Source organism: Tachyglossus aculeatus, chromosome 7, assembly GCF_015852505.1.
Source record: "Tachyglossus aculeatus isolate mTacAcu1 chromosome 7, mTacAcu1.pri, whole genome shotgun sequence".
In the NCBI taxonomy this organism is placed as follows: Eukaryota; Metazoa; Chordata; class Mammalia; order Monotremata; family Tachyglossidae; genus Tachyglossus; species Tachyglossus aculeatus.
In genome coordinates this window covers 26,799,679-26,940,494 of record NC_052072.1, presented here as the reverse complement: position 1 = coordinate 26,940,494, position 140,816 = coordinate 26,799,679, and the positions used below count along the sequence as shown (strand labels likewise).

The window sequence follows — 140,816 nt, the reverse complement described above, 5'->3', positions numbered from 1 at the left end:
TTCTCTGTGCCACTGCTTCCTCCTCTGTAAAATGGGGATTCAATACCCGTTCTCCCTCGCGCTTAGACTGCGAGCCCCGTGTAAGACGGGAACTGGATCTGACCTGATTGTCTTGCATCTATGCCAAGTGTTCAGTACAGTGCTCAGCATGTAGTATGCATTTAATAGATACCACAGTTATTGTTATTATTGCTTCCACAAGAGCCCCTTAACCAGGGAGTGGTAGCCCTTAAGTCAGTCAGTCAGTCAGTCGTATTTATTAAGTACTTACCAGGTGCAGAGCGCTGTACTGAATACTTGGAAGAGTATAATGCAATGATAGACACACTTCCTGACTGAAATGAGTTTACAGTCTAGATGGGGAGACAGATATTAATAAATTACAGGTATGTATGTAAGTGCTGTGGGGCTAGGAGGGAGGATGAATAAAGGGGGCAAGACAGGGTGACTCAGAAGGGAGTAGAGGAAGAGGAAGACCTCTTAGTCAGGGAAGACCTCTTGGAGGAGATGTGCCTTCAATAAAGCTTGTAAGCATTTTGTTATTCACTCCTTTCCCAGTTCCACAGCATTTATAGACCTGTTCTTATCCTCTGCTGCTTCCCCTGTCATTTATTTAATGTCTGTCAAGCCCATATGATTGTAAATTGCTTGAGGGCAGGGATTGAGCTGGTCTACCAATTCTATTGCATTGTACTTTCCCAAGAGCTCAGTTGAGTGAGAAGCAGCAAGGCGTAGCGGATAGAGTATGGGCCTGGAAATCAGAAGGTCATGAGTTCTCATCTGCTCTGTCACTTGTCTGCTATAGGGTAATAAATATGTATATATGTTTGTACATATTTATTACCCTATTTATTTATTTATTTTACTTGTACCTATCTATTCTATTTATTTTATTTTGTTAGTATGTTTGGTTTTGTTTTCTGTCTCCCCCTTCTAGACTGTGAGCCCACTGTTGTGTAGGGACTGTCTCTATATGTTGCCAGCTTGTACTTCCCAAGCGCTTAGTACAGTGCTCTGCACACAGTAAGCGCTCAATAAATACGATTGATTGATTGATTGCTATGTGACCGTGGGTAAGTCACTTCATTTCTCTGGGCCTCAGTTACCTCATCTGTAAAATGGGGATTGAGACTGTGAGCCCCACATGGGACAGGGACTGTGTCCAACCCCAGCTGTATCCACCCCAGAGCTCAGCACGATGCCTGGCACATAGTAAGCACTTAACAAATACCACTATTATTATTATTATTAATAATAATAATAAATACTTGATTGATTGACCAGTCTGTGTATCTATGGGTTCCCATATTCATTCATTCAATCGTACTTATTGAGCGCTTACTGTGTGCAGAGCACTGTACTAAGCACTTGGGAAGTACAAGTCATAGGTATACCTGTGTTATTTGTGAGTTTCTAGGTGTGTATTTGGTGTGTGTATTTGTGTATGTGTGTATTTGTGTGATCAGTCATTTAAAAAACTTATATCAGGAAAACCTTGTGAGATCCCAAACTCTCCAAGCCCCCCAAGATAGTTCTGATATCCCAGACACATATCTGAGCAGAAAGACTTTATTCAATTTATAATCAGTGCAGGAGAGAGACTGAGGGGAGAGACAGCAGACAAGCAATACTGAAGACTTATTTCTCTTCCCCACACCAATCAGAGGAACAGAACATAAATGGGAAAGAGAAACAGGGACAGAAAGAGAGTGAGAGAAAGCACTCCAAATCCTGGCGATAATTGAGTGGAGTTTTGGGGAGCGAGAGGCAGAGGGGAACCACAGTGAAGTTTCCTAAAGTCTGGGCTCCCAAAGAGGAGGCCAGAGGGTGAGGAGCTGAGTCTGAAGAAGACGGTTGGCCAGGGACAGAGGTGGATGCCAGGAAAGTGGACAGTGTCTCCGCCATCTCCAAAGAGATAGATCTGGACTCACTGTGCCCTCCCAGGGCCGGACCCCTGGGCCTGCCCGGCTGCTGGGTTCCATCCAGCCTCCTTCAACGGGCCATGGCGAAGCCAATGCGGTTATTTTGCCGGTCAAACTCGATGTAGTAGCGGCGGATGAAACTGGCACCCAGAACCCAGAGGGGCCCAAGAGGAGGATGAACGTCGACTCCTTTGAAGGCCAAGGGGCAGAGGACGTCGTTGAAGTCAGAATCCTGCAGAGGGGCAGTCCCCACCATAAAGGACCAGAGAGTCAAAATCTGACAGAAGCTTGAGTTTCTAGAAACCGAGTCTTTCACGTCGATTCCTCTACTCCCCGTATACACCTTCTTGCCCCCTCTCCTTTCCACCCACTGGGCCTCTGCTCTCCAGCCTCCTTCCTGGCTCTCCAACTCACTTTTCTTCTTTTATGGTATTTGTTAAGTGCTTACTCTGCACACAGTAAGCGCTCAATAAATACGATTGAATAAAGACGATTGAATGAATGTGCCAGGTCCTGTACTAAGCACTGGGGTAGATACAAGCTAATCAGGTTGGACACAGTCTGTGTTCCACATGGGCCTCACAGTTTTAATCCCTATTTTACAGAAAACTGAAGTGACTTAGCCTGAGGTCACACAGCCGACAAGTGGCGGAGCTGGGATTAGAAGCCAGGTCCTTCTGACTCCAGGGCCCATTCTCTATCCACTAGGACATGCTGCTGCTCACTTCAACTGCCTTCTCATGATCCATGATGAGTCTGTCCCAACCACCAGTTGCCCTCTCCCCCCCACCATTTCCCTTCTCTACCCAATCAAGCTGCCCAAAGAATCTTAGAATCCCAGAAAGGAAAGGTACCTCAGGGGTCATCTGGTCCAGTCTCCTGCCTCAGGTAGCAAATTACCTAATTATTAGCCACCTGCCCTCTTCTTCATTCACCCCGACCTCCATTCTCTTTATTTTATTTGGTTTATATGCTTTGTTTTGTTGTCTGTCTCCCCCTTCTAGACTGTGAGCCCGCTGTTGGGTAGGGACCGTCTCTATATGTTGCCAGCTTGGACTTCCCAAGCGCTTAGTACAGTGCTCTGCACACAGTAAGCGCTCAATAAATACGATTGAATGAATGAATTTCCAGCCCCTGAAGAAATGAGTTCTCACCTGGAGGACATAGTCTGAGCTGCTGAGTGGAAAGACTCTTCCTCCGAGGTGGGAAGAGTTGTCAGGGAGCTGAGCCACCTCATTAGCTGCCTGCCCTTTTCTTCATTCACCCCGACCCCATTTCCAGCCCCTGAAGAAATGAGTTCTCACCTGGAGGACATAGTCTGAGCTGCTGAGTGGAAAGACTCTTCCTCCGAGGTGGAAAGAGATGTCAGGGAGCTGAGCCAACTCCTTACAGTCCACGGCATACTGTGGGGAAGAAAGAGCTAGGGGTCAGTACAGTGCTCTGCCCAATTAAGCACTCAATAAATATCATTGTTTGGTCAAAATTCAGGCACCTGCAACAGGAGGTTGGAAATCCAAGACAAGTGGACAAAGCAGATTGGGATAAAATCTTAAAACCTAGTTCTTCCCAGAAGCAGAGGTTGGATTGGTGGATCTTGGGCCAGTAGATGTGGGGATTGAGTTCAATGCTCAATAATAATAATAATAATCATAACAATAATAATAATAATAATAATGGCATTTATTAAGTGCTTACTTTGTGCAAAGCACTGTTCTAAGCCTGGGGAGGTTACTAGGTGATCAGGTTGTCCCACGGGGGGCTCACAGTCTTAATCGGGCATTGGAGTCAGAGGTCATAGGTTCAAATCCCGGCTCCACCAATTGTCAGCTGTGTGACTTTGGGCAAGTCACTTAACTTCTCTGGGTCTCAGTTACCTCATCTGTAAAATGGGGATTAAGACTGTGAGACCCCCGTGGGACAACCTGATCACCTTGTAACCTCCCCCAGTGCTTTGAACAGTGCTTTGCACATAGAAAGCATTTAATAAATGCCATCATTATTATTATTATTAATCCCCATTTTACAGATGAGGTAACTGAGGCCCAGAGAAGTTAAGTGACTTGCCCAGAGTCACATAGCTGACAATTGGCAGAGTTGGAATTTGAACCTGTGCCCTTTGACTCCAAAGCCCGTGCTCTTTCCACTGAGCCACGCTGGGGCTTCTTCATAATGGGGAGGCCCAAAGTCAGTCTGGCCCAAGTCTGCACTGAGGGCCCACAGGGTGTATAACTATGCTTTCAAGAACTGCCCTCAAGGAGTTCCTATCACATAGGGGCAGCCAGTGAGGCCCAAGATCAGAGCCCAGGAAGGCACTGCCTCGTGGAGAGCTGCAATGATCACAAGATCTCGAAGTGGGGGACGTGGTGGGTGGCAGCCTAGGCTGGCAGGTTGAAGACAGGGTAAAAGAAAGGCTTCCAGGAGGGGCTGGCGTCTTAGCTGGGATGTAAAGGAAGGGATGGAGGTGGCATTGGAAATGGGAGGGGCGGGTTGGCATGCAGCCGGGGCAGCTTGGATGGAGCCTTGGGCATAGGAAAGGGAAGGCTGGGTGAAAGCCCAGGGGACCAGTTCTGTTCACCATGTTTCCTCCTATTGTCTGAGCCCCGAGGATGTCCATCATGTGCTTCACGTCCTTCACTGGGCCAGTGATGAGCGTGGCCCCGGTGTCAACCATGGCGGCACAGCCCTCCTGGCAGAACTGTAGAGTGCGATCTATAGACACCCTGCCAGAAAGATCCAGAACGTGAGCCATTGTCCAACACAGGGCCGATCTTCCACCAGCTTTCCTAAGGAGCACCCCAACCGCGCCCTCCTGGCTCCCCTTTCAGGGCCCCCTCATCCCTGCTCATCCTGACCCTCCAGCCCGCCCCCCTCCCAGATTGCCTGCCCTGAACACATCTCTTCCCAGGGGCCATCGTCCATTGCTCTTCTGCGTTTCAGAAGCTGGGGAAGGGGATGGGACGGGACGAAGAAAACGAGGAGGAAATGTGAGATCATTTCCTCCAGGCCTTGGGTCCAGCCCAACGGGTGCTGTACTTCAAGAGTCTGGAAGACAGATGGCTATGGGGGGTGGTGAAAGGAAGAGGGGCAGAGTAGGAGAGCAAGATTCCTGACCCCTTCATGTTGACCTGCCAGAAGCCCTTCTTGCTGACATCCAGGTAGTAGAAGTCGCCTTGGTAATAGGACGGGTCACTTCCTCCCAGTATGATCTCTCCGCCGGGCACCAGGTGGTCATTCCTGGGGGACAGAGTGTGACTCTGGGATGTCTGCCCCTGAGGGTGCAGCCACAAGGAGTCAAGGAGTGGGATATTGGAAGGGCAGGGAAGTGGGGCAGGAAGGAGGCTCATAGGCCTCCTATGAGCTGGGTGTCAAGTCTGGCACATGCTTGGGGGTCACATGCTTGGAAGTCTAGCCCAGACATTTTTCCAGGCTGTGGGCAGCATGGGCAGCACAGTGGATCCAGCCAGAGCTGAGGCTTTGGGAGGTTCTTGTGGAGAAAGAATGGCAGGCAAATGGCATGCAACTTGCAAGCTATCATCCTTTCTAATTTGGAGGTCAAGAACCCAGGAGTTGGGCTCTGAGGCCCCTCCTGCTCATCTCAGAGTCCTGGATGGCTTCTGAGTCCCAAAGTCACTGTGCCAGTCCAGGGCAGTTGAGTCACCACCAGGAGCTGGGGTGGGGCAGAAGGGCTGTGGAAGGGCTGGTGGGACTGGTCTTCTTACTTGGAATTCCTGCAGAGAAAGAAAGAAAGAAAGGAGGGAGGATAAACCAGGTTACAAGACAAACCCTCAGCCATGCCAGGGTCTGCTTCCCTGGGGGACCACGAGTTTGGAGCAGGAAAAGAGCAGACATTTTTGCATGTGTGTGAGTTGTGTGCGCAGGTCCACGTATGGCTTTGGTGTTGCAAGGATTTGCTTGCTTCCCATCCCTACAACACTTAGGTACATATCCATATTCATTCATTCGATCGTATTTATTGAGAGCTTACTGTGTGCAGAGCACTGTACTAAGCACTTGAGAAGTACAAAACAGCAACAGATAGAGATGGTCCCTGCCCAACAATGGGCTCACAGTCTAGAAAGGGGAGACAGACAACAAAACAAAATGAAACAAGGAGACAGGTGTCAATACCATCAAAATAAATAGAATTATAGCCATATGTACATCATTAATAAGAGTAATCCATATGTACAAATATACACAAGTGCTGTGGGGAGGGGAAGTGGGTAGGGCCGAAGGAGGGGGGGGGGCGATGGGGAGGGGAGGTGGAGGAAAGGAAAAGGGGGGGACTTAGTTCTGGGAAGGCCTCCTGGAGGAGGTGAGCTCTCAGTAGGCCTTTGAAGGGAGGAAGGGAGGAAGTGAGCTAGTTTGGCGGATGTCAGGAGGGAGGGCATTCCAGGCCAGAGGTAGGATGTGGGCCAGGGGTCGATGACAGGACAGGCGAGAATGAGGCACAGTGAGGAGGTTAGCATCAGAGGAGTGGAGTGTGTGGGCTGGGCTGGAGAAGGAGAGAAGGGAGGTGAGGTAGGAAGGGGCGAGGTGATGGAAAGCTTTGAAGCCAAAAGTGAAGAGCTTTTGCTTGATTTGAAGGTTGACAGGCAAGCACTGGAGATTTCTGAGGAGGGGAGTGAGATGCCCAGAGCGTTTCTGTACAAAGATAATCTGGGAAGCAGAGTGAAGTATAGACTGAAGTGGGGAGAGACAGGAGTATGGGAGATCAGAAAGGAGGCTGATGCAGTAATCCAGTCAGGATAGGATGAGAGATTGAACCAGCAGGGTAGCGGTTTGGATGGAGAGGAAAGGGCGGATCTTGGCGATGTTGTGGAGCTGAGACCGCCAGGTTTTGGTGACGGATTGGATGTGAGGGGTGAACGAGAGAGGGGAGTCGAGGATGACACCAAGGTTGCGGGCTTGTGAGACAGGAAGGATGGTAGAGCCATCTACAGTGACGGGAAAGTCAGGGAGAGGACAGGGCTTGGGAGGGGAGATAAGAAGCTCAGTCTTGGACATGTTGAGTTTTAGATGGTAGGCAGACATCCAGATGGAGATGTCCAGAAGGCAGGAGGAAATACGAGCAACGAAGGAGGGAGAGAGAACAAGGGCGGAGATGTAGATTTGGGTGTCATCAGCGTAGAGATGATAGTTGAAACCATGGGAGCAAATGAGTTCACCAAGGGAGTGAGTATAGATGGAGAACAGGAGGGGACCAAGAACTGACCTCTGAGGAACCCCTACAGGAAGGGGACGGGAGGGGGAGGAGGAGCCCACGAAGGAGACTGAGAATGAACGGCCAGAGAGCTAAGAAGAGAACCAAGAGAGGACGGAGTCTGTGAAGCCAAGGTTGGATAGCGTGTTGAGAAGGGGGTGGTCCACAGTGTCAAAGGCAGCTGAGAGGTTGAGGAGGATCCATCTATCTACCTATCTATCCACCTCTATTTAAATTTATACATACGCAGATATATCTATCTATATAGATATATACATCCATATACATATAGATTGCTTTCCTACCTGTAATTTATTTTAAGGTCTGTCTCCCCCACTAGTCTGTAAGCTCCTTACTCTACTGCGATTTTCCAAGTGCTTAGGACAGTGCTCTCCACATAGTTAGCCCTCAATAACTATGCTGTTGCCTCTTCTTGGGTTGGTGTTCATGTAAAATAATAATAACGAGACTATTTACTGGTACCACAGTTCAGCTCCTTAAACCAGCCTTCCTGGGACCGAGCCCAGAAGCCCTTGATTTTGGGAGCCGATCTTGCCCCCTCCCAAACCAATCTCTTCTAGTCTAAGTGGCTCTGCAGGGCCCTGGAAAGGTGGGGTCCATGCCAGTTGCCTCAGTTGGCCTACTTTAGGGGATGCCCAGCTGGTCAGTCTCTTTCAACTTTGACATCATGACTGTTCAGTCCATTAGCTCCCTGCCCTAAAACCGGGCTCAGGTGAGGATGGAGTGAATGAACAGTGGGGAATTCAGTGACCCTGTGACCCCATTGAGTGACCTAATCTTCTCAGATGGCCCCTTTGCCCAACATCAAAGCCCCAGCCCCCATCCTAGGAGGCAGACCCCCGCAGGAAGCTCTGCCCCACCTGCTGTAGTAGACAGAGAAGACATCTTCCTTCAGGACGTGCTGGGTGAGGATGTGGTCGAACACGGGTGTGATGCCGCCGATGGCTTGGGTGGGGTAGCCCATGCCCAGCACCCCATCAAACTTGGCATACATGAAGGAGGAAGTGGGCAGGCTCGTGATCTCGGCAAACATCTGAATGACTGGGATCCCGCCAATCTGCAGGAGGAAGGAGGCAGGGATAGGGAGGTTGGGAGGTGGGACAGAGGGGAGAGACGGCCCAGCCCCATAACCTGTGTTCGGTGGGCATTCTGGCCCAGTAGACCCGGGGCAGACCAAGTAGGAGCTCTTTCAGGTTGAAGGTTGGGGACACCGGGGACAGCTGAACAGGAGCTGAGGGTTCTGGGGCGAGAGGACTGGGGGATATTTTCAGTTTTACTTTAAATGTCTTACATGCACTTTATATACAAAGTCCCGATTATTTTAGGCATCATCGGGTCAGACATGTCCTGGACCCCTCCTTGGCCATCTTTCTAGCTAGGAGCAAGTGAGGAAATGTTGGCATTCTGATTCAGTGGCTTAGAGGCCCTTCAATTCCTCAAGTCATTGGCCACTCACATCCCGAAGTCCTATTGCCTCATGGGATAGCGGGTGGCGGAGGGAGGCATAGAGAGGGTAGGATCCCCAGAAACCTTGGGTCTGGCCTTTCCCTATACTCACAGTCACCAAGTCTTGACTCAAGAATCCTTTCACTGTCCCCGAGACGTAGCTGATGGTGATTTGGGTTCCGTTTTCCATGTAGGTCTGCGATTGGGAGGCGTCGTAGAGGTTATGGGTTTCTGGAGGACAAATCAATTAATCGATCCTTGGTATTTACTGAGAGCTTACTGTGTGCAGGGCCCTGCAGTCCATCAATCAATGGTATTTATTGAGTGCTTACTCTGTGCAGAGCATTATACTAAGCGCTTGGGAGAGCACGATGCAACAGAGTTGATGGACATGTTCCCTGCCCACAGTGAGCTTACAGTCTAGAGGGGGAGACAGACGTTAATATAAATAAGTAAATTGCAGGTATCTACATAAATTATCTGAGGCTGAGGGTGGGGTAAACACCAAATGCCCCAAGGGTACGGATCCAAGCACATAGATGGCACAGAAGGGAGACAGAGTTGCGGGAAGGAGGGCTTAATTGAAGGCCTCTTGGCATTACTTCACTAAGAGCTTTAGGAAGTACAGTACATACAGACCAAGACGTTAGAAGAGGCAGTTGCACGGGAGACATGAGCGTGACTCTCCCAGGGTCTCTGATATAGTTCCTTCCCCCATAACCTCCAACAAAACCAGTGACTGAGTAGTCCAACAAAGCTTACGAGGAGGCAGGACTCCAGAGACCTAATGCGGTATGCTATTATGGGCAAGTCACTTAAACGTATCTGAAACGTGGACAGAATCAATCAATCAATTGTATTTTTTAAGTGCTTACTGTGTGCAGAGCACTGTACTAAATGCTTAGGAGAGTACAACATAATGGAGTTGGTAGATATGTTCCCTGCTCACCGCGAGTTTACGGCTTAGAATGGAAGGCAGGCACTAATATAAATAAATAAATTATGGATCTGTGCATAAGTGCTGTAGGGCTGAGAAGAGGTAGAATAAAAGCTGAAAATCCAAGTGCAAGGGTGACTCTGAAGGGAGTGGAAGAAGAGAAAACGAGGGCTTTGACTAAGAGGGAAGGCCTCTTGGAGGAGATGTGCTTTTAATAAGGCTTTGAAGGTGGGGAGAGTGATCATCTGTCAGATATGAAGAGGGAGGACATTCCAGGCCAGAGATAGGAGGTAGGCTAGAGGTCGGTGGTAAGATAGATGGAATCACCACCACCTCATCCTGGGTGAAAAGGAAGGGGACTGGACAGGAGGGAATAGGTTTGAATGGCAGAAGGAAGGATGTAAAGTTTGGGGATTACAGAACGAGCGGGTGTGTAGCAGTTAGGGTATTCCAGTAAGTTGGATAGACATCAAGAGGCCACCTGGTCCAGCCCCTGTCTCCAGGAAGGTGAATGCCTAAACCAGCCAGGACATATGGGATCTATTCAGGGCCGGGCCTACCATTCCTTCTCTCTCTTTCCCATTCCCGGGGGCCCATTGCTCACCACAGGCAGAGTGGATAGGCTGGCAGTTGACAGAAGGTACCCAAAGGTTGGCAGAACCGGTGTCGAAGATGACTTTGAAGGTCTGAGCTGGGCTGCCAATGCCAATCTCGCCAAAGTACTGCGCCTGCGAGGCAAAAGTAAGGAACTACTCTGGGCAGCTGGTAGCACCCTGGAGTACTAGAGAACCAAGTTCTTGTCCCAATTCTGCCCTACCATGCTGTGTGACCTTGGGCAGGCCACTTAACCTCTTTGGGCCTCACTTTCCTCATCTGTAAAAATTATCCATGCCCCTTCTTACCACCCAGGGATGTTGAAAGGGAAAAAGGGATCATGGAACTAAGAGTAATTTGAGGATTTAGGGGAATAATGCTTAACAGGGGGCCTTACAAGGGGGTTAATGTTGCCACAGATGCAATAGGAGTGCCCAAGAAGCAGCATGGTCTTGTGGAAAGAGCACAGGCCTTGGAATCAGAGGACCTGGATTCTAATTCCCGTTCTGTCAAGTGCTTGCTGTGTGACCTTGAGCAAGTCACTTGATTTCTCTTTGCCCCAGTTTCCTCAGCTGGAAAATGGGGATTCAATACCTGTTCTCCCTCCTACTTAGGCTGTGAGCCCCATGCAGGACAGGGACTAACATGTCAACCTAATTGACATGTACCTTCCTCAGTGCTTAGAACAGTGCTTGACACATAGTAAGCACTTAACAAATACCATAAAAAAAGGAGTGAACTTGGGTTCAAATTCAGATGGAGGGGGACAGAAACCGACTGGGATAAGCTCTCCAAGGGATTTAGGGTGGAAAGTCAAGCAGGGCTTCTGGATTTTAGTTCTGAAGCTACTCAGCTGCTGGGTGACCTTAGACAAGGGGCTTAGCCTCAGTTGCTGTAAAAAGGGGGCAATTAGTTTTGTCCCATCTCTCAGGGCTGTTGGAAAGATTATTATAAGAACTGGTAAATGCCTAAGGAGGGGAATGAAATCCTTGGGACTTAGGCAGGAATCCGAAGCAAGGGAAAAATACCCAGAAGGAGAAACTGAGACAGAAGAGACAGACAGAGAGAGGTGGGGATCGAACTGACTCACGTCCAGGTAGTTGGTGAGAAGCATGGGGACTGTCATGTTTTCAAGGGACCCTGGTCCAGCAGAGAGGCCTAGTTCATTGTCCATCTTCCTGGTGACCTGGCCCTGTTCTCGCATACATTCCCGGATTGAGGGCATCTTCTTGAGAGAGATCCTGGTTGGAGGAAGGAAGGAGAAGCAGAGGGTCTGATAATAATAATGATGGTATCTGTTAAGTGCTTACCATGTGTCAAGCACTGTTCTAAGCTCTGAGGTAGATACATGATAATCAGGTTGAATACAGTCCCTGTCCCACTTGGGGCTCACAGTCTTAATCCCCTTTTAACTGATGAGGTAAGTGAGGCACAGAGAAGTGAAATAACTCGCCCAAGGTCACACAGCTGACAACTGACAGAGCCGAGATTAGAACCCATATCCTTCTGACTCCCAGGACTGTGCTCTGTCTACTAGGCTACTCTCTCCCTCCCTTCCCTTCCCTTTTCTTCTTCTTCCACCATGGAGGTGGAAGGAGGGACCCAACCCAGTCCCAAGGACCGGAGCCACTCCTATTCTGAGGGATTTTTTTGGATATGGGTTTTTTTTTATTTGTTAAGTATTTACTGTGTGTCGGGCACTGTTCTAAGCACTGGGTTAGGTACAAGACAAACAGGTCTGACACAGTCCCTGTCATATGTGGGGCTAACAGGCTAAATCAGAGGGAGGAGGATTAAATCCCCATTTTACAGATGAGGTAACTGAGACCCAAAGAAGTTAAGTGACTTGCCCAAGGTCCCACACCAGGCAATTGGTGGAGCTTGATTAGAATCCAGGTCTTCTGACTCATAGGCCCGTGCTCTTAGGACAGAGACCGTCACCTCCCTTACGCCTCTCATTCCAGTACTAAGAGGATAAACTCAGCAGTAAGAGCATTTCTGGGCAGAATCAGAGGTCCACCCAAACGAGTAATTTGAGTTCAGAGGAAGCAGAGTAGTCTAATGGCAACAGTGGACAGTAGTCAGGAAACTTGGATTCTAATCCTGACTCCGCCCCTGGCCTTCTGTGTGACCTTACTATGTGTCAAGCCCTGTTCTAAGCTCTGAGGTAGATATACGATAATCTGGTTGTACGCAGTCCCTGTCCCACTTGGGGCTCACAGTCTTGTGAGCCTTCCGTGTGACCTTCGGCAAGTCACTTCTCTGTGCAAGATTAATGTAACATTGTTGACAACAAAAACAAAAATAATAATAACAGTTACAACAATAATAATAATAATGTCGTTAATCATGCAAGGGTCACCCCTCAACTTCCATACTAAGGTTTAGGGTTGATTCATCCACCGTCTTTAACATTTCCCCTCCACATCTCTAGATTTCCTTCTAGTAACCCATTAGGAACTGTAGATGGTTCCTTGAATTTATCCAATTCCCTCTTCAACCAGGAACCACCATGGCTCAGTGGATATGTTGCCAACTTGTACTTCCCAAGCGCTTAGTACAGTGCTCTGCACACAGTAAGCGCTCAATAAATACGATTGAATGAATGAATGAATGAATTAATAAAGCCAGGATCTAGGAGTCAGAGGACCTGGGTTCTAATACCAGCTCCACTATTTTCCTTCTGTATGACAAAGTCACTTAAATTCTCTGTGTCTCAGTTTCTTATACTGCAAAATGGGGATTCAATACCTGTTTTGCCTCCTACTTGAATATGCCCCATATAGGACAGGGACTATATCTGGCCTGATAAACGTGTAGCTACCCCCTTGTTTAGAATGGTGTTTTAAGCGCTTAGTACAGTGCTCTGCATACAGTAAGTGCTCAATAAATACAATTGAATGAATGAAATAGTAAGTGCTTAACAAATACCATACAAAACAAAGAAACAAACAAAACCAAACTGATGTCTTCATGCTGCACAACTTGTGCTGATGAATTCCACGTGCTCATCTCTCACTGTGGAGTTTTTGTTTGTTTCGAACCTTCCACCCTCAGGCTCCATGGGGACCCCCTCATCCTGTCGCTGTTCTTCCGTCCCACACTCTTCATGGTTTGGTAGACTTCAATCGTGTCTTCTCATGTGGAAATATCTCCATTCCCCCGAACATCTCACTGCGGTAACTTTGGCAGCTCCATTAAAATCTTCCTTAAGATGCAACTGCTGGAAGGGCACGGGGCATTACAGGTGCCGAGGGTTCACGGTTGGTTTTTTAGGAAGAACCGTGATCTTTCTACTCGGCCACATTGGGCAGCAGTGTGGTCTAGTGGAAAGAGCATCGGCTTGGGAGTCAGAGGAGCTGGGTTTTAATCCCGGCTCTGGCACATGTCTGCTGTGTGACCTTGGACAACACACTTCACTTCTCTGGGCCTCAGTTACCTAACCTGTACAACGGGGTTTGAGACTGTAAGTCACAGTCTTGGGACTGTGAACCCCATGTAGGACAGGGACTGTGTCCAATCTGCACTTAAAACAGTGCTTAGCACATAGTAAGTGCTTAACAAGTACCACAATTATTATTATTATTAGAATGCGTGGTCTGTGTTCTTGGAGAGGCCTGTGCTACAGTACTTCTTCCTTGACCAACGCAGCACACGCATATACGGCAGTTTCCTGTGACATCAAACCATATAATAATAAATAATAATAACGATGGCATTTGTTAAGCACTTACTATGTGCAAAGCACTGTTCTAAGTGCTGGGGGGAAACAAGGTGATCAGGTTGCCCTACATGGGGCTCACAGTCTTAATCCCCATTTTACAGATGAGGTAACAGGCCCAGAGAAGTTTAGTGACTTGCCCAATGTCACACAGCAGACGTGGTGGAGCCAGGATTCGAACCCATGACCTCTAACTCCAAAGCCCGAGCTCTTTCCACTGAACCATGCTGCTTCTCTATTCAAGCGCTTAGTACAGTGCTCTGCGCACAGTAAGCGCTCAATAAAAATGACTGAATGATTGATAAAATGAATATTCCATCCAGACCAAGACACACCTCTGGAAGAATGGTCTCTGATTTTGCCCCGTGCTCCATCCAAAACACACAATAAAAATGCTTGTAATGGCAGAAAAATAATAATAATAATAACTGTGGGATTTGTTAAGCTCTTACTTTGTGCTAAGCACTGTTCTGAGAGGTGGAGTAGGTACAAGCAATCAAGCCAATTGAGAAGCAATTGACAAGCGAATTGAGAAGCAGCATGGCCTAGTGGCAAGAGGTTGGGCTTCGGAGTCAGAGGTCATGGGTTCTAATCCCAGCTCCGCCACTTGTCCACTGTGTGACCTTGGGCAAGTCTGTGCCTCACCTCAGTTACCTCATCTGTAAAATAGGGATGAAGGCTGTGAGCCCCACGTGGGACAAACTGATTCCCTCGTACCTGGCCCAGTGTTTAGAATAGTGCCTAGCACCACTTAACAAGCACAATAATAATAATAATGACATTTATTAAGCACTTATTATGTGCAAAGCACTGTTTTAAGCGCTGGGGAGGTTACAAGGTGATCAGGTTGTCCCACGGGGAGCTCACAGTCTTAATCCCCATTTTACAGATGAGGTCACTGAGGCACAGAGAAGTTAAGTGACTTGCCCAAAGTCACATAGCTGACAATTGGCAGAGCTGGGATATGAACCCATGACCTCTGACTCCAAAACCCGTGCTCTTTTCCTCTGAGCCACGCTGCTTCTCAATAATGTTTCCACAGGGGGCTCACAGAGTATGTGGGAGGGAGAACAGGTATTGAATCCCTCTTTTACAATTGAGGAAACTAAGGCACAGAGAAGTTAAGAGACTTGTCCAAGGTCACACAGTCGGGATGTGGTCCGTGCTCTTTCCACTAGGCCATGCTACGTCTCAGAATTGACAGTAATGGCTCAGCTTGGTGGCTGTTTGTTTGCACAATGCTCTACACACAGGAAAAGCTCAATAAAGGCCACTGATGGACTGATTGCCAGGTTGATTTTTATTTTTCTCCAATTCTGGATGAAGTCCATGGTTTAGTTGGCCTTCCTGGTTGCCGCTACCCATTGGATAAATGATGGAAGAGCAGTGACTCTCAGATCTCCTCAGTTACTACCGGCACACCCCGTTCTCCTGTATTCTGAGGGGGTGATGTTCTTGCAAAACCAGTGTTAAGGAAAACTCAGTCTTACTCTTCTAAGTCCATTTCTTCTGACACCATGGTAAGCTGTAGCCAGAGAGGTTTGTGCTAATGGAAGCACAGTCCCTAATTCTCTACCCTCATGCTAGCTGAAATAGATAGTTACACTATCCATCAGGGAAGAACCAAGTGGACCTTAAAGTCCTTCTGGTCCCTAAATTCCTCCTTCTGCAATTTTCCTACCAATATCAACTCTGTGGGCAGGAAGAAGAGGCGTCGCCCCTTCCTAGGCTAAAAACAAATTAACACACTTTCACCCCCAGCCTTCTCCATTCATTCATTCATTCATTCAATTGTATTTATTGAGCGCTTACTGTGTGCAGAGCACTGTACTAAGCGCTTGGGAAGTACAAGTCGGCAACATATAGAGGCGGTCCCTACCCAACAACGGGCTCACAGTCTTCTCTTCCTCAGGCTAAATCAAAATCCCAGTTCTTTCAACTCTTCTGCCAAAATGCAGAAGAAGTTGTCAAAAAATGCACCATATCTGGAGACATCTTAAATATTTCTTGCTACAATTATGTAGTATATCATCATTATCTCAGCCAGGACTCTTTCTCTGTAGGGAAGGGAAGGAGTTGCCCACCCCCGAGTTGCTGTGCAGGCTGGCGCTAGTAAGCAGAGCACGGGGCTGGAAATCAGAAGGTCCCAGCTCTGCCACTTTCCTGCTGTGTGACCTTGGGCAAGTCACTTCATTTCTCTGGGCCTCAGTTACCTCACCTGTAAAATGGGGATTGAGACTGTGAGCCCTATATGGGACAACCTGATTTGCTTATATCTTCCCCAGCGCTTTGTACGTAGTACCTGGAACATAGTAAGTGCTTAACAAATATTATTATTATTATGACTACTACTACTACTACTACTATTAATTAAGCATCCCCAGGCCCAGTAAGAAGGCGAGCCCTGGGCTAGGGACTAGCTAAGTGTGCGAACAGGTGGGTTTTTAAAGTGGGTTCTGGTCCTGCCTACCACACACATCTGCTCAGAGTTCACCAGTGTAGTTTCAGGACCCATATTCACGAGGAATCCTAATCTCCTCACAGTTTTGGGGGGTTCCTATGAGAAGCAGAAAAGAAAGAGCCCGGGCTTGGGAGCCAGAGGTTGTGGGTTCTCATCCCGGCTCTGCCACTTATCAGCTGTGTGACTTTGGGCCAGTCACTTGACTTCTCTGGGTCTCAGTGACCTCATCCGTATTAAGACTGTGAGCCCCATGTGGGACAACCTGATTACCTTGTATCTACCCCAGCGGTTAGAGCAGTGCTTGGCACATAGTAAACGCTTAACAAATACCATTATTATTATCACTGAAGAAGATGAAGGCTTGGGAAGGCCCATGAGAAGCAGCGTGGCTCAGTGGAAAGAGCATGGGCTTCGGGGTCAGAGATCATGGGTTCAAATCCCGGCTCTGCCGGTTGTCAGCTGTGTGACTTTGGGCAAGTCACTTCACTTCTCTGGGCCTCAGTGACCTCATCTGTAAAATGGGGATTAAGACTGTGAGCCCCACATGGGACACGCTGATCACCTTGTAACCTCCCCAGCGCTTAGAACAGTGCTTTGCACGTAGTAAGTGCTTAATAAATGTCATTATTATTATTATTATTATTATTATTATTATTATTAGGGAGCTATCAGTGCCTCTGTACAACAGAAGGGGGCAGCAGATATCCACTTAAGAGAGACCCTCACCCCCCCTTCTCAGTGGGCTAGAAGTCCGATTGCCCCCCGAGTTGGGTGGGTGTCCCAAAGTCCAGACGCCAAGAGGGTAATCAATCAATCAATAAATCAATCAATCGTTTGTAATGCATGCTTACTGTTTACAGATCACACTCTGAGCAGATGTGTGGTAGGCCGGGCCAGAATCCACTTTAAAAACCCACCCGTTCCACACACTTAGCTAGTCCCTAGCCCAGGGCTCGCCTTCTTACTGGGCCTGGGGATGCTTAATTAATAGTAGTAGTAGTAGTCATAATAATAATAGTATTTGTTAAGCACTTACTATGTTCCAGGTACTAGTACAGGTATGAGGGACAACCTGATCACCTTGTAACCTTCCTAGTGCTTAGAACAGTGCTTTGCACATAGTAAGCGCTTAATAAATGCCATTATTATTATTATTATTACTATGTACAGAGTGCTGGGGAAGATATAAGCAAATCAGGTTGTCCCATATAGGGCTCACAGTCTCAATCCCCATTTTACAGGTGAGAGGCCCAGATAAATGAAGTGACTTGCCCAAGCAGGAAAGTGGCAGAGCTGGGACCTTCTGATTTTCACCCCTTTGGCTCCTGCAGTGGGAATGGCGATCAACTCACAGTGCATCATCCTGGGGGAGGAATTCTGCCCACACATCCTGGGCGCAACTTTGCCTTGCCCTAGGCTCGGTGCGGCCATCGCCTCTCTACCCTGCCAGGGCTAGCAGCTAAGTTGTCCTGGAACCCCAGTGACCCCCAATCTGTAGTCCTGCAGGTCACTTAGAGAGGCAGGAGGCAGCAATAGACTTTGAGTCAGGACCAATCAATCAATCAATCAACGGTACTTATTAGGAGATTATTGTGTGCAGAGCACAGGACTCCAGGCTAGAAGGGGGAAGAACCCGACTGATGTGGGTAGGGGCAGAGGTCCGTTAGAGAAGCAGTGTGGCTCAGTGGAAAGAGCTCGGGCTTTGAAGTCAGAGATCCTGGGTTCAAATCCCGGCTCGGCCAATTGTCAGCTGTGTGACTTTGGGCAAGTCACTTTCTGTCCGTCAGTTACCTCATCTGTAAAATGGGGATTAAGACTGGTAGCCCCACATGGGACAACCTGATCAGCTTGTAACCTCCCCAGCGCTTAGAACGGTGCTTTGCACATAGTAAGCGATTAATAAATGCCATTATTATTATTTGGCCCCAGAACAACAATCCAACCATGTTGGGGGGGGGGCCCTTGGGGGTCACTATTAAGGGGCTCAGCTCCCTTCTCCCCTTGCTTCCACCCTCTGGGGTGGGTCTGGAATAGTCCCAACCCGGACAGATCCAAGTAGACAGACCTCGCTGAGAGTTTCCGGGAGCCAAACGAGAGTCATCAAGCAGCACTTGAGTCCCCCTCCTGGGTCTCTGTGGCCTGAATCGGGGAGGTGGGGGGCAAAATAAGCTCCCGGAGTTTGATAGGATCCCAAGAGGCCATTGGCTGAGCCCCTTACTCTGCTGGGCCCTGTCGGGGGAAGCCCTGGAGGTAGGGAGAGTCCCCAGAAATGCAGCGAGACCTGAGAATCATTGTGGCCTAGTGGATAGAGCATGGGCCTGGGATTCAGAAGGATCTGGGTTCTAGTCCAGTTCCACCACTTGTCTGCTGTGTAACCTTGGGAAAGTCATTTGACTTCTCTGTGCCTCAGTTACCTCATCTGTAAAATGGGGATTAAAACTGTGGGACCTTGTATTACCTGATTATCTTGAATCTACCCCAGTGCTTAGAACAGTGCCTGGCACACAGTAAATGATTAACAAATATCTTAAAAAAAAACCCAAGCCCCCCCCAGTCCTCCTTTCCACCCTCTCTAGAGAACAGGCCTAGCTGTGGCTGGGGAAGCCGCTTCCTCAGAGACGCTGCTGGGGCTACTTTTACCTCTGTGCAGTGGTCCATAGCGAAGAGGCTTGCAGCTGGTGGGAGAGGAGTACACTCCCTACCCTGAGTGAAGTGGATCCTGAGAAATAGGCCAGTTTGACCAGTGGTTAAAGCAATGTGAGCTTGTTGTGGGCAGGGAATGTGTCTGCTTCTTGTTGTATCGTACTCTCCCAAGCTCTTAATACAGTGCTTTGTGCTCAATAAATATGATTGAATGAATGAATGAATGAGTGGATAGATAAATGCTCCTCAACGTACCCGAGCAAAAGAGAGGCTAGTTGAAGCAGCGTGGCTCAGTGGAAAGAGCCCCGGCTTTGGAGTCAGAGGTCATGGGTTCGAATCCCGACTCCGCCATATGTCTGCTGTGTGATCTTGGGCAAGTCACTTCACTTCTCTGGGCCTCAGTTACCTCATCTGTAAAATGGGGATTAAGACTGTGAGCCCCCCGTGGGATGACCTGGTCACCTTGTAACCTCCCTAGCACTTAGAACAGTGCTTTGCACAAAGTAAGGGCTTAATAAATGCTATAATAATAATTATTATTATTATGTAGGGATTGCCCAGACTTTGAGCCAAACCATCCTCCTTTACGTTTATCCTGTCTCCACCTCCACACCTCTACCCGTGCCCCCCACTCCTCTCCAGCCCCGGACCCTTCCCATGTTGGCCCCAAGAAGAAGAATAAGGGACAACAAGCAGACCCAGCTCTAGGGACTGCCTGTTGTCCTAGTGTTACCGTCTGAAGAAGCCCATGGCTGGACCGAACAAGCCCGAGGCCACGATCAGGAGACCCCAGCACCACATCCTGTCGCTCTGCCGTCCGGCGGTGGGTCCGTCTCTTGGTGATCGCCAGTCGTCTGAGCTTCTCCAGAACTGCGCCTGCTGCCTTTTATTCTCCCGCTCCTGGGCGGGATTCTCCTCTCTTGATTTATGGGGCACCGTCCCATTTCCCGGTCAGGGGCACGGTGGCCAGAGGGAAGGGGGCTGGGAGCGGCGGCCTGATCTGCTCCATGCGGGAGATGATGCCAGATTCTTTGGCCACCCTGGGGAGGGCAGGGTCTTCCCGGCCCCATTGGCACCAGTAGGGAGGAACAGGGGAGGGTGGCCCAAAGCCAGTCCCACCCATGGTGAGTGGAAAATCTACCCCTAATGGGACCAACAAAGGGACGCTAAACAGAACTCTCAGTGGGCAGGGAATGTGTCTGTTTATTGTTGTGTTGTACTCTCCCAAGCGCTTAGTACAGTGCTCTGCACACAGTAAGCACTCAATAATGATTGAATGAATGAATAAAAGGGGAGCATCACCCTAAAAGTCCATCCCCCTCCTCCTCCTCCTCCTCACATTCCGGCCTTTGCTGTCAGACCCTATGCATAAACCATTACCTTGAGCCAGGGAAACTTCACACAAATGTTCCTTTTAAATGAAGCCTTTTTTCCCTTCATAACGTGGTACTTGTTAAGTGCTTACTGTATAATAATAACAATAATTATGGTATTTGTTAAGCGCTTACTACGTGCCAAGCACTGTTCTAAGAGCTGGAGTAGATACAAGGTAATCTGTCCCACTTGGGGCTCACAGTCTCAACCTCCATTTTACAGATGAGGTAACTGAGGCACAGAGAAGTTAAGTGACTTGTCCAAGGCCACACAGCAGACAAGTGATGGAGCAGGATTAGAACCCACAACCTCAGACTCCCAAGCCTGTGCTCTTGCCACTAGGCCATGGTGCTTCTCAGTATATGGTATAGCATACTGTAATAATAATAATAATAATGGCATTTATTAAGCGCTTCCTACGTGCAAAGCACTGTTCTAAGCGCTGGGGAGATTGCAAACTGATCAGGTTGTCCCACGTGGGGCTCACAGTCTTAATCCCCATTTTACAGATGAGGTAACTGAGGCACAGAGAAGTGAAGTGACTTGTCCAAAGTCACACAGCTGACAAGTGGCGGAGCCGGGATTTGAACCCATGACCTCTGATTTCCAAGCCCGTGCTCTTTCCACTGGGAGTCAGGAGACATGGGTTCTAATACCGGCTCTGCCACCTGACTAGTGTGTGACCTTTGGCAAGTCATTTAACCTCTCTGGGCCTCAGTTTCCTCTTCTGAAAAACGGAAATAAGATACCTGCTCTCACGCCCTCTTTCCCCCTTCTAGACTGTGAGCCCACTGTTGGGTAGGGACCGTCTCTATATGTTGTCAACTTGTACTTCCCAAGCGCTTAGCACAGTGCTCTGCACACAGTAAGTGCTCAATAAATACGATTGAATGAATGAATGAAGGAACTGAGCCACGCTGCTTATAGTATACAGTACTATATGCCAAGTACTACGCTAAGGACTAGAGTAGATACAAGATCATCTGGTTGGACATAGTCCCTGTCCCATATAGGTTCACAGTTTTAATCCTCATTTTACAGATGAACTATCTGAGGCACAGAGAAGCTAAGTGACTTGCCCAATTCACCCAGCCAACGAGCAGAGGAGATAGGGTTAGAACCCAGGTCCTCTGACTTTTAGACCGTGTTCTTTCCATTAGGACATGCTGTTTTGAAGGATGCCAGCAAGAGCATCTCTACTGCCAAGGGAGGAAAATCGCAACCCTCAGCTGAGAGGAGAACACAGATGAAAAAGCTTGGGGCTAGGAGTCAGGAGACATGAGTTCTAATAGATATGTATATATATATATATGAATATATATATATATGCATATATACATATATATATTTATATATTATATATGTATATATGTTTGTACATATTTATTACTCTATTTATTTTACATGTACATATTTATTCTATATGGCTATGCTGAGGCACGAAGAAGCAGCGTGGCTCAGTGGAAAAGAGCCCGGGCTTTGGAGTCAGAGGTCATGGGTTCAAATCCCAGCTCCGCCAATTGTCAGCTGTGTGACTTTGGGCAAGTCACTTCACTTCTCTGTGCCTCAGTTACCTCATCTGTAAAATGGGGATGAAGACTGTGAGCCCCACGTGGGACAACCTGATCACCTTGCAACCTCCCCAGCGCTTAGAACAGTGCTTTGCACATAGTAAGCGCTTAATAAATGCCATCATTATTATTATTTATTTTATTTTGTTAATATGTTTTGTTTTGTTGTCTGTCTCCCCCTTCTAGACTGTGAGCCCACTGTTGGGAAGGGACTGTCTCTATATGTTGCCAACTTGTACTTCCCAAGCGCTTAGTACAGTGCTCTGCACACTGTAAGCGCTCAGAAAATACAATTGAATGAATGAATGAATGAATAATACCGGCTCTGCCAACTGACTAGTGTGTGGCCTCTGGCAAGTCATTTAACCTCTCTGAGCCTCACTTTCCTCTTCTGAAAAATGGGAATAAGATACCTGCTCTCACCCCCTCTTACACTGTCAGCCCCAATCTGATGATCTTGTACATTCTCTGATTCTTAGCGCAAAGTTTGGCACATAAGTGCTTATTAAACATTTTCATCATGTTCTGACTAGGAACCCCCAAATCCACATATCCAGGCTTTTTATTGCATTCATCTAGTAGAAACAAACTTTTCCTGCATTGGGGCTTTCTCCCTCATTGGGAAAAGTCTGGAAAGACTAGATACCAATCAATCAATCAATCAATTAGTCCATGGTATTTATTGAGCTCTTACTGCATGCAGAGCATCACCGGCTTTCAGTTAATCAATCAAAGACTTTTATTGACATCCTCCTGAGGACTAGGCACTGTAGAGAAGTAGCATGGCTCAGTGGAAAGAGTCCAGGCTTGGGAGTCAGAGCTCATGGGTTCGAATCCTGGCTTTGCGGCTTTTCAGCCGTGTGACTTTGGGCAAGTCACTTCACTTCTCTGGGCCTCAGTGACCTCATCTGTAAAATGGGGATTAATACTGTGATCCTCATGTGGGGCAACCTGATCACCTTGTATCTGCTCCCAGAGCTTAGAACAGTGCTTGGCACATAGTACGCGCTTAACAAATACCATCATCATTATTGTTATTATTACTAAGTACTTGGGAGAGCATGGCAGCAGCAAGGCACATACTCCCTGCCTCATGGAGCTTACGATCAAATGGGGGAGGCAGACAAAAATGATTTACAGCTGGAAGAAGAAGTATGAAGCAAGAAGCAGAACAAAAACATGAGGGCAAAGCAGTCAAATAAATCATTGAACGCACAGTTAAATATAGAAATGAATAATATTAAACATGGTTGTGAGGGGAGGAGGGCAGGAGCTAGGTTGACTGGGGCTAAAGGTGGGGGCTGGCAATTCATCTGAGAAGGCCTCCAGGAAGAGGTGAACTGGGGAACTAGAGATACTGGCAGGGATGAATGCTGGATTTTCCTGCAGATCAGGAGGATGGAAAATATTTCCTTGGGAACAGGCCAATCACCCCTGCTAGCCCAGGGAGCAATAGAAATGAGCACCCCCGCCCCCCAAGATCATGCCTGGCAGGTTTCTAAGGTAGAGCTGGGGGTCTAGGGCTCACCACCACAATATGGGCCTGGATCAGGGGACCGGCCCTGGCCCTGGCCTGGATTGTCACTGCTGCCGTCACCCCAGCACCTGAGTCATGGCCAGGACTGGGCCATGTCCTCCTCTGAGAGGCATCAACCACCCATCCCCTTAACATTAACTCTAATCCAAACTCTAACTTTGACCCTAACCCTAACCCAGATCCTAATCCTAACCCAGACTCTACCCCTAAACTTTTCTCTAATCCTAACCCTAATGCTAACCCTAATCTTCCCTCTAACTCTGACCCTATCAATAAATCCTGTCAGTTCCACCTTCACAACATCGCCAAAATCCACTCCTTCCTCTCCATCCAAACTGCTACCACGTTAATGCAAGCACTTATCTTATCCTTCCTTAATTATTGTATCAGCCTCCTTGCTGACCTCCCTGCCTCCTTCCTCTTTCCATTCCAGTCCATACTCCATTCTGCTGCCGGAATCATTTTCCTTCAAAAACTTTCAGGTCACATTTTCCCACTCCTCAAGAAACTCCAGTGGTTGCCCATCCACCTCCGCGTCAAGCAAAAACTCCTCATCATTGGCTTTAAAGCACTTAGCAATCTTGCCCCCTCCTACCTCACTTCACTACTCTCCTCCTACAACCCAGCCTGCATACTTCCTTCCTCTGGTGCCAACCTACTCACTGTACCTTGATCTCATCCACCAACCTCTCATCCACATCCTACCTCTGGCCTGGAACGCCCTCCCTCCTTAAGTCAAACAGATAATTACTCTCCCCCACTTCAAAGCCTTATTGAAGGCACATCTCCTCCAGGAAGCCTTCTCCGACTGAACCCTCCTCTCCTCTTCGCCCACTCCCTTCTGCACCACTCACACTTGCTCCTTCATTCATCCTCTCTCCCTTCCCCATGGCACATATGTATATATCTGTAATTTATTTATTTACTTATATATCTATATATTTATACTAATGTCTGTCTTCCCCTCTAGACCGCGAGCTTGTTTTGGGCAGGGAATGTGTTTGATGTTATATTGTACTCTCTCAAGCACTTACTGCAGTGCTTTGCACACAGTAGGTGCTCAATAAATACGATTAATTATAATAATAATCAGGACCCTAACCCTAGCTCTAACCCAGATCCTCACCCTAATCTTTCATCTAACTAGAACCCTGATTCTAACCCTAATCCCTCCTGTGGTTCTTTCTAGGATTTTCTTTCTCCTTCTCCTTTCTCTATCCCTTGATCCTTTTCCCCACTTTCCTCCTATGCTCATTCCTTTCACCCTCCACTAACCCTCTCTTCTCCACCTCCATCCACTCCCTGTCCGACAGGAAACTCTGAGTCTTACGAAGGTTGCTGACTTTTCTTCTCCTGGACAATGGGAGCAAAAAGACCTAGATTCTTCTAGTCCCAGCCCTGCCACTAGTGAGCTTGGTGGTCTTGCTCACTCTTTTAGGCCTTGGTTTCCCCCCGATCCCCGCCCTCTTTAAAGTGAGACCAACTTCTTTGACCATTTTTTCCAACAGAGGATGTTGAGACACAATGTAAAGGCCTTGGATTCTCAGAGTCTTCTCAAGCTGTGGGACTATGGTTTCATCAAGTTAAATGACAACATGCGAAAGGGTGGCTTGCTGTGGGGAGGGGAGGAGAGGTCAGAGCATGCAGTGAACTCAGCAAGTGATTATTTTCACAAGGAAAGGAAGTGGTTCATTAAGCAGTGTGTTCTGTTTCTGTCAGTGATACCACAAGATGCTTGGAAGAACAATTGATTATCTGTTTGACATCCAGCCTTATGATTAGGGATGAACTTCTTAGTAGCCCTAAATTTTTCCAGTTAATACATTATCGACTTCAGGTTCGTGAATTTAACTGAACCTGTCAATGACTTTCTATCTGAAAAACTTAAATTGGTAACAAGCTTTTTATTTCTACAGTCCTGACATAATGTTTGTTTTCCCTCTTCACCCACACACAGCCCCGCAACACTCATGTACATATCCATAATTTATTTTGTCTATTTTTCCCCTCTATATGGTAAGCTTCTTGTGGGCAGGGAGCATGTCTACCAACTCTGTTGTATTGTACTCTTCCGAGCGGTTAGTACAGTACACTTCACACAGTAAGTGCTCAGTAAATACCATTGATTGGATTGATTGCACTTTGGCTAGAACTAAGAAATTAGGGCACTCTTGTCTGATCAATAAGCCTTTTCTATGTCCAAAATTGCATGACATTGGAAGAAACAGCTTGTGCCGATGTGGATAAGCGCTACAGTGCCAGGTTTTTTTAATGCAAGTTTTCGTAAAAAGCTTCACAGTGTAGGAGAATGTGGTCTGCTCTGCAACATGCTTATTTTCCCCTGTCTTTTACCAACCAACTTTAAGCTTCATTCAGTATTTCCCAGTCCTGCTGTGATATTTGGTGAGCAAGGCTTCTGTGTTAAATTGGTCCTCATCCTCCATGGTTTTTATTGAATCCAGTCATGTCTCCTGCCATTTTTGAGGTCTATTCTCCCACAGAATTCCCCTCATCATTTTGGTTACCTGTCTCTGCTTCATTTCCACCTCACCTTCCATAAAATGCTGTTACCAGCACTGCAAAATCCAAAAAGGCAATAGAATCCCATGAGGTGCTCCCTTATGATTATATCTTTAATATTCATTACATTTTTAATTAACTAAGCTTACCAAAAAAAAGTGAAGTGAGTAATAGAGTTAGACACTTCCCTAGCCCCTCTTCTTACAACAGTTTGTGCATATTGTGACAGAGAGCTTCCCTGAGCAGTTGAAAGGCTCTTTGGGCTAGGTTACTGCTTTGGATTTAGTTGAGTTTTCTTCATCTTTAAGCTTCACCAATAACTTTGAGTGTGTGCTGTGTGAGAAGCCCCCTGTACAAAGGGTTTTGGTATATTGGTATGATATGCTTTCAAATTTAGTGCAGCCCAGAGAGTCAACCAAACCAGGTAAAATGTGTTTGACGTATTTTTGTTCAGAAAAATCTGTGCAGAGGTTTCACCTTTCTTGATGAAGGCTTTGGCCTTATTTGATTCTTTGCTGATTTTTTGGGGGCTTAAAAACAAGTTCAGACGCGTGAGATATTTCAGATTGTTTGAGTATATGAGAGATTTTTATGTTGTTCTGCTTGATCTTGGGCATAAATGAGCCATTTTTCAGAGCTTTGAGACAAGATGTTAAGCTGGGAAGCACCACAAGAGCATGGTTTTGGGAGTCAGAGGTCATGGGTTCTAATCCCTCCTCCGCCACTTCTCTGCTGTGTGACCTTGGGCAAGTCACTTAACTTCTCTGTGCCTCGGTTACCTCATCTGTAAAATGGGGATTAAAAGGATGAGTCCCACGTGAGACAACCTGATTACTCTGTATTTACCCCAGTGCTTAGAACAGTGCTTGGCATATAATAAGTGCTTAACAAATACCATAATTATTATTATTAAACTGAGGTGAGTGAATGAAGGTCAGTGGAACTGAGAAGAGGAAGTTTAAAATGATGAATGCTCTCAGTTCTGCCATAATAGTCATTAGTAATAATTCTGGTGCTTCTGTGCTTACTGTGTGCTAAGCACTGTTCTAAGCCTTGGGGTAGATACAAGCTAATCAGGTTGAACACAGTTTCTGTCCCGCATGGGGCTCACTGTCTAAATAGGAGGGAATAGGATTTAATCCCTATTTTCAGATGAGGTAACTGAGGCACAGAAAAGTGACTTGCCCAAAGTCACAGAACAAATGTGATATGTGGCAGAGTCAGAATTAGAACCCAGGTCCACTAGGCCATGCTGCTTCTCACAAGGTCATGCTGTCATAACACATCATGTAGTGGATAGAGCACGGGCCTGGGAATCAGAAAGTAGTGGGTTCTAACCCCAGCTCTGCCCTTGTCTGCTGTGTGGCCTTGGGCAAGTCACTTCACTTCTCCAGGCCTCAGTTACCTCATCTGTAAAATGGGAATTAAGACTGTGAGCCCCATATGGGAAGAGGACTGTGCTCAACCTGATTTTCTTGTATCCGCCCCAGAGCTAAGTACAGTGCACGTAGTAAGCGCGTAACAAATGCCACAATTATAGCACATGTTTTCCGGACTCTTTGGCTCAATTGCAATTAAGGAGGGAGGGATGCTATTCTGTTGTCACGAGCTGATCTGGGCTCAGTGTGCTATGTTACTGAAGAGAGGACCTGCATATATGCACGTGACATCAGACCTGGGGAAAGGTGTAATAATAATAATAATAATGATGTTGGTATTTGTTAAGCATTTTCTATGTGCAAAGCACTGTTCTAAGCGCTGGGGGGGATACAAGGTGATCAGGTAGTCCCACGTGGGGCTCACAGTCTTAATCCCCATTTTACAGATGAGAGAACTGAGGCACAGAGAAGTTAAGTGGCTTGCCCAAGGTCACACAGCAGACATGTAGGGGAGGTGGGATTCAAACCCATGACCCCCGACTCCCAAGCCCACGCTCTTTATGCTGAGCCATGCTGCTTCTCTTCAGGTGTAGGGTACAAGCTCTCCTTACCGTGGTGGAGTCAAAGTAATTCCTTCCTTCATTCATTCGATTGTATTTATTGAGTGCTTACCATATGCAGAGCAATGTACTAAGCACTTGGGAAAGTACAATACAACAATAAATAGACATATTCCTTGCAGATAATGAGCTTACAGTCTAATGCTACCTCAACGTTACAGGGTCATAGTCTCGGCACTTTGTGTTGGCAGAACCCTGATTTGAGGGAAAATCTTGCTGCAGTCCTTACGGTGTGCCCGCCACCAGACAAACCACTGGGCCTCTCAGCGCTGGATCCAGGCAGACAATGGATGTGGGCAGAGGCTCCCAAATTTTGCCATCGCTTTCTAGTCGGGATGGGCAGTGAAAACACACCCGCTGGCAGAACTGGCTGCATTTTGTTTTTCTGATTCCCACTGTGCCTGGCAAGGACGTGGAGATGAATATCGAAGAGGTCCTAAAAGAGATCACCCGGCACATCTCCCGCTCCTGAGGCCTAAAGGAGGAAGTCTCTGCTGCACTTTCCAGCTGGCTCAGAGAAGGCCAGTCTTGTGTCCAGGGGTACACTAGGAATCAGCAGACCCCACTGACTGAGCTGAGGTGAGGTCAAGGGTGCCAGGGGTCGTGGGCAGCCCAAGAACCTCAGGGCCAGAAACCCTCCCCTGGGCTTTGGGAAAGCTCAGGCTTGGCTGGACAAGGCCCCTGGGGCCAGGGCGGGGGACGACTTCTGACCGTTGCTTTCTGCTTCCTTTCCCACAGTGGTCCCTTGACGCAAGCTCCTCAAACAGCCTCCTGAGCCGGACTGAACTTGTCCACCCCTCAGAGAGCAAGAGCCACTTAAGCACAGGGGGCCAGGGGGCCAGTGGGTGGGTCTCTATGTTGGAGCTGATCCCCAGGGTTGGGGGAAGGATAGAGGTGACCCACATTTGGGGCTGTAGGATCCCTGGGTTCCAACTTCTCTTCTTCCCAACTCAGGGGCTCCTTTCTCCATAAAACAGAGCAGGGGGGATCCGGTTTATTCTGTTTGGGGCCTTAAGGCCTTAATTCAGGCTGGGAAGGTCACACAGGGAACGAAGACAAGAGCGCTGGACTTCTAGAGCCCTGCATCTGGGGAGAACCCAGCATTTTTACAGATGCTGCGATCAAGTGATATTTCCGAACTCAACTCACTCATTCCCCTGCCTTCATGGATTGATTGAATGATTCATGCATTCATTCAATCATATTTGAGTGCTTACTGTGGGTGGAGCACTGTACTAAGGATTTGGGAGAGTACGACAACAACTGATACATTCCCCACACGAATTTACAGTTTAGAGGGGGAGAGAGATATGAATATAAATAAATAAATGACAGATATGAACATAAGTGTTGTGGGGCTGGGATGGGGAATGATCAAAGATAAGAAGTCAGGGTGATGCAGAATGGAGTGGGAGAAGAGGAAAGGAGGGCTTAGTTAAGGAAGGCCTCTGGGAGGAGATGAGCCTTCAATAAGGCTTTGAAGCTGGTGAGAGTAATTGCTGGATATAAGGAGGGAAAGGTATTCCAGGCCAGAGGCAGGATGTGGGTGAGAGGTCAGTGGCAAAATAGACAAGATCGAGGTACAGTGAAAAGGTTAGCATTAGAGGAGTGAAGTGCGTGGGTTGGGATGTATTAGGAGAGTAGTGAGGTGAGGTAGAAAAGGGCAAGGTGATTGAGTGCTTTAAAGCCACTGGTGAGGAGCGGTGGGCAACAGTTGCTCCCTCAGCCCCAGGTGGGTTCCTGCTTGGCTAAAGGATACTCAAGGGAAGAGAGCTCATGCCATCTCACTTGGCCACCATTCCAGTGGTTCATGCTTCTTCTTGACATGAGCACATTCTCCCATAGTTCTCTGGGGCAGAGCAAAAATAAGGCTCCTGATCGTATAGACCAGGAGACCGAGAACAAGAGAAGAAACACAACACACCATCCCGCTGGGCTACAACGCAGGACTTTCTCCCTCTCCGTCGGATACATTTTCCAACCAACTCTTCCGAAGGAAACAGCCTAGTCCACTAAGACCACCGAGCAGTATGGTAGTCACCAAAGCAGGAGGACTTGATGTTCTCTTGGCTGAGAATCAGGTCCCACATCTGCCCAGAAGAGGGTTCTCCTTGGCACTGAGCTCCTTCCCATGGTGGGAGAGAGGAAGGGAGAATGGGAGGGAGGAGGGGATTTATCTGAGGTCATCTACGAGGTGCCTCCATGCAAGAAGTCTGCCTGCCTCTCAGCTTTTCCCACAGAGACGTCTTGGGGCCTTTTGACTGCTGGGGCTCCTGGCTGCGTCATATCGGGGTCCCAAGAGGTTGCGACAGAAGTCTCAGGTTACCTGGGTCCAGAGCCCAGGACAGCCAAAGGGACGTGAGAACAGGTTGGGGGTCACATAAATTTCCTCTCCCTTTCTCCCAAGGAACTGGGAAAGCTGGAGATTTCTTAACCTATAAATGAAGGCCCCCCCCCCCCCCCCCCCACATTCCCTCCCTCCAGCATTGGCACCGGCAGGCCAGACACCTGTCTCAGGGCACGAAGGTTTTGGGGACCCAGGACAGTGTGGGTCAATTCTCAACTTGTCTCCTGCCAGGCACTGATTCACCTGAGCCCGGGACCTGGCCTCTTCTCCCCAGCCTCTTCTCCACCCCAGCCTCCTCTCCTCCAGTGGCCCCCTCAATCCTGCACTCTCCCAGAGCCTCAGGTGGCAGCAGCCCAGTTCCTCAAAGGAATTTTTCAATCAGGGCCGGGCCCTGCATGCGGAGATGAGCAGCTGAGGCCTTGAAGGGGAATGAAAGGGTGACGAACGGGGCCTTCTTAGCCGGTTTAAGGGCGGCATTGTGTGGGCATGCACCGCGGGACTGAACAATTGAGTGAAGAGTTCCGGGGACGGGGCCGTGGAATTGAAGCGGGAGGGTTCTGAGGGGTGGGAACTGGTTGCTTTCCTGGGGACCATGGAGGAAACTGACTGAGGTCTCAGGACCAGGGTGATCCTGACCCGGACCCCAGCTAAGAGGCTTTAGCCCCCTGACTCCGAGGTGGCCAGGGAAAGCCCGGATGGGCTTACGGTAACCATTCCCCCAGTTTTCAGCTGGCCTGTCCCCTGCCGGAACTAGGACGAAAACGGGAACTTTCTCACACCCAAGATACTCAATTACTTTGCCCAGTCTGGGACTCCGGCTGCCAAGTTCCACAGTCTGGCACATGGCTGGACCTGGGAAAGGAATACTATGGTTCTGGAACAATCAGAGGCAGGGATCCCCAAAGAAATGTTCTAGGGTTTGGCGTGATTCTGGTTGAATCAGGCAGGTGTCTATAAAAACGGTGGCAGTGTGACTTCATCTCAACACCACGGCCCCAGGCTCTCTCTCAGTTCTGCTGGGCCTCAACCTTGGCTCTTTCCACTTGGTCTCGGCCCTGTCTGAGTCTGTCTTCCCAGTCCTTAGTCTTGCCTGAGGGGATCACCTCTTAGTGCTGGCCACAGGCTGGCTTGACATTTGGAAGACTGGCCTAATGGAAGGAAAATGCAGGGAGGAGTTTTCTCAGTTGAGGAGGACCAGGAGAGAGAGAACCAAGTCCAACAGTGAAGGATAAAAATCCCTATGGAGAGAAGCCCCCAGAGAGACACCCCGGTGGGGGCCTAGGCCTGGTCACAGGCCTCCCCCAACATCAATGCCTCCTCAGCAGCATCACAAACTCGAGTTCTAATCCACGTGGGCACTGATCCTGGGGGAAAGGGAGGAAGGGTGTGATATTACCAGTGTATTTCAGCCCTAAATTCTGGCCGAAAAAGCCTCCGGAGTCACGTGGACCCCAGTCAACCTCAGTTGGATTTTAAAGCCCTCCAGTTCATCTGTTCCTCTAATGTAGGCTTTGGGGGCATCCTACTCACTACTCCCCAAGTCTTTAAACTATGTATTATAAATTGTTCATTTATATTAATGTCTTTCTCCCCCTCTAGACTATAAACTCACTGTGGGAAGAGAGCAAGTCAGCCAACTCTGTTTTATAGCACTCCCCCAAGCACTTAGTTCAGTGCTCTTGCACATAGTAAGCTCTCAATCAACATCATTGATTAATTGATTGATTGATTGCAGCCATATCATTGCCACCACTCTGGCTGAAGTCACAGATGGCATAGAGGTAATCAGGGATTAGTCTACCACCCCCATCCTTAAACTGGCTCCAGGAAGCTCATGGACAAAGTGCTCCTTCCCACGCCCATGGCTCCCCAATCAATATGTCTCCCTGGTGCCCAGAACTTCTCCAACCCCTACCATAGGCAGACACCAAGACCTGAGACCTTTATAATATATAATAATTTCTTAACAATATAACAAAAGAAAACACATCCAGTTCTAACTGCCTGTCCCCAGATCTACTACTTCCCACTCCAGGACACTGTAATTCCCCACAGGTGTCCCAAGGTTCCCATTGTTCTCCCTGTCAGAGGCAAGAGCCTCCTTCTTCCAGAGTTCTAGCCACTGGACTTCAAATTTCCAGGGATCCTCTCCAATCCCTCCCTGTGTCCATCCAGGATCCACAGCATGAGCTCTCCCTGTGTCCTGCTCTCCCAGACACACAGTTCACTCATCTCTCACCTCTAAGATGGTCAAGGGTCTTCTTCTTCACCAAACATGGCCCCCCTACTTCTTCCTCAATCCCTCTCTCTGATTGGTTTGGCCAGGCTTTCAGGGAAGAGACTCTCCTGGTTTTCCCCTCCCTCTCCTAAGTCTGAAGGCCAGTGAAACTGGTCGTCACATGGGGGTAGCCACTTGTCTGTTTTCAGCCAGTCTGTCCCCTGCATGATGTTGGGTGGGGGTGAGAGGTTGGCCTAGGGTTTTCTTGAGTCAGGTGAGCCCAGAGCTGGAAGACTTGTCAATCATGTTTATTGTGTGTTTACTGTGTACAGAGCACTGTACTAAGCGCTTGGGAGAGAACTATATAAAAGAGTTGGTAGGCATGTTCCCTGTCTACAATGAGCTTACAGTCTATAGAGGGAGACAGACATTGATATAAATAAATAAAATACATATATATATATATATATATAAGTGCTGTGGGGTTGAGGGAGGGGTGAATGAAGGGAGCAAATCCAAGTGCAAGGGCAAAGCAGAAGGGAGTGGAAGAAGAGGAAATGAGGGTTTAGTCAAAGAAGGCCCCTTGGAGGAGACGTGCTTTTGGTTTTGAAGGTGGGGAGAGCGATCATCTGTCGGCTATTCATTCAGTCAGTCATCCATTCATTTAGTCGTATTAATTGAGTGCTTACTGTGTGCAGAGCACTGTTCGAAGTGCTTGGGAGTGTACAATGCAACAATAAACAGACACATTCCCAGCCCACAACAAGCTCTCCCATCCTCCTGTCTCTCCCCACTTCAGTCTATACTTCACGCTGCTGCCCGGATAATCTTTGTGCAGAAATGCTCTGGGCATGTTACTCCACTCCTCACAAATCTCCAGCAGCTGCATTCAACCTACGCATCAAGCAAAAACTCCTCATTCTCGACTTCAAGGCTGTCCATCACCTCGCCCCCTCCTACCTCACCTCCCTTCTCTCCTTCTCCAGCCCAGCCCGCACCCTCCGGTCCTCTGCCGCTAACCTCCTCACCGTGCCTCGTTCTCGCCTGTCCCACCATCGACCCCCGGCCCACGTCCTCCCCCTGGCCTGGAATGCCCTCCCTCCGCACATCCACCAAGCTAGCTCTCTTCCTCCCTTCAAAGCCCTACTGAGAGCTCACCTCCTCCAGGAGTCCTTCCCAGACTGAGCCCCCTTTTTCCTCTCCTCCTCCCCACCCCCCCCCACCCTACCTCCTTCCCCTCCCCACAGCACCTGTATATATGTTTGTACAGATTTATCACTCTATTTATTTTACTTGTACATATTTAGTATTCTAGTTATTTTGTTAATGATGTGCTTCTAGCTTTATTTCTATTTATTCTGATGACTTGACACCAGTCCACATGTTTTGTTTTGTTGTCTGTCTCCCCCTTCTAGACTGTGAGCCCGTTGTTGGGTAGGGTCCATTTCTATATGTTGCCAACTTGTACTTCCCAAGTGCTTAGTACAGTGCTCTGCACACAGTAAGCGCTCAATAAATCCGATTGAATGAATGAATGAATGAATGCATGAATGAATGAATGAATGAAAAGAGGGAGGGTGTTTGAGGCCAGAGGCAGGACATGCGTGAGAGGCTGGTGGTGAGATAGATGAGACTGAGGTTCAGTGAGTAAGTTGGCATTCGGAAAGTGAAGTGTGTGGGCTGGGTTGTAGTTGAAAAGCGGTGAGGTGAGGTAGGAGGGGACAAGATTTAGAATGCTTTAAAACTGACAGTAAGGAATTTCTGTTTGACATGGAGGTGGATGGGCAACCACTGGAGGTTCTTGAGGAGGGGGGAAATTTGGACTGAATGGTTTTGTAAAAAAATGATTCGGGCGGCAGAGTGAAGTATGGACTGGAGTGGGGAGAGTCAGGCAGGGAGATCAGCAAGGAGGCAGATGAAAACAGGGTAAGATAAATGCTTGGATAAACATGATAGCAGCTTGAATGGAGAGGAAAGCATGGATTTTAGTTCAGTTGGCATTTCTAGGCCTTCATCTTTATTCCAGGCAAGGGTCTTGGAATGCCACGGTGGCTTGGGCTTGAAACTCCTATGGAATAGAATGTCTCTCCCTCAGATCATGTGTGAGGACAAGAATCATGTTTGGAGGCAGCATGGCTTAGTGGAAAGATGGACGACTAGGAGTCAGGAGACCTGAACTCTAGGCTTGACTTTGCTTCTTGCCTGTTACATGACCTAGGGCAGGTCACTAAACTTCTCTATGCCTCAGCCTCCTCCTCTGTCAAGTGGAGGTAAAATACTTGCTTTTTCTACTGAGAAGTGCTCCCTCACCCTCTAGGGTTCATCCCCTGGATTGGTCCACCCTGTGCCCCTCCCAAAGAGCCCCCTGGTGTAGACCTATCACCCATATGATTCAGGGACTATGTCCAATCTGATTATCTTGCATCTACCTCAGTGCTCAGCACAGGGTGTGTCACACAGTAAATGATGCCATGGGCAGCATCAGAGGGATATACAGAAATTACACCATAACACAGATATTTGCCTTTATTCATCAGATTGCAATTCACAAACTTCCATAATAAGCACAGTTGGGCTTGTCTCCTTTTAGAGGGGTGTTTGGATTGGCCAAGGAGGAAGAATTCTAGGAATCCCCAGGGCTTGGGGCACAGTGCAAATTGGGGGGATGTTAACTGCAAGGGCTCACACACATTATACCCACAAAACTCACACGATCCACCCACAGTACCTGCTCCCTCACGGGTACATGCACACGTCATCCGCTGGCCCTAGTTTTCCAAGTGGGAGGTTGGTGGGGTTTGAGGTGTGCCCCCCCAGAAGAAAAGTGGCGTCATAATAGCGTAACAGATGACCCAATGGCGTTACCCCCACAATGTCACCAACACAAGGAAAAAACTAGGGGTTGGGCTCGGACACAGCGTAAAGGCTGTCATGCATCTGGTGTTTAGTTATCACAGCAACCCCATACTGTCTCCTTCCCTTTGCTGTTTATCATCCTCCTTGGGAATCACCTCTGCAGTTGGGAGATTTTGGGATTGCCATGGTTACAGGTCCAGAGCATCCCCCCGCAGGACACAGTGAGTCATAAAAGCTCAGTTTAGCTGGACTTTGGGTAGGAAATGTTGGAGCTAGACGTGCTAAACCAAGCCTCATCTAAACAGCTTCCCCAGCTCCCTATTTTACAGCAGGCCCCAGTGGGGAGCAGCCAGAGTGGGGTCAGAGATGGCCACCTCTCCTGCTACGTGACAGTAGTCCACTGTGTAGCCCCCCCACCCCACCAAAAGATGGAAACAAGCCCACAAAAGGGAGAACCCTCCAATCCCTGCCCTGACCCCTCTTCCCTAGAGTTTGGGCCCTGGATCGATCCCACCCCACACCCTCTCCCGAGAACCCCTGGTTTTGATCCCCCCTTCCCACCCCACCACATTAAAATTCATTTCAAACAGCCCCCTCGTCCCAACCTGCTGGCCTCTACCAGATCTTCAGCCGAGCCTTGAGTACGCCCGCGTGCCGCTTCCCGTAGCGCAAGCCGAAGGAATTCCCGTTGTAAGCGGACAGGTCCTTCTCCTGCTCTACCAGCACGCTGCCCTGGGGGTCCGTCACCAGCTGGTTCTGGGTGGGGCAGAGCCCTCGCCACACCTGGCTGGGGGACTCCTCGGCCGGGCAAAGCAGGGCCAACCTGGCCATCTGTTCAGCTGCCTCTGGCCCCGGCTTCTTGTCCAGATACGGAGGGGTCCGTTCCCACTTGCCCGGGGTCCGCTCCCACTGGCCCCGAGTCCGCTCCCGGACAGGTTCCCACAGGCCCGGGGTCTGCTCCCACAGGCTGGCTAGCTGCCGAGACCGCCTTCCTGCAAGGGGAAGCCAGGGAGAGAGGCTGTCAGGAGAGAAGCCCGATGGAAACCAAAGGACAAGTTTCAGGATCATGTCTCCTTGGCTCCAAGATCCCCTAGGACATAATAATAATAACAATAATTCTGGTATTTGGTACGCACTTACTATATGCCAGGCACTGTGATAATAATAACGATGGTGTTTCTAGACTGTGAGCCCGCTGTTGGGTAGGGACCGTCTCTATATGTTGCCAACTTGTACTTCCCAAGCGCTTAGTACAGTGCTCTGCACACAGTAAGCGCTCAATAAATACGTTTGAATGAATGAATGAATTTGTTAAGCACTTACTATGTGCAAAGCACTGTTCTAAGTGTTGGGGAGGTTACAAGGTGATCAGGTCGTCTCACTTGGGGCTCACAGTCTTAATCCCCATTTTACAGGTGAGGGAACTGAGGCACAGGGAAGTTAAGTGACTTGCCCAAAGTCACCCAGCTGACAATTGGCGGAGCCGGGATTTGAACCCTTGACCTCTGACTCAAAAGCCTGGGCTCTTTCCACTGAGCCATGCTGCTTCTCACTGTACTGAGCACCGGAATAGATACAAGTTAATCAGGTTGGACATAGTCCCTGTCCCACATGGGGCTCATTCTTTCATTCATTCAGTCGTATTTGTTGAGCTCTGACTGTGTGCAGAGCACTGCGCTGATTGGGAGAAAACAATACAACAGTAAACAGACACATTCCCTGCTCACACTGAGCTTACAGTCTAGAGTGGGGGAGACAGACATCAAATAAATACAATATAAATAAATATATAAATAAATCTTAATCCCCATTTTACAGATGAGGTAACTCAGGCCCAGGGAAGTTAAGGTCACACAGCAGACAAGCGGCAGAGGCAGGATTAGAATCCAGTCCTTCTGACTCCCAGCCCCATGCTCTATCAATTAGACCACATGACACTGGGAAGAGCACAGCCTGGCAGTCAGGGATACTGGGTCCTAATCCCAGTTCTGCCACTGCCTGCTGTGTGATGTTGGGTGGGTCGCTGAATGTCTTCATGCCTCAGTTTCCTCAGTTCCATTCATGTTCTCCCTCCTACTTAGACTATGAGCCCCTCGTGGACTGAGGCCTGTGTCCAATTTGATTGTGTCCTATCTACTTCACTGTGTGGCTCATAGTAAGCACTTAACAAATACGACAATTATTATTATTATCCACTCTCAGGCTGGCCCCCACAGTCCTAACCCTGAGCGGCCTCCCACTCTGGCTTTACTGTACTGGGACGGTGGGAATCACTGCTTCTCATTTGCATTGAGTTGAATACTATTTGCATACCAGTCCAATCATTCCTATTCATTTCCCTTCAAACATTCAGTCCTCAGTCTTTATTCCTTCCTTCCCTCCCCTTCTCCCAGTCGCTGCCCTCCTCTCCCAAGGAATCAGCATGGCCTAGCAGAAAGAACGCTGGCCTGGGAATCAAACGACATGGATTTGTGCCAGTTCCCTGCTGTGTGGCCTGGGGGAAATCCTTAACTGCTCTGTGCCTCAATTTCCTCATCTGTAAAAGGGGGATTCAGTGCCTGTCCTCCCTTCCCCTTGGCCTGTGAGTCCTATGTGGGACAGGATCTGTGTCCACCCTGATTATCTTGTTTCTACTATACCTCATGGTACCTAGTAAGCACTTAACAAATACCATCATCATCAGGATGGGTTTAACCTCCCCTGAAAAAGCTCTCACCAGATCTCCCAGCTTCAGCCACAGCCCTGAGTGGGGCCTGGCCCCAGAGAGAGTCCTAGAGCTCAGAGACACCATTTGGTTAGGACCCCTTTTTTCTTCTACTGTCTGATGATCTTGTATCTACCCCATTGCTTAGTACAGTGCCTGGAACGTAGTAAATGCTTAACAAATATTATTTAAAAAACCCCCAAAAACGAAAGTTCACTTAGTATTGGTTACCCTTACTATGTGTCAAGCACTGTTCTAAACACTGTGGTAGTTACAAGCTAATCAGGTTGGACACAGTCCCTGTCCAAGGCGGGGCTCACAGTCTTAATCCCCATTTTACAGATGAGGTAACTGAGGCACAGAGAAGTGACTTAATGATGGCATTTATTTAGTGCTTACTATGTGTAAAGCACTGTTCTAAGCGCTGGGGAGGTTACAAGGTCATCAGATTGTCCCACGGGGGGCTCACAGTCTTAATCCCCATTTTCCAGATGAGGTAACTGAGGCCCAGAGAAGTGAAGTGACTTGCCCAAAGTCACACAGCTGACAATTTTCGGAGCTGGGATTTGAACCCATGACCTCTGACTCCAAAGCCCGGACTCTTTCCACTGAGCCATGCTGCTTCTCTAAGTGACTTGCCCAAGTCACTTTGGACATAGGTGGACATAGTCCCTGTCCCACATGGGGCTCATTCTTTCATTCATTCAGTCGTATTTGTTGAGCTCTGACTGTGTGCAGAGCACTGCGCTGATTGGGAGAAAACAATACAGCAGTATTGTTCCAGCAGAGAAGTGGTGGAACTGGGATTAGAAGCCAGGTCCTTCTCACTCCCAGGCCTGTGCTCTATCTACTAGGCCACACTGCTTCCCTTGGGGGAATGCGTTGGGGGACCCCTCCTCTGAGCCCCAGAAGTAGACGCGCTGGAGATCATGTAACTCTCAAGACTCGTGCCCACCACAGAGCCTAGGGGCTGCATGTTCTCATTCTGTTTGGCTGTGTCACCTGGGGAAAGTCACAATCTCTGTGAGCCTCAGTTTCCTCCTCTGGAAAATAGAGACAAGCACGTTGACCTCCGTCCTTCGTCTCTGATTGAACTAATAGCCCAACTCTAAGGAGGCTAACTAACTGCTTAATGAATTGGATTGTCTGGGTGACCTAAGCTGACTCATTTCCCCTTTCTGGATCTCATTTTCCCTTTCATCCTTTGGGGTTAAGGAGGCTGGTTTAGAAAGCCCTTCAGAAAGGAGGAGCTGGTCTCGTTAGGGTGATTATTGTATTTGGCAGGGAGATCAGGGTAACCAGTTCTCAGCGGACACAATGGTTCCAGCCAATTGCAGTGGTTGATTAGTTTCAATTGGAAGCTGTGGGGTGGGGGTGGAGGCAGGGCCCAGGCTCTGTGCTTCTTGTGAACTGCTGCCAACCCCCACAGACCTGGACAGGGGGCCGGGGCCAGAGGGAGGGGAGGCTAGCGGGAGAAGGTGTGGATTTGATGATTTCCTGGCCAGGAGCCAACATCGCCCCTGAGGTTCTGGCTGAGTTTGAGAGCAATGGATTTTTTCTAGAGCTGCTGGGCTCCTTCAACAACTGGGAGACTTTTGGTAGGTGGGATTGGATTTAGCTTCGGATACGGGATTCAGCCTCTGAATTCAGATACGGTGATTCAGCCTCACCGTACCTCGCTCTTGCCTGTCCCGCCATTGACCCCCGGCCCATGTCATCCCCCGGGCCTGGAATGCCCTCCCTCTGCCCATCCGCCAAGCTAGCTCTCTTCCTCCCTTCAGGGCCCTGCTGAGAGCTCACCTCCTCCAGGAGGCCTTCCCAGACTGAGCCCCTTCCTTCCTCTCCCCCTCGTCCCTCTCTCCATCCCCCCCATCTTACCTCCTTCCCTTCCCCACAGCACCTGTATATATGTATATATGTTTGTACATATTTATTACTCTATTTATTTATTTATTTTATTTGTACATATCTATTCTATTTATTTTATTTTGTTAGTATGTTTGGTTTTGTTCTCTGTCTCCCCCTTTTAGACTGTGAGCCCACTGTTTGGTAGGGACCGTCTCTATATGTTGCCAAATTGTACTTCCCAAGCGCTTAGTACAGTGCTCTGCACACAGTAAGTACTCAATAAATACGAATGAATGAATGAATGAATGAATGATCAGCTTGTTTCTACCCCAGCGCTTAGTTCACTGTTCCACATTTAGTAAGCACTTAACAAATACCATACAACATAAGCGGGCCGGATGCAGTCCCTGTCTCATTCATTCATTCATTCATTCAATCATATTTATTGAACGCTTACTGTGTTCAGAGCACTGTACTAAGCGCTTGGGAAGTACAAGTTGGCAACATATAGAGACGGTCCCTACCCAACAACGGGCTCACAGTTTAGAAGGGGGAGACGAACAACAACAAAAATCGTATCCGACAGAAGATCACTCTCTCTGTGCCTTAATTCCCTCATCTCTAAAATGGGGATTAAGACTGTGAGCCCCATGTAGGGCAACCTGATTACCTTGTATCTACCCCAGTGCTTAGAACAGTGCTTGGCACATAGTAAGCGCTTAATAAATATCAACATTATTATTAAAGGCGCCCAAACCATGGACTACAACTCCCGGCGTGCCCCGCTGCCCTGGGAGAGTAGACAACTACCCTTCCCTCCCGAGCGACTGTCATGCAGTGCGCATGCCGCGGCCTTCCACATAGGGTTCACAGACTAAATAGGAGGGAGAACACTTATTTAATCCCCATTTTACCAATGAGGTAACTGAGGCACGGAGAAATTAAGAGAGTTGCCCAGTATCACACAGTAGGCAAGTGGTGGGGCTGGGAATAGAACCCAGGCTCCCTGACACTGTGACTGACTTTTTAGACTGTGAGCCCACTGTTGGGTAGGGACTGTCTCTATATATTGCCAATTTGTACTTCCCAAGCGCTTAGTACAGTGCTCTGCACATAGTAAGCATTCAATAAATAAGATAGATGATGATGATGACACCAAAGCCACTAGGCCACGCTGCTGCCCGAAAACAACGGGAGTCAGGGAAAGATAAAGTTTAAGATAAGATAAAGATAAAGTTGGAGAAGCAGCGTGGCTCAGTGGAAAGAGCCCGGGCTTTGGAGTCAGAGGTTACGGGTTCAGATCCCGGCTCCGCCGCTTGTCAGCTGTGTGACTTTGGGCAAGTCACTTCACTTCCCCGGGCCTCAGTGAACTCATCTGTCAAATGGGGATTAGGACTGTGAGCCCCACGGGGGGACAACCTGATCACCCCGTAACCTTCCCAGCGCTTAGAATAGTGCTTTGCACTATTAATTATTAATTAATTAATTATTATTATATATTATATATATAATTATATATTAATTATTATTATAAAGATGGACAGGTGTTCACCGAAGTCCAGTAGGGGGCGCTAAATTATCAGTCCAAGACCACTCAGCTGTTGGGCAGCAGGCCTGAGAAGAAAACCCAGATATCATCATCATCCTCATCAATCGTATTTATTGAGCGCTTACTATGTGCAGAGCACTGTACTAAGCGCTTGGGAAAACCTGACCACTGTGGTGCCCTCCCCCTGGTTCTTGCCCTGGGGAGTGAGACGCCCAGGGCCCCCAAGACACTGGGCCACTCTGAGGGATTTGGAAGTTAACCCACCCCAGAGAATAGGTCATTCTGTTGCAATTAGTGTGGACCCCCACACAGTGAACAGAGCCCTGCCCCGATGCTGAGGTGTCTGTCAGAGAAAGAGAAAACCCAATCCCTTCAAAGCCCTACTGAGAGCTCACCTCCTCCATCATCATCATCATCAAATCGTATTTATTGAGCTCTTACTGTGTGCAGAGCACTGTACTAAGCACTTGGGAAGTACAAGTCCCAGACTGAGCCCTCTACTTCCTCTCCCCCTTTTCCCCCTCCCCGCAGCACCTGTATATATGTATCTATGCTTGTACGCATTTATTACTCTATTTATTTTATTTGTACATATTTATTCTACTTATTTTATTTTGTTAATATGTTTGGTTTTGTTCTCTGTCTCCCCCTTCTAGACTGTGAGCCCGCTGTTGGGTAGGGACTGTCTCTATATGTTGCCAGTTTGTACTTCCCAAGCACTTAGTACAGTGCTCTGCACACGGTAAGCGCTCAGTAAATACAATTGAATGAATGAATGAATGAATTCAAACCCGGGACCTCCGACTCCAAAGCCCGTGCTCTTTCCACTGAGCCACGCTGCTTCTCGAAGAACACTTAGAGCAAAGCAGATTAAGAGGAACAGAAGGCTAGACTGTGAGCCCGTTGTTGGGTAGGGACCGTCTCTATATGTTGCCGGCTTGTACTTCCCAAGTGCCTAGTACAGTGCTCTGCACACAGTAAGCGCTCAATAAATGTGATTGAATGAATGAATGAATGAATGAATAATAATAATAATAATAATAATAATAATAATAGTACTTATTAAGTTTTTACTGTGTGCCACACACTATTCTGAGTTCTGGGGTAGATACAAGTTAATCAGATTGGACCGAATCCTGTCCCACGTGGGGCTCACACTCTTAATCCCCATTTTTACAGATGAGGGAACTGAGACCCAGAGAATCAAAATGACTTGCCCAAGGTTATATAGCAGACAAATGGAGGAGCCAGGATTAGAACCCAGCGCCTTCTGACTCCCAAGCCTATGCTCTATCCACTAAGCCATGCTCCTTCAAAGGAAGGAGGTAGGGCAGACACCATGTGAACTGCATCCTAGCTATCTAACCCAGCATTTAGTTAGTGCTTGGCACATAATAAATGCTTAATCAATCAATCATACTTATTGAGTTGCTTACTGTGTTTAGAATACTGTACTACACGCTTGGGGGAGTACACTATAACATAGTTGGTAGACATGTTCCCTACCCTTAACAAATACCACAGCCTTTTTTGTTGTTGTTCCATAATGGTATTTAATTAATTAATTAATGATGGGATTTGTTAAGCGCTTACTATATGCAAAGCACTGTTCTAAGCACTGGGGAGGTTACAAGGTGATCAGGTTGTCCCACGTGGGGCTCAGTCTTCACCCCCATTTTACAGATGAGGGAATTGAGGCACAGAGAAGTTAAGTGACTTGCCCAAGGTCACACAGCTGACGATTGGCGGAGATGGGATTTGAACCTATGACCTCTGACTCCCAAGCTGGGGCTCTTTCCATTGAGCCACACTGTATTTGTTAAGCTTCTGTTATAATAATGATGGCATTTATTAAGTGCTTACTATGTGCACAGCACTGTTCTAAGCACTGGGGAGTTTACAAGGTGATCAGGTTGTCCCACGGGAGCTCACAGTCTTAATCCCCATTTTCCAAATGAGGGAACTGAGGCACAGAGAAGTCAAGTGACTTGCCCAAAGTCACACAGCTAAGTGGCAGAGCCGAGATTTGAACCCATGACCTCTGACTCCAAAGCCCGTGCACTTACCACTGAGCCATGTTATGCGTTAAGCACTGTTCTAAGTGCTGGAGTAAATACAAGTTTATCAGGTTGTACATAGTTTGTGAGCCCCATGTGATTCAGAGACTAAGTTGGAGGGGTGAGGATTTAATTCCCATTTTACATGTGAGATAATTGAGGCACAGAGAAATTAAGTTACTTGCCTAAGGTCACACAGCAAGCAAATAGCAGGGAGAGGATTAGAACCCAGGTCCTCTGACTCCCATGCCCAAGCCCTTTCCACTAGGCTACATTGCTTCCCTTCTGCCCTGGGGAGTGTGGCATTCAGGTTTCTGTTTCCCAGGTAATGATTTTGTGCAGCCCAGAGAGGGAGGGCCAAGAGAAAGTGCCTCACAGGTTTCACCTCCAAACAGATCTGGTGCACTCATCAAAGGACTTGTTTTTCCTAATTGCATTTGTTAAGTGCCTATTATGTGCCGAACACTGTACTAAGCGCTAGGGTAGATACAAGTTAATCAGGTTGGAGAGAATCACTGTCCCACATGAGGCACACAGTCTAAGCCGGAGGGATAACAGGTATTCATTCATTCAATCATATTCATTAAGCACTCACTGTGTGCAGAGGTATTATTATTATTATTATGGTACTTATTAAGCACTTACTATGCACCAATCACTAAGTGCTGGAGGAAATACAAGGTTGTCCCACGTGAGGCTCACAATCTCAATCCCCATTTTACAGATGAGGTACCTGAGGCACAGACAAGTTAAGTGACTTGCCCAAGGTCACACAGCAGACAAGTGGCGGAGCCGGGATTAGAACCCACGACCTCTTACCCCCAAACCCGTACTCCAGACACTCGGCCATATTGTTTCCCCCAGTAAAATCCCCAATTTACAGATGAGGGAACTGAGAAGTGAAGTGCCCAAGGTCACACATCAGACAAGTGGTGGAGCCGCATTAGAATCCAGGTCCTCTGATTCCCAGGCCTGGGCTCTTTCCACTAAGCCATGTTGTCTCATAACAATAATAAAAATAATAATAATGATGGCATTTATTAAGCACTTATTATGTGCAAAGCACTGTTCTAAGTGCTGGGGAGGTTACAAGGTGATCAGGTTGTCCCACGGGGGGGCTCACAGTCTTCATCCCCATTTTACAGATGTGGTAACTGAGGCCTCTGACTCCAAAGCCCGTGCTCTTTCCACTGAGCCACGCTGCTTCTCTAACATCATGTCTACTCAGAACACATGGCAGTTATAGTTCTGTCACCCCCTTACCCTCCCAAAGAAGCCAAAACTTAAGGAATGCCAGGAAAAGCAGTATGATATAGTGGAAAAAGCACACGCCTGTGAGTCAAAAAACCTGAGTTCTCCGCCCAGCTCGACCACTTGCCTGTTGTGTGACCTTGGGCAAATCACCTAACTTGTCTGTGCCTCAGTTACCTCATCTGAAAAATGGGATTACGTCCTCCTCCTCCCTCTGACACAGACTGTGAGTCCTATGTGGGACAGGGATTGTGTCCCAATTGTGTCCCAATAAATACAATTGAGTGAATCTATGAATGTCCAACCTGATCACAATTGTATCTACCCCAGTGCTTATAACAGTGCTTGACACAAAGTCCTTAACAAATACCATTAAAAAAAAAAAGAAATCCAGAGATCCCACAACTCCTTCCCTGCCCCCCTGGATGCTGTACCTGAAAATCTGGGGTTCTGAAGAGGGGTGAATTTCTCCACTGTCTCTTCAAATGGAAATGCACAGAGGAACAGCAGCAGCAGCCGAGAAGTCAAGGAGCTCATCGTGGGAGGCGGAGGGGGTTTTCAGAGCAGTCCTAAAATGAGAGAAAAAAAAGACCATTTCCTAAACATGGCACCTTGGAAGTAGCTGTTACCCTTGCCCTTGGTTCATTCATTCATTCATTCATTCATTCAATCGTATTTATTGAGCGCTTACTGTGTGCACAGCACTGTACTAAGCACTTGGGAAGTACAAGTCAACGACCTATAGAGACGGTCTCTACCCAACAACGGGCTCACAGTCTAGTTGAGAAGCAGCGTGGCACTGTTCTAAGCGCTGGGGAGGTTACAAGGTATAATAACGGCATTTATTAAGCGCTTACTATATGCCCAAGGTCACACATCAGACAAGTGGTGGAGCCACATTAGAATCCAGGTCCTCTGATTCCCAGGCCTGGGCTCTTTCCACTAAGCCATGATGTCTCATAATAATAATAAAAATAATTATAATGATGGCATTTATTAAGCGCTTACTATGTGCAAAGCACTGTTCAAAGCGCTGGGAAGGTTACAAGGTGATCAGGTTGTCCCACGGGGGCTCACAGTCTTAATCCCCATTTTTACAGAAGAGGTAACTGAGGCACAGAGAAGTGAAGTGACTTGCCCAAAGTCACACAGCTGACAACTGGTGGAGCTGGGATTTGAACCCATGACCTCTGACTCCAAAGCCCGGGCTCTTTCCACTGAGCCACGTGGCATAACTACTGAGCCCAACAGGATTAGCAGAAGGTGTTAGGTCCAAGTGCTTAGTACAGTGCTCTGCACACAGTAAGCACTCAATAAATACGATTGAATGAAAGTGTTCTGAATGGGGGTTAAGGGGCCTGGGCTGAGCCCCTTCTCTGCTACTCAGGCTTTGTATGACCTGTAGAGAAGCAGCGTGGATCAGTGGAAAGAGCATGGGCTTTGGAGTCAGAGGTCATGGGTTCAAATCCTAGCTCTGCCAATTGTCAGCTGTGTGACTTTGGGCAAGTCACTTAACTTCTCTGTGCCTCAGTTCCCTCATCTGTCAAATGGGGATGAAGACTGTGAGCCCCACGGGGGTCAACCTGATCACCCTGTATCCCTCCAGTGCTTAGAACAGTGCTTTGCACATAGTAAGCACTTAACAAATACCATCATTATTATTGTTATTTGGCAGGCAGTTACCCTCTCTGGACATCTCAGTTCTTCCAACTGTCAAATGGAAAGAATCAGAATCATTTATGCCCCTTCTTGGCTCATGGGGTTGGGATGAGGAGAGTTGAGAGAAATGATGTGAAAGGAATTTGGAAATAATTAAAAACATTCAAGGTACTGTATTACTAAGCCCTAGGTTCTTATCAGATCATATACCTTGCCCCCATCCCCTAGTAGCTTCTAATCTAAAGGAGATCACTGGACAAAGACAGATCATGTTGAGTTCCTGCGAGGAACTCTGTCTTCCCTCCACTCAATTGGGGCAAGTTCAGTGCTTTTCACCATTACAGTTTTCAGATCCAAATTGGAGCTTTCCTATTTACCTTGGAAAATGTATGGCAACAGTCAGGAATGGGAGATTTACTTTTCTGTGTTTATTGGAATGCATTTGAATCCACACTTTAAGTCACACTGGGAAAAGATTTGGCTTAACAGATATCCAGATATTGGGGGAAAAGAAAAAGGCTGTAAAAACAAAAACATGAATTTAAGGGGTCTCCAGTCTAATAAATTTACTTTCAGCCCTACCTTGCCCTTTCCTGCTCAGCCATAACTTGCCCTCCCCTACTTTGCCCTTATGCTAATCGCCATGGTTTCTCTTTTAGAGAGGGCACCCTGCCCCTCTATGTCTTTCTTGGCTGTTGAAATTCAAGAATCGTTTTCATCTAAACTCATGGGAGATGCAGCCATCCTTTGTGATTTGAGGGTTTGTGACAACACATCTGGGTTCAGGGCTAATTGCACTGGGGTATGGTTTCATAATTCTTTTCCCCTTATTAGAAAATTCAGCCCACCTCCTAGGTGACAGCAATTTATAGGCTCAATTCCTCTCCCATCACATTCTAATTTTCTCAAAACAGCTTTCACAACTGGGATCTAAAGAACATGATTCTGGATCCCTTTCGGGGTAAAAGGTCTTTCCTGTCACTTTGAATTGTAATCGTACTGACTTTCAGGTTTTGTGACGCATCCCCAAGTTTTCAGAGACTAGGGGTGCTTTAAAAATGCACAGTAATTATGATTTCAGAGACAGGCCTCCAGAGTTGCAGGGCTGAAAGGGTATCTTGAGGGAATCACTCAGTCCATCTCTCTATCTTGGGGAAGGACCACAACTGAATGACAGATGAGAATCTCCGGAAAGGGGTGGCCTTGTTTTTGGACACTCTTAGCAGTGACTCACAAACCTTTTTGTCAGAAAAGATGTGCTCAGTCTAATCTAAATCCCTCTCATTCCAGTGGAAGCCTCCGTCCTTGTATTAACTGCTCAGGAGCGGTGGTGACTTGTCCACATCAATCAATCAGACATGTTTTTTGCAGAGCACTGTACTAAGAGCTTGAGATAATACAATATAAAAGAGTTTGTAGACACATTCCCTGTCCACAACATGCTTAGTCTAGAGTGGGAGACAGACTTTAATAAAAATAAATAAATTACAGGTGCTACAGGACTGAACTATGGAATCATAGCACTGCATTTTTAAAGCTCCCTTATTCTCTGAAAAGGGAGAAAATCCAACTGCAAGGGTGATGCAGAAGGGAGTGGGAGAAGAGGAAATGAAACCTTTTGGCTTCTTGCAGCCCTCATCTCAATCGATCCTCAGCCTGTTCTTCTCCCGGTTCACCAAGCCGAGCTGCTGGGATTCCCCCTCCTTTCGACCCATCCCTTCTCTCAGATCCCCCTTTCTCTGCCATTCCCTCATTCTTCCCTGCCTTTCCTCTCTCCAGGACGGAAGTGAAAATCTGCATTTCCCTCCTCATCCATCCTTCAGTAAAATGTATTGAGGGCTTACCATGCGCTGAGCACTGTACAAAGGATTTGGGAGTGTGCACAATGTCAGGAGCAGACCACCACCCCATCCCTTGTGGACACTCTGGACTGCCTCTGGACTGACGAGCTTAATAATAATAACAATAGTAATGATAATTACGGTATTTGCCAAGCACTGTTCTAAGTTCTGGGGTGAATACAAGGTAATCAAGTTGTCCCACGTGGGGCTTATAGTCTTAATCCCCATTTTACAGATGAGGTAACGGAGGCACCGAGAAGTGAAGCGACTTGCCCAAGGTCACACAGCTGACCCATGTCCTCTGACTCCCAAGCCTGTGCTCCTTCCACTAGACTATACTGCTTCTCGAGGCTGGGCAGAGTGATGGGTCGCCCCTCGGGGGTGCTTTGCGGGACATCCCTGCTTGGTCCTTCCCGCTCCCGACAGTTGCCCACTCTCGTTGCGGGACTAGCCTCCTCTGGCCCACTTGTTGGAGTTTATTTGCCCTTCAGGTTGGAGCTCTGAGCCTCAGCAGTGAGTACCTGCATGCAAATGAGGCCCAGCTTCATGCTGAACAGCCTGGCAGTATTAACCCTTGGGGTGGGGATGCGGGGAGACTCACTGATGGGAAAGAAATGAGAACCAACGCCTTCTGCTCAAGAAGCCCCCCCGGTTTGCACCTGCCTGTGCCACCCCCAAATATTCCAGATCTGCTCTGGCTCAGCAAAAGCTTTTTTTCAGACCCTGCCCCCTCTGAGGTTCCTTGGAGGGTAGGTTTGGTGCCACTTACCTCACCTTGGCCACCTACCTTCACTTCGGGTCTGGCCAGGTCTGGGCGTCTCCCCAGGCTCTGCAGCTCTCTCTCTGTCTCTAACTCCAGGAGAACCTCTCTCCTCTTTATCAAGTCAGAGTGACGTCTCCCGGCTCCGTCCCACCTCTACTTCCCCTTCGCACCCCCCTCCCTCAGCCCTCTTCAGGGAAAAAGCCAGGCACAGTCCTTGTTCACTTTCGTGAACAAGCACCTGAACAAACTGAATCTGGAAGTTACCGAGCTAGAGACTCAGTTTGCCGACTGCGTGTACCTGGTGCTGATCATGGGGCTGCTGGAGGGATACTTCGTGCCCCTGCGCAGCTTCTTCTTGACCCCGGACAGTTTTGAACAAAAGATCCTCAACGTGTCGCTTTCGTTTAAGTTGATGCAGGATGGAGGGCTGGAAAAGCCGAAGCCGTGGTCCGAAGATATTGTCAACTGTGACTTGAAATCCACCCTGCGTGTACTGTACAACCTCTTCACCAAATACTGAAACGTGGACTGAGTCCCAGGCCGGGTCTCATGGCCATGCCAGCTCACCTTCAAAAATAAACTAAACCCTGCAGAAACTCCTCGCCCTGGGCTTCAAGGCTTTCCATCACCTCGTCCCCTCCTACCTCACCTCCCTTCTCTCCTTCTCCAGCCCACCCCGCACCCTCTGCTCCTCTGCCGCTAATCTCCTCACCGTACCTCGTTCTCGCCTGTCCCGCCGTCGACCCCCGGCCCACGTCATCCCCCGGGCCTGGAATGCCCTCCCTCTGCCCATCCGCCAAGCTAGCTCTCTTCCTCCCTTCAAGGACCTACTGAAAGCTCACCTCCTCCAGGAGGCCTTCCCAGACTGAGCCCCTTCCTTCCTCTCCCCCTCATCCCCCTCTCCATCCCCCCCATCTTACCTTCTTCCCTTCCCCACAGCACCTGTATATATGTATATATGTTTGTACATATTTATTACTCTACTTATTTATTATTTATTTTACTTGTACATATCTATTCTATTTATTTTATTTTGTTAGTATGTTTGGTTTTGTTCTCTGTCTCCCCCATTTAGACTGTGAGCCCACTGTTGGGTAGGAACTGTCTCTATATGTTGCCAACTTGTACTTCCCAAGCGCTTAGTACAGTGCTCTGCACACAGTAAGTGCTCAATAAATACGATTGATTGATTGATTTCTCCCTGAAGCCTCTCCCTCCAGGCTTACTTAGGAGAAATTGCTTCTGTCCTTCCTCTCTTCCCCTACCCACCACTTCCCATACCCACCCCATCCCTTTTTCCCTTTCTCCCTCATTTTTGTCCTCTCTAAGCCCCTGAGTCCGGTTGCTTATGGTTTGGCCCCTGAGAGAGGGTGAGGATGAAAATTCCCAGAGGGTTGGCATCAGTTTTCCTCAAAGGGTTTCCCCTTTCTCCAGCCACCGTACAGCCTAATAGAACCCTGCAACAGTCTTCCCTAATGACAACTCTGAGTTACAGAGGGGGCTTAGTTTTGGTGCAGTTAATGGGTAATTATCTTTAAAGGGGCCTCTGTCACTCAAGGGGGAGGGAAATGGGTGAAGGAGGGAGAACAAACACATGCAGCTTTAGTTTCATGTGAAACAAACAGTGAAGGACCCAGTTTCCTGGAAAAGAGAACTGCCCACCCCTAAAACTCTTCTTTCTAGCCCATTTGCCAGGCTCACTCTGGCCTCTTTTATCTGTCTTTTGTCTACAGCAGCGTGGCCTAGTAGAAAGAGCACAGACCAGGGAGTTGAAGGATCTGGGTTCCTATCTCAGCTCTGTACCATCCCTACCGTGTGACCTTGGGCAAGTCACTTAACTTCTCTGTACCTCAGTTCCCTCATCCATGAAATAGGAATTCAATACCTGCTTTCCCTCCTACTTATAGACTGTGAGCCCCACGTGGAACCTGATTATCTTATATCTTACCCTAGTGCTTTGAACAGTGCTTGGCACATAGCATTTAACAAATATTGTAATTATTATTATTACAGCATCCTTTAGGTGTGAGAGCCTTCTCTGCAGTTACTCTCCTCTCCAATCAAGCACATTTCCTTCCTGTCTTCCATACCAGACTCTCTTCCCTCCAGACCAATATTCCTACGGGTCCTCTTCCTGTTCTCCAAACCAAGCCTCTTCCCTCCTTTAAAACTACTAAGAATCTCCTTTCTCCAAGAACCTATCCCAGATGAATTTCATTTTCTTCAAGCAATTCCAATCATTCTAGGCACTATTTGGTTAAACTGCCTGTTTGAATGTTACTTCAGATTCCTGTTTGTCTTGTTCCATGTGTATGAATCGCTCACTAAAAAATTTTTGTTTTTTATTGGTGTCTTTCCTGTCTCTCTCCAGAGATGATCAGGTCCCCTAGGACAGGGGACCTTCTACCTCACCCTGTGCCACAGAGCCGAGTGCAAAGCGATAGGATACTTCCAGTGGGTCTTGAAGTAAAGGATGCTGCGGCCTCACTTCTGGGTCCCCACCCACAGACACATTCAAACCTGGAAATCTCCTTTTGTTGACTTTATGAGGTTTCCCACTGCTGAGCCCTGAGGGGGTGGGGAACAGAGGGGAATTTGGGAATCTGCGTCATTCTAAATTGAACTGTGCTATCTGGGAATTTGCTTTCTGGCTTCCAGGATAAGCGGACAGTTTTCTGCCAGAAGGGGTGTCAGAGGCGCCCAACTGAGGGATGGTGGCTTGGCTGGATACCGTCTGACAGATTCGAGTGATGAATGGAACGGAGGTCTCTGGGGCACCGCCAGCTTGTCATTGCAGAGGTCTCTCTGCCCCTGACAGGCCTCGTTCGTCGTGCATTTCCACCAGAAAGGCAGCCGGGCTGATTACTTCTTTGTTCTCTTCTGCCCACCTTCTTTAATTGAATCTTGCCCGAGCACAGGGAGGGTTGAAAGTTGGGGAAGGGGCACCGTGTCCACGGAGACAGCGGGGGTTTGAGTCTGTGACCTAGGTTCCTTTCTTCCAGGGACTCCGAGAAGCACTGGGAGTTAGTTCTCAGCTGGAACTTTGTTTCCTCCATCTTATTTCCCATTGCCCAGCTCATTTGAGGAGGGTGATATCAACTGCTTTCCACCAGAAACAGGCCTCATCTGCATCCAGAGGGATTTAAGTGAGGAGGAAGAGCTTCTTTCCGATCATGGCTGTTAGACCCTCCTGGCACAATGAAGGGGAATCTCTTTCCTCAGGAGATTCTAAGAAGGGGGACATTTTGGAGACAATTTGTCTGAAGGCAGGGGACTGGATGAAATGACTCCTGGGGGCCCAACCTGCCCAAGGCACCCTTGACTCAGAGAGCCTAGGAGCAGGGGCCAGAAATGCACACCACTGAGAATGCTCAGATTAGAGTTTTAATCTTTCCATCCATTCCAGGCAGCAGTAAAACCCAAGTACCAATTCCCAGGCTCTGAACCAGTGTGGTTCATCTCTTTGACACTCCCCCCGCCCAGTGCCACCCCGCCACCAAGGGCTCTGAGGCCCTCAAAGAGACCACATCCAGGAGCAAAGCGGGGGCCAGGGTGGGGGACAACTTTGGCTTTGAAGAATCAACCCCCCCAAACCTCCCTCCCTTCTCCCGACAGGAAAGAACCCGGGTCTGCGTCAGAAGAGGGAAGCGGGGGCAGGGAAGGCACAGATCCCATATCATGGATGAGTCCACCTCTTTCAATCACTTCCTGTCCCGGTCAGACCATGGAGCTGGTACCTTGAAGCCTGCGGAACAGCTGCCAGAAGGAAGAATCATTATTGAAGACAATGCTGGAGGAGCCGATTCAATATCCAGCTTATTACGGGATTCAGCGTGGAGCGGTCAGGGGGCCGCGGCTCGAGGCTCGGCAGAGGCGGCGAGAGGGGGCTGGGGGAGAGAGCAGCCCACAGAACCTCTGGGTGCTATAGCCGGGGCTGAGGCTCTTCACTATCACCTCCACAAGCCCCCATGCCCTCTAACCTTTCCTGGGCTCCTGCAACAAGCAAGGTGCCAAGCAGAGCAGAGAGGCCTGGACCCTGCCCTTATGTGCCAGCATCCCACGGAGGACAGAGGGGCAGGAAAAACGTCTCTTTTGGAGGGGACTGGGGAAGAGTCTCTAAGTAGAGGGAATTTAGGGAGCTGGAAATGGCTGCTGGGGGCCCCTGGCTTGGGCTCTGGGACCCTGCAGTTATTGGGGTACACTATCCGGCCCAGAGCTCCCCGGGAGGAACTTGTTTCATCAGCCCTGGACTCTGAGAGACTCACAGTCAGTCAATCAGTCAGTCAGTCCATTGTATTTATTGAGCACTCACTGTGTGCAGAGCACTGTACTAAGCATGTGGGAGAGTACAATACAACAATATAACAGATACATTCCCTGTCCACAGTGAGCTTACAGTCTAGAGGGGGAGAGGGACATTAATATATATAAATAAAATTACAGATATGTACATAAGTGCTGTGGGGCTGGGAGGAAGGATGAATAAATAAATAATAATAATGATGATATTTGTTCAGTGCTGGGGGATACAAGGAGATCAGGTTGTCCCCACATGGAGCTCACAGTCTTCATCCTCATTTTACAGCTGAGGTAACTGAGGCACAGAGAAGTTAAGTGACTTGCCCAAAGTCACATAACTGACAAGTGGCGGAGCGGGGATTAGAACCCATGACCTCTGACTCCCAAGCCCGGGCTCTTTCCACTGAGCCATGCTGCTTCTCTAAATAAAGGGAATAAAGGGAGCAAGCCAGGGCAATACAGAAGGGAGTGGAAGAAGAGGAAAGGGGAACTTAGTCAGGGAAGGCTTCTTGGAGGAGATGTGCCTTCAATAAGCCTTTGAAGGTGGGGAGAGTAATTGTCTGTCAGATATGAATAGGGAAGACATTCTAGGTCAGAGGCAGCCGTGGGTAAGAGGTTGGCGGCACCCTAGGCAGAGGCAGGTTGGGGGGAATCATTGCTGTTTCCCTGGAAAGCCACCCAGACCCCCGAAGCTCTGAGTTGTTGCTTCCCTGGACCCCGGGCTGGGGGTGCTCTGGGACAGAGAGATCCCACTGGGGCCGTTGGTAGTGGGAGGGAGGTGCTTGAGGTATATATAACTACAATTCTATTTATTCTGACAGTATTGACACCTATTTGTTTCGTTGTCTGTCTCCCCCTTCTATCAATCAATCAATCATATTTATTGAGCACTTACTGTGTGCAGAGCACTGTACTAAGCACTTGGGAAGTACAAGTTGGCAACATATAGAGACAGTCCCTACCCAACAGTGGGCTCACAGTCTAGAAGAGGGAGACAGAGAACAAAACCAAACATATTAACAAAATAAAATAAATAGAATAGATATGTACAAGTAAAATAAATATATAGAGTAATAAATCTGTACAAACATATATATATATACAGGTGCTGTGGGGAGGGGAAGGAGGTAAGACGGGGGTATGGAGATGGGGACGAGGGGGAGAGGACTAGACTGTGAGCCCGTTGTTGGGTAGGGACCGTCTCTATATGAGCCCCCTCCTTCCTCTTCCCCTCATCCCCCTCTCCACCCCCCCGTCTTACCTCCTTCCCTTCCCCACAGCACCTGTATATATGTATATATGTTTGTACATATTTATTACTCTATTTATTTATTTTACTTGTACATATCTATTCTATTTATTTTATTTTGTTAATATGTTTGGTTTTGTTCTCTGTCTCCCCCTTCTAGACTGTGAGTCCACTGTTGGGTAGGGACTGTCTCTATATGTTGCCAACTTGTACTTCCCAAGTGCTTAGTACAGTGCTCTACACACAGTAAGTGCTCAATAAATACGATTGATTAATTGATTGACTTGTACTTCCCCAGCACTTAGTGCAGTCTTCTGCACATAGGAAGTGCTCAATAAATATGATTGAATGAACCATTTAATGACACCAGACAAGTCTCCTCCCAAAGTCAGGGGGAACCAAAGCTTTGGAAGGTCCTGCTGTCTCTCAGAAACACAGCCAGGTTTGGATGGCTCAGATGTACCTACAGGTTCCCTTCTCTCCCCAACCTTTGGGATTGTGATGATGATGATGATGATGATGGTATTTGTTAAGCACTTACTATGTGCGAAGCACTGTTCTAAGCGCTGGGGGGGATACAAGGTGATCAGGTTGTCCCACGTGGGGCCCCCAGTCTTAATCCCCATTTTACAGATGAGGTAACTGAGGCACAGAGAAGTTAAGTGACTTACCCAAAGTCACACAGCTGACAAGTGGCGGAGCCGGGATTAGAACCCGGAGAGGAAAGGGGGTCGGGGGCAGGCTGGGAAGCTCCTGGTCTCCATGGGGTACCTACCTGACTGTAAGCTCATTGTAGGCTGTTTATTGTTATTTTGTACTCTCCCAAGTGCTTAGTACAGTGCTATGTACACATTGAGCGCTCAATAAATATGATTGACTCATTGACTAACTACTTCTGTACACTCATGGCAACGTCCTCCCAAAGGTGAAGGCCAAGTCTCCTTCTAGTTCCACCTGCACCCAAGCTGGCCCTGAAAGCCACACTCCCTGGGCTCAGTTGCAGATCTCCCGCCCCTTCAGGCCCCAGTGCTGGGAGAGCTGAATGCCCAGTTGCGCCCAATTTTGACAATAATAATAATAATAATAATAATAATAATAATGGTATTTTTTAGGCACTTACTATGTGCAAAGCACTGTTCTAAGCACTAGGGAGGTTACAAGGTGATCAGGTTGTCCCACGGGGGGCTCACAGTCTTAATCCCCATTTTACAGATGAGGTAACTGAGGCACAGAGAAGTTGAGTGACTTGCCCAAAGTCACACAGCTGACAAGTGGGGGAGCTGGGATTTGAACCCATGGCCTCTGACTCCAAAGGCCGGGCTCTTTCCACTGAGCCACGCTAATCCGCTACAGGGGCATGGGTGAATGGTAGGGACAACTGCAAGTAGAACAGCGTGGCTCAATGGAAAGAGCACAGGCTTGGGAATCAGAGGTCATAGGTTCAAATCCCGCTCCACCAGTTGTCAGCTATGTGACTTTGGGCAAGTCACTTAACTTCTCTGTGCCTCAGTTATCTCATTTATAAAATGGGGATGAAGACTGTGAGCCCCAAGCAGGGCATTCTGATTGCCTTGTATCCTCTCTAGTGCTTACAACAGTGCTTTGTACACAGTAAGAGCTTAACAAATGCCATCATTATTATTAAGCCAAGGCCGGATTCCTGTAGCGCATAGCCTGTGGAGGTGGGGAGGGAGTGGGGCACGGCACTGAAGAGAGAGGGTGGCTGATCCTGGAATGTGGGGAGTGGCTTGGAAGAGGGCATGGATTTAATAATAACAACAATAATAATAACAATAATAATAATGGCATTTGTTAAGTGCTTAACTATGTGCCAGGCACTGTACGAAGCACTGGGATGGATATAAGCAAATCAGGTTGGACACAGTCCCTGTCCCATGTGGGGCTCATAGTCTTAGTCCCCATTTTACAGTTGAGGTAACTGAGGCCCAGAGAAGTGAAGTGGGTCAGACCACTGACCCATCCAGCCCAGTATTCTGCCAGCAAGACCAGGAGGAATCATTCCATGTCTGTCCTCCTGGACAACCCTCCTGCAGCTCACGTTCCTCCTACTTCCCCCTCTTTAAAGATTATCTGCCCACGATTAAAGCCAAAACCCCCTGAACTTGCTGATGTCTCCATTCTGCTCCGTGGGAATAATAATAATAATGGAACTTATTAAGCACTTACTATGTGTAAAGCACTGTTCTAAGCACTGGGGAGGTTACAAGGTGATCAGGTTGTCCCAAAGGAGGCTCACAGTCTTAATCCCCATTTTACAGATGAGGTAACTGAGGGCCAGAGAAGTGAAGTGACTTGCCTAAAGTCACACAGCTGACAAGAGGCGGAGTCGGGATTTGAACCCATGACCCCTGACTCTTTGCATTGAGCCACGCTGCTTCTCTAATGAGTTTCCCACGCTGACCACTGCCGTGGGAAGGAAGCATTTCTCCTGATTGCTGGCTTTGCCAATTCCAGGCCCCCAGAGCCAAGGGCTCAACTTACCGGACTCAGGAGTGGGATGTTTGTGACTGAGCCGAGGAAGCCAAAGGCGATTGGGAAAAATCCCCTGGGAACACAAAAGAGAGAGATGTTGGGGTCTGATAAGTTTCCCCTGATGGGGGTTGAGAGGAGGATGGGGAGAGCACAAGGGAAAGCGAGGGGTCTAGCTAGGTTATTAGAAGTTCCTTCTACCTGGAGATGTAGCTGAATCTGGGGAAGAGTCATGTTGCCTTAGAGGGTCAGTGCCTCCTGGTTGTTGAGTGTTTCCCATTCTATCCCCTCCCAATTCTTTGGAACTAACTGCACTGGGGGAGGAGAGATTTACATTGCTGTCAAGAGGCCCAAGGAAAGAGTCTGTAGAGGGAGCGGCAGGTGTTCCGATGGCCATGGGTCGAGGGGAGAGATGGAGGACTCACTTGAAGAGATTGATGAAACCGTAAGTCTCCAGCATCATCCCCAGGAGAGGCCAGCGTAGGAGAACGATGATCACACCACCCAGGAAGAAGCTGGTGGCCTTGAGCTTCTGCCGTCGGAAGAAGAAGCCAAACGTCCTTCTGAGTCCGATGATGAAGGCGAGGCCGGAGAGGAACAGGAGCTGTCCAGGGGGGAGAAGAAGAGGGTCCTGATGCTCCTTTAGAAGAAAACTACTCTGCCCCAGGACCGAGGAATAGGGTTTAGGAGCCACGGAGCATAGGAAAAACCTACAGACAGGCAAAGTGATGGAGGCTCTGAGGAGATCGGTCTAGATTCAGCTAAAGGAGGGAGGTTCCTGCTTGGAGGCAGAGGGTTAGGCAGGGTGACTCCTGGCAGGCTCTTTTGAATAGCAGATCCCCAACTTTCTAGGGGGTCCATATTCCCAAGAACTCAAAACTCCCTCTCAAAGCTCTGATCCTCTAACTTCCCCTCGGGGTAGGGAGGGGCTGGCTGATTGTTCCCATTTTAAGGATGGGGAATCTGGAACCCAGACACCACACAGATCAAACGAAGCCGCTTGGCCTAATGGAAAGACCATCGGCCTGAGAGCCAGGGAGCCTGGGTTCTAATCCTGGTTCTGGAACTTGCCTTCTATGAGACCTTGGGCAAGTCACTTAACTTCTCCATCCCTCAATTTCCTCATTTGTAAAATGGGAATTCAGTGCCTGATCTCCTTCCTATTTAGACTATGAACCCCATCTGGGATAAGAATTGCATCGTATATCTACACCAGAGCTTAGAACAGTGTTTGCCTCATAGTAAGCATTTAATAAATGCCATAGTAGTAATAATAATCATGCCCTAAGCAGCAGCGGTAGAGCCAGGGTTAAAACTCACAAATTCTGACTACCCTAGAGTCAGGCTATATGTGTAGTTGATTAACATGGCTTACAATGCTAACATGTGCTGATTAGACTCAATCAGGCTTAATCAGAGCTTAATCAGGCTCTGGGCAAGGCCTGGCCCTGTCCGTAGGGCCCAGGCAGCTGGAGGAGGAGGCACTCTGCTATTTCAAGTCCCCTAGGAGAGAGGAGAAGGGATCCCGACTCCAGGAGACGTGTCAGGGGTGCCTCATTCTCATCCTCTAGACTAAGCTAGTCGTGGGCTGGGAACTTGCCTATCAACTCTGTTATATTGTGCTCTCCCAAGCGCTTAGTACAGTGCACAAGGCAAGTGCTCAGTGAATAAGATTGATTGATGTGTCTTCTGACTACCTCTTTCTCACAGTTCTCCCTCCTGCCCGAAACTCTCTCCCGCTTCACCCTCCACAACTTTAAAGCCTTTCTGAAATCACATTTCCTCCAGAAAGTCTTCCCTGACTAACCTCGCATCCCTACCCTATTTCCCACCCCCACTAACCAACTGCATTTCATCACTTCCTCATCCCCAAGTACCTGGGCACTCCCCCCCTACCCTGGCCCCCATTCCTCCCTTCTCTTATGTGCATATCTTTAAACTCTGTTGCTTGCTTACCCCTACCTGTAATTGATTTGAATGTCTGTCTCCCCTTAATTGATTTTAGTGTCCGCCTCTCCAGCTTGAGGACAGGGATCATGTCTACTAATCCTATTGTATTATACTCTCCCAAATATAGTGTGCTGAACATGCTAAAAATACCATTGATTGATCGATTGCCAGTTGGGGTGGGCAGGGGGTGGGGAGGCTGGGTCTGAGGTTACTCACGTTTCCGAAGGCCACAAGCACAGAGTCAAAGTACAAGAGTATTCCCAAGAAGATGAAGAAGACCCCGAAACCTGTGGTGCCCACGCCGATCTCTGTAAGGAGAGCCCAGAGGTAGGGCTAAGGAGCAGGGAAAACTGATACCTCCCTCTGCGACCCCTTCTCCACCCCCCCAGCCAATATTCTTGTGAGGCCTTGGGGGACTAGAAGTGCTTGGGGATGTCAATGGGGTTTTGTGGGGCGAGGAGGCGGAGTCCAGAGGAGAGGGAGGAAGCGGAGGAGAACTCATCCCTACAGCCAGGTTAGGCTCTGGTGTTCCTTCTGCCCCAGACCTACAGAGGAGCCAGCTTCTCTCCCAGGCAGCTTCTTCCCAGGCTGCAAGTTTCAGGTCTCAGTGGAAGCATAGACCCCACTATCTTAGGGGCACCAGAAGAGAAAGCCAGAGGGGTCCAGGAGGGGTCATTGGAGTCCTCTGAACCAAGCAACCCAATATCAATCTCTTATGGTCAGAGCCAGAAGGTTTCCACTTCCCCTCAAGTCTCCCCCTTTCCACTTCATCCTGTTTGTCCCTCCAGCAACCAAACTTTAGTCAAGGCTGTTCTGGTTGGCTCACTTGGGTTTCATTCAGAGTCCTGGGACTCCCCACTAGATCAGGTGAGGTGATGAGGGGTGAGAGACACGGGGCACAATACAACAAATTTATCTAGCACCCCTATTTTCCAGTGTGTTCTGGTTGGCTCACTTGGGGCCCATTCAGAGTCCTGGGACTCCCCACTAGATCAGGTGAGGTGGTGAGGGCTGAGAGACACTGGGCATGATACAACAAATTTATCTAGCACCCCTATTTTCCAGTGTGTTCAGTCAGTTTGCCTCAATCCAAGTTCCAGCCTCTGCTGAGAGCTTGAAAAGCAGTATAGTCTAATGGAAAGAGCATGAGCCTAGGAGTCAGAGGACCTGGGTTATAATAATAATAATAATAATAATAATAATAATATTTGTTAATTGATGGCATTTATTAAGCACTTACTATGTGCAAAGCACTGTTCTAAGCACTGGGGAGGTTACAAGGTAATCAGGTTGTCCCACAGGGGCTCACAGTCTTAACCCCCATTTTACAGATGAGGTACTGAGGCACGGTGAAGTGACTTGCCCAAAGTCACACAGCTGACAACGAGCATAGTGGGGATTTGAACCCATGACCTCTGACTCCAAAGCCCGGGCTCCTTCCACTGAGCCACGCTGCTTCTCACTTGTTAAGTGCTTACTATGTGCCAAGCACTGTTCTAACCACTTGGGTAGATACAAGGTAATCAGGTTGTCCCACGTGGGGCTCACAGTCTTAATCCCCATTTTACAGAAGAGATAACAGAGTCACAGAGAAGCTCAGTGACTCACCCAAAGTCACACAGCTAATAGGTGGCAGAGCCAGGATTAGAACCCATGACACCTGACTCCCAATCCAGTGCTCTTTCCACTTAAGCCAGGATGCTTCTCCCTTGTCTGTTGTGTGACCTTGGGCAAATGATTTAACTTCTTGGTGCCTTAGTTTCCCTAACAGAAAAATGGGGATTAAATACCTGTTCTCCCTTCTACTTAGACTGTGATCCCCATATGGGACTGGGACTATGTCAGAAGTGATTAACTTGTATCTTACCACTTAGAACAGTGCTTGACACATACTGTTTATCAAAGGCAATAACAACAACAACAATAATAATAATAATAATAACAACACACTAGGATGAATCTCCCCACTTTCTTGTTGGGAACACTGAGGCCCCAGGTGAGTTGGAGGCTTGCACAAGATCAGCCAGCTCAGAACTATGATGCAGGCCTGTTGAATCTCATGATCCTTCCCCCAGGTCTTGCTGTATCGCCATTCGGGCCTCTCTAATATTCTTGTCGTTATGTCTACCTGTCCCCCCTCCTACCTACCAGCCAGGACTGGGCCAGTCCTCCCTGCCCATCCCCAGTTGCCTCCCACAGCTCCAGCCCAGGAGCTCCAGCAGCCACCGGTTCCAGAGTTCAGGGAGTGGGTCTTCCAAGGAGAGGGCGGAGGCGATAAGGCCTAGCCTTCGTCGCCCATTTCCCCGCAGAGCCCGAGACCTGGATGTGCCCGGCTCGGATGGGCCCGAGCCCCTGGCCACCCCTTGGGCCACCCGGACTCACTCTGCCATTCGGTGATGGTCACCATCCTGGGGGACCCAGGCGCTCCCAGGGCTGGGGGCAGCGGGCGGCCGGGAGCTGCCAGCTGCTTCCACGTGCTGCCATTCAGAGGCTGACCCTTGGCAAGGCTGTAAATCTCGTCACCGGGAAAATGATTAACTCCCTGTAGCTGGAGATTGCCTTTTAATCCCAGAACTCCCTTGCCCTGCCTGTCCAAGAAAGACCCCAGCCCCAGCTTGTGCTCTGTCTCTCAACTGATGTCCTTATGTCCCTCCCACTCCCCCCACCAGCCTCACCCAATGGCTGTTTCCACTGACCCCCTCTTCTTGGACTTCTGTGTCCCTCAGTCCTTCTGGCCCTTGAAGGGAGCTCATCCCCAGACTCACTTTCCAGGGGACTCTTTCACCTCAGGTTTGCTGAGCCGGAGTGGGGTATGCAACTCCTCACACCCCACCTGACTGAAATTGGGGTCTTAAGGGTTCTCCTCACCCTCTTACCCTACCTGCCCATGTCCACTGGAGCACCAGCCCCCAACTCACCTGCAGGCCCCACGGGAAACCAGGGCAAGGGCAGGAGAATGAACTGCCAAATTTTCTCACATCACAAGTAATCTGCCTACCTGAAAATGGATGGGCTTGGGGGGCAAACGCCAGGATACATTGGGTCTGGAAATTTCCCATATGGAGGTCAGTTTAATTGTTCTGAGGTGGCAACTAACGAACCAGTGAAGACTGAGCCCCTGAGGAAGAAAAGGAGGAGGAGGGCAAAGCAGTGATTCAGGCTCAAGGGCTACAAGCACCTCGGGACATGAAGATGGGGTTGAGGCAGCTGTCCAAGACTTTCAACTCCCATCCTTTGGGATCCAGCACTTAGAACAGTGCTTTGCACATAGTAAGCGCTTAACAAATACCATCATTATTATATGGGGCTGGGCTTCCTGGGCTGGACACCCTGGGCTGGACACCCCATCCTGGACAGCAGGGCGAGTTCAGGGGCAGCAGCAGGGGCAGGGGAATGTGTGCAATCCCAGAACAGAAAAAGATTTTGGGCAAAATCCCCAGTTTCAGGCAAGTGAATGCTAAAAGTCACCATAGCAGGTGACTATTTCTCTCCCTCCTCCCCTCCAGGCCCCTGCAAACCAGGAAGTTCTTCCTTGGAGAAGCAGCGTGGCTCAGTGGAAAGAGCGCGGGCTTTGGAGTCAGAGGTCAAGGGTTAATAATAATAATGATAGTATTTATTAAGCACTTACTATGTGCAAAGCACTGTTCTAAGCACTGGGGAGTTACAAAGTGATCAGGTTGTCCCTCAGGGGGCTCACAGTCTTCATCCCCATTTTACAGATGAGGTAACTGAGGCACAGAGAAGTTAAGTGACTTACCCAAAGCCACCCAGCTGAAAATTGGCAGAGCCGGGATTTGAACCTGTGACCTCTGACTTCAAAGCCCGGGCTCTTTCCACTGAGCCATGCTGCTTCTCTAATCCCAGCTCCGCCAACTGTTAGCTCGGTGACTTTGGGCAAGTCACTTAACTTCCCAGTGCCTCGGTTATCTCATCTGTAAAATGGGGATTAAAACTGTGAGCCCCCCCCATGGGACAACCTGATCACCTTGTAGCCTCCCCAGCGCTTAGAACAGTGCTTCACACATAGTAAGTGCTTAACAAATACCATCGTTATTAAGTCTAACCCTCTCTCTCATGCTGCAGTTTTAAGCACAGCAACGAGTTGGGGGCCTGCAGTTCTGGGTTTAGCAGGGGGGAGGACTTGGGGGAGTGATCCAACTTGTAATAATAATAATAATAATAATAATAATAATAATAATAATAATAATAATAATAATGGTATTTGTTAAGCGCTTACTATGTGCAGAGCACTGTACTAAGCACTTGGGAAGTCCAAATTGGTAACATATACAGTCCCTACCCATCAGTGGGCTCACAGTCTAGAAGGGGGAGACAGACAACAAAACAACACATATTAACAAAATAAAATAAATAGAATAGTAAATATGTACAAGTAAAATAAATAGAGGAATAAATCTGTACAAATAAATTGAAGAGAAGGGAAGGGAAGAGAAGAAGAGAAGAGAAGAGAAGAGAAGAGAAGAGAAGAGAAGAGAAGAGAAGAGAAGAGAAGAGAAGAGAAGAGAAGAGAAGAGAAGAGAAGAGAAGAGAAGAGAAGAGAAGAGAAGAGAAGAGAAGAGAGAAGGGAAGGGAAGGGAAGAGAAGAGAAGAGAAGAGAAGAGAAGAGAAGAGAAGAGAAGAGAAGAGAAGAGAAGAGAAGAGAAGAGAAGAGAAGAGAAGAGAAGAGAAGAGAAGAGAAGAAGAGAGAAGGGAGAAGGGAAGGGAAGAGAGAAGAGAAGAGAAGAGAAGAGAAGAGAAGAGAAGAGAAGAGAAGAGAAGAGAAGAGAAGAGAAGAGAAGAGAAGAGAAGAGAAGAAGAGAGAAGGGAGAAGGGAAGGGAAGAGAGAAGAGAAGAGAAGAGAAGAGAAGAGAAGAAAAGAGAAGAGAAGAGAAGAGAAGAGAAGAGAAGAGAAGAGAAGAGAAGAGGAGAAGAGAAGAGAAGAGAAGAGAAGAGAAGAGAAGAGAAGAGAAGAGAAGAGAAGAGAAGAGAAGAAGAGAGAAGGGAGAAGGGAAGGGAAGAGAGAAGAGAAGAGAAGAGAAGAGAAGAGAAGAGAAGAGAAGAGAAGAGAAGAGAAGAGAAGAGAAGAGAAGAGAAGAAGAGAGAAGGGAGAAGGGAAGGGAAGAGAGAAGAGAAGAGAAGAGAAGAGAAGAGAAGAGAAGAGAAGAGAAGAGAAGAGAAGAGAAGAGAAGAGAAGAGAAGAGAAGAGAAGAGAAGAAGAGAAGAGAAGCAGCGTGGCGCAGTGGAAATTGCTCGGGCTTTGGAGTCAGAGGTCCCTTTGTACTTCCCAAGAGCTTAGTACAGTGCTCTGCACACAGTAAGCGCTCAATAAATACGATTGAATGAATGAATGAATATTGAGCCCAGGACGAGAAGACCCGGGGTGGGCAGGGTGGGGTAAACTGAGGACAGAAGAAGGGTCTGGAAGTCTAAGCCCCTTCCTTCCTCTCCCCCTCATCCCCCTCTCCACCCCCCGCATCTTACCTCCTTCCCTTCTCCACAGCACCTGTATATATGTTTGTACATATTTATTACTCTATTTATTTATTTATTTTCCTTGTACATATCTATTCTATTTATTTTATTTTGTTAGTATGTTTGGTTTCGTTCTCTGTCTCCCCCCTTTTAGACTGTGAGCCCACCGTTGGGTAGGGACTGTCTCTAGATGTTGCCAATTTGTACTTCCCAAGCGCTTAGTACAGTGCTCTGCACATAGTAAGCGCTCAATAAATGCGATTGATTGATTGATTGATTGATTGATGATTGATTGATTGATTGATTGAATGTGGTCCTCCTTTCCTCCCCTGGCAGCCTCAGCCTTTGGGCTTCGGGCTTTGGCGCCCCCTAGTGGTGCTCGGTGGACCCCGGCCGGTAGCCCCCAGGCCACTGGCCACAGCCTTGGCCCTGCCTAGCCTGGCCCCATCCCCGCCCCAGATATATCTATCCCATCCGGAGATGATTCTGGCTTTGTCTTCCCCCCACTCCGGTCCCTTCTCCAGTCTCCTCTCGGTCCCCTTCCCCTTAATAATAATAATAATGGCATTTATTAAGCGCTTACTATGTGCAAAGCACTGTTCTAAGCGCTGGGGGGATACAAGGTAATCAGGTTGTCCCACGTGGGGCTCACAGTCTTCATCCCCATTTTAATAATAATAATAATAATAATAACGATGGCATTTATTAAGCACTTATGTGCAAAGCACTGTTCTAAGCGCTGGGGGGATACAAGGTAATCAGGTTGTCCCACGTGGGGCTCACAGTCTTCATCCCCATTTTAATAATAATAATAATAACAACGATGGCATTTAATAAGCGCTTACTATGTGCAAAGCACTGTACTAAGCACTGGGGGAGGTTACAAGGTGACCTGGGCCTGCCACATGTCTGCTGTGTGATCTTGGGCAAGTCACTTAACTTCTCTGACCTCGGGTTGTCCCATGGGGTGGGGGGGGGGCTCACAGTCTTAATCCCCATTTTACAGATGCGGCAATTGAGGCACAGAGAAGTTAAAGTGACTTGCCCAAAGTCACACAGCTGACAATTGGCAGAGCTGGGATTTGAACCCATGGCCCGACTCCAAAGCCCGTGCTCTTTCCACCGAGCCGCGTTTGCACCGAGGATTTGGAAAAGCGATAAACCGAACGGTGGCTCTTGCTCTGTCTGATTCTATTTCCGAGTGATCAACCCGGCGAGAAGAAGGGTTCATGGAAGTACCGCCATTCAACTCATCTCGAGCAACAGGGCCAGGACAGACTGTGAGCCCCATCTGGGATGGGGACGTTGTCCATTCTATCTCGCATCTACCGCAGTGCTTGAAACATAGTAAGCACTTAACAAATACCACGATTATTATTATTTCCTTGTTATTTTAGATTGGGAACCCTGAGGGTCACGGACTGTGTCTATTTCCCACCTGGGTGTTCTTTCCCAGGATTCAGTGCACTGCTCTGCACACAGTAAGCTCTTATTAAACACTATTATTACTACAGAATAGCTGCTATTTATACTTGCAAGTTCGAGAGAATGGCCAACCGGATTTTGGTTCCACTTTTACCATCTGGTGGAGAAGCAGCGTAGAGTGGATAGAGCGCGGGCCTGGGAATCAAAAGGACATGGGTTCTAATCCTGGCTCTGCCACTTGTCTGCTGCATGACCTTGAGCAAGTCACTGTGCCTCAGTTACCTCACCTGTAAATTAGGGATTAAGACTGTGACCCCCAAGTGGGACAGGGACTGCTGCCAACATGATTACCTTGTATCTACCCCAGAGCTTGGAACAGTGCTTGGCACATAGTAAGCACTTAACAAATGCCATCCTTATTGTCTGATAGCCCCTCCATCCCCAGGCCTCCACCCAGACTCACCTCCCGGCCTCCGGCCCCGAAAGAATGACCCCGAGAAACACCAACTGTACAAACCATCCATTTTATTTCCTGTATTTGATTTTATACAAACTGGCCAGGTACAAATGTGGATCAGGGAGAGTGGGGACATTTCAGTAGCTACATCTAAAACGAATGCTGCTGAAAGGAGGAAGAAAACAGGTCAGCTAGTTGATACTCTCAGGGTAACCCCGCCGCGGGGAGAGACTATACCGGGGAAATGCTACGGCCTTTTGGACCGGAGGGATTTTCTCTCTTTATCTAATGTCAAATCATCTTCTAAGGTCACTTTATACAAAATAGAGACATGGACGTTATGTGGTTTCCTCGAACGTTTTTTCTTTTTTGTCTAACACTAGCAAAATCGCATTTACCCCCAGATGGGCATAAATATTTTTTAAAACGCTGCTGTCTTAGTTACAAGAGCTGCCAGGCGGAAGGTGTCACGTTAGAAAGGAGAACCAGATTCTTTCCAGAGTCCCGTCCCAAGGCAGGCAACTCTGCCTCAGCCTTAGAGAGCGTGGGTACAATCTCTAACCTTGAAAACCTTTAAAGTGACGCTAACGGGAAATGGTTGTAGCCTCTCGGTTATCTATCGGGGGGAGTGGAACAGTCTCTGAGGGTCCCGTGTGTGGCCGGTTGCATGAGTGTTTGTGTGTTGAGTGTGTGTGCGCAGATGAGGGGAGGAGGAGGGTGGGGCGACACACTCTTCCCGGGATGAGTTTGGGCTGTGCTCTTCTTGGCGCCCTCAGTTCCAGCTCTGTCCCCACCAGCCAACCTGCTTATAAATACTAAGTGTGCCAGGATGGTGGGGCAGAGAACGCCCCAACGTCCAGTCGTTGCCCTCATCGGCCAAGCCCAAGTGGCTGCGCCTTCTCTTTATCTCTGAGGCCACGACAAGAGGTTCCACTCCTGCTGAGGTGACTTTGACCCCACGTGGAAGCGGGAGCAGGGAAGTAGAGCGTTGTTGGCGGCCCAGGCCCAGGGGCCTGTGCAGAGAGGCCTCCATGTTGGGATGGAGGGGGCTGGGGGAGTAAAAATGGTCATGAGAGACGGTTTGGAAATCCCAGGGAGTCCCCAGTTTGGGGGGCGGAAGGGGGGCCCTGCCGACGGCACACTTTCTTCCACAGTCCTCATTCCTGTAGGGTGGAGGGCGAGGGGCGGCCACGATGGCCACCTGACCCGCCTCCCTTGAGACAACCCAAACTCCTTCCACTGAGGTTTTGTTCTTGAAAATAAAGTTGCTTTTAATAAAAGCGTAATAGACCTATTTTAAGATATGTCTCCTTTGGGGCGGGGGAGGGAGGAGAATAAACTGGCAGGGGAACGGTTTGACTTCGTCACGGGATCCAAAAAGCCTTGGAGAGAGGAAGATAAAATGAGCCCAAGAAGGATCTCTGGGAAAGAATAAGATGGCAAAACAAATATATATATATTATATATATATATATCTATATAATATGTATCATTTTCATAAAACATATATTAAGGCATGTGGAGCAACATAAAGAACCAGCTTTATGAAATAACGGAGGCCAAGTGAGAACCGGGTAGAGGGGCAGATGGTTATTTTCTGGTGGTATGGGGGTTTTTGAAGGGAGTAGCGGGGGACAAAGGAGAACCCTGGGAATTGGTTAACAGAAACCCAAGGGGCAGCGCAGGTCTCCACAGGTTCTACTCGGGGAGGGTGGAAAGGGGCTGCCGCAAGGGTGGGGCCCCCAAAAAACCCTTCAGAAGAGCGCTCCAAAGTCAACAGATACCATCTTCGCCACTCCCAGGGCCCAGGCAGCAGGTCCAGGAGGACACTCTTGTTCTTTCGCCCCTGGGTGACGTCCCAAGCTATAACCTTCTATCTCATGGGAGCAAGCATTCCAGAATTGGTTTTCTCCTTGCAGATCCTTCTCCCAAACCCCTACTCGCCGAGGGATCAGAGGGACAAGAAAGCCCCAGGCACTGAAGCCTGGGACCCAAGAAGAGATCGAGTGGCTTTATTCTCATCTTTAGCTCTCCTGGGAATTAGACTATCCGCTCACGTGTGGACCGCACTTTGAACATCAATGCCTTAATTACTGCTGGTATTCAGAATGGTGGAAGATACAGTAGTGACTGCAGTGGTTATTAAGAGCACAGAGCTGGGGGCAACTTCTAGCATAGTAACCCTCAGGCTGCTAAATAGGATAAGCTACAACCTACTCCCCAGACATGGAGCCAAGAAGCAACTGAATGCTATGCTTCGCTTCCTCTTCCCTTCTCCGGCTGATGGAAGGAGGCGGAGAATTGAGTCTACCTGTGTGCCTGGCTCTCCCCCTCTAGGGTCTCCATGTTGGTGCGAGGCTGAGGGTGGAGAGCCGGGGTGGCAGAGGGGTGGGGGGAGACGAGGTGAGAGAGTTCCCAGGTGAGATCCCTTGACTCTGGTGCCTGAGACACATAAAATTCCTCCCTCACCACATTCCGCTAGGGTAGGGTGGAACCTGGCTAAGACATCTTACCAACTAGTTGGGTAGCGATGGGCTGAAACCACTGGACAGAGTGTGGGCATTGGGGCAGCCCCACTCCTTAACCCCTTACGCCCTGACAGGTCCTCACTGGGAGCCTCACGGCTGCTGAGAATGTCAGTGCCACATTAACCCCTAAACAGCAGGGAGAGGGGAACTCTCTATTCAGCTTCCCCTCAGCCCCATGGAAAAGTCCATCTTTCTTTGGACAGTTTCTGGAGAGAGGAGGAGGAGGAGGAGGGTCTCTCTGGCACTGGGAGAGGGGCAGTCTCCAAGGGTGGCCCTTGGCTGAGGCTTGGGAGGCCTCAAGAGCTCCATTCCTGTCCCCCCTGCCTCCCTCAACCCACAGCCCCAAAGGGCTATTTAGATAATGGACATTTGAGTTGTGAAAAACCAACTAGTGCCTCTCCCTGTGCCAAAATGTCTGCTTTGAAAAACCACTCCAGCTCCTTTCTGGTCCTTTCACGTCCTCCTGTAGACTTTCGGCAGCTCCCTCTGGGCCTGGAGACACCCACAGACCTCTTCCAATTCTAGACCCCTGTCCTTGCCTCCCCTTCTCCCCTCTCAACCTGTTCTCAGACAGTGCTCAGACTTATCTGTCCATGCTCACTGGTATTCCCAGCCCTCCATGCCACACAGCTGGGCCCTGGCAGTTTGCAGGGTGGCTTACCTCTTCCCCTCCTGCCCCCCTGCCCCCTCAGATCCCCTCTACCTGCCCGAATCTGGCTCTATCTAGTCTCTCACGGGTCCAGTGATCTCCCCTTTCCAGGTTATCACGGGTGAAGATGCGTTCAAGCCGTAGGAGAGCACGGCGGTGGAAAGAAGTAATCATATGGATCTCCCTTGGCTTCAAGCTAGGACTCTAGTAGAGCTCCTAAGGCCAGGATGGGGCCTCTCTTCGTTTGTCCAGGTCCACATCCTCCTGGCCAGAGTGGCTTCAGTTCGGGCTCCTGTTGCCCCCCACATCGCAGGAGTGGGGGACGGTGGGGACCACGACTTTGCTGGCAATTCCTGATGAGCGTGGAAGCAAATGAGGCCCCTCTTGGGGGATGTTGGGGTGCCGGTGTCCTGGTGGGGTTGGGAGGCACCACAGGGGTCCGGGTTGGAGCCGAAGGTGATTAGATCTCCGTGTTCCTCCCAAAGGAGCCGATATCCAGCTTCTCTGGGCCCCTGACCTCGGTCGCCATTCCCGGCGGGGGTGAGGGGGCGGATGTGGGGGAGGGAAGCCAGGGCGCTGAGGGCGACGGGAAGGTGGAGAGGATTCAGAACGTGGACCCACGGAGCTGCCCGGCGTTGGCCTCGGCCAGGGCTTGTACTGGAAGGACAGAGAAATTCAGGGAGAGAGGACCAGATGGAGGGAGAGAGGGAGGGAAGAAGAGAGGGGTGCGGGAGAGAAGACCAAAGACTCTTGGGCGCTGCACTCTGGGGATCCGGGTCACATCCCCCAGAGGTTAGCAACTGCTTCTCCAAGAAGGGACTGACTCTTTGCAATGCCCTAGGGGAGATGGGGAGAAAAAGACCACTGGCTGCCCAGGGACCTCGGCCACCTCTGCCGGCTGGATTATCCAACCAGGGATTTACTGGCTCACCTGAACGGGAGCCCATCCCATCCTCCTCGCTTCCCTTCCTGGGAGCCCCAAAGATGGTGTTCACATCTGTCGCCCAGACTAAGTGGCCAGTGGCCTGTACTCCGGGTCAGAGTACAGGGCAGCCATCCTCAGCGGGGGAGGCCTGGCCTTCAGGGGTTGTGGATTGGGTGGGAAGTGCCGGGAAGTTCAAAGCCTTTCCATTTATTCCACACAGCTGTTTGAGATCCCCCCACACCATGGGCCCTACCTCCAGCATTAGGCCTGGGGGATCCAGGCTTCCCTGGCATCTCCAGCTCGGCTGCAAACTCCGCCTGGATCTTGGGGTCCAGGAAGGGGAGCCCATCCCAGCTTCATCCTCCAGCACCATCATGGAGGTGAATGAAGCAGATGGAGGAGGTGGAGTGAAGGGGGGAGCGGGGAGACAAGCAGCGTCCAGAAGTGGAGAGGGTAAGGGGAGGGAGGAGAGGGAGGGCAGGGCGGCGCTGGCTGGGAGGGGGGCAGGGTCGATGAAATACAGTAGAAAATGTGCTTACGTCCAAGCTCAGACCCGCATAAAATGGCTGCCGTCGGCACCCCGGGAAGGATCGGACGAGAGGGGGTTGGCGGGTGGAGTCGGGGATGCGGGGGAGGTGGGCGGGCTGGGGGTAGCGCACTGAGCTGGAAACAAAAATGAAGAGGGCATGAATGTAGGTAGCGTGAGGGCACCCGCGGGTGGGGACTTGGGGCAGGAAGGAAGAGCAAACAGGTAATCAAGCAGGGAGGGGACAGCTCAAAGCAGGGGGGCTGCTAAGCAGGCAGCAAAGCCCTCCTCCTCCTGGCCCCCGGTCCACCCACGCAACCAGTATGTTGGAAGCCCTGACTGAAGCCACTGGGATGGTCTGGAACTCGTCCCCCAGGGTAAGAGGCAGACAATGGTACAACGTGGGCTAGGGGAAAAAGCCTAGATTTAGGGGGATGAGGACTTGGGTTCTCTTCCCAGCTCTGCTGTGTGACTTTGCTTGGGCAAATCGCTTCACTCCTCTGTGCTTCAGTTTCCTCTTCTGTAAAATACCTGTTCTCCTTCCCCCTTAAACTGTGAGCCTTATGTGGGACAGGGACTGTGTCCAACCTAATTATGCAGTACCTACCCTCATGCTTAGTATGGTGTTTGATGCATAGTAAGCGCTTAAATACCATGACTTCTTATTATGATTATTATTACTATGAGCAAGGAATTCAGGGCATAAATACCATGACTAATTATTATGAGCAAGGAATTCAGGGTATAAATACCATGACTAATTATTATGATTGCTATTATTACGAGCAAGGAATTTAGGACATTTTCCCGCTCCTCATCTTCACCGTTCCCCAGGAAGCAGGAGCCCAGAATGGCTCCGACTCCCACCTCACGGAGACCAATGGACGGAGCCAAGGCCACAGGCCTTCTGCCCTTCCAGAACTCCGGCCTGCAGTAAACAAGAAGAAGGTTGGCATAGGGGGCTCAGATGCCACTTCCAGGAGGAGCAAGTTGGTGAATGAATGTGGCCAGCAAGCAGCAAGAGGCTTACAGACAGGGTACTGAAGCATGCCAAAACACACATGTATATACACACACAGACTCACATACCACAAACACTAGGGACATCAACCCAGGGACAGCCGCAATGCAAATAAACAAACTGCATACAAAACACACACATGTATGAAGACACACTCAAAACCATATATCATTTAAGAAAGCATCCCGTGAAAGTTTCCTCAGGGCATTTTCTTACATATGATATATGCTCCTAACAATACTCCTACTCTTTCTCTTTCACTTTCTTTTTCTCTTTTTCTTTCTCTCTCTCTCTCTCTCTCTCTCTCTCTCTCTCTCTCTCTCTCCATGCCTGACTTCCTGCGATTCGCAAGGACTAGATCTGCAGAACCACGGCAAACCTGCAACTGGGTGGGCAGCTCTGAATCATTTCTCAAATACCTGGGGTTTTTGGCAAAAACCAAATGGTTGTTAGCTCCCTGCACTTGGTGCCTGGAACCCTAGCCTGTGTGGGATCTGTTTTCTTGGAACTCTTGGCTGGGTGAATGGGTCAGAGAGAACTGAGGGCTGGGATGTAGGGGTCTGTTTGAGGGGTAAAGGATTTTTTTCTCCTTTGAAACAGGAAGTTGTTTCTTGCCTGGAGCGTGAGGAATTTGACCTTTGGAAGTTCAAGTTCAGTTTGAAACGGAGAAGTTGGCAAGTCCAAGAAAAGCCACGGTGGAGTCAAACCAGTTCGCCAGTCTCCTTCACAGAGGTGACCAGTTGAGCTCTTCTCCAGTATGGGATCCCTGAAGCCAATTTATCCTTCCCCCGCCCATCCATCAAACTGCCCCCTATCCAGCCCAGACCATCTGGGTCCTCTGCTCTTCTGCTGGATCTCCGGAGGGCGAGTACTACACCCTATCTTAGTCACTAGAACCGCTCAGCCTGGGTCTTGGATCAGGCCAAAGGGAGCTCAGGCCAAGGAGTGAAAAGGTAGGTGGGCTGTGACCTCTGACCCCCACCTCTTTCCTGCCCAGCCTGCTAATAACTGCTGTAACATAATAATAACAATAATAATGGCACTTATTAAGCGCTTACTATGTGCAAGGCACTGTTCTAAGTGCTGGGGGAGGTTACAAGGTGATCAGGTTGTCGCACAGGGGGCTCACAGTCTTAATCCCCATTTTCCAGATGAGGTAACTGAGGCCCAGAGAAGTGAAGTGACTTGCCCAAAGTCACCCAGCTGACAATTGGCAGACCCGGGATTTGAACCCATGACCCCTGACTCCATTCATTCATTCATTCATTCATTCAATCGTATTTATTGAGTTCTTACTGTGTGCAGAGCACTGTACTAAGCGCTTGGGAAGTACAAGTTGGCAACATATAGAGACGGTCCCTACCCAATAGCAGGCTCAAAAGCCCTGGCTCTTTCCACTGAGCCACGCTGACCTCGATTCTATTGTTTACACATTATTTATCTCTACTTTGTCTTCATACACCCCTGTAAGGTCAGATAGGCAAGCATTATTATCCCTATCCCCATTTTACAGACAGAGAAATGGAGGCAAACATAGGCTAAGTGACTTGACCAAGGTCACAGACCAGGTTAGTGGCAGGGCCAGGACTGGACTCCAGGTCCTGCAATGTCCTGCAATAATGTTATTATTCCCCTTCTTTCCCCAGCCTCCACAAGGCCTATTTGGGCCCAACTGAAGAACAATTGCCGGGCTGGCTACCAGCCCCTCACTGGCCGGAATTGGCTCAGCCTCAGCTGGGCTGTGCCAACCCAGGAACCACAGTTCCTGCTTGTGCCAGGCTCTCCTGGGAACTAGAGCCCTGCTTTACCCAGTCCCTGGACCAAGGCAACCCAGCTGGTTCCAGTGGAACCCAGGACTGAGGCCCATCACACCACTACGGAGCTAATTGAGATCGGGAGTCTGAGCCTTCCAGTCCTTCAAATGGCTACCTTGGCTAGGCCCCAACTCCTGATCCTACCATCCTCTGCTGGCATCACCATATCTCACAGACCTAGACTGGGAGCCCATTGCTGGGTAGGGACCGTCTCTATATGTTGCCGACTTGTACTTTCCAAGCACTTAGTACAGTGCTCTGCACACAGTAAGTGCTCAATAAATACGATTGAATGGATGAACCTCACTCACTAGCCACTGTTTCCCTGCCTTAGGTCATCTGCTACATACACTCTTGGGCAAGTCGTTAACTTCTCTATGCCTCAGTTTCCTCATCTGTAAAATGGGGATTCTCCTAGCCCCACATGGGACAGCAACCGTATCCACCCTGATCACCTTGAATCTACCCTAGTGCTTAGTACAGTAGTTAGTACATATTAGTATATAGTAAGCCCTTAACAAATTCCTAAGATTAGATTGGATTAGGGGTGTGGTCTGAGCAATCCTATCTCATTGCCTTCCGTCCAATTGAAGGGGTTGGTTTTTCAAGCCTTGTCCCCCCACTGGTTCTTGCAGATGGGAGCTGATTCATTTGGAACATGTGCTAATCATATGATGCAATCTGCCGACCTATTGCAATTATACTGAGTCCCCAGGCTACTGAACTCAGTTGGTACCGAGTCCCCGAGGCACAAAGCCCTATCCTAGGTGCTTAGAGTGCTCCACTTAGAGCATAGACAAAGCCCCTGCACTCAGAGACCACACTGTCTAATGCAGGAAACAGGACACACAAACACACAAACCAAATTAATCCATCCCCCTGACCCACCCTCATCTTATCCTCAGACTGGTTTCAGCCTCCAAGTTACACTCCGCTAAACCTCATCCCTCCTGCCCTTTGCTGCAAAGCGGCCCCTTGTCTCCTCAAAGCAGTCTTCTTGCTCTGAGCAGCAGCTAACTTTCTTTGTCCTAGACTTCTTCCCTCCATATTATTCCCCCTACCACAAAACCTCATTCTCCTCTAGCTCCATTCCGCTCTGCCTTATGTAGCTGCATTGGCCTCCTGACATATAATAATAATAGGAATAATAACAATAACTGTGGTATTTGTTAAGCACTTACTATGTGCCAGACACTGTACTAATGGCTGGGGTAGATACAAGGAAATCAGTTTGGATACAGTCCCTGTCCCACAAGGAGCTCACAGTCTTAATTCCCATTTTACAGATGAGGTAACTGAGGCGCAGAGAAGTTAAGTGACTTGCCCAAGGTCACGCAGCAGACAAGTGGTGGAGCCGGGATTAGAACTCAGGTCCTTCTGATTTCCAGGCCCATTCTCTATCTACTTGGCCGCGCTGAATGTGTATAAGTGCTGGTGGATGAGGACTTTTTCCTTTGTAAATAGCTGCCAGTGTTCTGGACTGTAAGGCCTTGAGAACAGGGGCTGTGGAAGGGCAGAAGGAAGACTAGCTTTGGGCAAAGCCATGCTCCTGCTATTTGTATGTGGTTTTGCAACTAGTGCTCCCTTGGGGGTACATTTATTTATTCATTCATTCATTCAATTGTATTTATTGAGCGCTTACTGTGTGCACAGCACTGAACTGAGCACTTGGGAGAGTACAGTGAGGCTCCTCTTTCTATACACCCTCAGAGATAACCTACCTGCTAGCTGGGGAGAGGATGGTGTGTGGGGGATATTGCTAACTGCAGGGAGGATTTTGGCATAGCTCACTGGCAGTGCTCTCAGGCATAGGGCAGAGAAGCTGAACGGCCTAGGGGCCAGAACATAGGCCCAGGAGCCAGAAAGATCTGGATTCTAATCCCAGTTCTGACTCCTGCCTGCTGTGACCTTGGGCAAGTCAATTCACTTCTCTGTACCTCAGTTACCTCATCTGTAAAATGGGGATTAAGACTGAGCCCCTCGTAGGACATGGACTGTGTAGAACTTGACTACCTTGTATCTAGCCCAGCACTTAGAACAGCGCCTGGCACATAGTAAACCCTTTATGAACACCGTAAAGAAAAAGGTCTTGAAATGCTCTTTGGGTCTCGTTTTGGATTTAGTTCCTGGTGGTCACTCTCCTTCTGCAATGTAGGTTGGCGGGGTGGTGGTGGGAAGTAGATGGGCTGAAGTCCCGAACTATAAATGGGTCCAGCAAACCAATCTCACTCCACGTTCTCTGTTTTGGATCCATTTTGCTGCTGTGGATTTGAAAAGGCTTCCATGAAGCCCCAACTATTCATTTCAAAGACCAACGTGGAAGCTGAGAATGGCGTCTGGAAACAATAATGTCCAAAATACCAATCACAGAGGGGGTCAGGGGAGGGGAAAGGAAGACCACAGTCCTGCTTGTTATCATGAGGCCTCCTAGCCCAAATCACGCCCATCTCTTCGCCTGGGTGTAATCTTCTGCCGCCCTTATCCTTACAGGATCACATTCCTCCACGGGCCAGCTTACAAAGAACAAAGAAGTGAAAAAGCAGCTTGCCCCACCTCAGTTCTGGAGGAAGTGGGGGGTCACCTGGCAGCCGACAGAAGTGAGCTCAGCGAGGGTGTGAAGAATGAGGCAACTTCCTCTTACTGTGATCTGGCGAGTTTGCACTAGGTGGGATGGTCCCAGTGGCGGGACTCCAGCCACCACCTGTGCCAGCCGGATCGCCACGGGTGGCGAGGGGGAAGTGTGGGTGCCAGTGGCCACGGAGGTAACTAGGTGACGAGGGCAGTCTGGGAGTCTTGCTTTTTCCCCTGTCTTCTCTCCTCTCTTCGTCCCCACGTCTCTTAGTTTTCTCTCTGTCCCTGTCATCCTCTGACTTTAACCCAGTTCTGTCCCTTGTCCCACCTGCATCCTATCTCACTTGGAGCTGCCCAATATACGAACCTCCTTCTTGAGGATCATTGTGATGCCTTCTGACAACATTGATTTTTCAATATCTTGACCTGCAACATCCCTATGGAGCCTGGTCCCACCTCCACAAAATCTCAGGAAGGCTGTGGCACCTCGCTGATAATAATAATAATAATAATGATGGCATTTATTAAGCGCTTACTATGTGCAAAGCACTGTTCTAAACACTGGGGAGGTTACAAGGTGATCAGGTTGTCCCACGGGGGGCTCACAGTCTTAATCCCCATTTTACAGCTGAGGGAACTGAGGCCCAGAGATGTGAAGTGACTTGCCCAAAGTCACACAGCTGACAATTGGCGGAGCCAGGATTTGAACCCATGACCTCTGACTCCAAAGCCCGTGCTGTTTCCTCTGAGCCACGCTGCTGATGTAGTGGTCCCTGAACTGCAGTTGTACCTGTGCCACGAGGGGCCTGAAATTCTTCTCCTCCTGTTACGGTGCCCTACAGATCTTAGTTTTTGCCTTTATGCTTTTTTAGTGGGTTTTTTTTTTTTATTTCATCTCTCCTTATGTATCTGTCGCCAGTTCTTTCCCTTCCTTTTGCTTTTTAGGCTGTGAGTGCCCTGAGGGGCAGGGATCGTGTCTAATTCCCACCTGAGCATTTTCTCCCAGCACTTACTACTGTGCTCTACACAGTCATCATCATCATCAATCGTATTTATTGAGCGCTTATTGTGTGCAGAGTACTGTACTAAGCACTTGGGAAGTACAAGTTGGCAACACATAGAGACAGTCCCTACCCAACAGTGGTAGAGTCAGAGTTTAGAGTCAGAGTTTAATAAATACTCTTCCTAACTACTACACTGGTCCAAAATGGCTCCCTTGCCCCTGGGACTCTGATGCAAACTTAGGGCTCAGCAAGTACTTTCTGGCTTGTGTGGTTTAGTGGATAGAGCATGGGCCCTGGAGTCAGAAGGACCTGGGTTCTAATCCTAGCTCTGCCACATGTCTGCTGTGTGACATCGGGCAAGTCATTTAGCTTCTCTGGGCCTCAATTACCTCATCTGTAAAATGTGAGCCCTATATAGGACAGAGCCTGTGTCCAACCTGATTGACTTGTATCTACAACAGTGCTTGGCCTACTCTCCAGGGGCAAGAAAGGGAAGGGAATTTGCCTTTCTTCTCCCGGTGGCTGTTTGGGGGAGGTCTCTGTGATGCTCCACCCTCTTCCTGCCCACCCAAGCCAGGACCACCAGGGACCCTCTTACCGGACAGCATGCGGCCCCGCCGGGAGGCCTCCGTGGCCAGCGTGCAGGAGATCTCGATCCTCTTCTCCTGTTCTTGCAGCTGGCTCTCCGAGTCCTGGGGTACGTCCACCGACTCCCCCTCGCTGGCCGGGACCACATTCTGCATGCTGGGGAGAGCAGGAGGAGGTCCGGGGGGGAGGCAGACAGACAGATATCGCCAAAGACAGAGTCGGACAAACCGAGGCAGAGAACGGCAGTGCAGACAAAGAGATGGAGGCAGAGACAGAAGGAGCCACGTTAACAGAGACAGACAGAAAGGGAATTGAAGATGGAAAGGCAAACAGAGGCCATGACAAAAAATCCGTCACACACAAAAAACAGGAAGGCAAAGAGAGATTGAGTAAGTGCACGAGTGGGTGAGTGAGAGTGAGAGCGAGAGAGGACCAGAGAGAAAAAACAAGAGTCAGGAAGGGTGAGAGAGATAAACCAATGTGGGTTCAGAGTGGGGGTCCCAGGGACTCCCCCAGCTGCAGAGTTCTCAACAGTTACTGAATGGTAACAACACCTGGAACCAGGGCTTTGGGAGGATTCAGGAGGGGGGAATGGGATGGGTAGTTAGCAGAACCTAGCTCTCTTCCTCCCTTCAAAGCCCTACTGAGAGCTCACCTCCTCCAAGAGGCCTTCCCAGACTGAGCCCCCCTTTTCCTCTCTTCCTCCCCATGCCCCCCCGCCCTACCTCCTTCCCCTCCCTACAGCACCTGTATATGTTTGTACAGATTTTACTTGTACATATTTACTATTCTACTTATTTTGTCCGGTCGTTCTTTCTCAGTCTCTTTTGCAGGCTCCTCCTCCCCCTCCCATCCTCTTACTGTGGGAGTTCCCCAAGGTTCAGTGCTTGGTCCCCTTCTGTTCTCAATCTACACTCACTCCCTTGGTGACCTCATTCGCTCCCACGGCTTCAACTATCACCTCTACGCTGATGACACCCAGATCTACATCTCTGCCCCTGCTCTCTCCCCCTCCCTCCAGGCTCGCATCTCCTCCTGCCTTCAGGACATCTCCATCTGGATGTCCGCCCCGCCACCTAAAGCTCAACATGTCGAAGACTGAGCTCCTTGTCTTCCCTCCCAAACCTTGTCCTCTCCCTGACTTTCCCATCTCTGTTGACGGCACTACCATCCTTCCCGTCTCACATGCCCGCAACCTTGGTGTCATCCTCGACTCCGCTCTCTCATTCACCCCTCACATCCAAGCCGTCACCAAAACCTGCCGGTCTCAGCTCCGCAACATTGCCAAGATCCGCCCTTTCCTCTCCATCCAAACCGCTACCCTGCTAATTCAAGCTCTCATCCTATCCCGTCTGGACTACTGCACTAGCCTTCTCTCTGATCTCCCATCCTCGTGTCTCTCTCCACTTCAATCCATACTTCATGCTGCTGCCCGGATTATCTTTGTCCAGAAACGCTCTGGACATATCACTCCCCTCCTCAAAAAACCTCCAATGGCTACCGATCAATCTGCGCATCAGGCAGAAACTCCTCACCCTGGGCTTCAAGGCTCTCCATCACCTCGCCCCCTCCTACCTCACCTCCCTTCTCTCCTTCTACTGCCCAGCCCGCACCCTCCGCTCCTCCACCACTAATCTCCTCGCTGTACCTCGCTCTCGCCTGTCCCACCATCGACCCCCGGCCCACGTCATCCCCCGGGCCTGGAATGCCCTCCCTCTGCCCATCCGCCAAGCTAGCTCTCTTCCTCCCTTCAAGGCCCTGCTGAGAGCTCACCTCCTCCAGGAGGCTTTCCCAGACTGAGCCCCTCCTTCCTCTCCCTCTCCCCCCTCCATCCCCCCGCCTTACCGCCTTCCCCTCCCCACAGCACCTGTATATATGTATATATGGTTGTACATATTTATTACTCTGTTTATTTATTTATTTATTTATTTTACTTGTACATTTCTATCCTACTTATTTTATTTTGTTGGTATGTTTGGTTCTGTTCTCTGTCTCCCCCTTTTAGACTGTGAGCCCACTATCGGGTAGGGACTGTCTCTATGTGATGCCAATTTGTACTTCCCAAGCGCTTAGTACAGTGCTCTGCACATAGTAAACGCTCAATAAATACGATTGATTGATTGATTGATTGATTTGTTAATGATGTGCATTTAGCTTTAATTCTATTTGTTCTGACGACCTGACACCTGTCCACATGTTTTGTTCTGTCGTCTGTCTCCCCCTTCTAGACTGTGAGCTTGTTGTTGGGTAAGGACCGTCTCTATATGTTGCCGACTTGTACTTCCCAAGCGCTTAGTACAGTGCTCTGCACACAGTAAGCGCTCAATAAATACGATTGAACGAATGAATGAATGAACCTCAGGGCCAGAGGCTCAGCCATAAGGAGACCCCACAGTGGATGGAGGGTGGGAGGGAAGAGGGAAGAGGCCAGTCACCTGGACTTGGCAATCAGGGTCTTGATCCTTTCCACCTTCTTCTGCTTCTCTTTCTCCTCCTCTGGGCTCAGTGGGGTGTCCGGTTCCAGTTCAATGTAGCGCTCGGGAATGAGGACTTTATCTGGGGTGGAGAGCTGTGGGGAGTGGGGAAGGAAGCAGAGACATAAGGGGATCCCCCCCCACCGACCCCCGTTCCAGCCTTTCCCCGCCCCTGCTCTTCTCCCACCCGCTCGGCCCACTGTCCTCAGCCGCCCCTCACCTCCTTGCTGATGTCGACGTCATAATGCTGCGGTTCCAGCTCCATCTTGCGCAGGCGAGCGATCTCTTCGCGGGGGGTCTCGTAGGCCCTCCCGCCAGGCTCCTCGGAGCGCAGGGCCGCCTCCAGGATGGAGATGTCTACCTCGTGTATGCTACGGTGCCGGCGAACCTGGGGCCCGGCACAGCCCCGCTGCTCAAGGCCAGGCCGGGCAATCACCGACCCAAGCCCAAGCAGGGATCCTCAGCCCTCCCCAGCACCGGGAATGCACAGAGCACTTTGGGTTTTCCCCAAAGCGCTTCAAATCAATGCCCTCCTCACTCATCCCTGGTAGGCAGGGGGAGGCTGGTATTCCGATATCGTTTTACAGCTGAGGAAACTGAAGTCCAGAGAGGTCCCTTCTTAGGGAAATGGCAGAAGCAGGATCAGAACCAGGTATCCTGATTCCCAATCCTTACGCTTTCCACCAGGCCATCCTGCTATCTCCCCAGCCCCTGAAAGACCTCTCCTCCCTTCCCAGTCACCTCAGTAAGCTTTCGCCTTTCTCCAGTGTTATAAGCTCTTCTGGTATACTGGTAGCTCCCAGGGGGCAGGGATCCCCTCCACCAACTCTATTGTACTCCATCAACCACTTAATACAGTGCTTGTCAGCACTTAGAACAGTGCTGTGCACGTAGTAAGCCCTTAACAAATACCATTATTATTATTATTATTATAGTAGCACTAAATAAATACAATTGATTGATCAATCCTGGCCCGGGCTCTTCCTGCTGCTTGACACCCACTGGACACCCACTGGACACCCAGGCCACTGGCCACACTCACAGGGAGCATCCTTGCCCATCTAGTTTCGCCCAGGGATGGAGGCTAATGGCGAATGGAGATGGGGTTGGGGTGGGGAAGAATGACCATTCTGTAGGTGGGCCAGATAGCGGGGTTGGGGGGAGAATTACCACTTTGTAGGTGGGTCAGACAGGAAGGTTGAGGGACAGGGCTGGGGCAAAATTACCACTTTGTCGGTGGGCTGGACAGAGGGTCAGGCAAGAATTAACACTTTGTAGGTGGGTCGGACATGGCGGGGGGTCGCTGGGGGGAAATCACCACTTTTTAGCAGGGTTTGGGCAGCAGGGTTGGGGGAGAATTACCACTTTGTAGGCGGGCTGGACAGCAGGGTTGGGGGAGAATTACCACTTTGTAGGCGGGCTGGACAGCAAGGTTGCTGGGGTGGGGGGAAACTACCACTTTGTAGGTAGGCTGGGCAGCAAGGTCAGGGAAGAATTACCACTTTGTAGGTGGGTTGGACAGTGAGGTTGCTGGGGAGGGTGGCGGGGGGAAATTACCACTTTGTAAGTAGGCCGGGCGGCAGGGTCAGGCGGAGGTCCGGTGGGAAGTTGCAGGCTGCGTCGCTTGTCCTTCATGGAGCCGCTCTGGTGCCGCCTCATGCGAGCAATCTGCTCCTCCACACTCATCTTGACTTTGACCTCGCTGGGGAACACCGCGCTCTTGGGCCGCTCCTGGAAGGGAGTGAGGTCACATGCTGACCGCCCGCTGTCCGTCTCCCACGTCCGGGAACCGCCCCACCCCTTCCCAGGACGGTCGGGTCCGTCTGTTCTTTCCTCCGGCCCAGAGGTCGCTGGGCAGGCCCGATGCTTACCCGGGAGAAGAGCCCGTTGACCAAGCCGCTGGCGCTCCGCCTCACCACGGCCGACGGGAGTGCCGTTCCCTCATCCGTGGGGGACTTGGTCCGGGGGGGGCACGATGCCAACTGCAAGGGAACGGGGGCACCTCTCCTCTAAAAACTATTGTGGGAGTTGTTAGCGCTGCGGTCAACCCTCTAGTAGATACAAGATAATCAAGTTGGACAGATTCCCTGTCCCACATGGGGCTCCCAGGCTAAGGGGGAGGGAGAAGGGGCATTGAATCCCTATTTTACAGATGAAGTAACTGAGGCTCAGAAAAGTGAAGTGACTTATCCAAGGTCGCAAAACAGGCAAGTGGCAGATCTGGGACTTCGGCCTGCTGGTCCCGTGCTCTTTCCACGAGCCCACACTGCTACTTTTGGTTGAAGTGGAGGGCAGGAAGTCCAAGGGCAATTGTCCTGGGATCTCCCATCCTCTCTCCGTGCTTAGGTCTTGGGCTCCTTCGGTCGCAATCTCCCTCAGTGAACAATGGGGGAAACTGAGGCCCAGTCACCCAGGTCATGCAGCATGGGGAACAAGAAACAGGAGCCCTGACTTCCAATATCCCCCTAGGAGGGGTGGTTGAACGGTACCTTTGTTGACAGCTTCTGGGTCCTGCCGGGTTGGCGTGAGGCTGACGTCCCTGGGGGTGCCCAGCGGGGGCACCTGCTGGGAGTCCTTGCCCAACTCAGAGCTCAGTTTTGCCTGGGAAGAGAACGCAACTGCCCTCAGCAGAGGGGAGTGGGAACCAAAGATTTGCTGGGCAGCATGCTTTCAGTCTCCGGTTCCCGGTTTTCCAGAGCGGACGGGGTCAACCCCACTCCTCGTCTGACGTGGCAGCAGAAAACCCTCAGCTGCAGCAGCTAAGAAGCCCAGAGGGCCTGGGGCTCAGTCCCATTTGGTGCCGGGTCCAGAAGATTCTTTCTCAGCTCAGTGGAAAAAGCAGAGGGGAAAGAGGGAAGACCTGAGCTCCTAGGGGCATCGCCCTGAGCAGACACTCAAATCTGGTTCAGAGTGGGCAGTCTTGATGCAAGAAAGGGTTCCCCAAAGGTCCTAGGAGGGGCAGGCAGGGGCTAGCTAAGATGAGGACACCTTTGACCGTGGCCAGTGTGACTGAACTCCATCTGGTCCCCTCCTCCCCCTTCCCTCTGCCCTGATTCCACTGGCATTAAGTTCAGGAGTCCCAAGACCCTGGCCACCAAATTCCACCCATCAACCCAAGAAGCAGTCGTACTCTAACAAAAAGCAGCCTCCTATCTGCCCCGACCGAAAGTTTCTGGCCTTCCTTAACACTAACGGGATGGCAGGAGGGCTGGGCATAGGGGGGATAAAGGTGGCAAGAAGCTGAAATCAAGGCTGTCACCTGAGTTAACTCGGATAACTCATGTGTCCCAAGCCTAAATATATGCAGGGTCATTGCCAGGCACTGTTAGAGCCCAAGAGTGCGGAAGAGAGAAATGTCCAAAGCTCTGTCGTGGCTAGGCCCAGGCTAATGCCAAGGCCTTTACCAGCCCCTGGAATGAAGATGGGCAGGGGGAAGTTGGGGGGAAAGCTTCAATCCAGATGAGGGACTAGAGTGGCAGGACAGGGCGGGAGAAAATCCGGCCCCTGCATCCTACTGGTGAGCAATGGGTGGGTGGGTGGTCCTCGACTCTCCCAGGCTGGGGCCAGAGCACCACTTCCCATCCAGGCTCAACAGGGCCGGAATGGGATGTGTGTTCCTGAAGCAGTGATTGACCCTGCCCTCCTCACCGGCCCCGGCGTTGGCTAATCCAATCACTACAAGCAGCGAGAAGCAGTGTGGCTCAGTGGAAAGAGCACGGGATTTGGAGTCACAGATCATGGGTTCAAATCCCGGCTCCACTAATTGTCAGCTGCGTGATTTTGGGCAAGTCACTTCACTTCTTTGGGCCTCAGTGACCTCATCTGTAAAATGGGGAATAAGACTGTGAGCCCCCCGTGGGACAACCTGATCACCTCGTAACTTCCCTAGCGCTTAGAGCAGTGCTTTGCACAGTAAGCGCTTAATAAATGCCATCATCATCATTACAAGGAAGAAATCAGGCTGCGGGTGAGTACAAACTGGAATACAATCGGACACTTCTGCCCACTGCTGCTGCCTTTCTAGGACTCTTGATACTACCAGGTGGCAGGGGTTAATGGGTAAAGGACTTGAGGGCAACAGGGTGCGTGTGTGTGTGTGTTTGTGTAGAAACTGTTTCTTCTAGGTGGATCCAAAATGGACATCCATCCCCGCAGATCTTCTCTGATTCCTGCCCCTCGCTCATTCCCCATCCCGCATGCGGCCCCCCGCCCCCGCCACGGAGGAGGTCCCCTAGCCCCAGTGGACAGGGAAGCAGGTACCTGTCCCCTGATCACCTCGCTGCTGTGGTGCCAGGAAGGGGAGCCTGGGTAGGGCCACAGGCGGCTTTCACCAGGGAGCGGGGGGAACGTCGGAGGAGACTCCAGGGGGACGTACGATTTGGGGAGGGGAGGTCGAGGTGGACTGGGTTCCTGAGGCAGAGAGGAAGCCAGAGGGTTAGGAGCCAGAGCGGCAACTTGGCAGAGCGGGAAAGAAGAGAGCGTTAGCGGAAGGCAGAGAGACACACCACAGCTGGAAACCGGGAAAATCAAGGCAGCCCCTTGGGATCACCTGGAACCAATACCACCTTGCTCCGCAATCTTTCTCCCCCACCCACCTGCTTCCCCTCCCCACAGCACCTGTATATATGTTTGTACAGATTTATTACTGTATTTATTTTACTTGGACATATTTACTATTCTATTTATTTTGTTCATGATGTGCATCTAGCTTTATTTCTATTTATTCTGATGACTTGACACCTGTCCACATGTTTTGTTTTGTTGTCTGTCTCCCCCTTCAAGACTTTGAGCCCGTTGTTGGGTAGGGCCCGTCTCTGTATGTTGCCAACTTGTACTTCCCAAGTGCTTAGTACAGTGCTCTGCACACAGTAAGCGCTCAATAAATACAAACGAATGAATGAATTAATGAATGAACCCCCCCCCCACCCACCCACCTTTGTTCCCCTGCCCTGAGATTCCCTGATCTTTACGATGGGCAAGCATCCCTAAAGACTTGGCCTCTGTCCTGATGCCAGAAGCACAAACTGATGCCAGCCAGCACAGAACTGAAAAGGAGCATGGCCTAGTGGAAGTCAGAATGACTTGGGTTCTAATCCCGGCTCTGACACTTGCCTGCTGTGACCTTGGATGAGTCACTTCACTTCTCTGTGCCTCAGTTACCTCATCTATAAAATGGATATTAAGATTGTGGACCCCACGTGGGACCTGTACTGTGTCCAAACTAACAGCCTTGAATTGTCATATTTAATCATATTTATTGAGCGCTTACTGTGTGCAGAGCACTGTACTAAGCACTTGGGAAGTACAAGTTGGCAACATATAGAGACGGTCCCTACCCAACAGCGGGCTCACAGTCTAGAAGGGGGAGATAGACAACAAAACATATTAACAAAATAAAATAAATAGAATAAATATGTACAAGTAAAATAAATAGAGTAATAAATATGTACAAACATATATACATATATACCTTGTATCTACTGCAGTGCTTAGTACAGTGCCTGGCACATAGTAAGCACTTAACAAATACCATTAAAAAAATTAAAACTTAGCAGGAAGGGGCCTGAGGGTGGAAAGTGTGGCAAATAATGACAGAAGGGTATAAAATGGGGACTAAGTACCTGCTCTCCCTCCTACTTAGACTGAATCCAATCTGATTAACTTGTAGTAATAATAATGATAAAAATTATGATTGTGGTGTTTGTTATGCACTTACTATGAACCAGGCACTGTACTGAGCACTGGGGTGGATACGAGCAAACCAGGTTGGACACAGTCCCTGACCTGTGTGGAGTTCACAATCTAAATCCCCATTTTACAGATGAGGTAAATGAGGTCCAGAGAAGTGAAGTGACTTGCCCAAGGTCACACAGCAGACAAGTGGCACAGCCGGGATTAGAACCCAGGTCCTTCTGACTCTCAGGCCATACTCCATCCATTATGCCATGCTACTCCAGTTCTCATAATAAGTACTTAATACCATTACAAAAAGGGTAGGAAATATGAAGCCACTGAAAAGTGGCAATTTTGAGGAAAATTATTTTGTTGGAAAAGCTGGGCCAGGGCGTCTCAATCTGGAGCCATGGGGGATGTTTCTGCACACTGCGGGCCATCTGAATGGGCTGACAGGCTTCCCTCCCCTGGACCCTCTTCTTGCCCCTCTTTCCTCCTCTTTCACTTTGCGAGGATGTTGAGAGGAAGAAAACGTGGCTCAGCGGAAAAAGCCCAGAGGTCATGGGTTCAAATTCCGGCTCTGCCGCTTGTCAGCTAGGTGACTTTGGGCAAGTCACTTCACTTCTCTGGGCCTCAGTTCCCTCATCTGTAAAATGGGGATTAAGACTGTGAGCCCCCCGTGGGACAACCTGATCACCTTGTAACCTCCCCAGTGCTTACAACAGTGCTTTGCACATAGTAAGCGCTTAATAAATGCCATCATCATTATTATTATTAAGACAACCTGGTGGAGGGGTGAGGGGTGATGTGGGGCTCAGAGGATCCTCAGGACTTCAATCAATCCATCAGTCAGTGGTATTTATTGAGCGCTTACTGTCTGCAGAACCCCGTACTAACTACTTGGGATGGTACAACGAGGTGGGACGAGGTTACAGAGGTGGAAGGCACGTTCCCCGCCCACAAGGGGCTTCCAGTCCAGACCTCAGGCACAGGTACCAGATATACAGTTGGACGCAAATGAAGTGGAAAGGGAATGGGAATGACATAAAAGCCAAAGCCAATGAGAGGGGGCAGAAATGGAAGTGACAATAAAAGCCAAAGCTAATGAGAAGGGGCAGTGGCAGCAGCGGCTGCTGTTTTTCTTGCCCCTCAGAGCAGGGTGGGCGAATCCAGGAAGAATCTGGCCCCTGGGCCTCTTAGAAAAAATGCTGAGTGGGAAGGAGAAGTAGGGGTGAAGGGAGCATTGGGAGAGACAGGGAAAGACTCCCCACTTTCATCACCTCCTCTGACACATGCATGCATGACATACATCTGACAGGCTCCCTGCATCCTAGGGAATTACCCAGGCAGGGAAATGAATGGGACTAGTTCTAAACAGACATATCTCCTCTTGGAGGTGAGGTGTCCTGGGCTGAAAAGTTGGGGAAGGGAACCTGGGATGAACCCCTCCTTTCAAATCTCAAGGAATGCCGTATCCCCAGTCCTGGGGCTGGCTGGCTCTTCCAGACTGGGGCAGAACAGCACCCTTTTGGGATAGCATCCGGTTTTCTGTTTTGGAACTCCTTCCCCTAGGACCATTTCGTTCATCAGTAAACAGTGTCTGCCCCCATTCAATCATATTTATTGGGCGCTTACTGTCTGCAGAGTACTATACTAAGTGCATGAGAGAGTACAATATAACAATAAACAGACCCATTCCCTGCCCACAATGAGTTTACCATATCCCATATCCCGGCCTCTCCAGGGGCTCTGGAGTGGTCATCTGCATGGCAGCTCACTGTGGTGAGCTTTTCCTCTCTTTTTCCCTCTCCTCCTCCCCATCCCCCCCACCCTACCTCCTTCCCCCTCCCCTCAGCACCTGTATATATGTTTGTACAGATCTATTACTCTATTTATTTTACTTGTACACGTTTACTCTTCTATTTATTTTGTTAATGATGTGCATTTAGCTTTAATTCTATTTGTTCTGACGACTTGACACCTGTCCACATGTTTTGTTTTGTCGTCTATCTCCCCCTTCTAGACTGTGAGCCTGTTGTTGGGGAGGGACTGTCTCTCTATGTTGCCAACTTGTATTTCCCAAGCGCTTAGTCCAGTGTTGTGCACACAGTAAGCGCTCAATAAATATGATTGAATGAATGAATGAATGGTGGTTGAACAAGCTGAGATGATGGTGAGATGGCCAGTGTCCTCCTTTCCGACCAGTTGGCTCTTACGCAGGGAATGGTCTTCCCACTCCCCTTTCCACCTCCTTTTCGCTCTCTGTGCACTGTTGCTCAAGTCTTCCACTCTGTTTTCCATTATTAATCCCACCCACTTTTCAACCCACCAGTCTAATGTGAGACCCATCACTCTTCCTCAACTTTTAATACAGTCGCTCCCAAAGAGGCCTTCCCTGATTAACCTCTCTTTTCCCTGGTTCCCTCTCCTTTCTGCATCATCTACGCACTTGGATATGTGACCTTCGGGTGTTTGATATTCTCCCCACCCTTTACCCCATAGCATTTATGTACATATCTTTAAATTATATATTATAATTTGTTCATTTATATTATTAATAAAATGGATACAAGCAAGTCAGGTTGGACACAGTCCCTGTCCCACTGAGCCTAACATCCCCATTTTACAGAGGAGGCAGCAGGCACAGAGAAGTGAAGCGACTTGCCCAAGGTCACACAGGAGACAAGTGGTGGAGCTGGAATCAGAACCCAGATAATATAACAATACTAATGGCATTTGTTAAGTGCTTACTATATGCAAAGCACTGTTCTAAGCACTTGGGGGGGATACAAGTTGATCAGGTGGTCCTACGTGGGGCTCACAGTCTTCATCTCCATTTTGCAGATGAGGTAACTGAGGGTCTGAGAAGTTAAGTGACTTGCCCAAGGTCACACAGCAGACATGTGGCGGAGCTGGGATTTGAACCCATGACTTCTGACTCCAAATAATAATAATAATAATAATAATGTTGGCATTTGTTAAGTGCTTACTATATGCAAAGCACTGTTCTAAGCGCTGGGGGGGATACAAAGTGATCAGGTTGTCCCATGTGGGGCTCACAGTCTTAATCCCCATTTTACAGATGAGGTAACTGAGGCTCAGAGAAGTTAAGTGACTTGCCCAAGGTCACACAGCAGACATGTGGTGGATCTGGGATTCAAACCCATGACTTCTGACTCCAAAGCCCATGCTGGCATTAATGTCTGTCTCCCCCTCTGGACTGTATGCTCACTGTGGGCAGGGAATATGTCTGCTAACACTGTTGCATTATAGTCTCCCAAGCACTTAGTACAGTGCTCTTCAATAGTAACGTTCAGTAAATACCATTGATGATGATGGGTCTGTCCTATCTCCCTCAGCGGGCAGGGCAGTCCCAGCACCTAATCGGAGCCCTGCTCCTTGTCGGTATTCGGTCTAGCTTATTGATGACAGTGAAGACGATCCCCATCCCCATCCCCTAGCCCAGCCCCCCAGTTACCTCATGGAGTCCCGGCTTGGTAGGGGACCCCTGGGAGCCTGACACGAGTGAGAAGGGACTCAGGGGGCTGGTGAGGCTGGCAGAGCTCAGAGGGCTGGCTGGGCTGTTGGAACTGTAGGTGCCAGAGGGGCCCAGACCTGTTTAGGAGAAACAGAGCAGGAAAAGGGTGAAGGTTCGGGCTGGCGGAGAGTCAAGTGGAGGGGTAGCAGAGGGCTGGGTCACTGGCTGGTCCTGGCGGGGAGGAAAGGATGGGGAGAATCTCAGCCACAGGCCAGGGACCATGTGAAGCTTCCTGGAATGGGCAGGGCTGTTTGGCTGGAGGGGCTGACGAGGAAGAGCCAATACAGTGGTGAACCTAAACTTGCACTGGAGAGGTTGGGCCCCATGGTCCGGAGAGGACGAGAGCCTAAGGGCACTGGAAGGAGGGTGCCAGGGCAACAAAACTTCTAACGGTGCCCTGTGGGCTAGTAGGGACCCCCATTTCCCTGTAGATTCCCACTCATTTGGGAGATCCTGGGCTAGGGTTTTGGCAAGGAGAGGTCCAACACCATGGGCAGGGCCTGGCAGGTGGTTTCCCACCTCTGTGCTTCGCCGTGTCTGTCCCCCGAGATGGGTTGGTCTTCCTCAGCCCCTCCATCACGTCCTGGATCCTCCAGATCTCCTTCTGGATTTGCCGATTGAGCACTTCATTCTGAAATGGCCCCGGCACCGCGTCGAAGCAGATGTAGTATCCATGGCCCCCCAGGTCTTCCTCCCTGCCCACAAAGACCCCCTGCTCCTCCATTCCACCCCATCTGCCAGAGACCGGATTCAGGCGTAGTCAACTTTCCTGCCTAGAGGCACCTTTCCAAGAGGGAATTCTCCATGTCCAGTCTCCATCAGCTGCTCCTCTCCTGGTCCCTTTCCCTGACCCACAGCCCTTTGCCTGGACAATGTCACCCTCTGGGCCCAGAAATGGCTTGGGCTCTGGGGAAGGCCCTGGGGAGAACAACTGTGGCCTGCAGAAATGGGATTGGTGAGTGAGAAGCCAATGGATCTACGTGTCCAGTCTAGTCCCGTTAACTGGGTCAGAATGTCACTGGCTATGGGAGATCTCCGCTCCGGAGAACGGCCAGATCCTCCTCGTTTGCCCCAGTGCCCAAGGCTGCTCAATGAAGTCAGTTAGTTCTGGGCTTCTGCCCCAGCTCAGATGATTGGCCAGATGCCCTAGGACTTCCATTTGGCCTGGGACTCTTAGGGGACATCCCCAAGTCCACATCCCAGTGTTTCAAATCCCCAGGGTTGGGAGGGGGGATTCAGAATCTATGTGTTTCCCATAACTTCTCGCTACTTTCTGATTTACAGTGCATCCTATTTTCTTGTAGAAACAGCCCATTCCTGTACCAGTAGCCCCCAAGCCCGAAGCCTCATGGACCTCATTTCTGTGGGTTACGATGTCTTACTGAGGGCCACAAAGTGTAGTTTGAACAACAGCACCTTGGGCTCACTGGGAGAGGGAGCTGGCCAAGCCAGCCAGGAGTCCATTTATACCACAAGCACCAGTGGTTTCATGTTGAAATTGAGGGCAAAATGGAGCCTTTGTGGGTAAGGACAGGGTGGCGGGGAGGAAGACAGAGGCCCAGGCAGCAGAGAGGAGGAGGCTTCCGTGGGGAAGAGTTACAGCTAGAAGTGCAGCAGAGCTTAGTTGCAAGGAGACCACTGGAGGAAGGAAGTTATCATGCACTGCCCCTTAAGTGATCTGGTCCACTCACCCTGCTGCCTCAAAGCAGGCTTTTTCAGGCCAATGGAAACCTCCACATTTCTTTCTCCCTTGGAAGCCCTGGCGTTTGTCCATCCTAGTTATTTGGAAGCTCTCTCCTGTGTCTCACCAAAACTGTTCTGCTGCAGTTAAAGTCCAAGCCTCCTTGTTCTACGCTCCATTGGAGACAGAATACCAGCTGTGAACCACCTTTTGATAAATAGCTTTTCCCAGACCAGAAGTCTATCTTGTCCCCTTGTGGCCTCCTCTTTCTTAACCTAAACACTCTCAGGGCCTTTAGTCCAAACTTCTCAGTCCCGAAGAGCAAGAGTGCAGCTAACAGGGCCTCCAAAGGCCGAGGACCTGGCTCTAATGCTCACCCTCCCTCCCTGGATAGCCAAGCACTGTCCATTCCCTGGTGGCCAACCCCGCTAAGCCCTACAGGGGCTCTCCGGAAGCCTAGCTGCTCTTGCCCTGATGCTCACCTGGATGTCCAAATTGAGTTGTTCCCACAGGTCATCGTGTAAGGCAGACACCTCCCCCTCTAGGTTTTCGTACTCTAGGGTACTGTTGGTCAGAGCCTGTGGTGGGGTGAGGCGGACAGTTGGAAGTGGATCTGTCACCAACCCCCTAGCAGCCCACCCCCAAGTCCCCAATTTACCCAGCTCCCCCTCCTCTAGAATGGCCCTGGTCTGGAGTGGTCAGCACTGACTGAGGTGGTCCAGAGGCCCCTTGCCAGGGACAGGGAGCGAGGAGTGGGAGGGAAGAGTCAGAAGGGAAATGGGATTGCAGAGCTGAGATCTTGGTGGGATTTGGGACGGGGGTGGGGGTGGGGGAGCATCCAGGCCCCCAACAGCATGGGGAATCCTCAGCCTCTGAATCTTGCCCTGAAGCATCAGAGAAAATCACCCTCCTGCCTCCCAGCGGAGAGTGGAGAACCAGAGCTACAAACATTCCTGCCAGCAACAAGGGCATGCAGGTGGGTAGAATGGGTTAGAGAAAGATGCTGGTCCAGTTGTCAGGAAAGCAAAGGAAGGAGCAAGGAGCTGATGCCAACCCTCCCAAAGAGGCTGAGCTGGTCAGCGTGCAGGGCCTGGTAAAGCTTGGTGGTAATTTCCAAGTCACTGCATGATCCACCCTTGGCAGAGGGAAAATCATTCTTTCCTTGACGTTTCTACCCCTAAACGTCAAGCTGTCTGTGGAGGTGCTTTCCCTACAGAGTGAGTGCGTGAGTGAGTGTGAGAGAGAGGGGTGTGTGTGTGTGTGTGTGTGTGTGTGTGTGTGTGTGTGTGTGTGTGTGTGTGTGTGTGTGTGTTGTGTGTTTTTATGTGTGTATGCACATGCATGCCCATGATACCCGTGTGTCCCGTGGCTTGGCCTAGGGGTTCATAAACCTCTTGGAATCTCCCAGTCACCAGGGCAGCCCAGGAGTGAATTCTAGAACTTTCCCTGACTTGGCATGATGTGGTGGGATCTCAATGGATTACCTCTGACCCTGCTTAGTTACAGGGATTCTGGGGGTTACCCTACCTCAGTTAAAGGGTCTCCAGGGGCTACCCTTGACCCTGCTTGGTTATGGGGTCTGTAGGGGTTACTCCTAGCACTACCTCAGTTGCAGCATCTCTGGGGGTTCCCCCCATCCCATTCAATTATGGGGTCTCCAGGGATTACCCCGACACTGCTCAGTTTCGGGGGGCATCTGAGGGTTACCCCAACCCCAATCGGTCTCAGGTTCTCCAAGGGTTCCCCCTACTCCTCTAGGGTCTCAGGGTCTCCAGGGGTTACCCCCAATCCTGCTTGGTCTCGGGGTCTCTGAAGGTTACTCCCAACCCTCCCAACCCAGTCTTCTAGACTGTGAGCCCGCTGTTGGGTAGGGACTGTCTCTATATGTTGCCAACTTGTACTTTCCAAGCGCTTAGTACAGTGTTTTGCACACAGTAAGCGCTCAATAAATATGATTGAATGAATGAATGAACCCTACTCAGACTAAGGGTCCCAGGGTTATTCCCAGCCCTGCTTGGGCTTGGGGATCTCTGAGTGTTCTCAACTCCTCTCAGTTTCGGGGTCTCTAGGGGTTACCCCCAATCTTGCTTGGTCTCAGGGTCTCTGTTGGTTACTCCTGACCCCACTTGGTCTTGGGGTCTCCTGGGGATCCCCCGAACCAGCTCAGTCTTGGGATCTCCAGGGGTTCCCCTGACCCCATCCGTATACCGTGGTGGCCTGGGAGAGCTCCCCGCGGATGTTGATGAGCTGGTTCTGCAGAGACTCTTTCTTGTGCAGCAGTTTCTCAGGGTAGGCGGGCTGGCTGCCGAACATCTCAAGTTCCTGGTGGGTACCCATCAAGGCGCTCTCGAGGCTTTCCTGGGGGTGGGCCGGCCGTGAGAGGTTCGTTCTCTGGGCCTGGCCCCGCTCGCCCCGGTCCATCTCTTCCCTCCCAGGGCGGCCCACCCCATGTTCCAAGAAACATTCTCCCCACTAGCAGCCTTCTCAGCAGGGGTCCCCGACATGAGCCAGAAATGGCTTTCGCCCTGAGAACTCACCTTCTCGGCACGTAGCTGCTGTACCAGGCGATCCTGCTCCCTAACCACCTTGTTCTGCTCACACAGTTTGCCCAGCAGATTCTGAGAGAGTGACAGAGAGAGGCCTGAGGAGGGGCAACCCTCCAAGTGGATAGGGAATTGGGTCCGAGAGAGAGCCAGCCTCCTCAGGGGAAGCTGCCACGCTCCTCAGCCAATCCACACCCTCCACCCCAGCCTGGGCACGCTGGGCTCACCCGGGAACAGGGATCTCCTGTGCCAGGGCCTCGGAGAGGCCAGAGGCTTGGCACAGCCTGAGAGCCTGAGGAGAGAGGAGGGAATGGCTTGCTCTCCCGGGTCTTCCCAGCTCCCTCCTAGACAGAGCGAGATGAGAGGCCCTCCGCTGGTATCCCCCTTTGGCAAGATGCGGAGTGGATCATCTCTGGGCCTCATGGCTCCCACTCCTTTCCTCTCCGGTCCCCTGCCTGTGCTCTTGAAAGGAGAACCAAGGGAAGCCCGTCCCGGAGCCAAATGCCACGGATGCTCCCCTCTGCCAGGTGGCCCAGGGCCCCTCTCTGGGCACATGGTCCAGGCCCCGCAGGCCCTGGCTCTAGCCTGAGGCAGGCAGTGCAGGAATGTGTCCTGGTGTCTGTAAGGGAAATGACGGCATTGGCTGGGGCTTGTCAGCACAGTTGGAAGAGTCTCCAGGGAGAGTGGACCCTGGTGAATCCTGGGAGCAGAACAGGGTTAGGGAGGTGATGAGCTCCCAACCGGAGCCCAAGATCGACCGCCCCCTCCCCTCCTGGCTTCCTCAGCTATGGCAGCAGAGAGGGTGGGTCTGACACGGGGGTGATGGACGGACACACGGACAGCACAGGGAGGACGTGGAGAGAGGCAGAGAGAGAGAGAGAGGGGACTGGAGTGCGTTGGGCCGTGGTGTCCGAAGAGGCAAGAGAGGAGGCGAGTCTGATGGATGGAAAGCCGACAGATGAGAGATGGACGGAGAGAGGACATCCAGTGAAGACGGGACAGGTGGGAGGCGACAGCTGGAGGCCCAGGGAGGGCAGAGGAAGCGGGGAGAGATGCTCTTACATCAGTGTCCTGCTCGCTCATCTTGTAGGTGTGCAGACCGTCCCGGAACACGTCTGGGTAGGGGGAGACCTGAAAGAAAATGGTTTCGGTGACCACGGCTGGCCTTGGCCGGGAGCCTTTGAGTGCTAGTGGATGGGATTCCGGACCCCACAGGCCTTTCGCCCGTCAGCCGTCCTTTGTCATTTTTCTCCAGCTCGTCCAGCCACAGCACAGGGAGAAGAGATTCTGTTGCCTGGCTAGAGGGAATCCAGGCACCTGGAAACTGCCTTCCAAATACTGCACCCCAGCCCCTAGGCCCCTGGGGACCAGGGCTTGGGCCCAGTCTGAAATAGGGCCCGGGAGGCTGGTGGGGGGGGGGGCCCTCGGGAAAACTGCTATGGCCAAGGCTACCCCATTTGACCTTCCCAGCACCCTCCAGTTATCTCATCTCCCTTCCACCCTTCATTTCTAAACTCCTTGGGTGAGTTGCTTACATTCGCTGTTTCACCTTCCTCTCCTCCAATTTTCTCCTTGACCTCCTGCAATCTGGCTTCCACTTCCCTCCACTCCATGGAAACGGCCCTAAGGCCACCAGTGACTTTCTTCTTTCCAAATCCAAAGGTCACTACTCCATCCTAATCCTCCTCAATCTCTCAGCTGCCTTCGATACCATAGACCACCCTGTTCTCTGGAAACGTTACCTAACCTTGGTTCACTGACACTGTCCTTTCCTCATTCTCCTATCTCACTTGCTGCTCCTTTTCGGTCTCCTTCACTGGCTCCTCTTCTGCCTCACATTTCCTAACTGTGGGGGTTCCTCAAGGCTCAGTTCTGAGTTCCCTTCTACTTTCCCTCTACACCCAATTTCTTAGAGAACTCATTCCACTCGATTGTAAACTCACTGAGGCAGGGATCGTGTCTACCAACTTTACTATGTTCTACTCTCCCAAAGCCCTTCGTTCAATACCCATAGTAAGCTCCCAATAAATACCATTGACTAATTGTTAACCGATTTATTCCCATGTTTTTAATTAACATCTCCACACAGATAGCTCCCAAATCCATCTTTCCAGCCCTGACCTTTCTCCTTCGCTGTAGTCTCGCATCTCCTCCTGCCTTTGGGACATCTCTACTTTGATGTCCTGCCAACATCCTTGTCTCCCCACCTAACCTTTCCTCCCTCTGACTTTCCCACCACTGTACACAACACCCCATCCTCCCTGTCTCACAAGCCTTTAACCTTGGCATTATCCTTAACTCTTGTCTCACATTCAACCCACATGTCCAGTCACCAAAACCTGTCAGTTCTTCCTTCATAACAGCTCTAGACTATGCCCCTTCTTCTCCCACCAAACTGCTACTACGCTGCTCAATCCTGCCTCAATTACCACATCGACGTCCTCACTGACCTCCCTGCCTCCAGGTTCTCCCCACTCCAGTCCATACTTCATGCTGCTGCTCAGACCATTTTTCTAAAAAATCCCGCACACATCTCCTCACTCCTCAAAAACCTTCAATCATTGTCCATCCATGTCCACACCAAAAGGAAACTTCCTACAGTTGGATTTAAGGCACTCAATCAGTTTTCCCTCACCTACCTAAAATTGCTTATCTCCCACTACAACCCAGTGTGTACACTCTGCTGCTCTAATGCAAACATACTTATTGTGCTTTGCTCTTGTTCACCTTAGGCCTGGACCCCCCTCTCCCTTCATACTCAACAAACACTCTCCACAATCTTCAGATTTAAAATCACATCTCCTCCAAGAAAACTTCCGTGACTAATCCCTCATTTCCCCACCCTATTTGCCCTCCCTTCTGCGACTTCTATGCACTTGAGTCTGTATCCCCTTAAGCACTTTGTTACCTATCCCACCCCCCTCAGAATTTATGTGTGGGTCCTTTTACTCTGCCATTTCCCCTGTCTCTAATTTATTTTAACATCTGTCTACCCAGTTAGACTGTAACCTCCTTGAGAGCGGGGATCCAATGTATTATACACTCCCAAGTGGTTAGCACAGTGCTCTGTTCACAGTAAGTACTTAATAAGCTCACTGTGGGAGGGGAATGTGTCTATTGTTATATTGTACTCTCCCACGTACTTAGTACAGTGCTCTGAATGAATGAATGGTGAAATTTGTTAAGCGCTTACTATGTGCAAAGCACTGTTCTAAGCGCTGGGGAGGTTACAAGGTGATCAGGCTGTCCCATGGGGGGCTCACTGTTTTAATCCCCATTTTACAGATGAGGTAACTGAGGCACAGAGAAGTTAAGTGACTTGCCCAAAGTCACACAGCTGACAGATGGCAGAGCCAGGATTTGAACCCATGACCTCGGACTCCAAAGCCCGTGCTTTTCCCACTGAGCCATGCTGCTTCACACAGTAAGCCCTCAATAAATAAAACTGAAGGAATAAATATGATTGATTGAGTGCCCAAGTTGCCTTTGGATCACCTCTAGACTGTAAGCTCGTTATGGCAGGGAACGTGCCTGTTAATTGTTACTTTGTGCTCTCCCAAGTGCTTAGTACAGTGCTCTGAACAAAGCAAGTGCTCAATAAATACCACTGATTGATTCACTGATTGATTTCTGGACTTCCAGAAGTCCAGGCTGCAATATGTTCCAAGGCAGTTGATGACCAATCTATCCTGCCCTCTCCTGCCTCCAATCTGTTCCCCAGTGGCTCTAGGCCCACAGCGGCCAGTGCCGGCATGGGACCGGGGTTCCATCTACCTCCTGACTTTCTTTCTTCTTGGGGAAGCAGTGGTGCCTAGGGGAAAGAGCACGGTCCTGTGAAGCAGAGGGCTTGTGTTCCAGTCTCTGCTCTGCCACGTACCTGCCGTGTCACCTTGGAAAATTCGCTTCAATGTGCCTCAGCTCCCTCATCTGCAAAATGGGAATTCAATACCTGTTCTCCTTCCTACTTAGACTGTGAGCCCCTTGAGGGACCCGATTATCTTGTCTCTACCCCAGCACTTATTACATATAGTAAGCACTTAACAAATACCGTAGTTATTCTTGACAGAGGACTCCTATTCATTGATTCATTCAATCGTATTTATTGAGCGCTTACTGTGTGCAGAGCACTGTACTAAGCACTTGGGAAGTACAAGTTGGCAACATATAGAGATGGTCCCGACCCAACAGCGGGCTCACAGTCTAGTCTGGGTGGCCTAGCTTGGGACTAAGTGGCACATGCCAGGCTGTCCAACTGCCTGCTGGGGAATGACTGGCTACTCTACAACCAGGGGCTGGACAGGGCCCCATCCCATCAGGATCTCGGGTGTGGGCACCGATCCAGCCAGATCACAGAGGGTCCTGGGGGCAGCTTTCTCCTCCTCTGGCACGGCAGAGCGCGCACTGGACACTGGGGAGTGGCCTGGCACCGCGAGCCCCTGCTGCTCACACTTCCCTGGTGAGAAAATCAGGGCTGTTTACCCCAGTTCCTGGCATACGTCACCCAACTCAAAGCCAGCATTAGCCCAAGGGCTATCTCCCCACCAGACGGCAGGTACCCGGAGAAGGGATGAGCCATGCCATCATGATTCCCCAGGCGGCGATGAGATGTCGGCACTTGACGGATGGCTCGATGGAGGAAGCGATGGAGCCCGGCAGGGCAGGGCAGGGCCCGGGGCCCCAGAGACACTCGGCTATGGAGCCTTTCCTGAGGGGACTTCGATGGATGTGAGAGCGGGCGTGGGGAGGGGCACTCACGGGAATGGATCGGTTTGACCATGCAAAAGCAGCAGAGAGATGGTGTCAGCAAAGACAGAGCCGCTGGGCGGGGGTCTTACTTGCATGAACAGCTGGGCCCTGGGGGAGGAGCTCTCCACCATGCGGTTCACCATACTGATGAGAGTTTCACTCTCACTCATCTGCGACAGAGGAAGGAATGGTTCAGATGGTTTGGGGCGCGGCAGCCGCCGCTGGACCGGAACCCCTCTCCCAGGCTGTGGGGGACGGAGGACCACCGGGACCTGCCTGTTGGGGCTTGGGAGAGCCCAAGCGATGCCATCTGCTAGGTGGGCTCTGCTTCCTCTGCGTGGGCAGACTTCCCCTAACCTTCTTCTGGCTCGCCCCCACCTCCAGACTGAGCATCATACTCTCCCAGGCACTCAGCATAGTGCTCTGGACATAGTAAGGGCTCAATAAATGTCACTGATGGACGAATCCATCTATTGACAGAAACCAGAGTCGTTGCCATGTAGAGTGATGTCAGGTAACAGTTCATTGTGTGCTCCTCTCCAGATTCATCTTCTAAAAATCCCCATCTGGCAAAATACACGTACCCCCAACATTTCCCGGACACCTCCCCCTCCTTCTGCCCCCTGAATCCTTCAGTTCAAAGACCACCAGATTCTTCTTGCAGCCTATCTACTCAGATGACCCCGTTCCCACCCCACACTGAGGCTTAAGAAAATTCCATTTGTCTCGTCCTTCGCTTATTGTGTTCTGGGGGGGTGTTATTTTTCAGGACAGCTCCTGGGATTTTAACCAACTGAAGCAAAAAACACAACAAAAAAAAGGCACTATTAACTCGACTCAGCCCATTCCAGGTTATCTCCGAGAGTAGAGAATAATTCTGGTAAAGAGACCTTTTCCAAATCTTTTTATCAGGGGAAAGAGCAGAGCCTGGGAGTCAGATGACCTGGAATCTGGATTACTTTGTGACTCAAGTCACAGGTTCTCTGTACCTCAGTTCCCTCTTCTGTAAAATGGGGATTCAATGCCTGTTCTCTCTCCCACTTAGACCTTGAGCCCCGTATGGGACAGGGACTGTGTCCAACCTGATTATCTCGTATCTATCCCAGTGCTTAATACAGTGCTTTGCTCACAGCAGGTGCTAACACATTTCAGAATTTTTATCTAGATTTAAATAGGGTCTCCACAAACAGGTGCCTTTCCATTTGGACGTGCGGAAGAGACTGTCTTTTCAGTCGCACAGATGCATGAATGAAGTCTTCTTGCCCCTAGAGACTCCTTTCACTGCAAAATACATTTTTATAAAGGTATATGGCCCCCAGGAGGTGGGGAGTGATCTTAGACACCCCCATAAACACACACACAGACCTTCTTTTGGCTCTAGCAATGGAATTAGCAAACATGGAGTCTAGAGTTGGGTAGGTAGCATCCAGAAATGTCTTGGGTGACACTGAGAAGACCCAATCAGGCAAGCCATTTTAAAGGGACAGCAAGGCTTTGGCACTGGCTTCTCATCCCCCCAGGTGGCCTGATGATAGAATCTGATACTGGTTTATGCTGGTATGGGTGAACATTTGTGTTAGGGGAAGACTTTGCTTCCTGAAAGCAAGAATCACATCTACCAAATTTACTCTTCCAAGTGCTTAGTACAGCGCTATTCACACAGTAAGTGCTTAATAAATAGTAGTGAAAAGCAGTATGGCATAATAGATCTTGGGCCTGGGAGTCAGAAGGTCATGGGTACTAATCCCGGCTCTGCCACTTTTCTGCTGTGTGACCCTGGGCAAGTCACTTCACTTCTCTGGGCCTCAGTTACCTCATCTGTAAAATGGGGAATGAGACTGTGAGTCCCATGCAGGGACTGTATCCCACCCGATTTGATTGTATCCACCCCAGCGTTTAGTACGGTGCTTGGCACACAGTAAGCCCTTAAATGTCATTGTAATAATAATAATAATAATGATAATAAATACCACTCATTGATTGAACAGACTGCATAAAATCTGTGCATCTGTTGCAGAAGAGAAGGGCAGACACCAGGTATCATTCAAAGAACTTTTGCAGGTGGGGAAAGAACCAAAGATGGGATTTGGGGATCCCTCGTTACCTGAAATTTTCACAGCCAACTGGACATATAAAGGTGAAAAGCAGTGGCCCAAAATGAGCCTAATCAGTATGTGAGAAAGCAACTGTATCACATGCTTTTAAGACACGGAGAATCAGAGAAGCAATCGTTCCACTGAAGAGGGTCCTCGGGGGTGTCCCTTTAACTAAACTGCTCTGAGGTATGTAAGAGGAGGAAGTGGGATTGGGATGGAAGGAGGCAAGGAGGGGCAGAGGGTGTGAATTACCAGCCCGGGCAACAGCCCTCAATTTCCCTAATGGAATGTTTGCCGCTTGCCCCTGCCTTGGCCCAAACTGAAGGTCATGAGAGACCCTGAGGACGATGCTAAAGAGTCAGTCCTCTTCCATTATCCTAATGAGGCAGCCTCTGCCCATTTCTGCCTAGTCTCCTCCCCCAACTCTTACAAACCTCTGTCCAGCCTGGGTTTCCCATAGTACTCTGGGCTTCCACCTCCTTCTGTTTATTGATTTAAGCTTTAAATTTGCCCCTGACCTTTGCTAATAAAGTGTTGGTCATGGTGAGGAGCTCACTCCTTTCCTCTAGGAAGGGTCTCACCCTTAAGACCCTGGAGAGGAGGGGATAGGCACAGCCCACCCCTCAGGGCCAAGTCCAGAGGCAGGCAGCCAAAAGCCTTGACAGCTGCAATGAACTTCCAGCCTCACGGAGGACTGAAGCAACATTGAACAGCGGAAAGAAGGATGGGCTGGCTCTGCGCTGCATGTCCTTGGGCAAGTCACCTATCCTTTCCGGATCTCAGTTTTCCCCCAACTGTAGAATGGGGCTCCTCCCAGCTCGCCCAGGTTGGGGGTGGTGGGGAGGATAGTATGAAATAACAGACGAGTGAGCACAAAGAACGTTTATAACATTATTATTTATGGAGCCTATGTCCAATAGGTTGGCTCTGAAAAGCATTCAAATTGGTAGTTTAGCTCCCACCACCTGGGGCAGGAAGGCTCCTGGGATGAGGCTTTCTTCTGTTCCTGTTCACTCTTTAATATTTATCAAGTTCTAGCCACAGGCCAGAGAAGCAGCTGGGAGGTAGCTGAGGACAGAGCTGGAGAGCCAGCTGGCCCCAGCCACTCCCTGGAGAGACAGGAAAAGGTGGAGGCAACCCAGACATCACCCCTACCCCCAAATCTCCACCCTGAGGAAAAGACACCAGGCAGGGATAGAGAGGATGGGGGCAGGGGGAGAAGGGGCAGAGACTTAAGAAAACAGTCTCTTCCTCCTGCCCGGGGTCAGGAGAGAATCCCTCTTCTAGCCCAGTCCCTACTCAAGGCAGAGAATGAACAATTCCAAGGCCCGGGCGTAAGGACATTTAAAGGTGTCTGGGAGCAGAGAGTTGAAAGGTGTTTGCCTTTGGCCTAGCGACCTGCAGCTTCAAAGGAGGCCCAGTTCTGCCTGATCCTGTTTGCGTTGGGTAGGGTAGCCGAGGGCAAACCCTACCACCGGCAGTTTTAGGGGTTTGGGCTGATCCCCGGCCATCTCCAGCTCACTGCCCACCCCTCCTTCTGTCCCACAATATGGGTGTGGGTCTGTTCTATGGAGGAGATTTTGGGGTCTTCCACATTCACCACACCATTCCTCCCCCATGCCGGAGTCTGAATCCTCAGTGAGAGAAACCCAGTACCAACCCGTCTCTCTGCGCTCTTTAGGGAATAGTCTGGCCCCCTGGGGAAACTGAGGAATGGGAACCCAGAAAGAAGTGGCTCAAACTACATGGAGTGAACAGCTGAGGTTGAAGTCCCCTGTCCTCTCTAGCTCTTGAGAGACAAGATGGTCCAGTGGCTCAGCAGTCCAGACACTTGGCAGGGCTGCAATCTTGCCGTGTGACCTTGGGCAAGCTACTCATTCTCTCTGGGCCTCAGTCTCCCCTTCTGTTACATAGTTTTCCTGACAACCAAAACCTGCTAGTAGAAGTGCAGTGTGTCCTGATAGAAAGGGCATGGGACTGGATGTCAGAGGACCTGGGCTCTAATCCCAGCTGTGTCTTCCGTGTGACCATAGGCAAGCCACTTAATTTCTCTGTGCCTCCGTTGCCTCATCTGTAAAATGGGTATTCAATACCCATTCTCCCTCCTGCTTTGATTGTGAGCCCTGTGTGGGACAAGGACTGTGCTGGACCTGATTATCTTGTATCCTCCCCCGTGCTTAGAACAGTGCTTGACACATAGTAAGGGCTTAAATACAATGACTATTATTAAAGTGCTTTAGGATTATCTAAAAAAATGGACTGGAAACAAAGTCCAACAACATATTGCTCTGATCACTTCTCTTTTCCCCCCAGCTGCCCTGAAGAGATTGCAAACCTGTTTCTCAGCAACTGAAGAGAGAAATGGAGGAGCAAACCAAAAGACAAGCCACTTTGTTGTATTCTTGTTATGCCAACAAAGGTTACAAAAATGAATGGAGACAGTGGGTGTTGGAGAAGGGTGAGAAGGCTGGGCGGGTGGGCACAGTAGGGAAGGACTGGGAGATGGAGACAGGAGTGGCAGTGGGGGCAGAGAGGGAGAAGGAAGGATGCACCAGCTCTGCCTACCTGCTGGTCCAAATACTCTAGGTTTCTTTGCAACTGAAGATCTAAAAGTTCATCCTACCCGGAGCCCAAGGACAACAGGCAAACAGCAACACAAACCAACAGGAACATGACAAAAAAACAAAACAAAACAAAAAAGGAAGCAAAGCAGTTAGGTGTTAGCTAGGCAGGGACAAAGCTCTTTCTCGCTCTCTCTATATCTGGGCCCTTGGAGGTCCCGGGGAGAGAGTGGGGACATTTGGGTGTGTTTGTCAGAGTGTGTAAGGAGGAAAGGGCTTTTCAGGGATTCTGAGCCCTGGAGTATTGAGTGTCTCAGGATCCTTCCCTTGTTACCTCTCCTGGGAGAAGTTTGTGCTGGGAAAGTGTTCAGAGAAGACATTCCCTGGGTCAGATTCCAGAGCAGGGAGAGAATCTGGGGACGCAGAGTGGGAGTGGAATGGAGAGATGGGGGAGTGAGAGGAAATTGGAGGGTGTGCATGTGCGCCGGGGGAATGGCAGCCGGAGGGTCAAGCCTGGACTCCTCTGTGCATCTGGCTTTGGTGATGGGGGCTGGGCCCAAGGAGAGAGGAGTCTGGCTGGGGACCCTCTCCCTGGGTCCTCTTCTGTCTCTTGGATCGGGGAGTGAAGGAGAGAGCCATCTCCAGAGACAGAGATGAGATAGGGTAAAGGAAGTAGCAGAGCAGAGGGCAGATGAGATTAGGGGTGTCTCTGAACCCTCCGCACCCCACCTCCGGTGTTTGCTCTGACCCCTGCCGAGCAATGGGCTGCAGGAGAGGGCCCAGGAGGCAGAGTTTCCCCCCAGGAGTGTGAGTGGAGGTGGGTTCTTGGCATCTCACATGCCTTGGGATTTTACTATAATCAGGACCTCCCCTCCCCGCACCTGCAGTGTCCCTCTCCTCACCCTCCCTTCTCCCCAGGCCCAGGGCTTCTCCCAACCAAGGACCAGCAGGATTCTGAGCAGACACCGCCCAGAGCGGTCACTCCGCATGAGCCAGCCCACCTAGCTCAGGTCCCCAGCCCCTCCACCCACCAAATGAGAAAGAAGCTGCAGAACGACCCAAGCTGCCGATTCCCAGTCCCTCTCTGCTCCGGGGCTGAGCTGCAGGTGCTCTGGATCCCCGGGGTTGGAGAGGGCAGCAGGAAGCGAAGCCAGAGGTGGGAGCCAGGCTCAGGGTAGAGGAGAGGGGTGCATCCCAGAGCCACCAAGGGAGCCTGACAGCCACCCTGATGCTGCCTTTAGGCTGGGGCCAGTGGAGAGACCACGAGGGCCTGAGTGGAAGGGGAAGCATACGTACCATTTTGTCGTGGACTGTGGGGGATGGTGGGTAGTTGTAGGGGTACATTCCTGCAGGAACAGGCCTCCGGTCACCCAGATAGTCATACTGCAAGAGAGAAGATGGCAGGGAGGGAGGGTGATGTGCCCTAGCGAGGAAAAGCCCCAACAGGGAAACCCTGTGCTCCCAGGCCTGGAGTAGATGCCAAGCAGTGGGTGAGCAGATGGAGGAAGCCAGGGGGCCTCTCCCTTAACTTTATCTGCTGCCTGCGTCCTTGACAGGAGTCAGGGACTCCCAAGGAGACATAGCTCTAATGCTGGAAGGAGCCTGAAGAGGCCATCTTGTTTGTTCAGTCCCCTGCCTCCGGGTTGGATGATCCATCAGGAAGAGATGGGCTTTCATCTGAGATGCCACAACCTATCTATTCCCAGCGGAAACCCCCTAGTAGCCAGGTAGTTCTTGCTTAGGTCTAACTAGCCTCTCTTGGAATGAGTTGGTGGGGAGGGTTTTGTTTTTTTTAATAGTATGTGGTAGGTACTTACCATGTAAATTCATTCTACTCAGCACTGGGGTAAAGTTAATCGGGTTGGACACAATCCCTGTCCCACAAAGAACTCACAGTTTTAATCACTACAGATGAGTTAACAGGCACAGACAAGTGAAGCGACTTGTCCAAAGTCACACAGCAGGAAAGGGGCAGAGCCAGAAACAGAACCCAGGGCCTTTGATTCCCAGGCCCGAGCTCTTTCCACGAGGCCACACTGCTTCTCATGGGTTTTCTCCAAGTGAGCATCATCTGCTAGAGTGGTAAGCTGCTAAGCACTGAATACCATTGACTGATGGATTAATTGATTGATCACCCTGGCTGTGCCTATTCCCCACGATGGGTGCCCACTGACGCTGCCCCGCACCCACAGTCAAATCGCCCTCTCTCAGCTCCCGGCTGTCGACCCCCGTCCCCTCTCCCGGTCCCTCTCCCCCCAGCTCTCCTGCAGCCCCCCGACCCCCGTTCCCATTCCCAGCTCACCTTGGGCGAGCTGACAGACCGCCTGAGCATGTAAGCCGAGGGGTCGGCGTAGATCTCCTCGCCGCGGTGGGGGAAGCGGTCGAGGCGGGCGCTGGGGGAGCGGGCTGGGGAGTAGCCGTGGGGGCGGCTGTAGGAGCTCTGGCTGGGCGAGCGGGGCACGGAGCGGGACCGAGGCTGCAGGGACAGCCGGCGCAGGGAGCCAGAGGCCGCGTCCATCTCGTCGTAGCAGCCGGACTGCCGGGTGGGGCTGGTGACCCAGACCGGGCCATCTTGGCGTGCAAAGGCCGGCAGCTCCCTCCACTGACGCATCTGGAAGTGGGGGCCGCCTCCGTTGAGGAAGGGGTGGGGCCGGTCCTCCAGTGCCCAGGAAGGGCTGACCCGCTCGAAGGCGGGCAGCGAGCAGATGCTCTCCGGGCGCACGCCGGGTGGGTAGTACTGGTAGTCTTCGGGGAACGGCGGCGAGAAGGGGCCGTAGCAGTCGGGGCCCCGGCGTCCCGGCGGTGGGTAGAACCTGGAGGGGCTGAGATATTGGGGCACGGTCACAGGACCGATCCACTTCAGGGACTCTGCAGGAGCAGGTTTGGAGGACAGCAATGGTGAAGCGCGGTCCGGAGGGGAATGGAGGGGAAGCAAATTCCGGTGGGGAGCGGTAGGGGAGTAGGTAGGGGACGGGGGAAGCAGGGGAGTGGGTTATTCATTCATTCATTCAATCATATTTATTGAGTGCTTACTGTGTGCAGAGCACTGTACTAAGCGCTTGGGAAGTACAAGTTGGCAACATATAGAGACGGTCCCTACCCAACAGTGGGCTCACAGTCTAGAAGGGGGAGATAGAGAACAAAACCAAACATATTAACAAAATAAAATAAATAGAATAAATATGTACAAATAAAATGAATAAATAGAGTAATAAATACATACAAACATATATACCTATATACAGGTGCTGTGGGGGAGGGGAAGGAGGTAAGGCGGGAGGGATGGGGAGGGGGAAGAGGGGGAGAGGAAAGAGGGGGCTCAGTCTGGGAAGGCCTCCTGAGTCTTACTGTGTGCAGATGACTATACTAAGTACTTGGGAGAGTTCATTGGTAGACATGTTCCTCTCCCACACTGAGTTTACAGTCTAGAAGGGGAGACAGGTATCAATGTAAATAAATAGATTAAATTACAGATATGTATATTGTCAATCCATCAATCACATTTATTGAGTGCTTTCTCTGTGCAGAGCACTGTACTAAGTGCTTGGGAGAGTTCCATGCAACAGAATTAGCATTCACTATTTGATTCATTCAGTCATTTTTATCAAGGGCTTACTGTGTGCAGAGCACTGTACTAAGCACTTAGGAGAGTACAATACAACAATAAAAAGACACATTCCCTGCCCACAATGAGCTTATAGTCTAGGAGGGGAGACAAATATTAATATAAATAAATTACAGATATGTACATAAATGCTGTGGGGCTGGGAGCAGGGATGAGTGAAGGGAGCAAGTCAGGGTGATGCAGAAGGGAGAGGAAGAAAAGGAAAGGAGGGCTTAGTCTGGGAAGGCCTCTTGGAGGAGATGTTTGTGAAGCAGCATGGCTCCTCTTTGAGAAGCAGCGTGGCTCAGTGGAAAGAGCATGGGCTTGGGAGTCAGAGGTCATGGGTTCCAATCCCGACTCCACCACTTGTCAGCTGTGTGACTTCGGGCAAGTCACCTAACTTCTCTGTGCCTCAGTTACCTTGGTCTGCAGCAAGTGGGAGTCAGTCAGTCATTTGTATTTACTGAACAAAAACTGTGTGCAGAGCACTGTACTAAGCACTTGGGACAGTACAATCTGACAACAGACACTATGAGCCACTATGAGCTTAAAGTTGAGAGGGGGAGAAAAGACAATAATATAAACAAATTACAGATATGTATGTAAGTGCTGTGGGGCTGGGAGGTGAGGGATGAATAAAGGGAGCAAGTCAGGGCGACTCGGAAGGGAGTGGGAGAAGGGGAAAGGAGGGCTTAGTGAGGGAAGGCCTCTTGGAGGAGATGGGCCTTCAATAAGGCTTTGAAGCGGGGGAGAGTCATTGTCTGTCGGATTTGAGGAGGGAGGGTGTTCCAGGCCTCTGGGTCACCTCCCTGCCGCCTTGGCCGTGCCAGCCCCACGCCCAGCCTCACCTGCGTAGGTCCTCAGGTGGGGCCGCCCCTCGCCGCAGGTTCACCCACTGCTGCAGCTGGCTCATGGAGCTCTTGCGCTGGGCAATCTTGTCCGGGTTGGGCCGGGCGGGGAGGCCTCGCCGGGGGCCCCCTCCCTCCCCATCCTGGGGTGGGAAGACCATACTGCTGGGTCGGCTGGGTGAGCTGTATTGCTGCCAGCCATTGGACTGGGGCAGCCTCTCCCCGCTGGCCGGGCCCCGCGGGCCCTCGGGGTAGGGGCTCCCGGGCTCCGAGCCCGCTTCCTGCTCAGCGACCCCGTTGGCCTTCGCCAGCGGCTCCTTCTTGGGCTCCGGCTGCTCTGGCTTCTGCTCCAGTTTCTCACAGCCCCGCCCATCCCCCTCCCCTCGGGTCTTGGCCTCGGGCTCCACCTTGGGGACCCCATTGCGAGTTGGTTGCTGCTGCTGCTGCTGCTGCTGTTGTTGTTGTTTGCGGGGTGGAATATTCTCCGAGTCCAGCTTCTCGTGTCTGTGGAGCCCATGGAATGCCCCCCGTCAGGGCACTGCCACCCCCTCCTTACCCTTACTGTCCCCGGGAAACAGGATCGATTGGTCATGCTCTTGATTTCCCCCTGCCCAGCCAGGGCCTTCCCATTCCCCAGTCCTCTGGAGGGGTCAGAACCTGGCATCAGCAGCTTTGGACCACTGGGACTCTGAGACTCAGGAAGCTGACAAAAAAGGCTAGGGATGCCCTCCTTTGGCGGGACAGAGGTCAAGGCAGGCCCTAGTTAGAGGTCTGACTCCAGTTTGGGGGGCCTCTAACTAGCCAAAATAGGGCAGAGACCAGAGAAGGACAGGGTTGCCAATTAAGAAGCTAGAAAGCAGGTGCTAGGTGTTGGGAATAACCGTCCTGGAGGAGGCCTGAAGGGAGGAAGAGGGGAACTTAGCCGTAGCCGCCAAGTTATCATTCTGAGAAAGGTGAGGTGCTCTTCTCTATCTACCTGGCAGATGAGAGGAAATGGGTTTCAATTGCAGCAGGAGAGATCTGGGCTAGATTTCAGAGGAACTTCATGGCAAGTCAGGTATGTGAGGCCCTGCCATGGGTGACCAGAGAGGATTATACAACCTCTACTCTTGGAGAGCTGGGCTGGCCTTTTTGCGGGGGAGTCATGGGGGTGGAGCCAACGACCACCGGCAACCTTGAAAGCCTCAGACCTTCCTAACTGGATGTAGTTCCCGCTGTGGGTCCCGACTTACACGGGGCGAATGGCCTGCGGCGTGGACCGCTGGGTCGGGGGGATCTGGACGCGGGCAGCCTCGCCCATGGCCTGGATCCAGGCCTCCTGCTCCTCGGGGCTCTCGGCGCTGAAGAAGTAGGTGCGGACGCCGGCGTGCTCGGCCTGTGGGGAGAGGCGCTCTAGTGGACCGACCCCCGGCTCCTCCACCCGGCACACCGTCACCTGCAGAGAGAGGAAACAGAAGCACCAACGGCCTGGGTCACCACCTTTCCCATCCCCTTGGAGGGCACCCACTCCCAGCTGCCTTCTTCCTCCAGGAGCCTCTGGGGAGGGCATTCCCACCAACTCTGCCCTTCCCTTGGCATTGCTGGGCACCCCAGGGTCAGCTCTGCCTCTAGCAGATCCAACCAGTTGCCAGTTTCCCCGCTCTTGGCCAAATGAGGACAGCAGAGCCATCTCTCCCTACACCCCCACCGAGTTTTTTAATGACAATTAAGCCTGCTCAGCATCCACCAGCCTCCCCACATCAACTTTGCCCCACAGAAGCTCACTACATCTCATTGGCTCTCACATGTCTGAGAACGGGTACCCCTGGGCATGCAGTTGGCATGCAGGGTGCCCACGGAGGCATGGGGGGCATGCACCGGCACACGCATGGAGCACACTACCTAGTCGGTGGCCCCGTGCGGGCATGGCAGACGGGTACCTGGAGGAGGTCTCCTGTCCGGAGGAGGGGGATCCTCACGCAGTCAGAAGGAGAGACAGAGAACAGGTCAACCACCAGAGAGGGACCAGGGAAAACAAGAGGCCGGTGGAGGGAAGGACGAGGGGAACACCACTGGAGATGGGGTGGAGAGCCTCCAGGATAGCCAGGTCAAGCCTACCAGAGGGGCAGGTGAAGGATGCCAGGACATCACAAGTGCCTACTCCAGGAAGTGCCAACTGTAAGCTCCTTGTGTGCAGGGAACATGTCTACCAATTCTGTTTTACTGTCCTCTTCCAAGTGCTTAGTACAGTGTTCTGTACACAGTAAAAGCTCAATAAATACCACTGATTGATTGACGGGAAGGGAGGTAGAGGAGCTAGGACTCTTGGGTTCTAGTCCCAGCTGTACACCTGATACAGCGGGGGAGAAAACTAACACTGTACTTTCCCAAGTGCTTAGTATAGTGCTCTGCACACTGTAAGTGCTCAGTAAATGCAACTGATTAACAGGATGGTAAAACCGGATGGTGAAACCGGCAGGGTCAGGAGGAAGGAAGGTGAGAGAGTGAGAGTGTGGGCCAGGAGAGTTGAACCCAAGCTCCTCCCCAACCCCCAAATCTCTTTCCCCTCTGCCATCATTCAGTGGTGGTGATAATGATAATAATGGCATTTGTAAAGTGCTTACTATGTGTCAAGCACTGTTCCAAGTGCTGTGGTAGATACAAGAAAATCAGGTCAGACACAGTCCCTGTACCACATGAGGTTCACAGTCTAGGAGGGAGAACGCACCCCCATTTTACAGTTGAGGAAACTGAGGCACAGAGAAGCTAAGCGTCTTGCCCAGTGCCACAGAGCAGGCAAATGGTGGAGCTAGAATTAGAAAAATAGGCCCGTACTCTTTCCACTAGGCCATGCTGCTCCCGCTCAGGCTCCAGCCTGAACCAGGGGCCCAGAAGTGAATTCCTGAAGTGGAACGGACTCGCCTCCACCCTCCACCCCAAGGGACTTACAGTCTCTTAGATTTAATATTCACCACGGTGCTCTGGGATGGAGGACCCCACGGGACATGGATTTTCATCCATTCTAGGGATTCCTCCTCTTCTCCCCTACCCCCAGTTCTTCACCCTTTGTTCAGCCAGAAGCCGTTTTACTTGTCAGCCCAGCCCAGTCCGGCTCCTCTCCAAAAGGAGGGCTGGGGCTCACTGAATATGCTCAGGGCCTTAAGAATATGACTGAGTTTGTCGGGAGGGAGGAAGGGGGAGAGAGAGAAAACATGAGAATAGGCACAAGATCTGGGATGGAAGAGCTTGTAAGGGATAAGGCATCCAAAGAAGATTCTGAATCTGAAGGATAACAAACCAGGGGATAGGAATCAGCACTTAGTACAGTGCTTTGCACATAGTAAGCGCTTCATAAATGCCATCATTATTATTATTAATCAATCAATGGCATTTATTGAGTACTTTCTGAGTGTATAGCACTGTACTGAGCACTTGGGAGAGGACAATACAACAGGGTTGTTAGATTCCCTGCCCAAAGTGGGCTTACAGTCTAGAGGAAGAAGTATTAATAATAATAATAATAATAATAATAATAATGGCATTTATTAAGCACTTACTATGTGCAAAGCACTGTTCTAAGCGCTGGTGAGGTTGCAAGGTGATCAGGTTGTCCCATGGGGGGCTCACAGTCTTAATCCCCATTTTACAGATGAGGTACTGAGGCACAGAGAAGTGAAGTGACTTGCCCAAAGTCACACAGCTGACAATTGGCAGAGTGGGGGTTTGAACCCAGGACCTCTGACTCCAAAGCCCGTGCTCTTTCCACTGAGCCATGCTAGAAGTCATACTGAGCCACGGCTAGAAGTATTGGAAGAAAAGGGTGAAAGACTTGGAGTCAGGGGTGACAGTAGGATGGGAGTGAAGGCTGAAGGATAAACATGCAAAGGAATAATCAGATGCCCAAGCAGGAAAAAGTTGGGAATGCCAGACTAGGGCTTGACATCTCAAGAGAGGAGTCCAGATCTCCTCGGGCAGAGGAAGGTGCTAATCTGTTGGCATCTGTGTCCATGGAGATCTGGGCTTCTCTCTTGGGGGCCACGGCCTGGGTAAACTTTCCCTGTGTTCCTGTTGTCCCTCATCCTACTTCCTTCCTTTCCTCCCTTCCCTCACCCTGCAGAAGACACAGCCCTGATTAAGTGAGGAATCGGCTCAGTGGAAAGAGCCCGGGCTTTGGAGTCAGAGGTCATGGGTTCAAATCCCGGCTCCGCCACTTGTCAGCTGTGTGACTTTGGGCAAGTCACTTCATTTCTCTGGGCCTCAGTTCCCTCATCTGTAGAATGGGGATGAAGACTGTGAGCTCCCCGTGGAACAACCTGATCACCTTGTAACCTCCCTAGCACTTAGAACAGTGCTTTGCACATAGTAAGTGCTTAATAAATACAATCATTATTATTATTATTATTATTATCCTGTACAAGTATGAAAGCTGAAGATTAGGGGATTAAACCATTTGAGTTTTTATTGCTTGGTTATTTGCCGTTGTACAGTAATTGTTAAGCACTTACTATGTGCCAAGTGCAGTACTAAGTGCTAGGGTAATCAGGCTGAACACAATCCATGGCCCACTTGGGGTTCACAGCTTTAATCCCCATTTCACAGAGGAGGTAATTGAGGCCCAGAGAAGTTAAGTGAATTGGGCAGATGAGTGGCAGAGGTGGAATTAGAACTCAGGTCCTGAGACTCCCAAGCCCATGCGTTTCCCACTCTTCCATGCTGCTTCTCGTGTGTGTGTGAGTGTGTGTGTGTGAGTGTGTGTGTGTGCGTGCGCACACGCGTGCAGGCTGTAGATGGGAGAGGCTCCACATGCAATGGTGTAAGACAGTCCTTGTGTATGGTTTGTGTTAGCCCAAGGGGTGTGTACATCTGGTTAGGGGATGAGTGCTAAGCTTGTGTGCGTACCCAGTGTGTGGGTGTGTGGGCCCGGAGCCATGGCTTAGAGAGGTGTGGGTGTGAATCGGGAAGAAAGACTATTTGCTTTCAATCTCTCAGCCCCCGTTCCCACGTCCCCAGCTGGAACCGGCTTCTGGGAGTGCCAGGGTTGGTTAATTGCTCATTTCCCTCACACCCCAGCTGCCAAGCGATTGGACAAGTGAAAATGAATTATGCATTTGTGCCTCACAATTTCCCCAGTACTTCAACTTTCCCCCTTCCTTTCTGCTCCCTGCAAGTTAGGTCACTTGTCTGCTGCGTGACCTTGGGAAAGTCACTTAACTTCTCCGGACCTCAGTTATTTCATCTGTAAAATAGAGGTCAAGACTGGGAGGCCACGTTGGGGAACTGGCCATGTCCAACTTGATTAACTTATAGCTACTCAGCGTTTAGTATAGTGCTTGGCACATAATAAGCATTGAACAAAAATAGCTGAGGATTTATAGCAGAAGGGGCCCGGGTCACTCGCCTGGCTAACTGGGGCCCTGGAAGAGCCCCTCTAAAAATCGGTGGGTGGGGAGACAAGGAAGAGGAGGAGGCTCGTTGCGGGCAGAGAATGTGTCTGTTTATTGTTATATGGTACTCTGCCAGGTGCTTAGTTTTGCACACAGTAGGCACTCAATAAATAAGATTGAATGAATAAAGCAATGCAGGTAACAGTTCTGCAGTGATAGCAGGGGGACGCCAGGGAGGGAGAAGGAAATTCTGGAAAGGTACTCATTTCCAACATCCGGGACTTTAGGAAGGGAGTTTAGGTGAGGTTTAACAGGAAATTTCAGGGCCCAAGGATAAGACAATATGCTATCCTTCCAAGTTACCACCAAGCTCTGAAACATTGGGAATCTCTGACCTTACCACCTGGTCCAGGACCCAAGGATATTAGCCTCAAGATGTCATTTGCAGTGACTTGATAAGTCTTGCCGAGAGCATGCTCCTCCAGGCTCCCTAAAATCTGTTACTTATCCAGTTCCCCCTCATCTTGGGGAACCCTGGGAAAGATCCCAATATTAACTTGTTATACTTGTTAATATATTATATACTTATTATATATTATAGTTTATAATTATGTTATAGATTAACTTGGTATTTGTCATGTTGCACCTCTCCCCTCCTTACTTCAGCTCTATTATTATTTATTATTATATTATTGTTTATTAAGACCCTAAGCAGGTTATGGGCAGGGAACGTGCCTTCTGTTGTACTATACTCTCCCAAGCGCTTAGTACAGCTCTCTGCACATAGTAAGCTCTCAATACCATTGATTGGTTATTACTATTATATTAATAATTGCATATGTTGAAGCTCGTTGTGGGCAGGGAACATGTCTACCAATTTTATTATAGTGTACTCTCTCAAAAGCCTAGTACCGTGCTCTGCACACAGTAAACGTTCAATAAACACAACTGAATGATTGTTAAGCACTTTGTACGTGCCAAGCATTGTATTAAGTCCTGGGGTAAGACAATCAGACAATCAGGCCAGACATGGCTGTGGTCCCACATAAGGCTTAAAGCCTCAGGTATTGGATACCAGTTCAACAGATGAAGAAACCGAGGTCCAGAGAAGTTAAGTGAATTGCCCAAGGACATGCAGCAGGCAAGTGGCAGAGCCGGGATTAGAACCCAGGTCTCCTGGCTCCCAATCCTGTGCTCTTTCCATCAGGTCATGTCGCTTCTTCTCACCCCAAGGCTGAAATCCATCACCCTCCCCTTCCCCAGCCCCAGGCGGGCAGACTGACCGACCTTAAACGTGTGCTTGCGGCTGATGTTGTCTGAGGGCTGCACAGCGGCCACGCGGAAGCTCAGGAGCGGAATGCTGCCTAGGATATTCTCTTCTTTTTCATCTGGGCATGTTTGGGAGAAACAGCCATGAGAGGGAGTCCTGGCACGGGCCCAGGCAGGGAGCAGGAGATGCGGGGTGCTGGGGACGCTTGCACCCGCTTCCCACTCCACCCCATCCGGGCCCACCTACCCCAGCCCGTCACCACCAGGACAGCTGCTTCCATAGCCCGCCCGACTTCCGGCACTTGGCTCTCCGGCCTGTGGGAGGCCCACCCGGGGGCCCGGGACACCCACCTCTCTTTACTGCAAAAGCCACCCCGGCTCTCTCATCCCAGGGACGGGGATCAGGATCACAATAGCAGGCCCTGAATTATTCATTTCTGCTTCCCGGAGCAGCCTGGGCGGATTAGTGCGGTGCAAAACTCCCCAGGGGGGCTGAGGGAGGGAGGCACTTTGGTGTATGAGCCATGGGAGCAAGGGGGGACTCTGCTTGGGCTGAGTGGAAACTCAGAGCCCCGGAGTGCCCCCAGCCCACGGACTCAAGTTTCAGCTAGGGACTTCCCTGTTACTCAGCCCAGACTCCAACCAGGCCTTCATTCCCTTGGGACAAGGAGGACTCCACCTCAACTCCCCCAGGACAAGGGTTTTCTGAATCTCTCACTCCAGCCTACCCCGTCCCCCTCACCCCTGACTCCACAGCAATTCAATCCCTTTCACACCCAAATGTTCTCTCCCTGGCCCTCTGGTTGGCTTCCTGAGCTCTCATTTCTCCTAAATCCTCTGGCTCTACCAGGCCCCAGTCTCATCAGGGAGCTGGGAGGCAGGGTCAGGGCTGCCCATTTGTTCTGATCCATTGGCTATGTTCCTGCTCAGCTGCTCCCGCCCTGTCCCCTCTCTGTCTGACCACCAGTCTGGGGATAATTCCCAGGGTGTTTAGTGCTGATAGGGGGTGGGGATCAGTTGTGGTGGGGGGGAACAGGAAGGGTAGGGGTGGTCACTGGGTGCAGCAGGATTTGTTTGTCAAGTTAATGATTTACTGTAGGCTTCTGACTGCCCTGCCCAGCCCAAGCCCTCCTGACCCTAGCCAGGGCCACCAAGCTCCAGCCCGCCCAGCCCCATTCTTCCTCTCAAAAAGGAGAGGCTTGGACTCAGGGGTCCAGCACACAGCTTCTCCAGCTGTATGGAGACTGCTCCTCACACCTGTCTGGTCGGTTCCCTCCCCTCTTAGCAGCAGGAGGCTGCCAATCCCTTAGGCCCTGCTGCTTTTGTGTTCTCTTCTCAGCTTCCCTCCCTCCCTTCGGTTCGCTCTTGCTAGGCAGTGGTTAGACAGCTGGTCAGCCCCACCCAGCAAAAGCAGCAAGGGCCACGGCAAGAGCTGAGGAACAACTGACATCAAAGATGATGAGACCCTTCTCCTCTTTCCCCTTTTTCCGCTCTGCCCCGTTTTCAGTTTGCCCTCTGGTACTCTCTCTAAGTCAGGGCCTCACTCCACCACATCCCTTGCTGCGCTTGGACCGCTCCATCCTGCCCCAGAAGAAAGGAAACAGGAGACCAACAGTGGTTCCTGGAGTCCCACCTGAAACTGCTCCGCAGGGCCTGCAACACACTCACCTTTATAGTAGAAGAGGCAGCGGTCCACCAAGACGAACCAGCGCTTGTTCCACTGCTTCACCCCAGAGCTGGCCTGTGGGCGTGCCGAGGGGCAGAGTGGAAGCCACCAGTTAGACCAGGGGAGAGGTGGGTGGAGTGGCAGAATTGGGCCAGAGAAATTTGGGCAGAGTCACCAACTTGCTCCCCTGGCCCTTACAGAAAGGCCTCAAAGAAAGAAAGAACTGCGAAGATGCTCCCCTACTTCCAGTTAAGCTTGGCAGGTTGCGAGGAGTCGCCGGAGAGGAGAGTGGAGGTGTGTGGGCAGCAGAGCCCTGAGCTTTGCAGTCACAAGACCCAGGTTCTCGGCCTAGCTCAGCTACCCCGTGTTCCTTGGAACAGTCAGTTCGACTCTCTGGGCCTCAGTTTCCCAGCTATTCAATAAGGAGAATGATCTCTGTCCCTCCCTAGCCCAAAGGGAGGGTGGAAGGCTAAATGAGGCCAAGGGCAGTGAGTGCTCTCCTGGATGACTATTATGGGGTGGTGGGCTTGGGGAGGCAGGACGTCGGGCCCGGGGTCTTTACCTGTTTGAAGAGCCAGCCGCCCTTTGTGACAGCGGCACTGGGGTTGCGCTTCATGGAGTTGGAGCGCTTGCCAAAGGCGATGGCCTTGCGGGATGAGCGTGAGGCCTGGTGGTGGGAAGAGATACACAAAGCTCAGTCTTCCTCTCTCTGGCCTCTCTTCCAGACTTCTCTGGGTGTAGAGGGAGAGCTGGGCCCCGGTTGGGAGTGTTTCCATTCACTGTTGCCCCCATCTGCGGCACCTCAATGTCCATGTCTCCCTGGCAGGACTCATATTCTCTCTGCAATGTGTCCTGCTAGGCCAAGCCCAGAAACTGACGCTCACCCTTTACAAAGAGCAGCCTAGAACAAGGAGGAGCCGGGAAAGCAGGGAGAGGAGTCTGGGAGTGTTCCAGGAATGGGGTGGGTGTCTTGGTTTTAGGTTGGACTGGAGCCCGGGGAATTCCTGGGGCCTGAAGCAGAGGGGATTGAACTTTCAGATACACTAGATCCCCACCACTCTCCCTATACCGAATAGTAAGTCAGTGGCCCCAGGGCAGAGGAGGACAGCGGGATTGCCCTGAGACCGGGAAATCCTGTTGGCTTCGGGGTCCAAATGACCCTCCTCCAGCACCCGCCCCTCGGCCTCTCTCTACCCCAGCCGGCCAGGAGGAACCACCATCATCAATCATATTTACTGAGTGCTTACTGTCTGCAGAGCACTGTACTAAGCGCTTGAAACCCCTGCCCAGGCCTTCCCATCGTGACCTCCAGTGATTCCAGTGATTCCCCCTCCCATTAAGCCCCATGCAAGCAGAGCCTCGGAGATTCAGGCCGCGGCATCGACAGTATTTCTGTTCTAAGTAGGAGGGAGAACAGAATATTTCTAAAATCCACAGATTTTAGAACCACGAAATTTTAGAAGATTTTACAGAAAGAGTGGCCTGGTGGATGGAGCATGGGTTTGGGAGTCAGAAGGACCTGGGTTTTAATCTCAGCTCCACCACTTGTCTGCTGCATGACCTTGGACAAGTCACTTCACTTCTCTGTTCCTCAGTTACCTCATCTGTAAAACTAGGATTAAGACTATGAGCCTCATGAGGCACAGCGACTGGGTCCAACCTGATTAGTTTGTATCTATCTAACCCAGCACTTAGTATGGTGCCTGGAACATAGTAAGTGTTTAATACCATTAAAAAATGAAATAAAAAAATAAAAAAAAAAACATGGGAAGATGTGACTAGACTCTCGATGAGCTGGGTAACAGTGCCCTGACACTCCTAGAAGCAGCATGGCCTAATGGCAAGAGCGCTTAGAAGAGTGCTCAGCACACAGTAAGAGCTTAATTAATACCATTATTATTATTATCCCCTTTAATCTCTGACTTTTTTGGATGCTGTATTTTTACGCTGTGTTTCACACTGTTTTGTATTTATAATAATAAAATAAATTGTGACATTTGTTAAGTGCTTACTATGTTTACAGCACTGAACCAAGTGCTGGGGTGGATACAAGATAATCAGGCCCCACATGGGGTTTATAGTCTAAGTTGGCGGGAGAACAGGGATTGAATCAATCAATCGTATTTATTGAGCGCTTACTGTGTGCAGAGCACTGAATCCCCATTCTGCAAATGAACCGAGGCATAGAGAGGTTTAGTGACTTCCCCAAGGTCACACAACAGACAAATAGCAGAGCCAGGATTAGAACCCAAGTCCTCTGATTCCCCTGCCTGTGCTCTTTCCAATAGGCCATGTTACTTCTCTATTTGATTTTATTTGACTTCATCTTCCCTATGGTGTCTGTCCCCCAACCTTTTCTCAATTTATTTTAAGACTGCGAATCCCTGGAGGGCCAGGGGTTGGGTCTACCTCTCAGCTGGATATTTTTTCCCAGCTCCAAGTACAGTGTTCTACACCCAGGAAGCACTTAATAAATATTGCTGCTACTGAGCCCTCCAACAGCCCCCAGTTCAACCACAAAAGTAGTTGCCCATCTCTGTACTGAGGGATGTCACTATCAGTGCCTGGCCAATGTTGAGTGCTAAGCAGCTTGGCCTAGTGGATAAACCACAGTCCTGAGAGTCAGAAGGAACTGGGTTCTAATTCCGGCTCCACCATTTGACTGCTGTGTAACTGTGGGCAATTAACTCCACTTCTTTGTGCTTTGGTTACGTCATCTGCAAAGTGAGGATTAAGATTGTGCCATTAGCTCGTATCTACTCCACTGCTTAGAACAGTACCTGGCATGTAGTAAGCGCTTAAGAAATATCATTTTAAAAAACAGGCTCTCCAGTGGTGCTAAGTTCTCAGTTATTCTCTGACAGCTCTGGCCTCCAACAGATAGCCAGCTCCGCAGGGAGGGACTCACCTTCACACTGGGCCGCTCCGGAGGGGTCTCCGACACCATGTTGTGGCCGGGCGCGTCGTTGGGGGCTTTGGCTGGTCGCTTTCCGCCTGTTTTGTTGGACATGTCCACAGACGAGCTACACAGATCCGACAAAAGAAGAAGGAGATGTGTCAGGGCCTAAGGGAAATGATCGTGGGGGCGGGAGCTGACTACAGAGACCCCCCACCCAGGACAGGGCTTGCAGGTGGTATGTCTGGACTAATCTGACAGACCACTGTGACCAGACCCTTGGAACTCCTAGGTGCTATCCGGGGCCACCAGGAGTCCCTGCCTTCAGAGTTGACATTTCGCTAGGCAGACACTCAGCCATCTCTTCTTACGGTTTATGAATTTTCCCTCTTTCCTTTGGACTCTTATTTGGGGAGGGTGATGGGAGGAAAGGGACATCCCTTTGGAGTCCCCCTACTCCCACCATCTGCCCAGTTTTCCAAGGGACGTTCTCACCATCCAGCTCGGGTCCTAATCTGCAGACCCATCTCCCAGTCCTTCCTGTGGGTACTGAATTAGACAATCCATTGGCTAGGACTAGGGGAAAGTGGGCCAAAATTTCAAGCTGTTGGCAGTAGTTTGAACCCAACCCACCCCGGAGTCCTGGCCCTCTGGGCCTGGAATCAGAGTTGAAATTCCCCTCAGAGTCCTCGGCCTTTCCCAACCAGCTGCAGGGTAAAGGGAGAGAGGGCTGGAGAGGACAAGTAACCATTAACAGAATAACCACCTTCCCATTCCTAGAAGCCTCCATTTTTTTAATGGCATGTGCCAGGTACTATATTAAGTGCTGGGTGGATGATGCAAGATAATTAGGTTGGACACATTCCCTGTCTCACATGGGACTCACAGTCTATGTTGGAAGGAAGATAATTTAATCCCCATTTTACAAATTAAGCAACTGAGGCACAGAGAAGTTAAGTGACTTGCCCAACACACAGCAGATAAGTGGCAGGGTTGGGATTAGAACCCAGGTGCTCTGAGTCCCAGGTCCACGCGCTTTCCACTAGGCAACAGTGCGTCTCTGCACAATCTTAGTTTAGTCTTTGACTCTCTGCTGTCTGTGACCGCTCATATTCAGCCTGATGTGAAATCCTGTCAGCTTTTCCTCCACATTTCCAGATCCACCCCTTCCTATCAACCTTGGTTCAAGCACTATATTCCAACAAGATAACTATCAGCCTCCTCATTGGCCTCCCTGCCTCTAGCCTCTTCCCACTCCAGTCTACAGTACCCTCTTGATGCTCAGATCATCTTTCTAAAACATCATTTTGTACAAATCTCTCAACCCAAATTTGAGAAGCAGCATGGCCTAGTGGAAAGAGCATGGGCCTGGGGGTCGGATGACCTGGGTTCTAATACTGATTCCACCACTTGTCTCCTATGTGACCTTGGGCAAGTCATTTAACTTCTCTGTGCTTCAGCTATCTCCTCTGGGATTAAGACTGTGAGTTCTATGTGGGACAGTTCTCTCATCTTTAAAATGGGGATTGAGACTGAGCCCCATGTGGGCAGGGGCTGTGTCCAACCCAATTTGCGTATATCTACCTCAGCACTTAGTACAGTGCTTTGTACATAATAACTGCTTAACAAATACCATAATCATTGTTATTATTATTATTACTGTGTCCAACCTGGTTAGGTTGTATCTACCCCAGTGCTTAGTACAGTGCCCAGTACAAAGTAAGGAGAGTGCTTTGCACATAGTAAGCATTTAACAAATGCCATCGTTATTATTTAACAAATACCGTTAAAAAACCCAACTCCTCAAAAGACCCAATGGTTGCCCATTTCTCTTCATTTTAAGCAGAAACTCCTGACCACTGGCTTCCAATATCTATCATCTCTCTCCCTCTCAGCTGTTTTCTTTATCGGCTAAACTCCAGCTCAATCAATCAATTGTATTTATTGAGCACTTACTCTGTGCAGAGCATTGTACCAAGCACTTGGAAGAGCACAGTCCAATAGAGTTGGTACACATATTCCCTGCCCACAGTGAGCTGACAGTCTAGAGGGGAAATATGGAATGCTTCATTCATTCATTCAATCATATTTATTGAGTGCTTACTGTGTGCAGAGCATTGTACTAAGCGCTTGGGAAGTACAAGTCATGAATTTGTGTGTCATCCTTGCACGGGGGCCACTGTAATCGTCTCTGTATCATTTCAATTTTAGAATACATGCCGCTGAAGTTCACACTCCTTGTTCCTCTGAAGTTAACTTCCTTGCTGGGTCTCACTCAAAATTCTCCCATGTTTCATTCAAACCTACCCCCAAAGCTCTCTCCATCATCAAAGCCCTCCTGAAATTGCATCTCCTTCAGGAAACCTCCCCTGATGAATATTTGTTCTCCCCTCTTCTTAGACTGCGAACCCACGGACTGTGTTCAAGCTGGTTATCCTGTATCTAAGCAGCATGGCTCAGTGGAAAGAGCCTGGGCTTTGGAGTCAGAGGTCATGGGTTCAAATCCCGGCTCTGCTAATTGTCAGCTGTGTGACTTTGGGCAAGTCGCTTAACTTCTCTGGGCCTCAGTTCTCTCATCTGTAAAATGGGGATTAAGACTGTGAGCCTCACGTGGGACAACCTAATCACCTTGTATCCCCCCAGTGCTTAGAACAGTGCTTTGAACATAGTAAGCGCTTAACAAATACCATTATTATTATTATTTAACCCAGAGCTAGTACAATGCTTGGCTCCTTCTCTAGTGTGAAAGCTCTTTGGGGGAAGGAATCATGCCTACGTACTCTACTGTATTATTCTAGCCCAAGTGCTGATGATGATGATGGTATTTGTTAAGCGCTTACTATGTGCTAGGCACTGTCTAAGTGCTAGGGTAGTTACAAGGTAATTAGGTTGTCCCACATGGGACTCACAATCTTAATCCCCATTTTCTAGATGAGGCAAGTGAGGCAGAGGGAAGTTAAGTGACTTGTCCAAAGTCACATCTGAAAAGTGGCAGAGCTGGGATTAGAACCCACGACCTCTGACCTAGGTCATAGGATCAAATCCTGGCTCCGCCGCTTGTCAGCTGTGTGACTTTGGGCAAGTCACTTAACTTCTCTGTGCCTCAGTTACCTCATCTGTAAAATAGGGATTAAGACTGTGAGCCCCCCGTGGGACAACCTGATCACCTTGTAACCTTCCCAGCGCTTAGAACAGTGCTTTGCACATAGTAAGAGCTTAATAAATGCCATCATTATTATTATTATTCCAATTTGGGCTCCTTGACTAGTTGGCTTTGAGACTTTGGACAAGTCATTTCACTTCTCTGTGCCTCAGTGACCTCATCGTTAAATGGGGATTAAGACTGTGAACTCCATGTGGGACATGGACTGTGTCCAACCTGATTATTTTGCATTCGTTCATTCAATCGTATTTATTGAGTGCTTACTGTGTGCACAGCACTGTACTAAGCGCTTGGGAAGTACAAGTCAGGAGCATATAGAGACGGTCGCTACCCAACAACGGGCTCGCAGTCTAGAAGGGGGAAATTTACCTCGCATAATCTGCCTTTGATGGGCTTGAAGACAAGAGGGAGATAAATAAAAGCTGGAGGTTATTTGCATGAAGCAAGTTGCTCCTTTTTCACCTCAAACATTCTCTTTTCTGGCATTGAAGACCTTAAGCAGAGTATCTGCCCCAGAACTTAGTACAGTGCTTAGCATAGAGTAAGCGGTTAAATACCAAAAGAAAAAAAAGTAAACATTCAATAAATATCATTGACTAATTTTCCCCAGAACACTTAGAACTCCCTAAAAGTCATCCTTACCACTTATTTCTATACACTTATCTTTAATACCAAAATGAGATGATGATTACATTTGTTAAGCTCTTATTATGTGCAAAGCACTGTTCTAAGTACTGCGGAGGTTACAAGGTAATCAGGTTGTCCCACGTGGGGCTCACAGTCTTAATCCCCATTTGACAGATGAGGTCACTGAGGCACAGAGAAGTTAAGTGACTTGCCCCAAAGTCACACAGCTGATAAGTGGCAGAGCAGGGATTAAAAAACACAACCTCTGACTCCCAAGCCCGTGCTTTTTCCACTAAACCACAACCTAAGAATATATTAATTAATGTTTATTTTAATTTATTTATTCATCTATTAACCTTTCCATACTCTTGCTATCAGCAAGTATAGCTTTGTTCTTTCTCCCCTAGACTGTAGGCTCATTATGGGCAGGGAACATGTCTGCTAATTCTGATGTATTTTACTCTCCCAATCGCTTAGTACTGTGCTCTGCACATAGTAAATGCTCAATAAATACCACTGATCGACTGATTGATTCTCCTGCTTCCCCGTTCACAGATAATTTGTCTGCCCACCTCCCCCACTTGGCTGTAAGCTCCTTGAGGGCAGAACCATGGCTTCTCTTCTGACGTACTCTTCTATTAGAGTGCTCTGGACACAGTAATAATTATAATAATTATTATGATATTTGTTAAGTGCTTACTATGTGCCAGGCACCATAGTAAGCGCTGAGGTGGATACAAGCAAATTGGGTTGGACACAGTCCCTTGTCCCATGTGGGACTCATAATATCCTAATCTTGAGGCACAGAGAAGTAGAGTGACTTGGCCAAGGTCACACAGCAGACGAGTGGCAGAGCCGGGATTAGAATCCATGCCCTTCTGACTCCGAGGCCCATGCTCCATCCACTATGCCATGGTGTTTACTATTAATCAATCAACCAATCTGCCAATGGTATTTATTTAGCACTTTGTGCAGGGCACTGTACTATGTGCTTGAGAAAATACAATACCACAGAGTTGGTAGGCGCAATCCCTGTCTACAAGGAGCTTACAGGCTAGAGGGGGAGATAGACATTAAAATAGATTAAAGATGATCAAGTAAGCACTCAGTGGATTGATTATTAGAGTAGAAGTCAAACTTACTGCTTCAAGTCAAATCTTTTGTTTTCCTCTGGGATCTGGCCCGTCACAGGATGGAGAAACGTGGTTCGTTTTTCATTGTGGCTGGAGAAACAAGGAAGAGAGAAAAGGAAGTGAGTCATTTGATGTTAAGCTCCTTGAAGGTAGGGACCGTGTCTTTCTGTCCTCTTCCAAGCACCTAGAACATCCCACTAAGAGGAAAGAAAAGGGAAGAGAGAAAAAAAGGGGTATAAAGGAAAAGGGAAATAGGGAAATGCAAATAAGGGAAAAGGTAAAGGACCTGAGCAACTGATCCCAGAGCCGTAAGTAGGAGGGCAAGGCCTCAAGAGGATCCCGAGGGAAAAGGGATCTTGATGGAAATCAGAGGTTGAGTGGGAGATCACAAGATCGCAGTTGGGGCAGCCAAAGTCTCAGGGATGGATGTGAGGTAGGGAGAATGGGCCAGAGAAAAGAGTAAATCAACAGGTCAGGGCCACCTGGCAACAACAACAACAATAACAATAATGGCATTTATTAAGCGCTTACTACGTGCAAAGCACTGTTCTAAGCGCTGATGTTCTAACTACCTCTGCCCCAATCTTGCTCCCTACAGCATAATTCCTGGAAGCCAATTCAGGTGGTTGCTTGGCTCCAGGGGTGGAGCAGACGGCTCAGTGTTTAACCCTTTCAGTGTGGTCCCACAAGACTGTTGGCTTAAACAGAGTCCTCAGGCCCCACTGGGAGCCAGTGACAATAATGGTGGTATCTGTTAAGTGCTTGCTATGTGCCAAGCACTGTACTGAGCACTGGGGTAGATACAAGATCATTATGTTGGACAGAGTCTCTGTCCCACTTGGGGCTCCCAGTGTATGTGGAAGGGAGAACTGGTATTAAATTCCCATTTAACAGATGAGGAAACAGGCACAGAGAAGTTCCCATGGTCGCCCAGCAGGTAAATGGCAGAACAGGATTAGAACCCAGATCATCTGTCTCCCAAGCCCATACTCATTTCAATCAATCAATCAATCGTATTTATTGAGCGCTTACTATGTGCAGAGCACTGTACTAAGCGCTTGGGAAGTACAAGTTGGCAACATATAGAGACAGTCCTGCTGTTCCTGTGTTCCCTTCCTGGCTTTCATACCCTCTAGCTTCAATGCTCGGGGCCTCTGCAAGTGGGTCCAGCCCTTATCCAGGATCTGGCTGAGGCCCATTGATTCAGAGGTCAGTCACAACCTCATTTCACCCCGGCCCCAAGACATCCTGGTGCAAAGCCTCTTGGCACAGTGACTGTAAGACTGGCTGGACTGACTGCAGGATTCGAGCAATTGAGGTGGGGGCCTGAGACTGCAGGGCCAGCTGGTCAGTCTGGAAGGGCATGGACTTGGTGCTGGGTCATTGCCCAGGCAGATGGAAGAGTCAGCATCTGGGCGCTATCTGCCAATCAATCATATTTATTGAGCGCTTACTGTATGTGGGGCACTGTACTAAGCGTTTAGGAGGGTACACTCTTCCCACCTTCAAAGCCTTATGGAAGGCACATCTTCTCCAAGAGGCCTCCCCAACTAAGCCCTCTTTTCCTTTTCTTCAACTCCCTTCTATGTCGCCTTTACTTGCTCCCTTTATTCATCCCCCCTCCCAGCCCCACAGCACTTATATACATATCTGTAATTTATTTATTTAACATAACATCTTGGAGAAGCAGCGTGGCTCAGTGGAAAGAGCACGGGCTTTGGAGTCAGAGGTCATGGGTTCAAATCCTGACTCTGCCAACTGTCAGCTGTGTGACTTTGGGCAAGTCACTTAACTTCTCTGGGCCTCAGTTACCTCATCTGTAAAATAGGGATTAAAACTGTGAGGCCCCCATGGGACAAACTGATCACCTTGCACTTAGAACAGTGTTTTACACATAGTAAGCAATTAACAAATACCATCATTATTATTATTATTATTATCTGTCTCACCCTCTAAACTGCAAGCTCATCGTGGGCAAGGAATGTGTCTATTATATTGTTATAGTATACTCTCCCAAGCGCTTAGTACATTGCTTTTTGCACAGTAAGAGCTCAATAACTATGACTGACTACACTACAGAGTTGGTAGACACATTCCCTGCTCATCAGGAGCGTAGAGTCTTTAAGTGGAAGATACACTTCAATATAAATGAATTACAAATACGTACATAAGCGCTGTGGGGCAAAGAGGGAGGGGTAAATATGAAGTGCTTAAAGGGTACAAATCCAAGTGCAAGGACAAGATAGAAGGGGGAGGGAGTAGGGGTCAGGGCTTATTCTGGAAAGACCTCTTGGAGATGTGATTTTTGATAAGGCTTTGAAGGTGGTCAAGATTAGAAACCAGGTCCTCTGACTCCCAGGAGATTTGAACCCATGACCTCTGACTCTTTCCACTGAGCCACGCTGAAGTAAGGACTGGAGAGGGGGGAGAAAGGAGGCAGGGAGGGCAGCGAGGGGGCTGATGCAGTGGTAAAGGGGGGATATAAGTGCTTAGACCAGCATAGCAGCAATTTGGATGGAGAGGGAAGGGCAGATTTGAGTGAAGGTAGAACCAACAGGATCTGGTGAGAGGTTAAATTTGGGGGTTGAATGAGAGATGGGTAGATGAGGGTGCCAAGGTTACGGGCCTGTGATACAGATAGAACGGTGGTGCCCATTACAGTAATGGGAAAGGCAGAGGGAGGGCAGGGTTTGGGTAAGGCCTCTCCTCTAGAATGCCGCTAACCAATTTCCATAGGTGAGAGGGGGTGGGAAGTGAGGGAGGGAGAGAGAGGATTGGAACTGGGAGGCTGGTCTAGTCCCAGGGGCACACAGTGGAGAAGGGGTAAAAATAATAATAATTATGGTATTTGTTAAGCACTTACTATGTGCCAAGCACTGATCTAAGTTCTGGGGTAGATACAACGTACCGTCCCACGGGGGATGATCTTAATCCCCATTTTACACATGAGGTAACTGAGGCACAAAGTTCATTCAATCATTCATTCAATCGTATTTATTGAGCACCTACTGCATGCAGAGCACTGTACTAAGCACTTGGGAAGTACAAGTTGGCAACATATAGAGACGGTCCCTACCCAACAGTGGGCTCACAGTCTAGAAGTTAAGTGACTTGCCCAAGATCACAGAGCAGACAAGTGGCAGAGCTGGGATTAGAACCCACAACCTTTGACTCCCAAGTCCGTGATCTTTCCACTAAGCCATACCAGGAGAAGCTGGCCTAGAGAGGACAAGCCCACGGTGTCCTCTAGACTGTGAGACTAGACTGTGAGCCCATTGTTGGGTAGGGACCGTCTCTATATGCTGCCGACTTGTATTTCCCAAGCGCTTAGTACAGTGCTCTGCACACAGTAAGCGCTCAATAAATACGATTGAATGAATGAAGGAAAAGTGTCACCTCTGGTGTTCTGTGCTGCATTTGGGGATTGTGCCATCCTGGCGGGGTCTTCATGGAACTGCCTGGCCCCACTCCATAAACCAGTTCAGAGACTGGCGTCTGTGCCCAAAGCAGACCCTGAGGGGCCTCACCTATCACCGACAATCCCCCGGGCCACCTCGGATCAGTGAGCCGGAGAAGCCTTGGATGTCCTCAAAGCGTTCAGGTTGAAGGGCTGGCTGGCTTCAGAGAGATGGGGAGAGGAGAGAGGCCCAGGCACAGCACAAAGAAGCAAGATGAGCAGTGAGGAATTTGCTCAAGCGCTTTTTTCTGTGGTATTTCTTAAGTGCTTATTATGTGTCAAACACTGTTCTGAGTGCTGGGGTAGTTACAAGTCAATCAGGTCGGACACAGACCCTGTCCTGCGTGGGACTCTGAGTCTAAGTAGTATAGGATTTAATCCCTATTTTAAAGTTAAGGAAACTGAGGCCCAGAGAAGTTAAGTGATTTGCCCAAGGTCATACAACAAGCAATTGGCAGTGCCTGAATTAGAATTCAGGTCCTGACTACGAGGCCTTTGCTCTTTCCACTAGGCCACGTGCTTGTAAGAGAGATGGAGATTCATGGGGTTAAAGCCCTGACGACTCATTCAGCCCCTCCGATTCAGGCCTGCAGGGACTCACAACCCCTGTCCTGGTTGTAGCCTCACACTACACCTTCCTCTCTGTCGACCCTCGACAAAACACACACACATGGATCCCTCCTGCAGGCAGTCAGCTTGGCCTGGGGACTCCTTCAGCTGGGTCAGTAGGGTGTCCTGAAGAGGGTGGGCAGCCTGGGCACTGCCCGGAGCCCCGAGGGACCCCTCCACCCTCCCCCAAATGCTTCTGGGAAAGCTGGGTCATCACAGCAGTGGTTTGTGGGGGCCGAGCTCCCCGCGGCTTTTGGTCTAGAGAAGTGACTTTGAACCTGCCAGCTGCCAGCTCGTTCACGAGTTGCCGCTTTCTCTGGCACATTCTCCAGTGGCCCCAGGCTCCATCTGCTCCCCCGCACCATATAGTCCCTGCAGAAACTCCACCGGGCTCCCCACTTCCCCGGCACACCCACACTTCCTCCTTGCCAGCACTCCAGAGCCATTCCTAGGAAAAACAACACCATCTCCCCACGTCCCCCCCCACCGAAACCATGTCCTCTCTCCTGTCCCAGCTCCCTAATTCCAGAGTTGAGCACCACCTTCCAGACACTGCAATGCAGCAACCACTGACCGACGCCGTTGTTCTTCCTCCAGTCCGGCAGACCCGGACGCCCCTTCTCATCCAGCCTGGAGTCCCTGGACTGGGCCCCGGGCCAGCCGAGCCCCTCCGCCTGCCTCATCTCGGCTCCGAGGAGTCCTACCTGGCCCTCCGATCCGCCCGGAATTTCAGCATCCTGCGGCCGGCGTTCTCCCCGGCTCCACAGCATCCGCGGTTCCGTCGGCCCCGGCTCTTACCGGGGCCAGCACGGCCAACCTGGGCCCGGGGGCTCCCTTGCTTCTTTCTCCAGGTCGGGGAGAGAGAAGACCGGAGGTCCCTCTGGGCACCAGGAGAGGGAGAATCTAACTGACCCAGCTCGTGATTCAAACTGAACCCTCGCAGCTAAAGGAGGAGGGAAATAGACCATCCCGACTGAGTCTCCAAGGAGAAAGAGGTGAAGGGTGCGCACCGCACATTATACACATAAACACACACACACTCACTCTCTCATACACATACAGCGCAGGTAGACAACTTCACCCCCACCCATCTTGAAGAAGAAGAGAAAAGTGGGTCCAGGGCTGCCTTTGTAAATGCCCAGAACATACCCTGGACAAAAGCCCTGACCCCGTTGTCTCCTTCAATAGGAGAGCCCCTGCTCTAGCCGGGAAGCATCAGGATGCTGGAAGATCAAGAGTTAAGGAGGCTGAAGCCGTTTTGGGCTCATCACTGCTGCCTCTACCTCCTCCCGCAGCCATGCCGCTGCTGCCTGGGGAGATGAGGTTGGTTAAATAAGTCTCCCTCTCCTCTTGCTGATTCTGCCCATCCCCTCCGTGGCCACAGGAGCTAAATGAATGAAGACATCAGCGCAATAGCCTCCTGACGCTCTCTCTCTCTCTCTCCTGGACAAGCCACACGAGGCTTTCTCCCCGGTTTGGTTATTAGCCAGTCAGCAAGGCGCTGTCCGACTCGGCTCTGTTTCTGGTGGACTCCTTGGCTGGAGGTGAAGCAGGCGTGAGATGGCACTGGGGCGTTAGGATGGGATGGGAGTTTAGTGAGCTCTGACGCCCTGAGTCATCCTGGAAAAGAGAAGAGAAGCTGGTTCCTTCACCTCCCCAAGGGGAGAGTTGGCTGGGTGGGGAGAGGGGAAGGGAGAGGAGGGGGAAAAGGGAGGGATTGGGGACAGGGTATGAATGTTTGAAGGTCTGCCTAGATGTGAGGTTACATAGTCCAGCTGGTTACAAAAGGAGCAGAGAAATTCCATCATTTACTCCTCTGGAATCCAAGGAATCTCCCCATTAATTTCTTGGGGCTCTTGGTTTGGAAGACCCTGAAGAGGTCTTTTGGTCCTTCCATCCTACCTCTGGTTTCGAAACCCTTGAATGCTTCCAAACATACCTTTGTATCTGTATAAGGTACAGCTTCTAACTGTACCTCCGCATCAAGCAGAAACTTCTTTTCATTGGTTTTAAAGCACTAAATCAACCTTGCCCTCTCTTTACCTTACCTCGCTGCTCTCCTGCTGCAAACCAGCCATTGCATTTTGATCTTCTAATGCCAATCTACTCACTATACCTCGTTCATCTATTTTGCCACCGACCTCTCGCCCACATCCTACCTCTGGCCAGGAGCACCCTCCCTCTTCATATCCAGTACAGTGTTCTGAACACGGTAAGCGCTCAATAATGAATGAATATCCGACAATCACTCTACCCACCTTCAAAGCCTTATTGAAGGCACAGTTCCTCCAAGAGGCCTTCCCTGACTAAGCCCTCATTTCCCCTTCTGTGTCACCCCTGAACTTAGATTTGCTCCCTCTATTCACTTTTACCACAGCACTTATATACATAGCTGTAATTTATTTATCTTAACATCTGTCCCCCCACATAAGCTCATTGTGGGCAGGGAACACTTCTTCCAACTCTGTTATATTGTACTCTCCCAAGCGCTTAGTACAGTGCTCTGCGCACAGTAAGCACTCAATAAACATGATTCATTGGCTGTAGCAGAATGTCCCTCTCGACTCCTCTGCCTTCGTCTCCTCACTCACATTGCTCCCTGAGCTTGGGACTCCCTCCCTGCCCCATGAGGCAGATCACAGCTCTCCCCACATTCAAATTCCTCCTGAAATCCCTTCACTCCTCTGACATGCTTTCCCAGATTGATTTCCCAGCTTCCAGAGCCAAAGCATCCCTTCAGCGCTCTCTGGCACTTACAAATTCATTTGCAGCCTCCTTAGCACTAATGTATATATGTGTTTTCAATTATTTATTTTGACAGTGTTGTACATCTTTTTCATGTTTGTCTCCCTGGTTAGAGTGCAGGCTCCACTAGATTTGTAAGCTCGTTGAAGGCAGGAATTGGGTCTACCAACTCTATTGCATTGTACTCCCCCAGGTGCTTAGTACAGTGTTTAGCACACAGTAAGCACTCAATATGCCACTGTGATAAACTGATTGGCAGGAAACATGTCACAATTATTCTGTACTTCCTAAGTATTTCATACAGTGCCCTGCACCGAAAAGGGGCCCAATAAATGCTACAACTATCAATGCTCCTCACAGTCCTGATCCAATCCCTTCACTCTTAGATGGTGAGCCCCATGAGGGACAGGAATCATGTCTAATTCCCACATGTGTACTCTCTCCCAGTGCTTACTACAGTTTTCTGTATACAATAAGCACTTAATAAATACTATTGCTTCTACAGAGAAGCAGCATGGCTCAGTGGAAGAGCACAGGCTTTGGAGTCAGAGGTCATGGGTTCAAATCCTGGCTCCGCCAATTGTCAGCTGCATGACTTTGGGCAAGACACTTAACTTCTCTGTGCCTTAGTTCCCTCACCTGGAAAATGGGGATTAAGACTGTGAGCCCCACATGGGACAACCTGATCACCTCGTATCCCCCCAGTGCTTAGAACAGTGCATTGCACATAGAAAACGCTTAACAAATAACATCATTATTATTATTACTCCTGTGAGGAAGATCCCTCAGACTTCCTTGGCCACTCAGATGTCTCACCAGCACTTCAGACAAGACATTCTTTCTGCCGTCCAACCCTATCCTCTCCTGCCACAACTGAGGCCCCTTTGGGCTCCAGCAATGTTCTCTTCCTGTTCCAGCAGTCATTTGGACATCACCATCACCACCATCATCACCATCCCCCTCCCTCCAGGCTCGCCCCCTTCCCTCCAGGCTCGTCCCCCTCCCTCCAGGCTCGCATCTCCTCCTGCCTTCTGGACATCTCCATCTGGATGTCTGCCCGCCACCTAAAACTCAACATGTCCAAGACTGAACTCCTTGTCTTCCCTCCCAAACCCTACCCTCTCCCCGACTTTCCCATCACTGTTGATGGCACTACCATCCTGTCCGTCTCACAAGCCCGCAACCTTGGTGTCATCCTCAACTCTGCTCTCTCATTCACCCCTCACATCCAAGCCGTCACCAAAACCTGCCGGTCTCAGCTCCGCAACATTGCCAAGATCCGCCCTTTCCTCGCCATCCAAACCGCTACCCTGCTCGTTCAAGCTCTCATCCTATCCCGTCTGGACTACTGTATCAGCCTCCTCTCTGATCTCCCATCCTCTTGTCTCTCCCCACTTCAATCCATACTTCACGCCGTTGCCCGGATTGTCTTTGTCTAGAAACGCTCTGGGCATGTTACTCCCCTCCTCGAAAATCTCCAGTGGCTACCAATCAATCTGCGCATCAGGCAGAAACTCCTCACCCTGGGCTTCAAGGCTTTCCATCACCTCACCCCCTCCTACCTCACCTCCTTTCTCTCCTTCTCCAGCCCAGCCCGCACCCTCCGCTCCTCTGCCATTAATCTCCTCACCGTGCCTCGTTCTCGCCTGTCCCACTGTCGACCCCCGGCCCACGTCATCCCCCGGGCCTGGAATGTCCTCCCTCCACACATCCCCCAAGCTAGCTCTCTTCCTCCCTTCAAGGCCCTACTGAGAGCTCACCTCCTCCAGGAGGCCTTCCCAGACTGAGCCCCCTCCTTCCTCTCCCCCTCCTCCCCCTCTCCATCCCCCGCCTTACCTCCTTCCCTTCCCCACAGCACCTGTATATATGTATAAATGTTTGTGCATATTTATTACTCTATTTATTTATTTATTTTACTTGTACATATCTATTCTATGTATTTTATTTTGTTAATATGTTTTGTTTTGTTGTCTGTTTCCCCCTTCTAGACTGTGAGCCCACTGTTGGGTAGGGACTGTCTCTATATGTTGGCAACTTGTACTTCCCAGGCACTTAGTATAGTGCTCTGCACACAGTAAGCACTCAATAAATATGATTGATTGACTGATTGATTGGGAGACACCTAGAGGGCACAGACATGATGTTTTGTAACTCGTTGCAAATGGAAGAGAGAACTGGTCAACTGGGATATGGACACAAAATCAGACATCAAATTCTTGCCTCTACTACCATAAATGGTCTTCATCCAAAAGGCTGACCTGTCCACATGCTCAGCTGGTACAGCCACGGCTACCTCAGTTTACCTAGGAGCTCTGTGGTGTTATCCTGACCAGCTAACCATGGCAATTGATGAATATTAGTCTAGAGCTTTGAAATCCAGCATGACCTTCCAGATTTGTGGTAGAGCCTTGCAAGACTCAAAAGTCTCCAGCCCACCCCAATCAATTGTATTTACTGAGCACTTATTGTGTGCAGATCACTGTACTAAGTGCTTTGGAGCAGTATAACAGACATGATCCATACCCACAATGAGTTTATAATTCTAGTCAGGGCCTGGCCCAGCAAAGCCCAACAAAGCTCTGGACTGTGGCACCTGATCCAGTCTGGTTTGAGCAAGAATGGAAAGAGTAGCTTCATGTGGAGCTCACTGTGGGCAGGGGACATTCCTACCAACTCTGTTACATTATACACTCCCAAGTGCTTAGTATAGTTCTCTGCACACAGTAAGCAATCAATACTATTGAGGAGGAGAAGAAGAAGAAATGAGATCCCAGAGACAAACACTCCTGTGAGGAAAATACTGCTCAGGCATAACAGCACTGGTCCCCCCAGACCCCACCCTAGGAGTGTGGATGGATCTCTTCAATCAATCAATTGTATTTATTGAGCATTTACTGTGTGCAGAGCACTGTTCTAAACATTTGGGAGAATACAACAGAGTTGGTAGACACATTCCTGGCCCACAATAACTGCCTAGCCTCAGCCCCACTAGCCCAAAATGGGGGGTGCCTGGCTGTTTCAGCAGTGTGCTCACCCAAACTAGCTTGGGACCCACAGGATCCTCAATCCAGGAGAGGGCACAGAAGGGGGTGCGGGTTGGGGAAAAAGCTGTCCAGGGAAGAATGGAGACCTGGTTCCATTCCCCTCTGTATGCCCTGCTCCCCAATTCCGTGCCTTATATGCCCCTAGAAGCTGAGCCCATGACATCCATCCCCCTGCCTCTGCCCCTGCCCCGCTCTGGGGCTGCCTGTACTGGACCTCTGGGCCAGGAAAGAATAAACTGGGGCCTTACCACTCTCCTCCACTAATGAAATGAATTGCTTCCTCTTCAAAAGTCACTGTACCTCAAGAGACCTCACCCCTCACCCCATGGTTTCCCAGCCAGCCTCTACTAGCTATTCATCTTGGCTCACAGCCACCTTCATTAGCCATGAAAGAAAATTAAAGTCATCTGCTCTGGGGAAGGAGGTGGAAAAAGGAAGACTATGCATTCTCTTCCTTTGCGAGGAGAAACGAGATCTTCATTTCAAGGCAGGGATAGATGATTTGGGCAAGAGGAGGGTTAACTGAACTTAACCACAGACAGGTCTCTCTATCTTAAATGTCAACTCATGCAAATTGTCCACCGAAGCTGGAAAACAAAAGATCCCGTGGTCTACATGATATAGATATTTTAGGCTAAAAATCCATCTGCCTGGAATACCTGGATATGGGTCAACCTGAATCATCCAGATATTTTTTACATTTAGCCATTACTTCTGGGCTTTCTTCGGGTCAGAATGGGCCGTTCAGCTGCCAAGGGTTGGGATCAGCTCTCCCCTCAACTTCTGCATGTTGTTTTCCACCACGCACCATCCAAAAAATGAGATTAAATCCCCCTGCTTTAGACTAGCATCTTTTCATCTGGCATCGGCCCGTCCTGCCTATTTCCTAGCCGTTTCCAACTGATGGATTTGTCCAGATCCCTCCTCTCCCTTCCCCTCCCGTTCATCCCCATGGCCACGGAGATAACCAGTGGGTAAACACACCAGGCACAGGCACACCCTCTTTCTGCTCTCCTTCCAACTCCCCCCAACCCCTCCGACACGCAAGAGGCCACACAGAGCGACACCCAAATGTCAGTCCAAAGGTCCCCACATGGCTGCCCATTCTCTGCCCTACCCCCCACCCCCAGGCCCAGCCCATCACCCCCAGCCCCCCACGGGCAGCTGCGAACCCTCAGAGTCACAACTTGGCATGCACACGCTGTACTCCGCCATCCTGCCTGAATGGAGCTTAATCCATGTTCAATCAGCTCGAAAAACAAGTCCAGTTAGAGGACTGACTGCCTAAACATCTGTCACCCAAATGAGCAGTTATCGAAAACAAGAGCTAGTCAAACAATGGGAACTTGAGTCACTCCAAAAAATTGGGCAAGCCCTCGCGCTAGCCAAACCTCGTTTTGTCGCTGCCCAGGACTTCTAGGCCTACACAGGTTTGTGTGCCCCCAGGTTTAACACTGATCGGAACCGCCGGACAAGCTGAAGTCAGTTGAGGCTGCAGGCTGGGGAACGGTAGCTGGGAGAAAAGACCAGTTATTTTAACAATAATAATAATAATAATGGTATTTATTAAGCACTTTATTATGTGCAAAGTACTGTTCTAATAATAATAATACTACTAATAATAATGATGGCATTTGTTAAGTGCTTACTATGTGCAAAGCACTGTTCAAAGCGGCTGGGGAGAATATAAAGTGATCAGGTTGTCCCACGTGGGGCTCACAGTCTTAACCCCCATTTTACAGCTGAGGTAACTGAGGCACAGAGAAGTTAAATGACTTGCCCAAGGTCACGCAGCTGACAGCTGTCAGAGCCGGGATTTGAACCCATGACCTCTGACTCCCAAGCCCGTGCTCTTTCCATTGAGCCACCCTGCTTCTCAGCGCTGGGGAGGTTACAAGGTGATCAGGTTGTCCCACGGGGGGTTTACAGTCTTAATCCTCATTTTACAGATGAGGTAACTGAGTCACAGAGAATAATAATAATAATGATGATGGTATTTCTTAAGCGCTTATTATGTGCAGAGCGTTGTTCTAAGCGCTGGGGAGGTTACAAGGTGATTAGGTTGTCCCACAGTGGGCTCACAGTTTTAATCCCCATTTTACAGATAAGGTAACTGGGGCCCAGAGAAATTAAGTGACTTGCCCAAAGTCACACAGCTGACAATTGGCAGAGCGGGGATTTGAACCCATGACCTCTGACTCCAAAGCCCATGCCCTTTCCATTGAGCCATGCTGCTTCCCATAAACAACAGCTGGTCTCGTCGGATTTAATTAGCCTGACAAGCAAATATTGAATCCAACCCAGGTTCAGAGAAACTTCCGTAAGATCCAAAGGTTACCCAATCACAGCCTCTTCTATTTTAGCTCAGACTAGCTCCCCTTAATCCTGAGACCCTTCAACTTAGTCCAGACGTAGGGATCTCTGTTAGACTGTAACACCTCCAGGAATGGAGATTCCACAATTTCCCCAGCCTCTTGTTTCAGGATCCCTCAATCCGGGTGGTTGGGAAGTTCTTCCTGGTGTCCAAATTCAACCCCTCCTGCTGTAGTTCATGTCCTTCTCCTTTTGTTTGGTTCCTAGTGGAGTTGGAGGATGAGGAACACAATTCCCCTCCATCTAGTCTGCCCTAATTCACCACCTTCAAGGCATCTGCCTTTGAGAGCAATTGCCTCAAACCAAGACCCGGCCAGAGTCAAATGCAACGAATTAGCAGATTCGGAAGTCTGGAGGATGGATCCCCGAGTTAGCACCCAAATGAACGCTACTCCTCTGAGAGAGGAAGGTCCACAACCTCTGGACTGTAAGCTCATTGTGGGCAGAGAACATGTCTGCTAACTCTGTTGTACTGTACTCTCCCAAGCGCTTAGTACAGTACTCTGCACACAGTAAGAGCTCAATAAATACCACTGATTGATTGATTGCTGCTGCTGGATAATACATTCAGAGAAAATGGCTGTAAATCCCAGCCACCTCCCAGGGGCCCTGTTATTCACATAAACCCATCTGCCAGTGAGGGAGGGATGGGGGTGGAGAGGTCAGAGGGAGGGAAGAGCGGGGCTGGGGGGAAGGCCGGGGAGACTAGACTCCAGGAAAATCTCATCAGCTCCATCCCTTCCTCCCCCAGGCATGGCTGCAGCTCTGGGCCTTGGCCAGCAGACCACCAGACCCGATAGGAAAGACATGGACTCTAGGGCATTTAAGGATCCTGAGCTGGCAGTTCTGTGAGGGCAGGAAGCAGTCAGAGATAGCTCTCCCACTGGTGTCAGGCACACGGGGCCAAGGGATTGCCACTCCACCCTTCCCACAACTCACTCATCACAACCTAAGTCAACCCTATCTTCGCATCCCCCAGGAATCTGCCAGCTGAGGTCGAACAAACCCAACCTCGGCCCTGAACAGTTTCGGCTGCCGGAATCACAGCCCGTAAAAACTTCCCGCTGGAGTCAGATGTGGGGGCGAGGGGGAAGGGATGAAGTTGGGGTGGGTGCGGGATGACAAGCGAAGAATGCCGCCCTGCTGTTCCCGCTCCCCTTCTCTGGTCTCCCCCACAGGCCCGCCTGCCGGCCAACCCCATCTTGCTTCCTTGGAGCACGGAACCTCATCCCGCAGTGGGAGGTCGGCAGGTCTCCGGGTCCCTCTTCTCATTCCCGCTCACCTCGTTATGCGCCGGAAGCCGCATCTGCCCTGCATTCGCTCCCAATTAAAAACCAATTCCGCTTACTTGGGTCAGTGCGTCCTGCTGGGCTCCAGGGGTCTGGACTCCCAGAGCTTTCCCAGCTGTGAATCCACTCCCCTGGCCCATCTTCCTCCCATCAAGGCCTGGCTGTTCTCCCAGCTGCTGCTGTTACACCCCAGAAGTAGCTGCATTCTACCCTGACTATAGCATTTTGAGAGTTTCCCCCATACAAGATAGGGCCAGAATCCTTTGTCCTGGTGAACCCAGGCTTTATAGATTCATGTTGCCACCTGCTTGCCATGGACCAATGAAAAACCAGGATTGCCACAGTTCACCTCTTGCCTAGGGTTGGGTGTGACTAGGTGCCATGCCTATCTTGTTTGTGGCTGAATTCTCATTCTGCCCCCTTCCTTTTATCCTCTTGCAACCAGTTGCCCCTTATATCTTTTTCTCCTGTGGTGGGAGACCCAGCTAAGATGAAGAAAGGGAAAGGGGTAGCTGGATGGAGCAAAGAGTGATCCCCTCGATGCCATCCCAGGCTACCATGCTCCCCCCGGAGCCTCACTGATTCTCCATCAAAGGTGATGAGGAGCAAGGAGGATGGGAGTTGGGGTAGCCAGTGGAGGATGCAGCCCTGATCACGGGAGAGCTCCTCTGAGCTGGCCCCATCTGAGAAACAGTGTAGCCTAGTGAAAAGAGCATGGGCTTGGAATTCAGAGGATGTGGGTTCTAATCCTGACTCCACCATGTCTGCTGTGTGACCTTGAGCAAGTCACTTCACTTCTCTATGCCTCAGTTACCTCTAATGCAAAATGGGGATTCAGACTGTGCTCTCCATGTGGGACAGGGATTGTGTCTGACCTGATTACCCTGTATCCACCCCAGCGCTTACAACAGTGCTGGGCACATAGAAAGCGCTTAACAAATGCCATCATTATTATTATTATTAGGGCTAATTCCAGGGCAGCCAGAGGCCGAGCGCAGGCACTTTTATGCCCTGCTTCCTCCCTGTTGACCCTCGCCCTCCTGCCATGCTTCTGCCTCCGAGAGACCGTTTGTGCTCCCCAGACCTTGGCCTGTGCCTCTAGGGGCAATCCTGTCACCACCTTCACCCAACAACTCCTTTTGGACCGACAAATCCTTTTTTTATGGCATTTGTTAAGTGCTTACTATGTGCCAGGCACTGTACTCAGCGCTGGAGTAAATACAAGCTAATCAGGTTTTTTTTAATGGCATTTATTAAGCACTTACTATGTGCAGAGCACTGTTCTAAGCGCTGGGGAGGTTACAAAGTGATCAGGTTCACAGTCCATGCCCGACTTGATGCTCACAGTCTTAATTAATTTATTCATTCAATTGTATTTATTGAGCGCTTACTGTGTGCAGAGCACTGTACGAAGCACTTGGAAAGTACAATTCAGCAACAGAGACGATCCCTACCCAACAATGGGATCAATCTAGAATCCCCATTTTACAGATGAGGTAACTGAGGCATACAGAAGTTAAATGCCTTGCCCGAGGTCATACAACAGACAAGTGGCAGAGCGGGAATTAGAATCCAAGTCCTTCTGACTTTGAGGCCCAGGCCCTATCCACTACAGCATCTACAGGAAGAGTATATGTGTGTGTGGGTGTGTGTATAGATGCACATGCAGTCCACACATGGTTTGTGAGGACAGAGAAAGGGAGAGGGGTGGGGATAAGGGGTGGCCTTCCCCTTCTGAAGCTGAGAGACCAGCTGCCAATCACCAAAATGAGCAAAACGTCAACAGAAAAATTTCTTCCAGCTCAGCAGATCTGGTCTGGCCTCCTTGAAACACACTTCTCAACCCCTCCATTTCCCCACCCTCTAGGAGTTGGGATTTTGCTGGGTTTGCCCTTCCCCACCATCCTCACCTTTCCTCATCCTGGGAACCACAACTCCTGGGGAGCCAACGCTCCCTGCCTCAGTTTCCCCAGTTGGACAATGGGCACGATCCCTGTAACATGGAGCTCTGTCAGGGAGGCTGCCAAGCTCAAGGAAGTCGCAAGTCCTGCTTGGCTGCAAAGAAGGCAAGGGAGCTAATGCCAGAGGAGAAACTGAGGCTCAGAGGAGAAGAGCAGAATCAGCAAGGAAGACAGTACAGGATGAAGCTCTTTAGGCTTTGCTTCCTACCAAGCTCCTTCTCTCCCACTGCTAAGTTCCTGTCTCAGAAGGGATCTGAGGCAGATTTAATAAATCAGACCCTGTAATTCACTCCTTAGGTGAGAGCACTGGATAATGAGAACCATAAAGCTTCTGTCCCTCAGACATCTGCAGCAGCAAGAGCCCTGACTGGAGAGGTTTATGTGTTGTCTGTGGTCTGAGTGTGTGGCTTTGTGCCTCCATTATGTGGGTTGCTTCTGGAGTTTGGTTTCAGCACTTGCATGTATTGTGTAGGGGGGGACTGTGTGTTTTCTGTGCCAGGGTACAGTAACTATTTCTGAACTGAGAGACTGGTTCGATTTCTTTCCCTCTCTCCACATCTGCCCCCTGTGACTTGTTTGGCTGCAGTCTTCCCATCCTCAACCAGGTTTGGGGGTTGAGTGGTTTTGCCCACATTGTGGGCAGAGTGTGTGTGTACATACACACACACACAGAGTACAGTGCAGAGATGCATGTGGTTTGCATGGAGAGAGAGAGAGAGGGAGAGAGAGACACGGAGGGGGCTGGGGACTGCGGGGTGGCATCCTTGAGCCTGGGGCTCAGCCACTATAATAATAATAATAATGATGGCATTTATTAAGCGCTTACTATGTGCAAAGCACTGTTCTGAGCGCTGGGAGGATACAAGGTGATGAGGTTGTCCCATGTGGGGCTCACAGTCTTAATCCCCATTTTACAGATGAGGGAACTGAGGCCCAGAGAAGTTAAGTGACTTGCCCAAAGTCACACAGCTGACAAGTGGTGGAGCCGAGATTTGAACCCATGACCTCTGACTCCAAAGCCCGGGCTCTTTCCCACTGAGCCACGCTGCTTCTCAAACCCAGACCCATTGGCCAGTAGGATGGGACAGGCAGGTTCTATCCGGGGACAGGCTGTGCCCCTCTGACCGACAACGGGATCCTCTGGGGGCCCCACACGCCTACCCACGGCCCTGAGCCCTTCTAGACTGTGAGCCCACTGTTGGGTAGGGACTGTCTCTATGTGTTGTCAACTTGTACTTCCCAAGCACTTAGTGCAGTACTCCGCACACAATAGGCACTCAATAAGTACGATTGATTGATTGATTGTTAGTGTGAGTTCACGGGAGCTTAATGTCCTGTTCCTCCTTTGGCTTTTTTCCCTGGGGTCTTTAAGTACCTGATTTGAAATGATTAAAAATTCCTTCCGAGAGGCTGCCGGATTTTGCTCGATTTATGCTCAGAGGGCATC

The 140,816-nt window shown here is 50.0% G+C and overlaps 4 protein-coding genes and 1 pseudogene across 10 annotated transcripts; all 5 read right to left on the bottom strand.

The window, feature by feature from the left end:
• Nucleotides 1-1,553: 1,553 nt before the first annotated feature.
• REN (renin) lies at nucleotides 1,554-19,755 on the bottom strand. The gene is made up of 10 exons (XM_038749538.1): nucleotides 19,682-19,755; nucleotides 11,214-11,364; nucleotides 10,134-10,257; nucleotides 8,705-8,823; nucleotides 8,007-8,203; nucleotides 5,642-5,650; nucleotides 5,034-5,156; nucleotides 4,498-4,642; nucleotides 3,227-3,325; nucleotides 1,554-2,154 (listed from the first exon to the last, which is right to left on the bottom strand). Exons 1-10 carry the CDS (start codon nucleotides 19,747-19,749, stop codon nucleotides 1,993-1,995), a joined length of 1,197 nt encoding a protein of 398 aa, XP_038605466.1. The 5' UTR covers nucleotides 19,750-19,755; the 3' UTR covers nucleotides 1,554-1,992.
• Nucleotides 19,756-35,965: 16,210 nt separating this feature from the next.
• On the bottom strand, nucleotides 35,966-49,422 carry KISS1 (KiSS-1 metastasis suppressor). 2 transcript variants are annotated; one of them, XM_038749726.1, is made up of 3 exons: nucleotides 49,341-49,422; nucleotides 45,214-45,348; nucleotides 35,966-36,362 (listed from the first exon to the last, which is right to left on the bottom strand). In XM_038749726.1, the coding sequence occupies exons 2-3, from the start codon at nucleotides 45,314-45,316 to the stop codon at nucleotides 35,986-35,988; spliced, it is 480 nt and encodes a 159-aa protein (XP_038605654.1). In that variant the 5' UTR covers nucleotides 45,317-45,348; nucleotides 49,341-49,422; the 3' UTR covers nucleotides 35,966-35,985. The 2 variants fall into 2 exon arrangements, with proteins under 2 accessions (XP_038605654.1, XP_038605655.1); XM_038749727.1 differs by lacking the exon at nucleotides 49,341-49,422 and adding an exon at nucleotides 49,067-49,114.
• A 3,021-nt stretch (nucleotides 49,423-52,443) lies between these two features.
• Nucleotides 52,444-61,494, bottom strand: GOLT1A (golgi transport 1A). Of its 2 annotated transcripts, none has more exons than XM_038749627.1 (5): nucleotides 61,413-61,494; nucleotides 59,247-59,338; nucleotides 57,506-57,684; nucleotides 57,093-57,156; nucleotides 52,444-52,798 (listed from the first exon to the last, which is right to left on the bottom strand). In XM_038749627.1, the coding sequence occupies exons 1-5, from the start codon at nucleotides 61,435-61,437 to the stop codon at nucleotides 52,760-52,762; spliced, it is 399 nt and encodes a 132-aa protein (XP_038605555.1). In that variant the 5' UTR covers nucleotides 61,438-61,494; the 3' UTR covers nucleotides 52,444-52,759. The 2 variants fall into 2 exon arrangements, with proteins under 2 accessions (XP_038605555.1, XP_038605554.1); XM_038749626.1 differs by lacking the exon at nucleotides 52,444-52,798 and adding an exon at nucleotides 52,865-52,929.
• A 4,943-nt stretch (nucleotides 61,495-66,437) lies between these two features.
• On the bottom strand, nucleotides 66,438-128,703 carry PLEKHA6 (pleckstrin homology domain containing A6). 5 transcript variants are annotated; one of them, XM_038749758.1, is made up of 26 exons: nucleotides 128,662-128,703; nucleotides 123,901-123,981; nucleotides 118,981-119,095; nucleotides 116,635-116,739; nucleotides 116,075-116,147; nucleotides 114,425-114,525; nucleotides 109,007-109,149; nucleotides 107,775-108,278; nucleotides 105,625-106,144; nucleotides 104,619-104,705; nucleotides 103,327-103,380; nucleotides 98,755-98,835; nucleotides 94,982-95,050; nucleotides 93,914-93,994; nucleotides 93,585-93,734; nucleotides 91,859-91,954; nucleotides 90,215-90,326; nucleotides 89,636-89,772; nucleotides 82,984-83,085; nucleotides 82,356-82,493; nucleotides 82,042-82,215; nucleotides 80,705-80,872; nucleotides 80,446-80,579; nucleotides 78,021-78,166; nucleotides 71,026-71,149; nucleotides 66,438-70,218 (listed from the first exon to the last, which is right to left on the bottom strand). In XM_038749758.1, exons 1-25 carry the CDS (start codon nucleotides 128,691-128,693, stop codon nucleotides 71,034-71,036), a joined length of 3,519 nt encoding a protein of 1,172 aa, XP_038605686.1. In that variant the 5' UTR covers nucleotides 128,694-128,703; the 3' UTR covers nucleotides 66,438-70,218; nucleotides 71,026-71,033. The 5 variants fall into 5 exon arrangements, 1 of the variants encoding a protein (XP_038605686.1); XR_005451861.1 differs by lacking the exons at nucleotides 66,438-70,218; nucleotides 71,026-71,149; nucleotides 78,021-78,166; nucleotides 80,446-80,579; nucleotides 80,705-80,872 and adding an exon at nucleotides 84,745-84,894 and having other exon boundaries at nucleotides 82,125-82,215; nucleotides 82,356-82,466; nucleotides 82,974-83,085; nucleotides 109,007-109,209; XR_005451863.1 differs by lacking the exons at nucleotides 66,438-70,218; nucleotides 71,026-71,149; nucleotides 78,021-78,166; nucleotides 80,446-80,579; nucleotides 80,705-80,872 and adding an exon at nucleotides 84,745-84,894 and having other exon boundaries at nucleotides 82,125-82,215; nucleotides 82,356-82,466; nucleotides 82,974-83,085.
• LOC119931252 lies at nucleotides 121,104-121,201 on the bottom strand (annotated as a pseudogene).
• Nucleotides 128,704-140,816: the final 12,113 nt, after the last annotated feature.

What these genes read in the sequence shown, in the direction of transcription:
- REN (XM_038749538.1), bottom strand. Translation starts at nt 19,749, where the DNA reads ATGTGGTGCTGGGGTCTCCTGATCGTGGCCTCGGGCTTGTTCGGTCCA. An exon ending in GCCATGGGCTTCTTCAGACG is followed by an intron (nt 11,365 to 19,681) that starts GTAACACTAGGA and finishes TCCTCCAACCAG; the next exon opens with GATCTCTCTCAAGAAGATGC. An exon ending in AGACAATAGGAGGAAACATG is followed by an intron (nt 3,326 to 4,497) that starts GTGAACAGAACT and finishes TCTTCCCCACAG; the next exon opens with TATGCCGTGGACTGTAAGGA.
- KISS1 (XM_038749726.1), bottom strand. Translation starts at nt 45,316, where the DNA reads ATGAGCTCCTTGACTTCTCGGCTGCTGCTGCTGTTCCTCTGTGCATTT. An exon ending in TCAGAACCCCAGATTTTCAG is followed by an intron (nt 36,363 to 45,213) that starts GTACAGCATCCA and finishes TTCCCCTTGCAG; the next exon opens with GAAGGCGGTCTCGGCAGCTA.
- GOLT1A (XM_038749626.1), bottom strand. Translation starts at nt 61,437, where the DNA reads ATGGTGACCATCACCGAATGGCAGA. An exon ending in GGTTTCATCAATCTCTTCAA is followed by an intron (nt 57,157 to 57,505) that starts GTGAGTCCTCCA and finishes TTGTGTTCCCAG; the next exon opens with GGGATTTTTCCCAATCGCCT. An exon ending in ACATCCCACTCCTGAGTCCG is followed by an intron (nt 52,930 to 57,092) that starts GTAAGTTGAGCC and finishes TCTCTCCCCCAG; the next exon opens with CCCCCTCTCGCCGCCTCTGC.
- PLEKHA6 (XM_038749758.1), bottom strand. Translation starts at nt 128,693, where the DNA reads ATGCTGAAATTCCGGGCGGATCGGAGGGCCAG. An exon ending in AGCTCTCCCAGGCCACCACG is followed by an intron (nt 91,955 to 93,584) that starts GTATACGGATGG and finishes ACCCCACCACAG; the next exon opens with GCTCTGACCAACAGTACCCT. An exon ending in CCCGGCCTACTTACAAAGTG is followed by an intron (nt 80,873 to 82,041) that starts GTAATTTCCCCC and finishes GCCGGGCCCCAG; the next exon opens with GTTCGCCGGCACCGTAGCAT.